General features: G+C 38.0%; 1 protein-coding gene, 1 long non-coding RNA gene and 1 pseudogene across 6 annotated transcripts; 1 reads left to right on the top strand and 2 right to left on the bottom strand.

Moving 5' to 3' along the window:
* Nucleotides 1–41280: 41280 nt before the first annotated feature.
* On the bottom strand, nt 41281–108070 carry LOC115803645 (uncharacterized). Of its 4 annotated transcripts, none has more exons than XR_016392170.1 (3): nt 107946–108070; nt 95398–98210; nt 41281–73723 (listed from the first exon to the last, which is right to left on the bottom strand). It is a non-coding gene; the product is annotated as an uncharacterized LOC115803645 (long non-coding RNA). The 4 variants fall into 4 exon arrangements; XR_016392169.1 differs by lacking the exon at nt 41281–73723 and having other exon boundaries at nt 81896–95565; nt 95800–98210; XR_016392168.1 differs by lacking the exon at nt 41281–73723 and having other exon boundaries at nt 81896–96052; nt 96275–98210.
* A 209-nt stretch (nt 108071–108279) lies between these two features.
* On the top strand, nt 108280–139673 carry FBXO33 (F-box protein 33). 2 transcript variants are annotated; one of them, XM_022570669.3, is made up of 4 exons: nt 108282–109044; nt 135064–135174; nt 135962–136647; nt 139142–139673. In XM_022570669.3, exons 1-4 carry the CDS (start codon nt 108437–108439, stop codon nt 139411–139413), a joined length of 1677 nt encoding a protein of 558 aa, XP_022426377.1. In that variant the 5' UTR covers nt 108282–108436; the 3' UTR covers nt 139414–139673. The 2 variants fall into 2 exon arrangements, with proteins under 2 accessions (XP_089763767.1, XP_022426377.1); XM_089907641.1 differs by lacking the exon at nt 135064–135174 and having other exon boundaries at nt 108280–109044.
* On the bottom strand, nt 135770–138155 carry LOC149750279 (large ribosomal subunit protein bL33m pseudogene; annotated as a pseudogene).
* Nucleotides 139674–144179: the final 4506 nt, after the last annotated feature.

The raw sequence follows: 144179 nt of genomic DNA, 5'->3' as shown, positions 1-144179 counted from the left end.
CGACTGCCTGATTACTCACTCTCAAATGCACCAACTCAGTTTGATTCAACACATTTATCAAACGCGTGTATGTGCCAGACATTCAGCTAAGCATTAAGTATAAAAACACAAATAAGATAAAGTATGACTTTTAAGTGCTCATAAAACTGAAATGCTTGCTTACAAAATGGAAGTAGGCAAGTTATGTTTACAGGCATGTATTTTTTTAAAAGTAAAATAAAATAAGACTTCATATCAAAGTGAAGAATAGCTTCAAAGGGGTTGTCAAGGAAAAAACCCTGAGAAAGATGGCACATGTTCTCCAGCCCACAATGTCCAGACCGAGGAACAAGGTCACCCACATGAGCTCATCACTATCCCTTATTATCTGGGCAGCTCTCTCCTGTGCTTTGCTCTGAACATAATATAACAACGTGGTTCCTGCCCTCGAGGCTAACAATTCGGGCTGAAGAGACAGCTTGTTCTGACACACTCCTAAATAAGCTTCAAATGTACCAGAGAAAAGCCAGATCAAATCTAAAGAAGCAGCTCAGAAACACAGTAAATCTATGATGACTAACTGACCTAACTTATGACCTATAAAAATCATTTTTCTTCCAAAGACAGCCAACGCACTCATAGTCACTACGGTGCCAAAACAAGCAGCCTGATAAGTCAATTTATTCTGAACTGATATATGGTCCAAACATAATATGGTTTTAAATAACTTCGAAAATATTTCTAGTCTCTGAGAGAATTTGCATATTTTTGATTTTGATGAGACTTGCACAGCATCTTAAAAATACTTCATTAATTCAACAAATAACTATTGAGCTCCCGGTACATGCATGACACTGTGCAAGGTATTAGCAGGCATAAATAAGAAAGCTCTGCCCCTGAGGCATTTACTATCAAAAATAAAATTTACAAAGTTAGAACCTAATATGTGTTATGTGCTTCTGATTGCATGTATTTATCCTAATTACATAATTAGATGCAATCATCCTGAAAACAAAAGGGAGACTGAATTTTATTTTAAGAAAATCCTCAAGGCACAAGATTAAAAAAAAAAAAAAACAAACTCAACAACAACAGTATGTAAGCCAAATGCCAGAAGCCAAAAATTAAATCTAAACTATCAATACCAAAAAGACTACAAAAGACAATAATAAAAGTTTATGTCCGGGGTAAAAAGAAGTGGTAACCACAGACTACACAGAAAAAAACCCCATAGTGTGTGGAGTACTCCAAAACTCTAGGTATGGAAGAAACCTAAAGGATTACCTAATACAACTCCATAATTTTATGGATTAAAAAAAAGATATCTTGCTAATTAGTGTCAAAGGAGACTCTGGTCTCTTGTCACATAACTAAGTATTTGTTCTCTCCACCATATATGCCAAAAATACTCACATTTTAAAGCCTCAAAGTATTATAGCTTCTCTTTATACTCTCTGAACCCCCTTAACTCGAATTACTAAAATACTCGAAATACTCTGTTTGCCAACGCACTGGCTGGTGAGATGTCACAAAATTAGCCATTGCCATAGGGTAGCAGGTATATCTCTAAAGTACATCAATGAAATTAGGGGATGGGGAGAGTGATCATGGTGCAAAGACCAGTCCACTGTCTGATTCACTGAAACCCTTATATACTCATGCAATTCCCTTCCTCCTGTTCTAGGAGGTAGAAATGGTGTGATCCTTAGCTTAACGGTCCCTTGGATTAAAGCACTAATACAAGGGCCTCTCAAACTGCTGTCATTTTCTCAAGCACTTGAAATGAGCCCTCTGGTGATGCCAACCACACCCAATTAGTCTGGGAAGCCAGCCTGGATGCTGCAGCTTGATGCCCATGGCTTCTGTGACATCTCCAATGCCCTCCTGCCTCACAGCTACATGGCTGTCTCCATGAGGGCTAGTTCTTCTATAAGGCAGACATCCTGGTTCTTTTCTTTTAAATGCATAGCAAAAGTCCTTCTCCAGTTATCCCTAGCTGCTATACCAGAAGACATCGTGCTGCTGCTTTGAGACACTGGGATGGTTCTTTTATTGCAGATGGCACTGATTCTAAAGAGGAAGATTTCTGTCTTCCTTTGCCTCTCATATTTCAGCCTCCTCTCCCTGCTCTACCCCCAACAATTTGCCCATCAGCCCAGATATCTGTTGTTGTAAAAACCAGTCTTTCCCTCTTAGTATTTGTGCCAGTGTCCTCATCCAGCCTGTTCAACTTCAGTCTTCTCTTTCTCTTCCATTTTTATAAAGCATCTATTCACACTTGGCATTATGGAAGATAGGTACATAGCAAAGTAAGCAAAAATATTCTCTGCATTCTTACATAGTTATTAAATCTTTGTGGAATTATATCACAGCCATAACCCTCACACCCACCCACCAAAAAGTGTCATCATATGTATCATATGCATTTTATATAATAGTAGGAACTTTTTAATCTTATAATTTCATGACATTCAATGAGGAGATCAGAATCTCCCCAAGTGTTACAGAAAAAAAGGAGCCATTGCTTTGGGACTTCAGTTAAAAGTAAACAATAGTGTGGATTACTCCCAATGTTTATGACACACATAAACTGAATTTTTATGTGAGTCAGAAACTTGAACAAGAGAAAGAATTTCAGGTTTGACTTGTAGTTTCCTAGTCTTCAATGCAGAGTTTATAATGCTTGATAGTATCAATTCATTTTCCAACCAGAGGTTAGATTACAACAAAAGCATTAATCCAAAATATGGAACCATACTGGGGCTATTGTATCATCATTACAAGTTGCTCAAAGGTGCTTCTTGATCTGCAAGATTATGTGGATCACAATTATGCACTGAGGAAAAAAAATTTCTGGCTCTGAAAGCCTGGCATATTCCTGTGGAAGTCAGCTTTTCCATTCCACTTTCTTCCAGCAGTTCTAAATAACAAAACCAAATCTTCCCAGAAGACTGGTGGTATAAGCACTAAGGCTGTAGACTCTGCACCCAGAAGACTTGGGTTGTAGCCCCAACCATGCTACTTCCTAGCCATGAGACCTTGGGCCACAGGGAGGACTAGCTACAGGACTCAACTCTATGTGCCTTAGTTTTCTCATCCCCAAAACAATAATAGTACTCATCTACATTGTCATAAAAAATATGTATGTTGTTATATTTAAATCACTTAAATCAGTATTTAGAACACTGTAAATGCTCAGTAAATTTGCTGCAAACATCAATATTATGGTTGGGAGTGATTTGGCAGAATAGTTCCATATTTCAGCCATTCCCTATCTCACAAACACACAATACTTGATAATGACTTTACCTCCATTTCAGGACTGCTAAAAAAAACATTTAAGAGTATGGGTTATCATTGCAGCAAAAACAATAAAATACCTAGGAATAAACGTACCTAAGGAGAAAAAAGACCTGTATGCAAAAAACTATAAGACCCTGATGAAAGAAATTTAAAATGATACAAACAGATGGAGAGATATACCATGTTCTTGGACTGGAAGAATCAACATTGTGAAAATGACTATACTACCCAAAGCAATCTACAGATTCAATGCAATCCCTATCAAATTACCAATGGCATTTTTCACAGAGCTAGAACAAAACACTTCACAATTTGTATGGAAGCACAAAAGACCCCGAAGAGCCAAAGCAATCTTGAGAAAGCAAAACGGAGCTATAGGAATCAGGCTCTGTGATTTCAGACTATATTACAAAGCTACAGTAATCAAGACAATATGATACTGACACAAAAACAGAAATCTAGATCAATGGAACAGGATAGAAAGCCCAGAGATAAAGCCATGCACCTACGGTCACCTTATTTTTGATAAAGGAGACAAGAATATACAATGGAGAAAAGACAGCCTCTTCAATAAGTGGTGCTGGAAAAACTGGACAGCTACATGTAAAAGAATGAAATTAGAACACTCCTTAACACCATACACAAAAATAAACTCAAAATGGATTAAAGACCTAACTGTAAGGCCAGACAGTATAAAACTCTTAGAAGAAAACATAGGCAGACCACTCTACGACATAAATCACAGCAAGATCCTTTTTGACCCACCTCCTAGAGAAATGGAAGTAAAAACAAAAATAAACAAATGGGACCTAATGAAACTTCAAAGCTTTTGCACAGCAAAGGAAAACAGAAACAAGATGAAAAGACAACCTTCAAAATGGCAGAAAATATTTGCAAATAAAGCAATTGACAAAGGATTAATCTCCAAAATTTACAAACAGCTCATGCAGCTCAATATCAAAAGAAACAAACAAACCAATCCAAAAATGGACAGAAGACCTAAATAGACATTTCTCCAAAGAAGATATACAGATTGCCAACAAACACATGAAAGGATGCTCAACATGACTATTCATTAGAGAAATGCAAATCAGAACTACAATGAGGTATCACCTGACACCAGTCAGAATGGCCATCCTCAAAAAAATCTACAAACAATAAATGCTGGAGAGGGTGTGGAAAAAAGGGAACACTCTTGCACTGTTAGTGAGAATGTAAATTGATAAAGCCACTATGGAGAACAGTATGGAGGGTCCTTAAAAAACTAGAAATAGAACTACCACATGACCCAGCAATTCCACTACTGGGCATACACCCTGAGAAAACCATAATTCAAAAAGAGTCATGTACCACAATGTTCACTGCAGCTCTATTTATAATAGCCAGGACATGGAAGCAACCTAAGTGTCCATCGACAGACGAATGGATAAAGAAGATGTGATATATATATACAATGGAATATTACTCAGCCATAAAAAGGAAAGAAATTGGGTCATTTGTTGAGATGTGGATGGATCTAGAGTCTGTCATACAGAGTGAAATAAGTCAGAAAGAGAAAAACAAATACCGTATGCTAACACATATATATGGAATCTAAAAAAAATAGTAGTTCTGAAGAACCTAAGGGCAGGACAGGAATAAAGATGCAGATGTAGAGAATGGACTTGTGGATACGGGGAGGGCGAAGGGTAAACTGGGACAAAGTGAGAGAGTGGCATGGACATATATATACTACCAAATGTAAAATCGATAGCTAGTGGGAAGCAGCGACATAGCACAGAGAGATCAGCTCGGTGCTTTGTGACCACCTAGAGGGGTGGGATAGGGAGGGTGGGAGGGAGACACAAAAGGGAGGAGATATGGAGATATATGTATATGTATAGTTGATTCACTTTGTTATAAAGCAGAAACTAACACACCATTGTAAAGCAATTATACTCCAATAAAGATGTTAAAAAAAAAAGAGTATGGGTTATTATTTAGGATATTATTCATACCAATGAAAATATATTATAGAACATAATGTATACATATATGGCCATACATGATAATTTCATTTCTGAATTCTAAGATGACAGCAGAGAGTGTATTAGCCAAAACTGTGAAGGAGTTGGGAGGCACAGATAGAACCAAAGGTCAATCATCTGTAGTAGCATTGGGGGCCCAAGGAACAGAGAAGGTGTGATGATGCCACAGGACCAATGAGGAGCCTATCCACTCTCATCGAAGAGTCTGACAGCTGGGATTCATATTCTAAACTTATGACTATTGACCTCCTACATTTTTACATGAATAAAGCTGTAAGGAAGTCATTCCAAGATGCACCAAGTGTACAGTCCACTTCCTATTTGGTATTTCATGAGGTGCACCTACCATCCACTCACCTGGGCTGCTTCACACCCCAACCATATATTCAGTACAGAGGAAGTTAACCCTGAAATTCCATCATATCCTCCATCATTTGAGTATCAAGGACAAAAGATGAAAAGGGAGTGGGGTAGTAAAAAAGGTCATTCAATTTTACTAGCCTGGTTGGTAGAAGAGTGGGAATAGTCAGGGAGTTGCAATTAACAGAAACTTAATAAGGATTTGAAATTCAAATCTAATACAAATTAAAAAAAAATGTTAAGATATAGGTAAAGAATTACTCTACCAATTAGTGAGTATATTACTTCAGCATTGCTTCCGAGTGTGGGAACCACAACCCCTACCCTACAAGACAGAATGTCTTGTACTCAATAGGCCATTGAGAAATATTTGCTATTAATGCTTATGATGATATATATGTATGAATAATTTATGGCACACCTTACACATATATTGGTATTTGAGTACTTTAAATGTATCAACTCTGATCTTCACAAAAACCCTGAAAAATATAGATAGCATTATTCTCTTTCTACAAGGAAACTGCATAAACGAGAGGCTAAATTTCTTGACCAAAATGACAGAGATTAAAAGTGGCAAAGTCAAGTTTCAAATCAAGGTCTATATTGAAGATACGATGTGTTCAAAACATAATATCCTGGAATAGGCAACGGTAATAACGCTTCTCTAAGCACCTAAGTTCCTACCAGTGAATAAAATGCTCTGTTTTCTGAATTCCTCTTCAGAACACTTGCTGAGTTAAATAATAAATAAATCAGACACAGAGAACCATATTCCATTTCATTGGTGATGAAAATGATTTATTCCAGCAATTCTGAATATATTCCTTATAGTTAATTTGAACGTGGCACCAGTTTGCAGTGCTAACTCATTAGAACTCAGAACAGTGTTCTGATGGCCTACCTCTTTCCTTTCCCAACCCAGGTCAATATTACCATTGATCACATTCTCAACAAAGAATCAAGATAACAAATTCCAAAATATAAACTGCTTTTTATCATTTGTTATAACAGTCCCATCATATACCCATTCACAGACTTATTCTCAAATTTGTAGATTAATGTCATTAAATTCTTTGAATTGTTAATCAGTTATAGCAGATTCTAAGTAAAGGGTGAACCACATTTCATTACTGTACTGACTATAAAAATCTTAATTTCCCAATAAGTGCCCAGTATATAATTTCATTTTAGTTCTAGAAAATAGTAATCTGTGATGGAACATACATGCAAACCATAAATGCTACCACAATTACCTACTGATAAGATTTTTCCAAGAAAATAAAAAGTAATGCTAAGTATCATTTTTTAGTGCTTCTTATTGTATCACTGAATTTTATTAATGGAAAGAATATTAGAAATATTTTATCCAAGTTTCTCATTTTTAAAAAAATAAACAGGCTCAACATGTGTAAGAATATAATGATAAAGCTTCAGCTTTCTGCATAAAAGATGACAATAAGATTAGATTTTGTAAGAAGGAAATCTTCCTAAGTTTTAATTGTACTACTACTACTTCTTGCTTGATGCCTCTCATATTAAAAGCAGGGTTGCATCAGTTCTTTCTCACGAAATAATGGAACTCAATTAAAACTGAAAAATTATCCAAGGTCTTACAAAAACATATGTGTGTGTCACATATTTCAGATATGTACTATGAAGTTTAAAGTTTGTGATGTAAAGAAGGGGGTTTTTATTTTATTTTAACAACTTTATTGGCATATAATTGCTTTCCAATGTTGTGTTACTTTCTGCTGTATAACAAAGTGAATCAGTTATATGTATACATATATCCCCATATCCCCTCCCTCTTGCATCTCCCTCCCACCCTCCCTATCCCACCCCTCTATGTGGTCACAAAGCACCGACCTAATCTCCCTGTGCAATGGAGCTGCTACCCACTAGCTATCTATTTTACATTTGGTAGTGTATATATATGTCAATGCTACTCTCACTTCATCCCAGCTTACCTTTCCCCCTCCCAGTGTCCTCAAGTGCACTCTCTACATCTGCATCTTAATTCCTGTCGTGACCCTAGGTTTGTCAGAAACTTTTTTGTTTGTTTGTTAGATTCCATATATATGTGTTAGCATACGATATTTGTTTTTCTCTTTCTGACTTACTTCACTCTGTATGACAGACTCTAGGTCCATTCACCTCACTACAAATAACTCGATTTCGTTCATTTTTATGGCTGAATAATATTCCATTGTATATAGGTGCCACATCATTTATAGCCATTCATCTGTCGATGGACACTTAGGTTGCTTCCATGCCCTGGCTTTTGTAAATAGTGCTGCAATGAACATTGTGGTACATGACTCTTTTTGAATAATGGATTTCTCAGGGTATATGCACAGTAGTGGGATTGCTGGGTCATATGGTAGTTCTATTTTTAGTTTTTTAAGGACCCTTCATACTGTTCTCCACAGTGGCTGTATCAATTTACAATCCCACCAGCAGTGCAAGAGGGTTCCCTTTTCTCCACACCCTCTCCAGCATTTATTGTTTGTAGATTTTTTGATGATGGCCATTCTGACCAGTGTGAGGTGATACCTCATTGTAGTTTTCATTTGCATTTCTCTAATGAATAGTGATGTGGAGCATCCTTTCATGTGTCTGTTGGCAGTCTGTATATCTTCTGTGGAGAAATGTCTATTTAGGTCTTCTGACCATTTTTGGATTGGGTGGTTTTTGGTTTTTTTGTTTTTTGATATTGAGCTGCATGAATTGCTTGTATGTTTTGGAGATAAATCCCTTGTCAGTTGCTTCATTGGCAAATATTTTCTCCCATTCTGAGGATTGGCTTTTCGTCTTGTTTATGGTTTCCTTTACTGTGCAAGTGCTTTCAAGTTTCATTAGGTCCCATTTGTTTATTTTTGTTTTTACTTCCATTTATCTAGGAGGTGGGTCAAAAAGGATCTTGTGGGCTCCCCGGGTGGCGCAGTGGTTGAGAGTCCCCCTGCCGATGCAGGGGATGCAGGTTCGTGCCCTGGTCTGGGAAGATCCCACATGCCGTGGAGCGGCTGGGCCCGTGAGCCATGGCCACTGAGCCTGTGCATCCAGAGCCTGTGCTCCACAACAGGAGAGGCCACAACAGTGAGAGGCCTGTGTATCACAAAAAAAAAAAAAAAAAAGGATCTTGCTGTGACTTTTGTCAAAGAGTGTTCTGCCTAGGTTTTCCTCTAAGAGTTTTATAGTGTCTGGCCTTACATTTAGGTCTTTAATCCATTTTGAGTTTATTTTTTGTGTATGGTGTTAGGGAGTGCTCTATTTTCATTATTTTACATGTAGCTGTCCAGTTTTCCCAGCACCACTTATTGAAGAGTCTGTCTTTTCTACATCGTATATACTTGCCTCCTTTATCAAAGATAAGGTGACCATATGTGTGTGGGTTTATCTCTGGGCTTTCTATCCTGTTCCATTGATCTAGATTTCTGTTTTTGTGTCAGTATCATATTGTCTTGATTACTGTAGCTTTGTAATATAGTCTGAAATCACAGAGCCTGATTCCTATAGCTCCATTTTGCTTTCTCAAGATTGCTTTGGCTCTTCGGGGTCTTTTGTGCTTCCATACAAATTGTGAAGTGTTTTGTTCTAGCTCTGTGAAAAATGCCATTGGTAATTTGATAGGGATTGCATTGAATCTGTAGATTGCTTTGGGTAGAATAGTCATTTTCACAATGTTGATTCTTCCAATCCAAGAACATGGTATATCTTTCCATCTGTTTGTATCATCTTTAATTTCTTTCATTAGTGAATTAGCATTTTCTGAATACAGGTCTTTTTTCTCCTTAGGTAGGTTTATTCCTAGGTATTTTATTTTTTTGTTGCAGTGGTAAATGGGAGTGTTTCCTTAATTTCTCTTTCAGATTTTTCATCATTAGTGTATAGGAATGCAAGAGATTTCTGTGCATTAATTTTGTATCCTGCTACTTTACCAAATTCATTGACTAGCTCTAGTAGTTTTCTGGTAACATCTTTAGGATTCTCTATGTATAAATCATGTCATCTGCAAACACTAACAGCTTTACTTCTTTTCTGATTTGGATTCCTTTCATTTCTTTTTCTTCTATGATTGCTGTGGCTAAAACTTCCAAAACTATGTTGAATAACAGTGGTGAGAGTGGACAACCTTGTCCTGTTCCTGATCTTAGTGGAAATGGTTTCAGTTTTTCACCATTGAGAACGATGTTCGCTGTGCGTTTGTCATATATGGCCTTTATTATGTTGAGGTAAATTCCCTCCATGCCTACTTTCTGGAGGGTTTTTAATCATAAATCGGTGTTGAATTTTGTCAAAAGCTTTTTCTGCATCTATTGAGATGATCCTATGGTTTTTCTCCTTCAATTTATTAATATGGTGTATCACATTGATTGATTTGTGTATATTGAAGAATCCTTGTATTCCTGGGATAAACCCCACTTGATCATGGTGTATGGTCCTTTTAACGTGCTGTTGGATTCTGTTCACTAGTATTTTGTAGAGGAATTTTGCATCTATGTTCATCAATGATATTGGCCTGTAGTTTTCTTTTTTGGTGACATCTTTGTCTGGTTTTGGTATCAGGGTGATGGTGGCCTCATAGAATGAGTTTGGGAGTGTTCCTCCCTCTGCTATATTTTGGAAAAGTTTGAGACAGGTAGGTGTTAGCTCTTCTCTAAATGTTTGATAGAATTCACCTGTGAAGCCATCTGGTTCTGGACTTTTGTTTGTTGGAAGATTTTTAATCACAGTTTCAATTTCAGTGCTTGTGATTGGTCTGTTTATATTTTCTGTTTCTTCCTGGTTCAGTCTCAAAAGGTTGTGTTTTTCTAATAATTTGTCCATTTCTTCCAGGTTATCCATTTTATTGGCATATACTTGCTTGTAGTAATCTCTCATGTTTCTTTGTTTTTCTGCAGTGTCAATGGTTACTTCTCCTTTTTCATTTCTAATTCTGTTGATCTGAGTCTTTTCCTTTTTTTTCTTGATGAGTCTGACTAATGGTTTATCAATTTTGTTTATCTTCTCAAAGAACCAGCTTTTAGTTTTATTGATCTTTGTTATCATTTCCTTCATTTCTTTTTCATTTATTTCGTACCTGATCTTTATGATTTCTTTCCTTCTGATAACTTTGGCTTTTGTTTGTTCTTCTTTCTCTAATTGCTTTAGGTGTAAGGTTAGGTTGGTTATTTGATATTTTTCCTTTTTCCTGACGTCTGATTGTATTGCTGTAAACTTCCCTCTTAGAACTGCTTTTGCTGCATCCCATAGGTTTGGGGTCATCGTGTTTTCGATATCATCTGTTTCTAGGTTTTTTTTGACTTCCCCTTTGATTTCTTCAGTGAACTCTTGGTTATTTAGTAGCGTATTGTTTAGCCTTCATGTGTTTGTATTTTTTAGTTTTTTCCTGTAATTGATATCTAGTCTCAAAGCATTGTGGTTGGAGAAGATACTTGGTATGATTTCAAGTTTCTTAAATTTAACAAGACTTCTTTTGTGACCCAAGATATGATCTATCCTGGAGAATGTTCCATGAGCACTTGAGAAGAAAGTGTATTCTGTTGTTTTCAGATGGAATATCCTGTAAATATCAATTAAGTCCGTATTGTTTAATTTTTCATTTAAAGTTCGTGTTTCCTTACTTATTTTCATTTTGGATGATCTTTCCATTGGTAAAAGTGGGGTGTTAAAGTCTCCTACTATTACTGTGTTACTGTCGATTCCCTCTTTTATGCCTGTTAGCATTTGCCTTATGTATTGAGGTGCTCCAATGTTGGGCGCATAAATATTTACAATTGTTATATCTTCTTCTTGGATTGATCCCTTGTTCATTATGTAGTGTCCTTCTTTGTCTCTTGTAATAGTCTTTATTTTCAAGTCTACTTTTTCTGATATGAGAATTGCTACACCAGCTTACTTTTGATTTCCATTTGCATGGAATATCTTTTTCCATCCCCTCACTTTTAGTCTCTATGTGTTCCTAGGTCTGAAGTGGGTCTCTTGTAGACCGCATATATACAGGTCTTGTTTTTGTATCCATTCAGCCAGTCTATGTCTTTTGGTTGGAGCATTTAATCCATTTACATTTAAGGTAATTATTGATATGTATATTCCTATTACCATTTTCTTAATAGTTTTTGGTTTGTTATTTTAGGTCTTTTCCTTCTCTTGTGTTTCCTGCCTAGAGAAGTTCCTTAGCATTTGTTGTAAAGCTGGTTTGGTGGTGCTGAATTCTCTCAACTTTTGCTTGTCTGTTGAGGTTTTAATTTCTCCATTGAATCTGAATGAGATCCTTGCTGGATAGAGTAATGTTGGTTGTAGGTTTTTCCCTTTCATCACTTTAAATATATCCTGCCACTCCCTTCTGGCTTGCAAAGTTTCTGTGAAAGATCAGCTGTTAACCTTATGGGGATTCCCTTGTGTGTTATTTGTTGCTTTTCCCTTTCTGCTTTTAATATTTTTTCTTTGTATTTAATTTTTGTTAGTTTGATTAATATTTGTCTTGGTGTGTTTTTCCTAGGGTTTATCCTGTATGGGACTCTCTGTGCTTCCTGGACTTTGGTGTCTGTTTCCTTTCCCATGTTAGGGAAGTTTTCCGCTATAATCTCTTCAAATATTTTCCCAGACACTTTCTTTTTCACTTCTTCTTCTGGCACCCCTAAAATTCGAATGTTGGTGCATTTAATGTTGTGCCAGAGGTCTCTGAGACTGTCCTCAATTCTTTTCATTCTTTTTTCTTTATTCTGCTCTGTGGTAGTTATTTCCACTATTTTATCTTCCAGGTCACTTATCTGTTCTTCTGCCTCATATATTCTGCTATTGATTCCTTCTAGAGAATTTTTAATTTCATGTATTGTGTTGCTTATCATTGTTTGTTTGCTCTTTAGTTCTTCCAGGTCCTTGTTAAACATTTGTTTCTTGTATTTTCTCCATTCTATTTCCAAGATTTTGGATCATCTTTACTATCATTACTCTGAATTCTTTTTCAGGTAGACTGCCTATTTCCTCTTCATTTATTTGGTCTGGTGGGTTTTTACCTTGCTCCTTCATCTGCTACATATTTCTCTGTCTTCTCATTTTGTTTAACTTACTGTGTTTGTGGTCTCCTTTTCGCAGGTTGCAGGTTCATAGTTCCTGTTGTTTTTGGTGTCTGCCCCCAGTGGGTGAGGTTGGTTCAGTGGCTTGTGTAGGCCTTCTGCTGGAGGAGACTGGTGCCTGTGTTCTGATGGGTGGGGCTGGATCTGGTCTTTCTGGTGGGCAAAGCCACATCCAGTGGTGTGTTTTGGGGTCTCTGTGAACTTAGTATGATTTTAGGCAGCCTCTTTGCTAATGGCTGGGGTTGTGTTCCTGTCTTGCTAGTTGTTTGGCATGGGGCGTCTAGCACTGGAGCTTGCTGGCCGTTGGGTGGAGTTGGGTCTTAACATTGAGGCGGAGATCTTTGGGAGAGCTCTCACCGATTGATATTACATGAGGCCGGGAGGTCTCTGGTGGTCCAGTGTTCTGAACTCGGCTCTCACGACTCAGAGGCTCAGGCCTGACACCAGGCAGGAGCACTAAGACCCTGTCAGCCACACTGATCTGGGAATTTAGGCAAAGTCGCCAGGAATCAGCTCCAAAAAACGGGGGTTGATTTTAGAAATATACAGAAGGTAGAATCAACAAGATCTGGTAACTGACTAGATGGGGGAGATGAGAAATTGAGGTTTGTACATCCTAGACAATAGCTTGAAGAGGAAACACTGTAATAGGAAACTAGAGTTGAATTGATGAAGGAGAAAATATGGGATGGGGAAAATATTCATATTTTAGAAGTTGATGTGGAACATTTTCCCTGAATATTTTCTGAATGCAACTGGCTGGATGTGTTGACATGGTAAAAATTCTCTTAAATCATCATCACAGACAGGATTTAATGACACATGCTTGAGTACTTACATAAAGAGAACAAATGATATGATTGGTCATTTAAAATAAGATCAGGACAAGCTTATCTTGGAGATGGATAACATCTCATTTTAATAGGAATCCATTCTGAATCAGATGATAATTATAAAATGAATTATTTTATCTATTTATAATATTGAGTTAACCTACACATATAAAATGTATTAAGTATCTTTTCTATAAATTATATATACAAGATTTACAGTTATAAGCTTAATAAATATAAAATTTAAAACAGAAATTTAGCATAGGTTTACTTGTTTAACCTATTAGAGTTCTCAAATGAGAGGGAAAATGTCATTAACTAGGAACAAAACCAATAACAAGGTTAAGAGAAATGGAAAAACAACAGTGACATCTGCTGTCTATTTTTATAGTTTCCTTAGAATTATCCTTGCACTTCAAATCTTTTCCTTCAGTTTTCCTCTATATTTATCAGTGTCATGTCTATAACAAGAAATGCTTTGCTGACTAGTCACATTCTGTCTACTTCATTGACTTGTTCTCATAAAATAATCTGAAACAAACTGTTTTTTGTTTTGCAGTACGCGGGCCTCTCACTGTTGTGGCCTCTCCCATTGCAGAGCACAGGCTCCGGCCGCTCAGGCCCAGCGGCCATGACTCATGGGCCCAGCCGCTCCGCGGCATGTGGGATCTTCCCGGACTGGGGCACAAACCCACGTCCCCTGCATTGGTAGGCGGACTCTCAACCACTGCGCCACCAGGGAAGCCCCAAACTGTTTTTAAATATATGATCTGTATCATGGATCTTTAAATAAACACACCTTTAAATACTCTGATCAGAGATTTCACCAAAATTTAAAATGTATAATAATATTATCTCCAAACTATTGAGAAGTTAATAGTCTTACTGCTGCTGTTCTTTACATTCCATCAATAATGTTTTTACGAAAAATAAATAAAATGACTTTACCTCTAATTTCTATGATATTATTGGGTTGGCCAAAAAGTTCATTCGGGTTTGTCTGTAACATCTTACGAAAACCTGAACGAACTTTTTGGCCAATCCGATATATGAAGCACAATGCAATTACTATGACATAACAGCATTTAGATTCCTCCACAGAAGAACAGAAATGCACAGCTTTAGGACTGGAAGACCTCAGGTTGCTTTCACCACCACTAGGACCAATCTTACAAACAGGAGGGGTAGGCAGAAGTGAAAACATCTCTCCCAGATGTGCAATATCCCAGCAACCCACCTCACGATTGCTAAAATACCACAATCATAGAGTCACTTCCTTGCGTAATGAATTTGTCATGAAGTTCTTACCTATTCCACAATATTCATTTTCATCTTAGAAGAATAAGACATCGGGCCATTAGCGATCAGTAGCTCCCCAGGGGGAGTTAATCAAATTGATTTTCTGTTTGAAGCCAACTAATGAAGGTTTTAGTTGGAGGAGAAAGGAGGATGGTTTTGTTGTTGGAACACTGGCCCAAAAAGGTAGGAAAGTTATGGGGAAAACTGAGAATCAGAGTGTAGGGACACTAAGAAGTTGGTCAAGGGTAGGAAGGAAGGAAAATTTCACAGAAGAGAGAGGTAGAATAACACACAGACAGACATGAACTGCATTACAATTTTGTTCAATTCCCAAAATGCCCATAAAACACTCTTTACATGAATATTGAGTAAGTAGTAACAAAGACCTGTGAAACAATAAAAAATAAAGCACCAAGAAGATTCCTTAACTCTTAAACCAGTGAGGCAAGACCAAAAAACAACAGGAAAGAATGTGTCCCAAGTACATTTATCTTATTTGGGTAGAGAGGCACTTGTTTTTCTTATTTGGTATAAGAAGGAAGGGATGTTATTCAGTCTAAGATGTGACAAATGACATCCTTCCACTGACAGCACAAAACACAATCTGTGGAAGCTGATCTCACAGTTCCACATAAGACAAAACAATGCATATATAAAAATTATTGGTTTGATAAAAGAAAATTCATTTTTAAGGTGACAGTATAAAAAAATCCTCTATTGGGAAGAAGCAGTTTTCATTCTAGGGAAAAGAGAAATTCAAAAGCTCATATGGGAGAAAGAGATCATTTGCTTTGTTTATTTTTTAAATTTTTTTTTTGTGGCTGAGCTGGGTCTTCACTGCAGCCCGTGGGCTTCTCTCTAGTTGCAGTGTGCAGACTTCTCTAGTTGTAGTGTGCAGGCTCCAGAGCACATGGGCTCAGTAGTTGCAGCACATGGGTTTCTCTCTACTTGCGGTGCATGGGCTTAATTGCCCTGAGGCATGTGGGATCTTAGTTTCCCGACCAAGGATGGAACCCACATCCACTGCATTGGAAGGCAGACTCTCAACCACTGGACCACCAGGGAAGTCCCTGCTTTGTTTATTCTTGCTTGAACAGACACATTCTAAACTGATCATCAGTGAAGAATAGGATAAACATTCAGGAGCAAATATGTCTATTCTCTTAATCCTGATATTTGAAGAAAATTTATAAAGAAACTTTATATAAAATAAATCTCAGATATTCAATAAAGGCAGTATAGTTCAGGAGTCTAAGGTCATGATGAATACCCCAAGCTAATGAAGTAATGTTTTTCAATGAAATCATTATTTGATCATTTAACCTCTAAAAACAGCATCATCAAGCAGATGAAGAAAATTGTCACTGGAGAGTACACTGGATATACAAAGATGAGTAAGTCATGGACTCTGACCCATAGAGTTTTCAATAGACAAATAGGATATAAACATATGCAAAAGAAAAATAATTATTCTTGCCTGTGATTTTCTGGTCCTGCATCACTGGTTTAAGGAATCTTCTTGGTTCTTTGCTTTTCATTGGTCCATTCTTTGTCACTATTTACTCAATGTCCATGTAGAACTTGTTTCATGGGCATTTTGAGTACAGGGTAGGCACCAAGTCAGTTTTCTATAGGGAAGTAAGGAAAGGCTCTATTCAGAAGGGAAGTGGGACACATCTTTGAAAATCAGAAGGCATTCAAAATGTGGGCACAAAGGAGACTGGCATCTTATACAGAGAAAGAGATGAGAGGAAGAGATATAAAACAACATGGCATATTAAGAAAACCCAGCTCAGTATGGCTAAGCATGGGACATGAGGAAGGGAGGGGTGAGAGATGGGGCTGAGGGGGAGGCAGGACTCAGATCCTGGAACTGTTGGTGTGACATGGTTCAATTAAGCTCAACATCCACTTTATACCTACTTTTTGTTTTGTTTCGTTTTTTAGGTATGAGACTGGAGAAACCTTTTCAATCATGTTTACTCTTAAGTAAAGGGTTGCAGATTTCCCCCACTGATTTGGGAAAAGAGGACAATAAGTAATAATAATTAAAAAAACCCAGAATCTTCAAGGGGGGGGCAGTTCAAAAATGGCATCATAGGAAGATCCTGAACTCATCTCCCCCATGGACACAACCAAACCCACAGCTACATATAGAACAATTCCCTCTAAAAAAGACCTGAAAACTAGCTGAATGTCTGCTCCATAACAAAGGATAAAAGCGAGACATCCAGATGGGTAGGAGAGGCAGAGACATGGTGTTGCCAAAAACCCTACCCCTGGTGTGGTGACCCATGATCAGGAGGGATCTCACAAATAAAAAGATTCTCCCTGAAGAGCAAGGGGTTTGTGCTCCACCTCAGTTCCCCAACATTTGGAACCTGCACCAGAGAGACTAGCCCCAGAAATGTTGGGCTTTGAAAACCACTGGGGCGTACACCCAGGAGATCCAAAGGGCTGTAGGGAACTGAGATTCTGCTCTTAAAGGGCTAGCACACAGACTCATTCATCCTGGGACCCAGCACAAAAGCAGCAGTTTGAAAACCACCTAGACTGGGGTCCCCAACCCCTGGGCCATGGACCACTAATGTTCTGTGGCCTGTTAGGAACCAGTCTGCACAGCAGGAGGTGAGCAGTGGGCAAGCGAGCGAAGCTTCATCTGTATTTACAGTCACTCCCCTTCACTCGCATTACTGCCTGAGCTCTGCCTCCTGTCAGATCAGCGGCGGCATTAGATTCTCATAGGAGCGCGAACCCTACGGTGAACTGTGCATGCGAGGGATCTAGGTTGCGCACTCCTTATGAGAATCTAATGCCTGATGATCTGAGGTAGAGCTGAGGCAGTGATGCTAGCACTGGGGAGCAGCTGCAAATACAAATTATCATTAGCAGATAAGTTTGCACAGAGACCATAATAAATCAATTGCTTGCAGACTCATATCAAAGCCCTATCGGTGAGTGGCAAGTGACAATTAAGCTGCATCTTACGGACTAGACTGGACATAAGCAACACACTTCGGGTGTCACTGTCTCCCATCAGCCCCAGATAGGACCAGCTAGTTGCAGGAAAACAAGCTCAGGGCTCCCACTGATTCTGCATTGTGCTGAGTTGTTTAATTATTTCATTATATATTACAATGTAAAAATAATAAAGTGCACAATAAACGTAATGCGCTTGAATCATCCTGAAACCATCCCCTGCCCCGCCCCCGGTCTGTGGAAAAATTGTCTTCCACGAAACCAGTCCCTGGTGCCAAAATGGTTGGGGACCGCTGACCTAGACCACATGTGAAGGAAATTTATTTGCTAACGTTAAAGCATCTGCTGGATGGACAGGTACCTGTTAGGACTCTTTTGGAAATGGAGGTGCTGTTAGGCACCATTTTTGTGCTCTTCGTCTACCCTGCCAGTGCCAGCAGGTACACGAAGTCACTGTATTCTCCCACTGCCCTGCTAAAGCCCACAAGCATGCCCTGCCCATGTGCTACCACCCCCATCTGAAACCAGTGTGGGCTCCCAGCCCAGCATTCTCCAGCTGCCCTGCTAAAACCAGCAAGGGTTCCCTGCACACACATTCTCCTGCTGCCTAGATAAAGCTGGCAGGTGCGTGTAGCCCACACAGGGGACACCCTTTGAGCACCCGGCTCTAGTGGCCAGGAGGGCTTGCATTTCTGTACCACGTGGGACTGAACATTCAGAGAAACAGTACTTGGCAGGCTACCATCCCCAGGGCACTGCACAGACAGCAAACGAAAACACATCCCGGTCTTCCTGAGAAAAAGGCCTATTTACTTGTCTTGGAGCTTCAGTCTAAGGGGTTTGCCACACACCTAGAGGCTGCAGAGATGCTCTCAGGGAATGCAGACCAAGGGACTCATCTTAATTCTCCCCCTTGGCCTTGCTAGAGCTCACCAGTACCTTCCAGAAAGGAGCTTATACACTCATCTGTAGCCCTGCTTTTGTTGTCAACAAGACACCTCCAGACCTGGACTGAAGGTAACTAGGTTTTATATTTGCGGTCCCACAGGACTGTATACATTTGCATGCTTTAAAAGCAGCTTCCTGAGGGTCTGGTTTCCAATCAGCCTGAAACTAGGTGGTGACTGAGATCCCTCCCTTTGGAACACTGACAGGTCCTGGCACACCCTCAACAACTGGGATATAACTACAATAAATCAGCCTTCTTAGACAATCACATTTGAGAGACAACAAAGCTAGCACAAGGTTGAACAATAAGGTGCATCTTCTATATAAGGCCACTCAAGAAGACTAGAAGTAGCTATTTTGCCTAGTATACAGAAATAAACACAGAGAGTCAAGAAAAATAAGAAAACAGAGGAATATGTTCCAACAAAAGAACAAACTAAAACCCCATAAAAAACCTTAATGAAACAAAGATAAATAATTTGCCTGATAAAGAGTTCAAAGTAATGGTCATAAAGATGCTAACCAAACTTGGGAGAAGAATGGAGGAACACAGTGAGAACTTCAACAAAGAGACAGAAAAAAGATTTTTAAAGAACCAATCAGAACTGAAGAATACAATAACTGAAATGGAAAATACATTAGAATGAATCAACAGCAGGTTAGAGGATGCAGAAGAATGGATCAGTGATTTGAAAGACAGGGCAGTGGAACTCACCCAAACAGAGTAGAAAAAAGAAAAACAAAACTAAGTAAATATAGCTTAAGGGACATTTGGGACAACATCAAGTGGAATAACATTCACATTTTAGGTGTCCCAGAAGGAGGAGAGAGAGAGAAAGGAGCAGAAAACTTATTTGAATAAATAATAGCTGAAAATTTCCCTAACCTGGAGAAGGAAACAGATACCCAGAGCCAGGAGCCCAGAGAGTTCCAGAGAAGATGAACCCAAAGATCCACACCAAGACACATTATAGTTAAAATGCCAAAAGTTAAAGATAAAGAAAGAATCTTAAAAGCAGTAAGAGAATAACAATTTGTTGTATACAAGGGAACCCTCATTAGACTATCAGCAGATTTTTCAGTAGAAACTCTGCAGGCCAGAAGGGAGTGCATGATATAGTCACAGTGCTGAAAGGAAAAAACTTCCAACCAAAAATGCTCTACCAGAAAAGTTGTCATTCAGAATTTAAGGACAGATAAAGAGTTTTCCAGAAAAGCAAAAGCTAAATGAATTCATCACCACTGAAGTGGTCTTATAAGAAAAGTTAAAGGAATTTCTTTAAGCTGAAACAAAGGGCACTAATTAGCAACAACAAAAAAAAAATATGAAAGTAAAAATCTCACTAACAAAGGTAAGTGTATAGTAAAGGTAGTGAATTAATCACTTATAAAGCTAGGATAAAGGTTAAAAGACAAAAGTAGTAAAAAGTTAACTACAACCACAAAAAATAACTATAATTAGTTATGGGATACACAAAATAAAAAGATGTAAAATGTGACATAAAAACATAAAACATGAAAGGGAGGTAAAAATGCAGACTTTTAGAATGCATTTAAACTTAATTTGCTATCAACGTAAAGTAGACTGCTATATATACAGGCTATTATGTGAACTTCATGGTAACTAGAAAGCAAAAACCTATAGTAGTTACACAGAAAATAATGAGAAAGAAATCTAAGCATAACACTAAAGTCATCAAACATCAAGGGTAAGGAGTAAGAGAAGAAAGGAATAGAGAGAAACTACAAAACACTCAGAACACAATTAATAAAATGGCAATTAAGTACCTACACATCAATTTAAATATAAATGGGATAAATTCTCCAATCAAAAAAATACAGATTGGCTGAATAAATGAAAAAAGAAGGCCCATCTATATTCTGCCTTCAAGAGAATTACTTCAGATGCAAGGATACACACAGACTGAAAGTGAAGGGCTGGAAAAAGACGTTTCATGCCAATGAAACCCAAAATAAGCTGGGGTAGCTATACTTATATAAGACAAAATATACTTTAAAATAAAGACTGTAATAAAAGACAAAGATGGGCATTACATAAAGACAAAGGGGTCAATGCAACAAAAATATATAACATGTGTAAATACTTATGCACCTAACATAGGAGTGCCTAAATATATAAAGCAAGTATTAACCTGAAGGAAGAAATTGACAGCAATACAATAATAGTAGGGGAATTTAGTACCCCACTTACATCAATGGGTAGATCATCCAGACAGAAAATCCATAAGGAAACATCTGCCTTAAAAAACAGATTAGCTCATGTGGACTTAATAGATACACACAGAATATTCCATCCACCTTCTCAAGTGTGCATGGAACATTCTCCAGGGTAGATCACATGTAAGGTCACAAAGCAAGTCTCAATAAATTGAAAAAGACTGAAATCATATCAAGCATTTTTTCCAACCACAATGGTATGAAACTGGAAATCAATTACAGGAAGAAAACTGCACATTTTTCAAATATGTGGAGATTAAACAACATGCTACTAAACAACCAAGTGGATCAACAAAAAGAATCAAAGGAGAAATCAAAAACACCTTGAGACAAAAGAAAAATGGAAATATAATATGCCCAAATCTATGGGATGCAGCAAAAGCAGTTCTAGGAGAAAAGCTCAGAGTGATGCAGGCCTACCTAAAGAAACAAGAAAAATCTCACATAAACAATCGAACTTTACACCTAAAGGAACTAGAAAAAGAACAATTGAAGCTCACAGTAAGTAGAAGGAAGGAAAATAGAAGATCAGAGTGGATATAAATAAAATAGAGACTAAAAAGACAATAGAAAAGTTCAATGAAACTAATAGCTGGTTCATTGAAAATATATATAAAATTGACAAAGCTTTAGCTAGACTCACTAAGAAAATAAGAGAGGGGGTTCAAAAAAACAAAATCAGAAATGGATTAAAGACTTGAACATAAGACCTGAAACCATAAATCTCCTAGAAGAAAACCTAGGCACTAAGCTCCTTGACATCAGTCTTGCCAATGTTTTTTTTGCATCTGAATCCAAAAGCAAAGGTAACAAAAGTAAAAATAAATAAGTGGGACTACATCAAACTAAAAAGCTCCTGCACAGCAAAGGAAATCAGCAACAAAATGAAAAGGCAACCTGCTGAATGGGAGAAAACATTCACAAATCATCTCTCTGATAAATGGGTAATATCCAAAATATATAAAGAACTCATACAACTCAATAACAAAAACAAAAAATCTGATTTTAAAAATGGGCAGAGGAACTGAATAACCATTTTTCTAAAGAAGACAGACAGATGGCCAACAGACACATGAAAAGAAGCTCAACGTCACTAATCATCAGGGAAATGCAAATCAAACCACATGAGCTATCACCTCACACCTGGCTATTATCAAAAAGACAACAAATAACATGTGTTGGCGAGGATGTGGAGAAAAGGGAACACTCATGTACTGTTGGTGGGGACGTCAACTGGTGCAGTCACTATGGAAAACAGTATGGAGGTTCCACAAAAAATTTAGAAAATTTAGAAAATAGAACTACTGTATGATGCAGCAGTTCCACTTCTGGGTACATATCTGAAGAAAATGGAAATATAAATAGGAAAAGATATAAGCACCCTTATGTTCATTGCAGCATTATTTGCAATAGCCAAGATATGGAAACAACCTAAGTGTCCATCAGTGGATGAATATATAAAGAAGATGTGGTGTATATATATCCAATGGAATACACTCAGCAATAAAAAAGAATGAAATTTGCCATTTGAGGGGCTTCCCTGGTGGCACAGTGGATAAGAATCTGCCTGCCAATGCAGGGGACACAGGTTCAATCCCTGGTCTGGGAAGATCCCACATGCCACGGGGCAACTAAGCCCGTGTGTCACAACTACTGAGCCTGTGCTCTACAGCCCATGAGCCACAACTAATGAAGCCCGCATGCCTAGAGCCCGTGCTCCACAACAAGAGAAGCCACCACAATAGGAAGCTTACGCACCGCAACAAAGACTAGCCCCTGCTTGACACAACTAGAGAAAAGTCCGTGTGCAGCTACAAAGATCTAACATAGACAAAAAAAAAAAAGAAAGAAAAGAAAAGAAAGAAATTTGCCATTTGAGACAATGTGGTTAGACCTTAAGGGTATCATGTTAAGGAAATGAGTCAGACAGCAAAGGACAAATACTGCATGATTTCATTTATATGTGAAATTTAAAAAACAAAGCAAAACAAAACAAAACTCATAAATGTGGAGAATAGATTGGTGGTTGCCAGAGGGGAGAAGTTGGGGGTGGAGAGAAATGGTGAAGGGGGTCAAGAAGTAAAACTTCTTGTCATAAAACAAATAAGTTATGGGGATGTAATATACAGAATGGTGACTATTGTTAATAATATTGTATTGCATATTTGAAAATTGCTAAGAAAATAAATCTTACAAGTTCTCATCACAAGAAAAAATCTTGTAACTTTGTATGGTGACAGATGATAACTAGACTTACTGTGATGATCATTTCACAATGCATATAAATATCAAATCAGTATGTTATAAACCTGAAACTAATGTATTATATGTTAATTATCCCTTAATTTTATTTTATTATTTTTTAAAATAAATTTATTTATTTTATTTATTTTTATCTTTGGCGGTGTTGTGTCTTCATTGCGGTGCATGGGCTTCTCATTGCAGTGGCTTCTCTTTTTGTGCAGCATGGGTTCTAGGCGCACAGGCTTCAGTAGTTGTGGCATGCCGGCTCAGTAGTTGTGGCTCATGGGCTGTAGAGTGCAGGCTCAGTGGTTGTGGCACACGGGCTTAGTTGCTCAGCGGCATGTGGGATCTTCCCGGACCAGGGCTCGAACCCATGTCCCCTGCATTGGCAGGCAGATTCCTAACCACTGCGCCACCAGGGAAGCTCCTATCCCTTAATTTTAAAGAATAAATAAAATTTTAAAGTTTTTTAAAATTTTAAAAAGTAAGTCTTTATACATTATTCCAAAAAATGTAATAGAAAAATAAATGAGAACATGAAAATGAGGACAATGTCCTAATAAATGGTAAAGGTTTATCATTTTAAATGCCTTCTTTGCATACTTAGTGCCTGAGAAGTTTTTATCACTAAGTTACAGACTTAAGAACAATTGGAACAATAAACCATTCAGAGATACCAGTTGTCTTCATTAAACATTCTTTCTGGGCACACAGCTAGAAATTTTCCATTCATTCAGCATTTTTTCATGGGTAAAATAATCTTAGACCTTTCCCAAGGGCATATGTCCCAGGACTTAATGGGTCTGGACAGATATCTGGTTAGGGCTATGAGAGCCACCTGAACTCCAGAAAGCTTTTTGGTTCCAGCAAGGAAATCTTATGGGTGTTTTTCTTTTTTTCACCACTGCATCTGCAACAGGTAGGTGGCTTCTGAAATGAGAATTTAAGTGATCTTTGCAAGGAAAGCCCACACCTGGAGTCATGACAAATAAGGACAAAGAAGGTAGGACACTGATCCAAGTCAGTGATTGCTATGATTGACTTATCTTTTAGGAACAATATGTCTTACAAACTCTATAATTCTACTTGGAATATCAAAACTTGGATCAATAAAGAGCACACTAAATACGAAGGAGGTAGCGTGAGGAAACTTGGGATCATAGCTAGTTCCTTAGTATTCATTAGTGTCTTTCACTTCTATAAGTATACATATATGATTCTTTATAATGTAATTAAAAGGAGATAACAGAAGGAACATATATTAGAAACACTTAGTTGAATATCTCTTCTACATTTTACTCTTGCACAGACAAACAAATATTTCTTTTAGGACACAAAAACCTCTCCTATACAATAATATGTAAGACTTCATACAGAAAACTCCTCAGTTTCTTACATTTGCTTTTCCTATTTCATTCTTTCATAAACAAATCCATTTCTAACAAGTTCGCAGGTGATGTCAGTGGTGCTGGTTCATGGAACATATTTGGAATATAAGTCTTTCAAGCATAATGAGCATAACTCACCTGTCTAAGAAAGACTTTCCTAATTCCTGCACAGAAGGGATCCACCCAGGAGACTCATTAGTTCCTAGCCCGTGACTCCCCTATGGAGCACTCACATTGGTTCTCTGGCTTTCTTTGGTAAATATCCATCCTCCATCTTAACCTCCTCAACAAATGCTATGCAATTTTGAGCAGAACAATTAAATCTACATTCAGTGATGAGAGGCAGTGATAATAACGGCAAAATGAATCTACAGTCAGACAGCTATAGGTCCAAATCGTACTCCTGCCTACCTAGCCAAGTGACCTTGGGAAAGTAGTTTAACCAGCCTAAACCTTAATTTCCTCATCTGTAAAACAGAGATGCCAATAATAAGTACTTCAAAAGCTTATTCTGAAGTTTACATAAAATAATCCATGTAGCATCACCTGGTGAGCACTCAACAAATGCTAGTTATTAATATTATCACAATGCCACAGTATCTACATCTCTATTGATGATACCATTTGAGACTTGAAACTCACAATTTGATTTAGCCTAGCAGAATACGTTACTCTCACAACCACCAGCAATGCACAGCCTCTAGGTATATTAATCAATTTTTTCTTACAAATACTAAGTGAAGATCAACACCTGAAATCTTTGCATGTATATTCCAGCATATGGAGTATTTATAATTTTGTATTTATCATTGCAGCTTTCAAATATGCAATACAATATTAGTAACCTGCCACCTGAAACTCTATTAATTAGGGCTTTTACTTGCAAACAATAGAATTGAATGAGCTAGTTTTAGCATAAACAGATCTATAGAAGAATATTAGCTAACTCACAGAATCCCTGAAAAGGCCAAAGAACAAGGCCTGGAGGCTCACGGAGTCAGTGAGCCAAGAACAACACAGTGAGAAGAAAAGCATAGCTACACTGTGTCTGTCCTAAGAAACTCTATTGACATCCTCACTCACAAGCTAGTATGCTTGGTTCTGAATGCCTGAAGTCCTCACAGCCACGCTGACAAATTCATCACCTTCACAACCATGCTTATAGAAGGTCCAGTCTCCCTGCATATAAAAAACATCTCACATGACTTGGTTTTATATACCAATCTTGTACATGTGCTTTATAGTGACAGTGGAGCCTGGGAATGTAATCCATTGCTTTCCAGACAAAGACTATCTAGAGGAGGGTTGGAATGGTTGTTGAGCGAGCCAACCTATAGTATTTGCTACAACCTTATGAGTATTGGTAGGTGGCAGAGGCTGCTATGCACTATAGAAAAGAAAATGTCAAATAATCACCTTCTTAGTGGCCCTCACAGCTGGAAAATGGGCCCATGACCTAAGTTCCATCAGTCTTAGATGTATCCATTCTAGTTTTAAGTGTGAACAAGTGACACAAAAGAGAGGAGAATGTGAGCAATTTACTCTTACAATGACAAGAGATAGAGCATGATAATATGGCTATTGCAGCAGTGCTAGTGGCCTCAATCCAAAGTCCACTATTACTGCTGTCTGTGTTGCAAAGTACAGCACTCAGTCTCAGCAGCAGTGGTATCCTTAGAGGACATGATTTGGAGCACTGTTCCTAGCTCTATATCCCTGGAGATTCTGTGTAATTAAATGTCCTAAAAACTAATTCATTTTCTGCTTACATTAAAGCCCGTTGCTTTAAGAACTCTAACAAGTAAATTGGTACCAGTTATAGCTGCAGCCAATAGTCCCTCAAAAAAATGGAATTGGATATCTGGCCTGGTTGAAAATAAAAACAATGAAAATCCAGCCAGTATTAAGAGATGGGAATGTGCAAGCCCATGGGACAAATTATCACCTTAAAGAAGTCCTCATTGAACAAGGAGCACATAACCCATTGCCACAGAAGTATATGACAGATGTGAGGAATTCAAGAACTATGGGGCATGGAGGTTGCTTCTAACAGTGCTACACTGCTTAAAAAAAAGAATGACAAGCTGAAATCACAAATTCTTGTCTAGAGGCATGAAGTGAAATCCCAAATTTCTCTGACTGCTAAAAGAATCTCTTATCGCTTTCAGCCTCAGGGCTGAGATAACTGAAAACCAAACTGAAACTTTGATCCTGCAAGTTTCTAAATTATAATGTCAGCTGAATTCACAACCCACTGAGATCACTTATATGAAAGTAAAAGCACTGATCAGAATAGAACAAAACTGAGATATGGAATGGGGGAAATGGATGAATTTGGATGTCATAAATTCCCCAAACTCACCAAATCCCAGGACAAGCCCTTGCTGGGAAAGTCAGTCTCATTCACCTTGTCAGGTAAGGCACAGGAGGAATAAATTATCTATGGAAATGGAGGGGGCTGTCACAAAAATCAAGTTCTTTAGGTAGCACAGATAGCAGAGCTGATGGCAGCTTCCAGAGTCCACTGCTAGGTATGCCAACGGTGCAAGCTGTAGTTCTTAGCAGCAGTGACAGCAATGTCCCCATTGAGCTAGTTCTGCAGCATGATTTGGACTGTTGTTCCCATCTGCATAGTCCCAAGACTGGTTCTCTAGCTCAGTGTCCTTTGAATAAATAATTTTCTTCTTAAATCAGCCAAAATTGGTTTCAATTGCTTACGACTGAGAACTATTATGCTTAAATTTTAAAATAATGGCTTATTTTACCCTTGACCCTCCCCCCCCACCAAAAAAATGGCGTCAAGATGTAAAACATTTCAACTCTGTTTGAGGCTTTAGAACAATAAGTCCATAACTGGTCTAAATTTTCCTTATAATAAGAACTCATGCTTAGAGTGACAGGCTCCCTGCCTGGAAAATTTAATAACAGATTCATGGCTGTTTGCTACTTACAGAGAAAATTTATTCCCTTACACCTTTATTCATCCTTGTCTCTTTTATATGCAGTATTATTATTTACAGTTTTCCAGTGGATTATCAAAGAAAAGGCAAAAACAAACTACTCCCTATGTAGCAGCAGTCATCTAATTTATCAAATCATAACCTACAAATTCCAACATGAGCAATTGCCTGGTCAATCTAACACCATGACAAACTAAATGCCTGATAAACAGTCACAATCCCTTAGAAAATTTATGGCAAAGACTTTCAAAACCTCCAGCAAAGGGCATTATTGGTGTGATAGTGAAAAACCATAGATCAAGCACAAGCCTATACACTGTTGATAAGGCTATTTAAGTACTTAAAAACTGGAGGTTTTTTTAGCTGTAAAGAAAGTCATTTTGCTGCATGAGACCCATAATAGGTCACTAGTCTCATGGTTACTCAATTGGGCTATTTATGTACCTTTCCAGATTTGCTCCAGCCCACCATCTCCTGGGCCTTGGATGCTTACTCAAGGAGAACCCAGCCATCCCAGCTGCCCCCTGTCTCCTCATCTCCTAACACCACTTCAGGCAAGCTTCAGCATGGCTTTCATCAGAGATATCACAGCAGTGGCCACAGTGGCTCCTCCCACCACTTCTAGATTCAGATGAAGCTAGGCTGGGTCCTTGTCATTCAAGTGTCAAAACATTCATTCATTTCCTCTCTCTTTCTCTCTCTCTCCTCTCTCTTTATTATCATCATAATACTTGCCACTAATTGATTATTCTTGTTCATGTGAGCTCCATGACACCAGGAATTTTATCATCTCTCTCGTTCAACACTGTATCCCAGTACCTCTAGAATAGTGCTCGGGACGCAATAGGAGTTCTACTAAATTTCTGTGAATAAATGAAGATTGAAATTTTCCTACTGGGTTTAGTTACAAAGAGATGATGAGTGACCTTTCCCATTTCAACAGAGTTCTGACAGAGAAGCCTAATTGGAGAGGATGGGAAATGAGAAAATCAATACAGAGGATGTAGTTCTTCAGAGAAGTGTAATTGTGGATGGGGGATTGCTGGTAGGGTGAGGTAGACATAGGAAGGCTTTTTAAAGATAAGCAGATGAGGATATTTAAATGCTCATGGGAGGGGAAGAACTCTGGTTTCACTGCTGTTATTCTTATCTCATCCATTCACTCACTCATTCTCTTGGGTATAGGAAACCCAAGATGATAATAAAATGACTAGCATACACTTTTCAGGAAAAGCACATGCTGTGGGAAATAGTTTCAGTAACCAACATATTTGTGTGACAGCACCATTTACGAATGCAGTGAAGTGAAAAAACAAGCTGAACTTTTTGTCACTAACCTTCAGTAGGATAGCACTTTTCCAGACAAATTCAATCTTTTCTGACTCTGAAAGAACAATTTTATGTTGAAAGGACTCTATGTTCAAGGAAGAGACTTTTAGTATTAAACCTTAGGACTGAGAAGATTACAATGGCTAATGTGATGAATAAAAATAAATAATAATTGTTTCCTCATAAAATACCTACTTTAGGTAGGTTTAAAAACAGTTAAAGGTGAAAGCCTTTCAATGTTGATTATTTTCAAATCTTTCATCAACTCCATAAAATATCATTTTTAAGTGGTCAGCTTTTGCCCTTTTATTCTTTCAAAGGAAACTCGACTTATCCCAATAAAGTTTCTTGAGATAAAATTTTCATAGTATAACACAGTCATCTTAGGTGAGCTCAATACATGATTACCCCAGAGGAAATAGTAGAAATAAGTGATATAATAGTAAAAGCACTTTAGTCCTATCTTTAAATTTATGATTCTGTTTATAAAAGTAATACATATTAGAAGGCAAACTAAGAATATGCCCCAATTCTTATTCCTGCCTAAAATATACTTAGAGTTAATTTTAATATTTTATTTTTAAAAAAGAAAAAATCCATATGAACTCTAGAGAATAAGAACAAAGGCCCTCAGCATATTCTAAGTAACAAAGAAACCCTAAAAATCAGAAGGCAGATGGAGTTGGAAATATGAAGGAAAGCATAGTCCAAGCACAGAAAAGACAGAAACTATGAGATGGAGAGATGCCAGGAGTACTCCAGGCGCTGAAGTGGCAAAAACTGGTGGGAGGAGAGGGTCTGGAAAACTGCTCAGATCATTGTTAGGAGAACCACATTTAGTGCATCCAGGTGGGTCAGCAACTCTGGGGCAAATTGTTAGGATTATCACAAATCTTTCCCTTCCCACATTCACACCCTTGCAGCGTGATATTGCAGCTCCTCCCATCAAAAAGTGGAATCTATTTCCCCACACTCTGAATCTGAGTTGACCATTTGACTTGCTTCAGTCAGTGGACACTAGCAAATATGATACAAGCAAACGTGATTGAAAATCTTGTTTTCTTATACTTAGAACCCTGAGACAACCATGTGAACAAGCCCCAGCTGAACTTCTAAAGGATGAGCCCTCATGGAGTAGACTCAAGGTGTTCAGCCAACTGCCAGACATGTGAGTGAGACCATTTGAGACCAGTTCTGCAACCAACCTACCAATTGACAGCAGAATAGTAAAGCCACAGAACCACTTGCTGGTCACAGAAGTGTGAACAAGATCAGCAGAGAAAAGCAGAGCAGCCTAGACCAGATGCACCACCCATCAGACCCACAAAACTGTCAGCTAAATAACTGTGCTGTTGTATTAAGCCACTAAGTTCTGGAGAGGTTTTTCTGTTGATGTTACAACCACAGATAATTGACACAACCTCCCCTTCTACTACTGGACCAATCAATCCATAACAAAGTCAGCTGTCTCTGGGAAGAGTAGTTAGTATGAATGCATACCTTGCCAAGGAAAGTCAAGGTTTCTGGTGGCTGGCACCATCTAGGAGAAATAAGAAATATCCAGAAACAGAATACTGGCTCACCCTTCCCCACAGTAACTGAACCAAGCTGTGGTAAACAGAAACAACATTCACTGGCTGATCACAGGGACTCTCAAATACAAAGATGAACACACAACCAAAAATCACCAAAATATTTAAGGAAAACAATACAATAAAAGAGAAGAATTAAACAGAAGAAATGAGAACACATGAACTAAGCAAGAATAAATATTAGAGGAAACAAAGTAAATTTAAAATAACTTTAATTAATAACCTTAATGAAATAAGAAAGGACAAACTATGATGAAACAAGAGTCAGGCTATAAAAAGCATCAGTTAGAGATCTTGCAAATGAAAAATGCAATTGTCAAAATAAAAACTCAATATATGGGCTAGAAAAAAAAAAAGAATGAACACAGCTAAAAATTAAAGATACCCACACTATATTACAAATAGAACAAAAAGATGAAATATATTAAAACATTTTTAATTAGCTAGTACTAGTATATCAATATTAAATTTTCCTGATTTTAATTCATTATAATATGGTTATAAAAGAGAACACCCTTGTGCTCTTAGGAATTACACACTAAAGTGTTTGGGGGTAATAGGATACTAACTCTGTAACTTTCAAATGGTTCTAGAAAAAAAAATTATATACATACAAAGAGAAAGAATGATAAAGCAAATGGGGCAAGTGGTCAACAGCTTCTAAATCTGGTGGGAGGCTATGCAGAAGTACTTTGTACTTTTCCTGCATTGTTCCTGTAAGTTTGAAATTATTTCCAAATAAATGGTATAAAAATTGTAAACTACATGGAGGATAAATCCAGAATATCCAGCCTTCATCTATCAAAGTTCCAAAAGAAATGACCAGAGAAAAATGGAGCAGGGAAAATAAAGAAAAATAATGGAAGACACACTCCTGTAATTGAAGAAAGACTCTGGTCTTGAAATTGAAGGAATGAGGAGGCTGAACATAAAAGGACTCACATCTGGACACATTTTTTATATAAAGTCAAAATAGTAAAAGCTTTGAGAAAAAGATGGGGGTTATTTACCAAAAAAAAAAAAAAAAAAAAAAGAATCTGACTGGTATCACATCACGTCAACTCTAGATACAAGAAGACATGAGAAATATCTTCAAAGCTCTGAATGAAAATTATTTTGAATCTAAAATTTTCTATATTCAATCAAAATGTTATTTGAATATGAAAGCAAAGTAAATATATTTTCAGATCCCCAAGGATAAAGAAATGTTATTTCCTATAAACCCTCTGGAAACAATATGTGGCATATCAAAACACCAAACTGTACATCTTAAATATATACAACTTTTGTCAATTATGCCTCAATAAAGCTGGGGGTGGGGTAGGAGAATCAAGCAAATAAAACAAGCAAATAAACCAGAAAAACAAGCAAATAAAGAGACTCTAAGAAATAAAGAAGAAACAATAACTAGCAATGAAACCAATAAAAATTTAGCTAAGCAAATTTTAATATTAAATAATAATGATCTGTAACTATTATCTCTGATGATCTCAATATGGGAGCAAGAGGCTGAAAGAAGGCAGAATAAAGTAAAAACTACTGAGGTTCCTGCTTTGTTCAGCAAGGATAAATTTACTGATTTGTTTTGGATACTGACAGAAAAATATGTTTAAATGTATGTCTTAAAAAATAAAGGTTAACCTCTGGAGTCTAGAGGAATAGGATGTATAACTTCCTAACAATAAGAAGGAAAAACCAGAACACAAATATTTTGATCAAAACCAGAGCAGAGGGCTTCCCTGGTGGCGCAGAGGTTGAGAGTCCGCCTGCCGATGCAGGGGACACGGGTTCGTGCCCCGGTCCGGGAAGATCCCACATGCCGTGGAGCAGCTGGGCCCGTGAGCCATGGCCACTGAGCCTGCGCGTCCGGAGCCTGTGCTCTGCAACAGGAGAGGCCACAACAGTTAGAGACCCGCGTACCAAAAAAAAAAAAAAAAAAAAAAACCAGAGCAGAAAATTAGGAAGATGAAAGGAATAAATAATTTTAAAGTATATAAAATAGATACTACAAATTAACATGTCAAAAATAATTTCCAGACATATCAGCAATGGCAACAAATGGCAAGTTACATAAAGTCCTCTATTAAAAGTAGAAAATCATGTTGCATTATTGAACTCAGCTATAAGCTATCTATCCAGGACACATCCAAAACAAAATAACACAGAATAAAAATATAGAGACGTTAAGAGAATTTTTAAAGTAAAGTAAGTATAGTAAATCGAAGTATAATTAAAGGTCAAAATAAACAGTAGATATGTATATATATAGTTAGGTGTTTCACATGATAAACATATGGTCAAGAAATATGAAATTCTAAGCATAGTCTTAAAATATGTAAAATCTGGGCTTCCCAGGTGGCGCAGTGGTTAAGAGTCTGCCTGCCGATGCAGGGGATGCAGGTTCGTGCCCCGGTCCGGGAAGATACCACATACCTCAGAGCGGCTAGGCCCGTGAGCCATGGCCGCTGAGTCTGCGCATCCGGAAGGAGCCTGTGCTCCGCAACGGGAGAGGCCACAACAATGAGAGGCCCTCATACCGCAAAAAATAAAAATAAAATAAAATCTGATAGAAATGCAAAAATAAATCTAAAATCACAGTAGGGGACTATAATATTCTCTCAGTTCATGACAAATAAAGTACTCAAATATAAACAGGGATATAGAAATTTTAAACAAAACAACTACGGTTTGATCTAGTTTACATGCAGAAAAGGAATATAGCATAATCTGCTTACTTAATCATGCTGACCAGAATTTCAACAATGATCTTAGAGTTCACATAATTCTTCTCCAAATTTATTTCTGACATTGAAGTTTGTTCCAAACCAATCCTCATATCACTACTGGCCAAATACTATAAAACAACTCCACAATGTGAGGTCTTAGTGATAGCACCTCCTGAAAGTTAACAAACACATCAGAAAAGAAGAAAAGCCTGGGTTTGAAGGAATGCTATAAAACAGTGGCAGATGGTAAAGCCATTCTTTGACATGGAAAATTGGGAAACCAATGCATTTAGAGTAGAAAGTATAGCACATATCCTGTATTTATTACTGAGTTTAAAAGGTGTAACTATAAAATGGTATATGACCTTTTAAAGTCATGGGTTCATTGAAAACTTTGACATTTGTAAGCACAGCATCTGTTATATGCCATTCATTCTTCTTTCCCTTACTGTTGTGCACACAAATAACTGTATTATCTTGCTCAGCAAATTTGATTTAACCCAAAGTTGAGTGAGTTAAAGTGATAGTGATTCACGCTGCAAAATAATATCTTAAGGAAAAAGCCTGATTTGACCAGTAAAATCCTTTTAAGACAGAAAAAAATTTTCAATAGAATTAGACATGTTGAAATTGCTAGTCTTTCTTATTTGACCGTAATCATTTACCTTCCAAAATTGTCCTTTACACAATTATGAGATTGAGTCCTACCCAAACATCTCTTAAGGGAAAAGCAAAGATGATGGTAACTCTAAAAGATTTCACAAAATTTATCAATTCATTCTACCAAATATTGTACCGCAAATCACAAAAGAACCTTGCATATCTGCATGCCAACACAATACATATTAAAACATTTGAATGAGGTAAGAGTAGAGAAATTTTAGGTTGAAAGGATGACTCTCCAGCATTATGTTGAAAGGTGGAGATATCTAATTAATATCCTCCAAACTGTGATAGAACTTTGAGACTAAAAAACGAAGCAGGAAACTCCATAAAATGGAACTGTGAAATTTGTTGTGGGTAACTTACATACAGGCAGGATTGGGCAGATGACGATCAAGAGGCATTGCAGCTGTGCTCTGCCAACATAAGGGGTACAAGGAGATTTAAAGAGGCCAAGGCTAAAAACAGAATCTGACTACAAAGTGAGAAGCACTTCTGCACCCATGAGAATCGAGAACAGGGAGGTGGCGGGCGGTTACTCCCCCCAGGGATCTCATGACCATTAACCATCTGTGTCAGCAAAAGGCATTCTTCCAGTTTTCATATCAGTTGAAGACAAGAGTAAAAGCGGATAGGGAGGGCTTCCCTGGTGGCGCAGTGGTTTAGAGTCCGCCTGCCAATGCAAGGGACACGGGTTCTATCCCTGGCCTGGGAAGATCCCACATGCCATGGAGCAACTAAGCCCGTGCGCCACAGCTATTGAGCCTGCGCTCTAGAACCCATGTGCCACAACTACTGAAGCCCGCGTGCCAAGAGCCTTTGCTCTGCAGCAGGAGAGGCCACGACAATGAGAGGCCCGTGCACTGCAGCGAAGAGTGGCCCCTGCCGCAGCTAGAGAAAGCCCGAGCACAGCAACAAAGACCCAACACAGCCAAAAATAAAAACAAACAACAAACAAACAAAACAAAACAAAAAGCTGATAGGGAACTTATCTGGCTTGGGCACATTTCTTGTGAGTAGGTGAAAGCTCAGTCACACAGAAAGGGGAGGGGATAGGACTGAAGGCCTTAGATGGAGCTGACAAAATGGAGTGTGTGGTTCAGCCACACATACTGACACGTGATAACATATAAACATATATACCCCAGGATGTGTTTACAGTAATGGATATTGAACATCTTTGATAATCATTTATAAAGATTTTAGGAAAAAAAATCTGCAACATAATATAAGAGGTTACCGTATTAGTTTCCTGGGCCTGCTTTAACAAAATATCACAAAAAAGGTATCAAACAACAGCAATTTATTGTCTCACAATTCTGGAAGCAAGAAGTCTAAGATCAGGTGCTGGCAGAGCCAGTGCCTTTTGAAAACTTTGAAGGAAAAATCTGTTTCATGCCTCTCTCCCAGTTTCTGGTGGTTTGCTGACAATCTTTGGTGTTTCTTGGCTTGTAGAGACATCACCCCAATCTCTGCCTTCATTTTCATATGGCATTCTCCCTGTGTACATGTCTATCTCTGTGTCCAAATTTCCCTTTTATATAAGGATACCAGTCACACTGGATTAGGTCCAACCCTAATGACCTCATTTTAATTTGATTACCTCTGTAAAGACCCTATCTCCAAATAAGGTCACAGTCAGAGGTACTAGAGGTTAGGACTCCAACATATCTTTTTGAGGGTGACACAATTCAACCCATAATCGTTACCTTAAGGTAAGTAGTAGATACAAATTTACTAGCATAATCACACAATGACCTTTGACAGTGGGAAACAGTAGCAATCAATAACCATTTGTAGTTTACTAAAGCCAATGGATCATTCCCTATAAAATGACCCCTTTCCTGATTTCAGTACATCCGTAAATGAATTCCAACTAACACAGATATCCTATTTCCCACTATTCTCAAAGGAAGGCATCCTACTTCTGATAAGTATGGAGAAAAGACACCAGCTCTTCCCATGGTTTCCTTGATACACACACACACACACACACACACACACAGAGCAAACCTAGTCAGTAGCCTGTTATCCTTAACAAAAAATAATCTCCTTTTTAAAAAAAAATTTAAGCATACAAAAATATGAGGTTGGAAGTATATAAGCCAATAGTTAACTTGACTTTAAGAAACTCAAAAATGAGACTGTCTTCCCCTAGGATAAATTGATATAGCAATAGTGCAGGTCAGGATAAACTGAACAGGAAAATAAATGAATTTCAAAATATTTCATTTCATAATAGAATAGGAGATCATTATTTACAGACAGTACTATACCCTAAAAATGCTTTTCCTTTAAAATGTTATTTCTAGAAAGACAGTGGACTATGAAGGTACAGACTTTCTTTCTTTCACAGAGATTCTGAATTAACAACAATATATGAACCAGAATACATCTGTGAGAACTCTAGAGACCAGTTGAGAAACTACAGCCATTGTATAGCCAATAAGAGATTCCAGTGAAAGGGGTAGAAAAATATGTAGCACTTGGCACACCTGTTCATGTCCCTCACCCTATGCAGCATAGTACGGAGTATCCAGGAGCAAAATCCATACCAGGGATCTTCCCTCAGCATGGAAACAAAAAGTGGACTTTGGCATCCAATTTACTGGCTTGTATAGAGGCCACCCAAGGGACAGATTTCTGTCTTGCCAGACTTGGTCTTGCTTGACTCTCATACTAAGTGCTGACAGTACCAGTGCCAGAGTTTGGAACCAGTGAAAAGAGGCAAGCAGCACATTAGAGCTGTAGTTCCACAGAGAGACACCAAGGAGAGCAAGAGATCAGAAAATTTTGAAAGGTCCTAGAATTGCTAACCAGGCTGATTGGTAAAGGGCTACCCCTGCACAAACCCAGTACACAAAGACTGGGAGTGGTGGTTGGTTCTTCACAAGTCTAAATCCAACAAGAAATTACAAGGCATACAAAGAAACAGAGGAACATGGCACAATCTAAGGTAGGAAATTATACACCAGAAACCAACCCTATAGAATTGCAGATCTATGAGCTGCCTGACAAGGAATTTAAAGTAACTATAGAAAAGATATTCAATCAGCTAAAAGAGAACACAGACAGACAACTAAATGAAATCAGGAAAATGATGCATTAACAAAATGAGAATATAAATAAAGAGATAGAAACTTTCTTTTAAAAAAAAAAGAACCAAACACAAATTCTAGAGCTCAAAAATAAAATAACTAAATTGAAATATTTATTATAGGGCTTCAACAGCAGATTTGGTCAAGTAAAAGAAAGAATCAGAGAACTTAGACCTGTTATTTGAATTCATGGATTCAGAGGAACAAAAAGAAAAAGAGTGAAAAAAGTTAAAAGAGCCTAAAAGATGTAAGCATACAAACAAGTAGACAAATAGATACATTATGGAACTCTCTGAAGAAGAAAGAGAGAAAAGGGAAGAGAGCTTATATGAAAAAATAAGGGCCCAAAATTTCCCAAATCTGAGGAAAGAAATGGATATACAAATTTTAAAAGCTCAAACAATTCTAACTACGATAAATCCATAGAGAACCAAACAGAGACACATTATAACCAAACTGCCTAAAGTAAAAGACAAAGAGAGAATCTTGGAAGCAGCAAGAGAAAAGCAATTCATCACATACAAGGGAGCTTCTGTAAGATTATCAGTGGATTTCTCAGTATAAATTTAGCAGGACAGAAGGCAATGAAATAATATATTCCAAATGCTAGGGTAAAAAAAAAAAAAAACAAAAAGCTGTCAATCAAAATACTATATCCAGTAAAACTGTCTTTCAAAATGAAGGAGCAATTAAGACTTTCCTAGATAAACAAAAGCCAAGGGAATTCATTAACAGTTAACCTGCTCCACAAGAAATGCTAAAGGGATTCCTTCAAGTTGAAATGAAAGGACAATATACAACCATACAAAGCCAAATAAAAATATAAGGTTCTCCAGTGAAGGTAAATACATGAACTAACATAGCCTTACTACTGTAAACTGGAGCATAGAACTTAAAGTATGAAAACATTTTTAAAAGCAAAAATCTATGTTAATGGGTATATAATATTTAAAGATGTAATTTGTGACAATACCATAAAAGTGGGGGGAGGGGGTGGAGCAGTAGCGTTTTTGAATGCAACCAAAGTTAAGTTATTATAAGATTAAAACAGAAACTACAACTTTAAGTTAACTTATATAATTGGAATGGTGACCACACACACAAAAAAATATATAGAATATACAGAAAATAAAATGAAAAGAGAATCAAAGCACATCACTGCAAAAAATCAATGGAATGGGAGACCTTCAAGATGGCGGAAGAGTAAGATGTGGAGATAAGCTTCCTCCCAACAAATACATCAGAAATACATCTACATGTGGGACAACTCCTACAGAACACCTACTGAATGCTGGCAGAAGACCTCAGACCTCCCAAAAGGCAAGAAACTCCCCATATACCAGGGTAGGGCAAAAGAAAAAACAGAGACAAAAGAATAGGGATGGGACCAGCACCTCTGGGAGGGAGCTGTGAAGGAGGAAAAGTTTCCACACACTAGGAAGCCCCTTCACTGGCAGAGACGGGGGGCTGGCGGGGAGAAATTTTCGGAGCCATGGAGGACAGCGCAGCAACAGGGGTGCAGAGGGCAAAGCAGAGAGATGCCCGCACAGAGGATCAGTGCCGACCAGCACTCAAAAGCCTGCTCACCCGCCAGGACGGGTTGGGGCTGGGAGCTGAGGCCCCAGCTTCGGAGGTCAGATCCCAAGGAGAGGACTAGGGTTGGCTGTGTGAGCACAGCCTGAAGGGGTCGCCACAGCTAGCCAGGAGGGACTCCGGGAAAAAGTCTGGAACTGCTGAAGAGGCAAGAGACTTTTTCTCGCCTCTTTGTTTCGCAGTGCACGAGGAGAGGGGATTAAGAGCACCGCCTAAACGAGCCCCAGAGATGGGCGTGAGCCGCGGCTAACAGCACGGACCCCAGAGACAGGCATGAGACGCTAAGGCTACTGCTGCAGCCACCAAGAAGCCTGTGTGCAAGCACAGGTCACTATCCACACCTCCCCTCCCAGGAGTCTGTGCAGCCCACCACTGCCAGCGTCCCGCGATCCAGGGACAACTTCCCCAGGAGAACACATGGCGTGCCTCAGGCTCTTGCAATGTCAGGCCAGCCTCTGCTGCCGCAGGCTCACCGCACATTCCGTACCCCTCCCTCCCTGCGGCCTGAGTGAGCCAGAGCCCCTGAATCAGCTGCTCTTTTAACCCCATCCTGTCTGAGCGAAGAACAGACGCCCTCAGGCGACCTACATGCAGAGGTGGGGCCAAATCCAAAGCTGAACCCCAGGGGCTGTGCGAACAAAGAAGAAAAAGGGAAATCTCTCCCAGCAGGCTCAGGAGCCACAGTCAACTTGATGTACCCTGCATCTGTGGAACACCTGAATAGACAACAAATCATCCCAAATTGAGGGGGTGGACTTTGGGAGCAATGATATATATATATTTTTTCCTTTTCCTCTTTTTGTGAGTGTGTATGTGTATGCTTCTGTGTGTGATTTTGTCTGTATAGCCTTGCTTCTATCATTTGTCCTAGGATTCTTTCTGTTTCTTTCTTTCTTTTAAGTATAGTTTTTACTGCTTGTTATCATTGGTGGATTTGTTTTTTGGTTTGGTTGCTCTCTTCTTTCTTTTTTATTACTTCTAACTTTTTTAATAATTATTTTTATTTTAATAACTATTTTACTTTATTATTATTTTCTTTTTTTCTCCCTTTTATTCTGAGCCGCATGAATAACTGGGTCTTGGTGCTCTGGCCGGGTGTCAGGCCTGTGCCTCTGAGGTGGGAGAGCCGAGTTCACCACCAGAGACCTCCGAGGTCCACATATCAAACAGCGAAAATCTCCCAGATATCTCCGTCTCAACGCCAAGACCCAGCTCCACTCAACGACCAGCAACCTACAGTGCTGGACACCCTATGCCAAACAACTAGCAAGACAGGAACACAACCATACCCACTAGCAGAAAGGCTGCCTAAAATATTAATAAGGTCACAGACACCCCAAAAGACACCACTGGATGCAGACCTGCCCACCAGAAAGACAGGATCCAGCCTCATCCACTAGAACACAGGCACTAGTCCCCTACACCAGGAAGCCTACACAACCCCTGAACCAACTTTAGCCCCTGGGGGCAGACACCAAAAACAACGGGAACTACGAACATGCAGCCTGAGAAAAGGAGACCCCAAACACAGTAAGTTAAGCAAAATGAGAAGACAGAGAAACACACAGCAGATGAAGGAGCAAGGTAAAAACCCACCAGACCAAACAAATGAAGAGGAAATAGGTAGTCTACCTGAAAAAGAATTCAGGGTAATGATAGTAAAGATGATCCAAAATCTTGGAAATAGAATGTAGAAAATACAAGAAATGAGAAAATACAAGAAACGTTTAACAAGGACCTAGAAGAACTAAAGAGCAAACAAACAATGATGAGCAACACAATAAATGAAATTAAAAATCTCTAGAAGGAATCAATAACAGAATAACTAAGGCAGAAGAACAGATAAGGGACTGGGAAGATAAAATAGTGGAAATAACTACTGCAGAGCAGAATAAAGAAAAAATAATGAAAAGAATTGAGGACAGTCTCAGAGACTTCTGGGACAACATTAAACACACCAACATTCGAATTACAGGGGTCCCAGAAGAGAAGAGAAAAAGAAAGGGACTGAGAAAATATTTGAAGAGATTATAGTTGAGAACTTCCCTAACATGGGAAAGGAAATAGTTAATCAAGTCCAGGAAGAACAGAGAGTCCCATACAGGATAAATCCAAGGAAAAACATGCCAAGACACATATTAATCAAACTATCAAAAATTAAATACAAAGAAAAACTATTAAAAGCAGCAAGGGAAAAACAACAAATAACATACAAGGGAATCCCCATAAGGGTAACAGCTGATCTTTCAGCAGAAACTCTGCAAGACAGAAAGGAGTGGCAGGACATATTTAAAGTGACGAAAGGGAAAAGCCTACAACCAAAATTACTCTATCCAGCAAGGATCTCATTCAGATTCGACAGAGAAATTAAAACCTTTAGAGACAAGCAAAAGCTAAGAGAACTCAGCACCACCAAACCAGCTTTACAACAAATGCTAAAGCAACTTCTCTAGGCAGGAAACACAAGAGAAGGAAAAGACCTACAATAACAAACCCAAAACGATTAAGAAAATGGTAATAGGAACATACATATTGATAATTACCTTAAATGTAAATGGATTAAATGCTCCAACCAAAAGACATAGACTGGCTGAATGGATACAAAAGCAAGATGCATATATATGCTGTCTACATGAGACCCACTTCAGACCTAGCAACACATAGAGACTAAAAGTGAGGGGATGGAAAAAGATATTCCATGCAAATGGAAATCAAAAGAAAGCTGGAGGGCTTCCCTGGTGGCGCAGTGGTTGAGGGTCCGCCTGCCGATGCAGGGGACGCGGGTTCATGCCCCAGTCCGGGAGGATCCCGCGTGCCACGGAGCAGCTGGGCCCGTGAGCCGTGGCCCCTGGGCCTGTGCATCCACAGCCTGTGCTCCACAATGGGAGGGGCCACAGCAGTGAGAGGCCCGCGTACCACACACACACAAAAAAAACAAAGCTGGAGTAGCAGTTCTCATATCAGACAAAATAGGCTTTAAAACAGACTACTACAAGAGACAAAGAAGGACACTACATAATGATCAAGGGATCAATCCAAGAAGAAGATATAACAATTGTAAATATTTATGCACCCAACATAGGAGCACCCCATTCCATAAGGCAAATGCTAACAACCATAAAAGGGGAAATCGACAGTAACACAATCATAGTAGCAGACTTTAACACCCCACTTTCACCAATGGACAGATCATCCAAAATGAAAATAAATAAGGAAACACAAACTTTAAATGATACGTTAAACAAGATGGCCTTAATTGATATTTATAGTACATTACATCCCCAAACAACAGAATACACTTTCTTCTCAAGTGCTCATGGAACATACTCCAGGGTAGATCATATCTTTAGTCAGAAATCAAGCCTTTGTAAATTTAAGAAAATTGAAATCGTATAAAGTATCTTTTCCGATCACAACATTATGAGACTACATATCAACTACAGGAAAAAATCTGTAAAAAATACAAACACATGGAGGCTAAACAATACATTACTTAATAACAAAGAGATCACTGAAGACATCAAAGAGGGAATCAAAAAATACCTAGAAACAAATGACAATGAAAACATGAGGACCCAAAACCTATGGGATGCAGGAAAAGCAGTTCTAACAGGGAAGTTTATAGCAATACAATCGTACCTTAAGAAACAAGAAAAATCTCAAATACACAATCTAACCTTACACCTAAAGGATTTAGAGAAAGAAGAACAAAAAACCCCAAAGTTAGCAGAAGGAAAGAAATCATAAAGGTCAGATCAGAAATTAATGAAAAAGAAATGAATGAAACAATAGCAAAGATCAATAAAGCTAAAAGTTGGTTCTTTGAGAAGATAAACAAAATTGATAAACCTTTAGCCAGACTCATCAAGAAAAAAAGGGAGAAGACTCAAATCAATAGAATTAGAAATGAAAAAGGAGAAGTAACAACTGACACTGCAGAAATACAAAGGATCATGAGAGATTACTACAAGCAACTATGTTCCAATAAAATGGACAACCTGGAAGAAATGGAAAATTGTTAGAAAAGTACAACCTTCTGAGACTGAACCAGGAAGAAATAGAAAATATAAACAGACCAATCACAAGCACTGAAATTGAAACTGTGATTAAAACTCTTCCAACAAACAAAAGCCCAGGACCAGATGGCTTCACAGGTGAATTCTATCAAACATTTAGAGAAGAGCTAACACCTATCCTTCTCAAACTCTTCCAAAATATAGCAGACGGAGGAACACTCCCAAACTCATTCTATGAGTTCACCATCACCCTGATACCAAAACCAGACAACGATGTCACAAAGAAAGAAAACTACAGGCCAATATCACTGATGAACATAGCTGCAAAAATCCTCAACAAAATACTAGCAAACAGAATCCAACAAAACATTAAAAGGATCATACACCATGATCAAGTAGGGTTTACCCCAGGAGTGCAAGGATTCTTCAATATACGCAAATCAATCAATGTGATACACCATATTAACAAACTGAAGAATAAAAACCATATGATCATCTCAATAGATGCAGAAAAAGCTTTTGACAAAATTCAACACCGATTTATGATAAAAACCCTCCAGAAAGCAGGCATAGAGGGCACTTACCTCAACATAATACAGGTAATATATGACAAACGCACAACCAACATCGTCCTCAATGGTGGAAAACTGAAACCATTTTCACTAAGATCGGGAACAAGAAAAGGTTGCCCACTCTCTCCACTATTATTCAACATTGTTTTGGAAGTTTTAGTCACAGCAATCAGAGAAGAAAAAGAAATAAAAGGACCCAAATCAGAAAAGAAGTAATTTGTCACTGTTTGCAGATGACATGATACTATACATAGAGAATCCTAAAGATGCTACCAGAAAACTACTAGAGCTAATCAATGAATTTGGTAAAGTAGCAGGATACAAAATAAATGCACAGAAATCTCTTGCATTCCTATACACTAGTGACAAAAAAATCTGAAAGAGAACTTAAGGAATCACTCCCATTTACCATTGCAACAAAAAGAATGAAATACCTAGGAATAAACCTACCTAAGGAGAAAAAAGACCTGTATGCAGAAAACTATAAGACATTGATGAAAGAAATTAAAGATGATACAAACAGATGCAGAGATATACCACGTTCTTGCATTGGAAGAATCAACATTGTGAAAATGACTATACTACCCAAAGCAATCTACAGATTCATTGTAATCCCTATCAACATATCACTGGCATTTTTCAGAGAACTAGAACAAAAAATTTCACAATTTGTATGGAAGCACAAAAGACCCCGAATAGCCAAAGCAATCTTGAGAAAGAAAAACGAAGCTATAGGAATCAGGCTTCCAGACTTCAGACTATATTACAAAGCTACAGTAATCAAGACAATATGATACTGACACAAAAACAGAAATCTAGATCAATGGAACAGGATAGAAAGCCCAGAGATAAACCCATGCACATATGGTCACCTTATTTTTGATAAAGGAGGCAGGAATATACAATGGAGAAAAGACAGCCTCTTCAATAAGTGGTGCTGGGAAAACTGGACAGCTACATGTAAAAGAATGAAATTAGAACACTCCCTAACACCATACACAGAAATAAACTCAAAATGCATTAAAGACCTAACTGTAAGGCCAGACAGTATAAAACTCTTTGAGGATAACATAGGCAGAACACTCTATGACATCAATCACAGCAAGTTCTTTTTTGACCCACCTCCTAGAGAAATGGAAATAAAAACAAAAATAAACAAATGGTACCTAATGAAACTGAAAAGCTTTTGCACAGCAAAGGAAACCATAAACAAGACGAAACAACAACCCTCAGAATGGGAGAAAATATTTGCAAATGAAGCAACTGACAAAGGATTAATCTCCAAAATTTACCAGCACCTCATGCAGTTCAATATCAAAAAAGCAAACAACCCAATCCAAAAATGGGCAGAATACCTAAATAGACATTTCTCCAAAGAAGATATACAGATTGCCAACAAACACATGAAAGAATGCTCAACATCTTTAATCATTAGAGAAATGCAAATCAAAACTACAACGAGGTATCACCTCACACCAGTCAAAATGGCCATGGTCAAAATCTGCAAACAATAAATGCTGGAGAGGGTGTGGAAAAAAGGGAATCCTCTTGCACTGTTGGTGGGAATGTAAATTGATACAGCTACTATGGAGAACAGTATGGAGGTTCCTTAAAAAACTAAAAATAGAACTATCATACGACCCAGCAATCCCACTACTGGGCATATACCCTGAGAAAACCATAATTCAAAAAGAGTCATGTACCACAATGTTCATTGCAGCTCTATTTACAATAGCCAGGACATGGAGACAACCTAAGTGTCCATCGACAGATGAATGGATAAAGAAGATGTGGCACATATATACAATGGAATATTACCCAGCCATAAAAAAGAAACAAAATTGAGTTATTTGTAGTGAGGTGGATGGACCTAGAGTCTGTCATACAGAGTGAAGTAAGTCAGAAAGAGAAAAACAAATAACGTATGCTAACACATATATATGGAATCTAAAAGAAAAAGAAAATGGTCATGAAGAACCTAGCGGTAGGACAGGAATAAAGTTGCAGACCTACTAGAGAATGAACTTGAGGATACGGGGAGGGGGAAAGGTAAGCTGGGACAAAGTGAGAGAGTGGCATGGACATATATACACTACCAAATCTAAAATCGATAGCTAGTGGGAAGCAGTCGCATAGCACAGCAAGATCAGCTTGGTGCTTTGTGACCACCTAGAGGGTTGGGATAGGGAGGGTGGGAGGGAGGGAGACGCAAGAAGGAAGAGATATGGGGATATATGTATAGGTATAGATGATTCACTTCGTTATAAAGCAGAAACTAACACACCACTGTAAAGCAATTATACACCAATAAAGATGTTAAAAAAAAAAGTCAATGGAACACAAAGGAAGACAGTAAGAAAGGAAACGAGGGACAAAAAAGCTACAAGATACACAGAACACAAGTAACAAAACTGGCAATAGTAAGTCCTTCCCCATCAGTAACTAATGTAAATACAAATGGTTTAAACTCCCATCAAATGACATAGATTGTCTGAATGGATTTTTAAAAGAGTCCAATTATATACTGACTACAAGAGACTCAGATGTAAGGACACACATAAGCTGAAAGTGGAAGGAGTAAAATATATATTCCATGCAAACAACAACTAAAAGAAAGTAGAACGGACTACAATAATTTCAGTCATGCTTGTCTCCAAAAGAGATAATGCAAGTCTGAACTTGGGCAGTGGAAAAGTAGAGAATGGGATGGATTCCAGAAATATTTATGACACAGGAGTTGATCACTGAGGAAGATGAGGCAGAAAGGAAAATCAAGGATGACTTTCAGCTTTCTCTAAAGGGAAAAGAAAATATTGACTTAGAAGGAGAAAGGCAAAAAAATGAGAGAAACCTACCAAAGAAGGAATAGATTCTCTTGTCTTATCCCTAAGAGAACTTTTTCTTTTCCTTAACTCATTGAAACAGTTTCTACATAGGCACCTTAAATTGAACTATAAAGCAGAAAAACCAAGAATGCTAACATGTAATCAGATATAACTTTACTAAGCTTTTACTTATTTTTAAATGAGCACAGCGAGATGAAACTATATTTAGTCTTACATCTCTAGGCTTATGTGTGCCTAAAGGAATCATACAGGCTTTATTTTTTGTGAGCAATTGGAAGATGTTTCAATTTTTTTTTTTTTTTAATTTTTGGCCACACTACAAGGCATGTGAGATCTTAGTTCCCCCACCAGGGATCAAATCTGCGCCCCCTGCATTGGAAGGCAGAGTCTTAACCACTGGACCACCAGGGAAGTTCTCAACTTTTTAATGGGAAGAAAAATCTAATTTGACAATACTTTCTTTTCTCAAATTGTAGTTGACTACATAATTAATTTTTAATTAACTTTTATTGGAGTATAGTTGCTTCAATAATATTGTGTTAGTTTCTACTGTACAGCAAAATGAATCAGCCATACATATACATATATCCCCTCCATTTTGGACTTCCTTCCCATTCAGGTCACCACAGTGCATTAAGCAGAGTGCCCTGTGCTACAAATTATGTTCTCATTAGTTATCTATTCTGTACATAGTATCAATAGTGTATATGGATACCAAGGGGGAAAGGGGGGGTGAGAGGAATTGGGAGACTGGGATTGACAGATAATTAACTTTTAAAGTGATGGTAGAAAAGTCAATTGCATTATCCTTATAGTAATCATTTTTCAGGTCTTACAACACAACTACATCCTGACTAGATGTTCACAATCTCTGAAAAGAAGCTGCCCTCTTCAGTATCTACCTTCCTTCAAAAGAACCATACGTAAAAGGCCTGACAGGCTGAGTGAAGAGAAGAACAAATACAGCTATTCAAATTACAGCGAAGTAATCTACTTTCATGTAACTGAGGCAAGAGGACTTTCCTATTGAAGTATCAAGATAATTACCAATTCTCAGCTTTAATTGTCCCAGGGAAAAACTAGTCTGAAAAAAACAAAAAACAAAAAGACAGCTCTAAGAAATTCAGAAAGTAGTTTCCTGAACATTTTGTAACTTGAAGAAAAGGACTTTGCAATCCGAGTAGCACTTTCTGCAAACCCTAAAACAGAGAAGTACAAGAAAGTTAGGAGGAACAGTACAATGGCAAATAATTAGGGCAATCTGCCCTTTGCATGGTTTCTGGTCAGAGAGCAATCAGGAATAAAACAGAATGCGTCCCACACTTTATTTAATTGGAGATAGAAAATATCATAGACAAGATTTATTATGTAGGCACAAGTTAAGCAGAAAATATCATAGACAAGATTTATTATGTAGGCACAAGTTAAGAGAAATCATATTTTAATAATATTGTGGACACTGAATCTGAAATTAATCAGACAAGTTGGAGAAAACTTTGCAGGCAAGCAAAAACACTTGAAATCTTCCATCTCCCTTCACTACTTGGGATATTTTAAAACAGAAAGGTCTAAATTCCCAGATTTAGAGATACTTTTTTGTTCTAGCTTAGTGAATGGGAACATTGCTTTTTTTCAGTCTAGCTTGATGTTTAATGGCATCCCTGCTTTTCCCCCATATCCCTTTTCAGTTTAGCCCGGTGTAGCCCTGAAAAGGATACAGGTTTCCCTCAGATTATAAATGCTAGTCAGCCTGTAATCCTCAGCACTTTTTTTTCTCACTGCCTGGCATCCAGGTATCCTTCCCAACAATTACTCCATTTGACTCTTTCTCTTTCATAGGGTACAGTCTTGGTGCAACTGCAATCCAGGTGTCCTGCCCTCAACCCTTGATGAAAGTCAAAGAGGTCCCTGAACAGTCCCTCTGAGAGTTCAGATTCTACCTCCCAGGGCCTGAAGGTAGGACCTATCAGATTCCCTATCCTAGGATTTAAATCTACCATATATTTAAATGCTTTAGTGATAGCACAATGTTTCTGAACGTGATTTTCTATACTTTCCATCAATTCCAGAGACTCCCTGAGATCCTCCCACCAAAAAAAATCTTTTGCTTAAGTTAACTAAAGTTGGTTTCTTCTACCTGTAACTCAAGAACAGTGACACTATCATATCATTGTAAATACTGTTTACTATTTTTCAACTTTGAGAATCAACCTAAACCAAACCCAGAGAACACAATTTTGGTTATAGAGGAGACTTTTCATGGTCGTGACTTGGAATATATAGCGGGTGGTGTTGCAGGACATTATTACCACACTTCCAAAGATCTCTGTAAAATGTGGCTTCTTTAAGCAGCAAAGAATTCAAGCAGATTGAAGAGGAACAGAAAATCCAATTATGCTGGGGGTTCCCAATTAGATGGAGCTGTTGCTTATCTTCAGTGTTAAATTACACTCCACTAAGTCTCTCATCATCAGATAAACTTAAATTATCCTTTAGCCTCCAAGGCAGAGCTCCTAGACTTAAATTCCCTTAGCCTTTTCCTGGCAGCTTTTACTTGTCTTCCCTGTGCATCTCAGGGGATGGTTTCATAGGCAGGGCAGAGCATGCCTGAAAGGTCCAGCTGAGTTTTATCAATTTGCAAGTGCATACACCCTATTTCAATTAACTCACATTGCTTATGGACTTTTATCTAATAATAATTCACCTTGAGCAGGTCCTGTGTTTTTATTACACAATATTCTTATCATTGTGCAGCTTCCCCAGACTGAAGCCAGGTTTCTCCTCCCACCAGCAGGCCTCACTATGTCTCACTCCAGGTGAAAAGTATAAATTAACAGAAAAAAAGGGCAGAATTGTTAATATCCTTCTTTCACATTAATAGGAATCAAGATACTAACTAAAGTTTAAAAGAACAAGAAATAGGAGCAAAAAAAAGGAATTAAACAAACAAAATTAAGTACTTAAAAAACTAAAATTAATGTAATATTTAAATAATGAGAAGTAGAGATAAAGTAAATAAATTATATCTATCTTATTTGCAGTTAAAAGTTGGATTAGTTTTCTAATTCTGCATAACAAATTATTATGAGTTTATCAGCATAAAACAAAACAAATTTATCATCTCACAGTTTTCTGTGGGTCAATGTCCAGGTTAGCTGGATCTTCTGCTCAGGATCTCACCAAGCTGAAATCAAGTTGTCAGCCAAGGCTGCAGTCACACCTGAGGCTTGTAGTTCTCTTCCAAGCTCTTTAATTGTTGGCAGAATTCATCACCTTGTAGTTATATGACTGAAGTCCCTGATTTCGTGCTGCTGTCAGGAAGGGATCACCCTCCAGAACTGGAAGCCACCCTCAGGTCCTAGCCATATGGCTCTCTTTTCTCAAAATATGGCAGCTTTCTCTTCAAGGCTGTAGGAGTACCTTTTTTGGAAAGGCCCAACCCCTCTACTAAGGGCTCATCTGAATAGGTCAGGTCCACCCAAGATAATCTCCATTGCATTAACTAAAAGTCAATTGATTAATAACCTAATTATTAGAGTTATGGCCCATAATAGTCACAGGTCTCACCAACCCTCAAAGAGAGAAGATTACATAGGGCATGCACACCACAAGGAGGGAATGAATCTTAGTGGCCATCTTATTAGACTTCCAAATAGCACACAGTCATGATCTAAAGTAGGTAAATAAAAAATCAGAGGAACAGGGCTTCCCTGGTGGTGCAGTGGTTGAGAGTCCGCCTGCCGATGCAGGGGACACGGGTTCATGCCGCGGAGCGTCTGGGCCCATGAGCCATGGCCACTGAGCCTGCGCGTCCAGAGCCTGTGCTCTGCAACAGGAGAGGCCACAACAGTGAGAGGCCCGCGTACCGCAAAAAAAAAAAAAAAAAAAATCAGAGGAACAAGCATACTATTCGAACTTAAATGTAGACTTTTAACAACCAAAACATAGAATTAAACACATATTGGTTTTGAGGAATGGACCTGGGCAGGGAGAGAGACTGTTACTTTTCATCATATGTTTTTATGTACTCTTTCAGTGTTACTTTATATTACACAAGAAATTATGTTACAGTAGAAAAATTAGAAACCACAGACAGGGGTGGTGGAAAACTCTCACCTTCACAGGCTCACTTTATCTTCTCTTAAGTGTTCAAGTTACTTTGAATTGATTCTTTGGACTTATTCTCTTCTTTCTCTACCTACTCTCCCTGGATGATTTCACCCATTCCTGTGGCTTCAACTATCTTCTATATGCTGTTGGTTCTTGAATATATATTTAAAGCCCTGACCTCTCTTTTGAGTTCCACGCACGTCTTTAATTCTTCCTACATATCTCCAACTACTTAACTAACCAACATCTCAAACCTAGTAAGTCCAAATTTTAATTTATTATTTGCTACCACCATACCTTCTCCTTCTTTTATTTCCTATATCAGTTGATAACATAACTATTCACTCAGTCTCTCAAACTATAAATTTTGGAATCATCTGTCACACCTGCCTATCATTCATGGTCACCAAGTCCTCTTGGGTATAAGCAGACTAGTTCCACATCCAACACTATCTCACCATCACCACTGCCACACCATGCCCAAGTCTCATTTCTTTTAACTGATTTCCATCTACCAACCTTCCACCTACTAATCTATCCTCCAAACTCCTAAGGATCATCTTCCTAAAAAACAAATGTCATTACACCACTCCCTGCTTGAAAACTCTCCTTCTCGCCAGTTTCCTTAGGGATAAGCCCAACCCAAATCTCATCCTCATCTCCATTTGCTTCTCATCCCTCCTGTTACTCCTTCTCATCTCTCTGCCAAGCAAACACAGTCTATCTTCCAGCCATACTGAATTTCTCACTGTTTGATAAATATGCTGTGTTCCTTTATAATTACTGAATTTTACACACGCAGTCCTCTCTTCCTAAAATGTTCTAGCCTCATACCCATCCACTCTTTTTTTTTTTTTTTTTTTTGCGGTATGTGGGCCTCTCACTGCTGTGGCCTCTCCCGTTGCAGAGCACAGGTTCCGGACGCCCAGGCTCAGAGGCCATGGCTTACGGGCACAGCCGCTCCGCGGCATGTGGGATCTTCCCGGACCGGGGCACGAACCCGCGTCCCCTGCATCGGCAGGCAGACTCTAAACCACTGCGCCACCAGGGAAGCCCTCCTACCTCCTATTCACTTTTAAAGATCCAATTCAAATGTTGCTTTCTCTAGCAGAGGCTTCCTCATCTCCTCACAAAGAGTTCATTCCTTTTCCTCACAACATATAGTTCTTCTGCATTTTTCATTACCATCTCACTTATTATCTTCCCCATTCAAGGGCATTTTCAGGAGGGAATCTCTCTATTATTTGTATCTATATCATTAGTACCAAACACAATTCCTGGTGCATACTACATGCTCAATAAATGTTTTATAAAACAAGATTAACTTGCACATATATGGCCACTTGACTTATGAAAAACGCAAAATTATAACGCATATCTATACGGAAAAGTGAATTTTGTCCTTACCTCACACCATATGCAAACATTTATTCCAGATAAATTATAAAGATAAATGTGATTTTAAAATAAAGCTTCTAGGGACCTCCCTGGCGGTCCAGTGGATGGGACTTTGCCTTCCAACGCAGGGGTTGTGTGTTTGATTCTTGGTCGGGGAGATAAGGTTCCACATGCCTCATGGTCAAAAAACCAAAACATAAAAAAGCCAGAAGCAATATTGTAACAAACTCAATAAAGACTTTAAAAATGGTCCACATCAAAAAGTAATAACTTAAAAAAAATAAAGCTTCTAGAAGATAAATTTGGAAAATATCTTTATGACTTATGACCTCAGAGCAGGCAAAGATATCTTAAGCAGGACACAAATGTGCTAATCATAAAAGAAAAGATTGATAAGTTAAACTACATTGAAATAAAGAACTTCTGGCCATTAAAAGACACAACTAAAAAAACAAAAAGGCAAGTCACAGAATGGAAAAGATATTGGCAATGCATCCATTCAACAAAGAACTTGCACCAACTACAAATAAATTTTTCTAAAAATAAAAAACAGACAACCCAATAGAAAAAATATGGACAAATGACTCACAAAAGAATATATCTAAATAACCTATATGGATATAAAGATGTAGTCAGTTTCATTAGTCATCAGAAAAATGCAAATCAAACTGACAAATGAGATATCAAAACCTACTCATCAGATTGGCTAAAATTAAAAAGACTGACAGTATCAAATGCTGATGAGATTGTGGAACAACAGGAATGCTCATGCACTACTGGTGACAGTTTAAAATGGTACAAACTCTATATAACTATTTGACAGTCTCTACTAAAATCATATACACTACACCCCTTGACCCAGCAGTTCCACTTCTAGGTATATACCCACAGATATCCTTACATATGAATACCAAAGAGAATTAACAAGAATGTTCACAGAAGCACTATTTGTAATAGCCCCAAATGGAAACAACATAAATGTCATTCATCAATAAAATAAATTGTGGTATATTTATCAAATAGAAATTACACACTAACAAAAATGAAAGAACTACCACTATATGCAAAAACATTGGTAAAGTCACAAAATGTTGAACAAAAGAAGCTAGACACAAAAGAGGACATACTACATGATTCTACTTACATAAGCTTCAAGAAACAGGTAAAACTTCCCTGTGGCAACAGAAGTCAGAGTTGGGTGTAATGGTTGGGAGGGGGCACAAGGCAGACCTCTTAGACCTCTAGTCATATTATATTCCTATCTGGGTACTGTTTACATGGGTTTGCTGATTTTGTGAAAATTCATCAAGTTGCACATTTATGATTTTTGCAGTCTCCTCTATGCATGTTATACTTCAATAAAAAGTTTACTTAAAAAATTAACTTGCACTGCTCTTACATTCTGCAGCATTAATGACTGCTGGTTGGACTGTAATTTCTATAATCAATAAGGAAGTGAATAGCATGTTACCATGTTATTATTTCCTAGAGTCAGTTTCTGAACTGAGATCATTATCCCAGCATGTTAAATCATTTAAAAGCATTATAAAAGCCTATTACAATTGAATATCCACTTAACCTGTAAATTCTTCTTTTTATTATTATTATTTATTTATTTTTGGCTGTGTTGGGTCTTCATTGCTGCGCACGGGCTTTCTCTAGGTGCGGTGAGCAGGGGCTACTCTTCGTTGCAGTGTGTGGGCTCCTCATTGCAGTGGCTTCTCTTGTTGTGGAGCACAGGCTCTAGGTGCTCTGGTTTCAGTAGTTGTGGCACGCGGGCTCAATAGTTGTAGCTCACGGGCTCTAGAGCGCAGGCTCAGTAGCTGTGGTGCACAGGCTCAGTAGTTGTGGTGCACGGGTTTAGTTGCTCCACAGCATGTGGGATTTTCCCAGGGAACACAGGGCTGGAACCTGTGTTCCCTGCACTGGCAGGTGGATTCTTAACCACTGCGCCACCAGGGAAGTCCCAACCTGTTAATTTTTCAAAGAACAGAAGTTTGAAGAGCATAATTTCACAATGTGTTTACAGTTAATTGGCTAATAACATTTAAGCAGAGCATCAAAGGGTTAAACTAAGTCATTCTGCCCATTTCTAAGAGGTTCCACTAGGAAGATTTCAAATGAAAACTCTGTTATTGTCAAAAAATCAGGCTATTCCTTATCTTCCTTTAGAAGTCTGTGTTAGGTTATTATGGTAGGCTGACAATGGTTCCCCAAATATATCAGGTTGTAAATCCAGGAACTTGTAAATGTTACCTTATAAGCAAAAAGGTCTTCACAGATGTGATAAAGTTAAGGGTCTTGAGATGGAGAGATCATCCTCAATTAATTAGGTGGACCTTAAATGTAATTATATGTATATTTAGAAGAAGGAGATTTAACTACATGTAGAAGAAAAAGTGATATAAAGACAGAGCAGAGAGAGATTTAAAGATGCTGGTTTTTAAAGATTGGAGTGATGTGGCCAGAAGCCAAGGAATGCTGGCAACCACCAAAAGCTAGAGAGGCAAGGAATGCATTCTCCCCTAGAGCCTCCAGAGGGAATGTCACCCTGCCAACACCTTGATTTCAGCGTAGTGATAAAGGTTCTGTACTTCTGGCCTCCAGAAGTGTAAGAGAGTAAATTTCTGATGTTTCAAGACACCAAGCTTGTGGTAATTTGTTATAGCAGTTACAGGAAAACAATACAGGTGCTAAATATCAACACTGAAAATTGTATAATATCTCTAAAAATAATACCCTTTTTTCAAACTTGTATGTTTATTTTCCCAATTGATATTATGGATTGTGGCATTTTATAGGACACAGAAGTATTCACAGAAAGTAGAAAGATAAAACAAATACTAGAACATAATTTATATGGTTCATCATGGGGACCTTAAAAAATACAAGTTTGTGGGCTTCCCTGGTGGCGCAGTGCTTGGGAGTCCGCCTGCCAATGCAGGGGACGCGGTTCGTTCCCCGGTCCGGGAGGACCCCACGTGCCGCGGAGCGGCTGGGCCCGTGGGCCATGGCCGCTGGGCCTGTGCGTCCGGAGACTGTGCTCCACAGCGGGAGAGGCCACGGCAGTGAGAGGCCCGCGTACTGCAAAAAAAAAAAAAAAAAAATACAAGTTTGTGATTTTCTACTCTCAAGTTATCTTTCGTCTGCTAAGGGCTGGACTTTAATATTCACTAGTTCTTAAAACTTCAAGTGGTGTTAAAAATGGAATGTAGGCCTTCTAACTCAAAAACTCAAATAAAGAGTATAAAAAGCATTTATTTTATTCATTAAGGATTATTTAAAATGAAAATATATAGGGACATATTGAGATTTCAGAGGGTTCTCAAATAAAACCTAAGTGCCTTATGGTAGGTAATTCATTAATCCACTTATCCTCAGTGAATGCTTGAGCTAATTTTAGCATATTGTATTCTCAATGAATATGTCCCAATTCACCCAAAAGGTTAATAGTTTATGCAATGCATTCTTATCAGGTACAGATACACAAAGCAATGTGCTAGTTGCTGATGTTGGGAGGTGGAGGAGTGAGCCACAGAAAGCAAAAACTTTTCAGTGCTGATTTCTGCTGTATGGGACCTGCAGCAATAAGATACAGACCTACAGAAAGATAAAATGAACACAGATAGCTATATTACAAGATTGTTTCTCTAAGTGTTATATGAGAGTTATAGGTAAAAAGTTAGAGTTCAGAAAAAGGAGAAATTTCCATAGAACTAGGGTGGGAAGAGGGCGAAGGCAATGAAAATAGTCCACGGAGAAGGTGGACCTTGAATTATCTAATGTGCCGATTACCTAATTATCTAATGAACAGTCCAGGTGATGAAGTATCATGTGTCCAAGTTACTGTACAGAGATGACTTTGGCTGGTGTTTACAACTGATTGGAAACAACTCAGTAAAAGTCAGGCTAGGGAGGTTGGACTTGTCTATAAGCCATGAAAACCCACAAGAAATTCTAAAGCAAAGGAGTGATAAGATTGAGAAATTAATCAAGCAAGGTATAATAGGAAATGGGGCTAGGGAGAGAAGATGGGCAAAAGTGAATCAGGTTTTAGCTCTGCTACTTGCACTAATCTCGGGCAAATTACTTGTCTTCCTGTATCTCAGACTCTATTTCTGTAAATGAAGTTAACTGAAATGACCTCATAAGATTGCTGTGAGGGTCAAAAATAAATAAGGAACATAATAATATTACAGAACTTTTAAAACAGGATAAGTAAAAGGTATAAAATACAAAGTATGCACTTACATTCATAATCCAGGCAAGATTTAAGGAGGGCCTGAAGAATCAACTGGGAATCTGAATCAAAAAACAGATACCAGAGATATTTCAGTGGTAGACCTGACAGACTCAGCAATTGATATAATGGGGATGGAGATGCAGGGAACAAGGACCAAGAGATTTTAACTTTAGATGACAACAACAATGAGAACATAAAAAGAAGAGTAGGTTTATGGCTCACTAGATCTCTCCTTGACTCAACAAGTAATCATTATGTGCAGGTACCATTCTAAGTTCTGGGACTGCTGCAGAAATAAAGTAGACAAAGAGCTGCCACACAGAGCTTGTATTCTATGGAGGGACACAGGTAATTAAAGATAAATAAACACATGGTATGTCAGTATATTAATCATGTTTTTTATTATCTGTATTTCATGATATTTTGACAACTCCTTTTATGAGACTCCTGCAATCTGGTATACTATCTCCCAGGCCTAAATCACCCCAGGACCAGGTACCAGACAACTAGGAACCACCCTTATATCTCAGAGCCTGCAGAAATTACTCAAACTAAACTTGTTCAGCTACTTACTCTGCCTTTCCCAATCCTTCCCCCAAGAACCACAATAAAGGCCCTGGCCCATGCTTTCCCCTCACTCCTTCTGCATCCTGACCTACCCCTGTGCTTCCCCATCTGGTCCTGCATGGCATGGCATGCCTCCTCCTCTTGCAAACTATAACAAACTATCTTTTCAATGGCAATCATCTTTTATCATCTATTAACCAAAAGAATACCCTATCATGGCAGTTAACTGAGGTTTTACTTCACATAGATTAATTTTTAGAGTACTAAATGGCTTTTGTCATGTCCTCCAACATACCAGAATGGTATTATACTTGGAAGTAATTCTCTAATATGTTTCACTATATTTTTTCCACTATAGTTATTTTCATAATAATTGAAATGTATATGAATAATTGAACATTTTACAATTTACAATAATCTTCTTCCCCAAAGTATCTCTTTTCTCTCATCTATACTGCCTATCTAAAAAGAGGATTCATATAATATAATATTTCATATTTTTCAAGCATATAATATAGTTCAATAAATATTAACATGTTATTAATATTTTATAATCAAAATAAACCTCTACATGAATTTCCACACTTACAGTTATTTCAAAATGCCATTTAAGACAAACAGTACCATTATTCAAAAACTTCATGTTGGTATAAATATTGGAAACATTGGAAATTTAAAAAAATTTTAAACCTTGAGATTATACACATTAAAGAGGTTTTACATGTTGCTATTTTTGGCTATCTAAAACTAACTAAAATTACTTTCACCAGCGTGTTTTGAAGAATCTTACTCATTGCTGCAGATTCCCTAAGTAAGGTAAATATAACTATTAATGTCAAAAGATAGGCAATATATAGATACAAAGTATCATAATCCAAATAAACCAACATAAATGTCTCCAGAAAAGATCTGTGATAATTTTGACTTGAAAGCTTATTTATTATCAATTGTTTAGAACGACTCATAGTTATTTGTTATAAGATGCACTTGAATCCGTAATGAAGCCACAATTATTTAAAGCCTCAAGTTGGCAAATCAGTTATCCCATAATGAATGGCAAGTGATATCAGTTGTAAATGTGCATCACAAGGATCATGTACCATTTTAGTAGAAATAGTGAAAAAAAACCCTGAACAGCATTTTATTACCATGCTAATGCAACACAAGTTTGTGGCAACTATATAGGATCCAGAAAATAATGTCTAAATACCCAAGAAGTACATTTAGAATCTCTATGAACACTAATGTCTTCAAACAACTGTTTACATTACACTAAACCAGCAGTACTCAAACTTTTTGGTCTCAGGATCCCTTTAAACATTATGGAGGGCTCCAAAGAGCTTTTGTTTATGTGGGTTCAGTCAATCGTTTATTACCATATAATAAGTTAAAACTGAGAAAATATTTAAATATGTATTTACTTATTTAGTAAAAAATTTTTTAAAAATCATAATAAACTCACCACATATTAATATCAGAGCAACTATACTATCATGTGCTGTAGCCTCTGGAAGAAAAAGGGGGAAATAAAAGTCTGAGTATTATTATGGAAACAGTTTTGACGTTGCAGACTCCCTGAAGAAGAGAACTGCTTTGAGAACTGCTGCTCTAAATCTTTCATTTTTCAGTAGGAAAAGTTGAATTTGTCTACTAGGTCACAAGAAAATGCAGTTTTCAGAAGGGAGAACTAACAGTAACCAAGCCAGTTCTTAGAGTTTTAAGAAACAGCCTAAGCCCAATGACTAAGATAAGGGCTATAACTTCCAGCTTTACACAGAGTTCAAGTTCAGAGCCTGAGCCAACAACAGCATAGCCTGGATACACTCATAGACAGGAGTAATGTTTGTGAAATGCAAATGGTCATCAGCAGTTAGTTTACTGTGACAATGCTCTTAGTTAAAAAAAATCAACTTAATGATTTCTTTATGACTGCTGAATCCATTAGAGTTAATTACATATCAATATTGCAGTTAACTGATAAAAGTCATAAACTGTGCTTCTGTTCATCTTGTGTTGTCTAAAACACCTTCTGTGTGCTAAAATTCCTAAGGATAGATAAATAAGTCCTTGAGCTGGATCTGGCAAAATAGCTAATGAAGAACATTTGTACAATATAGTGCATGTGTGAGTAGCAAATGTTTATATTTATTTGGCATATATAAACATGCATGTATATTCACAAATTTCCTAGTCTCCTTAATTTACCATATTAATTTCCTTTTTTAAGCAAAAACAAAATATGAACATTGTTCTACAACTCAATGAATTCCAAGACAAAATTACAAAGATTTTAATTTTTTGATGTTTATATAGTAGACATTTTGTTTGTCCACTATTAGTACCTTAAATGATCCTGATTGTTACAATCTGGCTTCAAACTGATTAAAAGCCAACAGAATATACAGTGGAAAAAAGACAATCTCTTCAGCAAGTGGTGTTGGGAAAGTCAGACAGCCACATGTAAATCAATGAAGTTAGAACAAACCCTCATACCATACCAAAAATAAACTCAAAATGGCTTAAAGACTTAAATTAAGACATGACACCATAAAACTCCTAGAAAAGAACATAGGCAAAACATTCCCTGACACAAATCGTACCAATGTTTTCTTAGGTCAGTCTCCCAAGGCAATAGAAATAAAAGCAAAAACAAACAAATGGGACCTAATTAAACTTATAAGCTTTTGTACAGCAAAGGAAACCATAAACAAAATGAAAAGACAACCTATGGACTGGGAGAAAATATTTGCAAATGATGCAACCAACAAGGGCCTAATATCCAAAATATACAAACAGCTCATACAACTCAACCACAAAAAAACCCAAACAATCCGATTATAAGCTACCTACATCTCTTCTCTTCATTGTCAAATTACTCAAAAGGATATCCTTGAGGGGTAGGAAGCAATATCTTAAGAATGAAGTATATGACAAATAACTGGTGAGCACAAAGAAATAATCACTGTGATGCCACCAAATGAAATGCCCGTGAGCCACTGAGCTGCACATTGGTCCCTCCTCTTCCTGGGGCTACCTGCTTCTCCGGATGTGAAGGAAGACCAAGGTTCAGAGAAAGCACCCCCAGAAATGATGTGTGCTCAGGGGATGTGATTCAACACACTCAAACTGTATACACCAGTTGACAGCAACCTCAGTTCACTTTCCCTTTACTACCAGGTAGCTAAAGGCCTTAACAAAGATTACAAGCTATATGCTTCCAGGCCTCCAACTCAAAACCAGCTCTATTTCTAGGAGTACAACTGAGAAAGTACCAGGTTAGAGTAGGAAGTCAAGTCAAGGAGAGTACACCCATAATTCTCTAGGTAAGCAGTCCTCTATAGATGAATAATAAACAGAAAGACTTGAATACAGGGCCTGTGCAAAACTATTACAAAATGAACTAAATAATTCTGTGTATGGTATAATACAGGGACCCAGTTCATTCTTCTGCATGTGGATATCTGGTACTCCCAACATTTACTGAAGAGACTATCCTTTCCCCATTGCATATTCTTGCCTCCTTTGTCAAAAATTAACTGACCTTATATACATGGGTTTATTTCTGTACTTGTTGTTCTGTTCCATTGATCTACATGTCTGTTTTTATACCAATACCATACTGTTTTGATTACTAGAGATTTGTAATATAGTTTGAAGTTAGGAAGTGTGATGCCTCCAGCTTTGTTCTTCTTACTCAAGATTGATTTCACTTTTGGGGGACTTTTATGGTTCAATACAAATTTTAGGATTGTTTGTTCTATTTCTATGAAAAATGCCGTTGGAATTTTGATAGAGATGACATTGAATGGACATTTCAACAATATTAATTCTTTTAATCCATGACCATGGAATATCTTTCCATTTATTTGTGTCTTCATTTCTATTATCAATGTCTTATAGTTTTCAGTGTACAGATCTCTCACCTCCTTGGTTATATTTGTTCCTAAGTATTTTATTGTTTTTGATGCAATTACAAATGAGATTGTCAACTTCTCTTTCTGATAGTTCACTGTTAATGTATAAAAAAGCAACTAATTTTTGTATATTGATTTTGTAACCTGAAAATTTACTGAATTTTTATTAGTCCTAACAGTTTTATAGTGGAGTCCTTATGGTTTTCTATATATAATATCATGTCATCTGCAAAAAGAGACTTTTATTTATTCCATTTTATTTGGATTATTTTATTTATTTTTCTTGTCTAATTGTTCTGGCTACAACTTATGGTACTATGCTGAGTAAAAGTGACAAAAGTGGCATCTTTGCCTTGTTCCTAATGTTAGAGGTAGTTTTTAGCCTTTCACCATTAAGTATGATGTTAGCTGTAGGCTAGGTGTCTTGGAAACCCATCCCTCATGGGGGAGTCAAAAGTTGGGGTGCTAGATGTGCAGTCCAAACTCTGTTCCTCAGAGAGAAGCTGGGAGTTGGAGTTCCCTCTCAATAGTATGACACTGCTGGGGGCGGAGTTTACGGTGAGTGTGTGTCTCAGCCTTTCCTACCCATTTTGTATTTTCTCATATGCCTGATACGTAGGAGTTGCTTAGCTAGTTTCTCGATTTTTTTCAGAGGGAATTTCTTAGAATGCAGCTACACACTTGTTGCATCCATGGGAGGAAGAATGTTTGGAGCCTCCTATGTTGCCATCTTGATAAACTCTCCAAATGTTAGCTATTTCTAGAAGACACTGAAATGGCTCACTCAGTACATGTTTTAACTCCTTCTTCTAATATTCTGAAGCTAAACAGCTGAAAACTATTTCTCAATCCCTTTGTACCTCGGGTTCTAGGTTTTATTCAAGTTCCTATGATCAGATGTTAATCTCGACTTTGGTATTCACTTTTGTTGGTGTGGCTTGGAACAGCAGTGGCACACTCTGGGACAGCAGCTGTAACAGCAGCTTCCTAAATTGGCAGACTATTTTCTGCTCGTAGCAGAGGCTCAGGAGCTGATAGTTTTGGTGGTGTCTTTCTGATACTATAGTATCCTGCTTGGGGTAAAAGCAACAAACCCTTGCCAGCCAGTGTGAGTTGGGAACCATTCCTGGAAGCTCAACCTAGAATCTGTGAGCCATTTAATATTCCATGATAAATCTCTTTGTGCTTAAACCCGTTAGAGTGAGTTTTATTCTCCAAAACTGAAGACAGGACAAAATACTACTATTATTTCTTCTGGAGAAAATTTCCATCTGTGAACAAAAAGATCTGTGACCAAGATAGCAATTGAGAGACAGATTTCACTCTGCATATTTGACTTTAAGTCAGTGAAGCGGGAACCAACTCAAAAACAAAGTATGGCAATTACAAGATATTGAATATAGTTCCCTGTGCTATAGTAGGTCCTCGTTGTCTATCTACTTTATATATAATAGTGTGTATCTGTTAATCCCAAGCTCCTGATTTATCCCTCCCCGCCCCTTTTCCCTTTGGTAACCATAAATTTGTTTTCTATGTCTGTGGGTCTGTTTCTGTTTTGTAAATAAGTTCATTTGTATCATTTTTTTAGATTCCACATATAAGTGATATTCAGTATCTTGTAATAACCTATAATGGAAAATAATCTGAAAAATAGTACCTATATTTACATAAATATATATTAAACTGAATTACTTTGCTGTATACCAGAAACTAACACAACATTGCTAATCAACTATATAACTATATTTCGATTAAAAAAAAAAAAAGAATGACAAGCAATGGTTTGTAATGGGCCTCAGTGGACATTTGGGTTGTTGGAATTTGGATGCAGCATTTAAAAAGATATCCGAGGGCTTCCCTGGTGGCGCGGTGGTTGAGAGTCCGCCTGCCGATGCAGGCGACACGGATTCGTGCCCCGGTCCGGGAGGATCCCACATGCCGCGGAGCGGCTGGGCCCGTGAGCCATGGCCGCTGAGCCTACGCGTCCGGAGCCTGTGCTCTGCAATGGGAGAGGCCACGGCAGTGAGAGGCCCGCGTACCGCAAAAAAAAAAAAAAAAGATATCCGAATTTCTTGACTATAACTTAGTTTAATAAAATAACATGCCACTGTTTTGCTATATATTTCTTTCTGTAAGCATGTATCAGGACTCTTCCATACAAACACCTTCAAGAAGCAGTAACTACTCATCTGCATGAACCTACAGGCCCTGGGAAGGCCAAGCACTGGATGTGAACTCCAACAGGAAGCATAAAAGAACTCAGAATCTAGGTCTCCTGGAACCTCAGTGCTGTTCTGTCTGAATTTAGCTATCATTCTTTCTTTACCTCTGGGCCCTTGAGAAGCTCTATAACTTTACCCTATACCTTTAACCCTACTTCAAGTACTGCCTGATGAACAGCTGAGAAGGATGTGTGACACTCTCCATGGCTTTGACTTCTATAGTCCCATGACTATTTTTAGGTACACAAACAATAGCCGTAAAATAGACCTAGTAAATTTTTGTAGCAGATAGTATGGCAACAAGAAATATTTATTGAGTGCCAAAGGTATAAAGCATTCCAGGTAGTTGAGATACAGATCAAAAAGTAGACCTAGTTCCTGCTCTTAATTCACAGGCACTGACCATTTTGCTTGAGTGTTTCTGCTTACTTGTAAAGTCACTGAGCTCAAACTGAAACAATAGCAAAAAGCACAAATGCAGACCTTAATCTGTGTTTCTGTACTTATAAATAAAACTCACTTAAAATCCCTTATACTATAATAAGTAATTTCTCACCAATAGTGTACTCAGACCTGGAAATGTCTAGAATTTAACCATTTTACACTCCGTGTGGAAAAACTAACAAACAAATAAATCCTCTATGTAAATTTTCTGTATCTTGATAGGGGTTTAGATAACCCAGGCTTTTGCATTGCTCAAAACTTATCTAATGGTATGCTTAAGATCTGAATATCACTGTTACATAAATTTTACCTCAAAAAAAAAAAAACCTGAAAATAAATATTAAACTCTAGTTAGTTACATGCATGCTAAAATGTCTAGGAGTGAAATGTACTTATGCCTGCAACTTAGTTTGAAATGCATCAAAAAATTAGATGGACAGAAGGCAAATATAACAAAATGTTAACAATCATAGACTCTAGGTGATAGATTCAATAATTTTTCCAAATATTCTTTATATTGAATATTTCCATAATAAAATATTTAGGGGAAAAAATGGCCCCCTATAGCAGAGCAATCACCAATTTCCTAATTGGCCCTAATTCTGGGACCACATTGACTTGCACAGATAAAGAACCCTACGGAAAGAAAAAATCAAGAGCAAATAATGCAAATATGATAGATCATGGAAGAAACTAGGCACATTTTCTAGGCACATGGAAGATGGAGAGAGGTGCAGAGGACCCTAACAAGCTCACTTAATATCACCCTGCTAAAGAAAAACCTGCAAACACTAGCTGAAAACCATGATCACAGGTGGTGGTTTTTTTTTAATATCTGCAGGGCATGTTTTTTAAAGTATTTTTATTACACTGAAAACAGAAAAATTGTTCTGTTTTCTGTTTCAAGGTAATAAACTGCTACTACTGCCTTCAAGGAAGGCGGGAATCACACAGAGTGAAGGGCCCTCTACCGTAGAGCACCTTAGTGGGTTTGGAGGTGGGAGACCAGGAGAGAGAAAAAGGGAGAAGGAGAATAGGAGGCAGGGAGAGGGGACAGGGAAATTGGGAGGAGATGGAGAGAGGGGGAGAGGGAGAGAAGGAGAATTTGAAGTTCCAGGGCCAAGAAGGGGAAAAGAGGAGTCAACAGATAAAGAAGGGCTGAAACAAAAGACTTCTGTGAAATTCCATGATGGTGGGTGGCCAAAGGACATTCTGAGACCTGGGAAGATGATTCATTTGTGCTTGTTTGCATTGCTGCTGTGTAAACTCTGCTGTTATCCTTTCCCCAAATCTTCACTAAAGTCTCTTAAATTCATGAATATTTTATGCAGATTGGCTTTTAGTGGACATCAGGCAGGGAGCTCAGTTTTGTTTCTGGGTCAATGTAGTGCAGAAGTCTTGAAAAGGGCTTCAGACTCCCACAGGCCTTTGAATGAGAGACGTCCAAGTCCATTTTATGGAGATCTCTGGGGCTCAGAATGAATGGGAAGGGGGGATTGGGGAGTTCGGACATTGGCTTATTCAAGGAAAAGCTGGCCTGCCAAGAAAAAAATTGTCAAACTCACTTTTTCTCATCCATTTTTAACCCAGAACACCCTCATTACCAGATTTGGAAATTCTGGAAAGTCATTTTCAGCTTTTGGCGATCATTCTTTTTTTATGGGATAATATTGCCACCTGCTGGTATTTGAAAAAAATACCTTTATAATATTAAGTTTTAAACTTGAAATTGTTTGGAAACCTTAGAGACTCATTGGCAAATGTTTCCTTTGTGCCAGAATACAAACTTGTATAGATGAAGTTCTTTGGCCTCAAAGACTTCACGTTATCTAATGTCAAACTTAACAAAAACACTTTCTTACCTTTCAAGATTCAGTCACCATTTCATCAGTAAAACCATTCTTGACAGCAGGTTCCCATACTTCTGAGGCAGAAATTGACTACTCCCTCCCTTGGGCCCTAGTCCATCCTGTATATATTTCTTTCTTAGCACATACAATATACTACAGTACTTGGTTTATTACAATACCTGTCTCCTATAACCAGACCATAAACTCCCTAAAATTCAGGGACTGTATCTTTCGTGCATTTATATTCCCAGCACCTGGAACAGAACCTACATATTGTAGCAAGTATATGGCAAATGAATAAATGAATGACAGTCAAAAAGCATAGGCAAAGCAAATATCACTACATATAAACTTTTATTAATTCAAAATAATTTTAAATAAATATTTTGGCTCCAGATATGCACATTATATACTTCCTTATATATGTGCTATCTTTTACCTCATGCAAAAACCCCACATTTTACAAAATTCATATATATGAAATCAGTAGAAGAATAAATATGAAGTTACCTCAGCAGGTAATTTTCCCATCAGCATATAATCCATAAATTCTTCACTTTCATAGGGTAATCTAAAACAAGATACTGATGGACTCTCTTGTCAATTAAGAGGACCAACTAAGAGGCAACATTCAGAGTAAATAAATTTTATTTATTTGATAATGAGTCAGCATTGTTGAGGTACAAAGGAATCTGAAAGTTGCATTATTTGAATTATCCATATTAGTTACATAACCCAGGATCACAAACATGGGTTTGAGATCTATTGAGATCCTCATATGAATTCTGTGGAACTCCAGGGCACCCAAGTCTCCTATCTGAGTTTGAACGAGAACTAAAGAGCTCTCTCCTTCAGAACTCTTTGGAAAGGCACTTCCAGGGAGCATGGCTGCTTACTCTCAGTCAAGAAAGGGTCAAAGAATGTGCAAAAGAAGTGTGGTGGGTAGAGGACCAATTTTCACAGGGTTCTGTACACATGCACTCTTAGCAGATAATCTGGACACCTATTTCACTAAGCAAAATCTGATGGAAATTCCTTCATGTTCTCCCCATTTGCCTCAGATCTTCTATTTTCCATTCATTCCTCTTTCCTTCTTGCCTTCCATTCTAAGGTTGATCTCATCCTTTCCCAGTTAAGTTCTGAAACCTTAATTTATAAACCGTCTCTTTCTTCCGTCTTCCTCCTCTTTCCCTCCACTAGTTCCTCCCTACATATCAAAACACCATTTTGATGTGTTTTGGGCCTCTTTAACTTCACTGAAAAGATTACAAAGTCTCTTAACTGATTTTCCTGGGAACAGTGCATAAGGATAGGCCTGTGGGAGTGGACATAAAATACGAGAATCTTTGTATCACATATTGATACCCATCAGAAGACACTCCACCACGGAAGAGGCACTAAATAAGTATACAGAATACTAACCAGCTGACATCATCCAGCTTGTCATTGACCCCCTTAGTGCTGGCATAATGGACATAGTAGCCATGGTGGCATGGACAGAGACTATGCATGGGCCCAATAGTATGGCTCCCTCTCACCAAGGTTGATCTAGCTAACTGCTACAACAGATCATCCAATCTGCTAGTAACAGAGGCCAAAGCTGAACCCCCAATATGGCACATTACCTCCAAGAGATCATCAGACAGTGTAAACTGATTACATTGGACCCTTTCCACTCTGGAAGGGGCATCAATTCACCTTGACCAGAATCAGCACATATTACAGGTATGGATTTGCCTTTCCTGACCATGAGGTAGTAACCAGCACCTGAGACCTACCAATGTTTCTGGTTCACTTTATATCCTGCTTAACTTTGCTACAGACCAAGGGATCTTCTTTATAGAGAACGAGATATGAGCACAGACCATTGGGTCCACTGGTCGTACCACATACCGCAACATTCAGAAGCTGCCAGTCTGAGAGAGCAATGGAAGAGCATTCTGAAGGCATGGTTGAGGAGATGATACCATGTGAAGATACGACACCCTCCTCCAGGATGCAGTTATACCCTAAATCAGTAACAATTATGGTATGACATCTGTAATAAGTAACATACATGCAAGAAACAAAGGGGAGGAAGCAGGAATGGCCTCATCATTCCCAGTGACCCACTTTGAAATTTATATTTCCCTTCCCTGCAATGCTAGGTTCTATGAACCTAAAGGTCTTGTTCTTACCAAGGGACATAGCCCATTAAACTTTAAGTTACAACTGCTACCTGGTCACTTCAAGTACCTTGGGCCAAGAAACCAGAGGGCAAGGAAAGGAGTCACCAATCTGGAAGAAGTAATTGACCTTGGTCATCAGAAAGAGGTAAGACTTCTGTCACACAAATGCAGGAAAGAGTATTTTTTATCACCCAGATGACAAACATGTTAGTCATATGAAGGGTATATATGGAAGGTATCTATCTCTTCATACTCCTTTGCCCAATTTTGACAACAAACGGACAAATACAACAGCCATAGCTGGACCATCTCAGGTCCAGAGCTCACAATGCAGAAGATGAACTGCATCACAGGTGAACTTTCCCCTCTTCCAATCCTGCTTTGTTCACTCCCTTACAGGTGTTTTTCCAAAATGTACTCCCCAGTAAATCATCTGTGCGCACTCTGCCCTTTTGACAGGTCCCCATTCATCATGGCACATTTCCTTACTTTCTGTCATGTTAAAACAATGCAGGCTCACCTATTTTTCCTGCCCTACAATCAGCCATTTCTAAAGAATTAGAAGTGATATACTACAAGAGAAATTGGTAAATCTAGGTAAAAGTCTTTCAAATTTTTATTTTGAAAATTTTCAAGCTGAAAGGTAGAGAAAAAAGAATACTTCTTTAGAACTTACAGTAAGCATTTTCCAACAATTGGAAACAGCTTCATTAACCACTGAAATTGGACCATGTGTATACTGACAGCTTCATTGCTTACCACTGTTTCCTCTTTTATCTTCCCCTATCCTACAGTCACTGTTCAAACACTTTTGTTGGTTAGTATACCTTCTCAAGACTTCTCTAATCTCTGACTCCTCAAACATCTGCAAATCTCTCTCTCCTTGACAGATGACTGATAGCTTAGCCTAGTACAGGATTCATGGGGTGTAGTTCTCTCACTAGTCCATTGACATTATCCTACCATCTTCTAGTCTCCAAACTTGGATGCAGGAAATTCAATCTCAGTCTGATTTTTTTTCCTTCACAAATAACTTGTTTTTTCTATCTGGAACCCAGAAAGATTTTATTGTTTTCCCTGGATTTTGAAAATTTTATAGGGATATGCCTATTATCAGTTGTTCTCATCAATGCTAACTGAAACTTGGGTCAGGGTGAGGGAATGGGGTATCCTTCAAGATGCAGGCTTAGGTCTTTCTTCTAATATGAGTTCTTGTTATTTTCTCTCTCCGTTTTTTTTTAACCTTGTAGAACTCCTCCTTATACATCTCCTGGATCTATTAAGTCTCTGTTGTCTTTCGTTATTCCACTTTATTTTTAATTTAGGTTTGGGGGGGTTATTTTTGGCAAAATCTCACATGTACATCATTTAAAACTTTATAAGACTTGTTATGAAAAACATCAGGCCCCACATATTTCAAATTTCTCACCCTGGGAGGCAACTGCTTCAACTCTTCCTGTTGGTTTTTGATATTTACTCCCAATCTCTAAATAACATTCTTACAGTCTTACGTTCTTCCTTTCAGTTATAGGCATTACTATCTACTGATAATATCTATTACAAAAGATGAGAATTTAGCTCTCTTTCACATATAACCACCATTCTCACCACACACAAACACACACACATGCATGCACACACACACACACAAACACTTGGGTTCCCTTGTTCTTCCAAAATCTTATAAAGTTATGATAGATCAATATCCATTTTTTTCCTAGTCTCTCTCCTCCATACTACCCCGCTAGCCAGCCCTTCTAAAAGCCTCTGGTATCAATACCACAGGATCATACTACAGGATCCATATCTATTGCTTAGATTAATATCCAATGTTTATGTTGACCATGTAAATACTATGATAGCTGAATCATGTTTTCTATGATTATTTTCCCTAATTAAGAATTATTTTTTCCATTTTTTACTTTTCTATGCTTTTAACATTAATTTTTCCCCCCATATTCCCCAGAGCTTGTATAAATCTCTTCTCAATAGACTCAGACCCATTAGGTATTTTATTAATTTCATCTTTTTTTTTTTTACATCTTTATTGGAGTATAATTGCTTTACAATGGTGTGTTAGTTTCTGCTTTATAACAAAGTGAATCAGTTATACATATACATATGTTCCCATATCTCTTCCCTCTTGCGTCTCCCTCCCTCCCACCCTCCCTATCCCACCCTTCCAGGCGGTCACAGAGCTGATCTCCCTGTGCTATGCGGCTGCTTCCCACTAGCTATCTACCTTTCATTTGGTAGTGTATATATGTCCATGCCTCTCTCTCGCTTTGAATTTCATCTTCTTGAAGAAGTCTCTCCTTGAGCCTTCTGACCTGTTCGAAGCTAGATTGATTCATTTTAGGCCTGCTGTACAGCTGTCATTTGGTGTGTCTCTTCACCAACACTCAGTAAATTCCTTTGCCTCTCTTTTGTGTTGGATCCTGTTCCCTCAATTTTGTTTACACCTTCCTTGATTTATACACCATTATTTTGATGATGAACAGGCTCCAATAATGTCGGTAGAAATGGTGTGTGGAAAATGAATCTTTAACCAAATGTCTTTGTTATAATTTATCTCTCTGTATGTATTTGTTCTTAGTTTTCAGATATTTCTTCCTCTTGAGTTTTCCAATGCACTAATTCAGGCAGATCTCCAGAGTGACTCTCCTTAAATTCATCTTCTGAAGTTTTATTTCAGTGATTTTTTTCTGTTTATACGTATGATGGTTAATTTTATGTGTAAACTTGATTGGCCATGGGGTACTCACATTAAACATTATTTCTGGGATGTCTATGACGGTATTTCTGGATGAGATTAGCATTTGAATTGGTGGACTCACTGGATTGCCTTCCCCAGTGTGGAAGGGCATCATCCAATCTGTTGAGGGCCTAAACAGAACAAAAGGTGGAGGAAGGAGGAATTTGCTCGTTTTTTCTAGCTTCACTGTTTGAGCTGAGACATCTCATCTCATCTTCTGCCCTTGAAGTGGAATTTACATCACTGGCTCCTCTGGTTCTCAGGCATTCAAACTCTGACTGGATTACACCACTGGCCTTCTTAGGTCTCCAGCTTGCAGATGGCAGATTGTGGGATTCTCAGCCTCCAGATGTTATGTTTCTCTGAAGAACCTTGACTGCTACAGATTTGGGTACTGAGAGTGGGATGCTGCCATAACAAATAACTTAAAAAGTTGAAGTGACTTTGCAACTGGTTATTGATAGCAGCTGGAAGGGTTTAGAGGTACATGATAGAAATATGAGCATTAATGGTAATTATGGTGAGAGTTCAGAAAGAAAAGAGGAGAACTGGAGAGAAAACCTCAATCTTCTTAGAATATTTAAGTAATCCTGAGCAGAATGTTGGTAGAAATATGGACCATAAAGGCCGTTATGATGAGGTCTCAGGTGGAAATGAGGAACATGTTATTGGAAACTGGAGAAAAGGTGATCCTTATTATAAAGTGGCAAAGAACTTGACTGAATTGAGTTCATGTTCTGGTGTTCTGTGGAATGTAGAACTTGCAAGCAACAAAATTGGATATTTAGCTGAGGAGACCCCTATGCAAAGTATTGAAGGAGTGGCCTGGTTCCTCTGGACTGCTTATGGTAAAATGTGAGAAGAGAGAAATGATTTGAAGATGGAACTGTTAAGCAAAAAAGAACTAGAACTTAAAGATTTGGAAAATTCTCAGCCTATCTATATTGCAAAATAAGAAAGCATTCCTGGAAAAGAATACTAAAGGTACAGTAAAGTGACTGTTTGATAAGAAGATTAATATGGGTATAAACCACAGCCCTCAATAACCATCTCAACAGAAGCCAGATGTTATTCTTCAAGACAAGAAAAGAATAACACCACTCCCCTTCTCCCCCTACTTCCAAGGCACTTCAGATATTATCAGGGCTGCCACTGCCATCACAGGTCCAGGGTAGGGGTAAGCAGAATGGTTTCAAAGGGTGAGGCCCCCTCTCTGGTTCAGATAGGCCAGCATGCCCCTGCCCAGTGCATTAGTAGCAGGACCCTGACAGAGAGCTGCAGCATGGGCAGGGCCACTACACAGAGCCATGGTGTGGGCAGCATACCACCAAGCCATGATGGTGACATCGCCACCCCAGTGAGTCTGGAAGGCAAAGCATCAGGCCAAAGAAAATTATTCTCAAGCCTTAAGGTTTAATAGAATTTGCTGCATTAGGTTTTGTACTTACTTGGAAACTGTCACTCCTTTCTTTTTTTCGACTTCCCCCTTTTGGAATGGGAATGTCTATCCTTTACCTGTCCCACCACTGTATTTTGGAAGCACATAACTTGTTTGCTTTCACAGGTTCATAGCTGGAGAAGAATTCTGCCCCTGAATAAATCATACCTCAGTCTCACTCATAATCTGGTTTAGATGATATTTACAGAGACTTCGAACTTCAAACTTTAGAGATGATGATGAAAATGAGTTAAAACTTTTGGAGCTGTTGGAATGGATGGATGTATTTTGCATGTGAGAAGAATATGAGTTTTGGAAGGTCAGGGGCAGGATGTTATAGACTGTATGTTTGTGCTCCTCCAAAATTCATATGTTGAAATCCTAAATCCCAATGTGATGGTATTGGGAGGTGAGGCCTTTGAGAGTGAGGATGGAGCCCTAATGAATGGGATTAGTGCCCTTATAAAAGATATCCCAGAGAGCTCTCTTGCCCCTTCTGCCATGTGAGGACACAGCAAGAAGACAGCCTTCTGTGAACCGGGAAGCAAGTTCTCATCAGACAGGTGCCTTGCTCTTGGACTTTCCAGCCTCCAAACTACAAGAAATAAGTTTTTGTTGTTTAAGCTACCCACCCAGCCTATGATATTTTTATTAAAGCAGCCTGAACTAAGACAGTATGGAATCTTACTTCACTCAGTGAGACAATTTACACTTTAATTTGCTCACAGATTTATAAAAATTTCCACAAAGCAAACCATAAGAAATATTTAAAAGTAAATATATTATAACTCACAGTCACTGATAATTCAATAATATAAGAAGTAATTTTTAAATGGTTTGAAATATCTTAATGATTTGAAAATTAACTCCTGATCAATGAGAAAAATCATACTCTAGAAATTAATGAAAAGGTAAATACATAAAAATTTATGGAACACAGAAAAAGCCATAATTAGATAAAAATTTATGTCCCTAAATCCTTTCATTATGAAGACAAATGAATAAAAGTCAAGAAACATTATGTTTATCCTAAGTTTTGGGTTGTTTTTTTTTTAAAAAAGCACAAAATTAACTGAAAGAAAATTTGAGGAGTGAATGGATAAAAATAACAGATATAATCTACCTATAATCTATACCAGATACAGGAAAATAGTAGAAGAATTGATAAATAATTCCAAAAGCTGTTGTTTTAAAGACTAACAAGATACAAACAGACACACACACACACACACACACACACAACGCTTTACGATCCTGCTTAAAAATGTAAGACAAAACAAATATTAGCAAGACTAGGAATAGAAGAAATGTATGATTTCCTAGAAAATACAAATAAACCAAAGTAAACCAAGTAAAAAACCCAAACTGACTACTTACCAAAGAAGGGATTGGAAAGTTGACTATTACTTTAGATAATAAGACAAACAAAAAACCTTTCAATTTGAGTCCACCTAACTGTTAAGGAACAAATAATTACACTATTATTTAAACTATTCCATACAAAACAAAAAGATAAAATGTGTCTCATTTCATGAAGGCAGCATAACTTTATTACCAAAACTTAATTAAAAAATAAACCCGGGCTTCCCTGGTGGCGCAGCGGTTGAGAGTCTGCCTACCGATGCAGGGGACACGGGTTCGTGCCCCAGTCCGGGAAGATCCCACATGCCACAGAGCGGCTGGGCCCGTGAGCCATGGCCGCTGAGCCTGCACGTCCGGAGCCTGTGCTCTGCAACGGGAGAGGCCACAACAGTGAGAGGCCCGCGTACCACACACACACACAAAAAATACAAAATAAAAAAATAAATAAACCCCAAACTATAAACCATTCTAATTACTTCAGTTACTAAGACTATATTTAAAAAATACCCTAAATCTTATTGACCTAAAGCAACAATATTTTTTTGTTCATGAACCTGCAATTTGGACAGGGCTTGGACAGGACTGCTCATCTCTGCTCCACTCAGCAACAGCTGGAAGGGCTCAAAGGCTGGGGACTGCAATTATATAAAGCCTCATTCACTAGTCTGGTGGTTGATGCTGTCAGATGAGAATCTGGTGCCAGAAAACCTACACATGGCTTCAATATGTGGCCTAGGCTTCCTCACGCCACAGTGGGTGGCTAGATTCTAAAGGTAAGCATCCTGAGAGAGGCAGGCAGAAGCAGTACCATCTTTTAGAACCTAGCCTTGGAAGTCATACAGTATCACTTCCCCCAATTCTACTAATCCGTGCAAAGTCCAGCCCAAGTTCAAGGACAGGGGAAGTAAACTCAGTCTCTTGACGGGAAGTGGCAAGTTTCTAAAACAGCATGTGGGACCAAAAATATTGCTGAGACCAGTCATCAAAAATATAACATACCACAGTCCACCTTCTGGCCACAGCAGTTCACATCCCTCCTACATGCAAAATATACTCATTCCCTCCCACCGATACCCATAACATCAGGCTGAGGTTTGAGGTCCAGGTATTGATGAACTTCTTGAGTATAGTGCCTTAAATATAGCCCCTTGAGAAGAGTTCCTCTTGATCTGAAGAGCTGTAAACAAAAAAAGATAAGTTATCTGCCTCCACAAACACGAATACACAAAGGTAGAGCAGTCATAGGATAACACCTACAGACACTCCCATTCAAAAAGGGGGAAAGGAGACAGCAGTCACTGGTCAATTAAACCCAGCTGGGCACATGCTGCTAGCTCCTCTATTACAGCTTAGTTGTACTGCTCAGGAATGATTCACTGTGGCTCATGGCTTCCCAGCTCTGGGTTGTTGGTTCATGTTAAGTAGCCATGTTCTTAGCATGCTTCCTGTCTATAGAAGGTTGGGATCCAAAGCCCTCTTTTCATTTTGTACTGTCTCTGTGCCTTTCAATCCAAGCTGATATAATCATTTTAAAAACTATGTGGATCAAGAGACTGAGAAGACAAGCCACAGACCAGGGAAAATATTTGTAAAAAACATATCTGATAAAAGATTGTTACCTAAAATATACAAAGAATTCTTTTTTTCTTTTTAAAATGTTATTGGAAAAGCTATCCTTCTGAAAAAGACTTCTTGAAAATAACTATTATTTTTCTTCTCAATGGTATTGTAACTAAGTTATTTCCTCTTCCTTTTCCTCACCTTTGGAAAGAAACCACAGAGCAGAGCCTTTGAGAAGAGAGCAACAGGTGGGCTGCCCATCATGTTGGGAGGGGTTCAATCAAAATATACAAAAAATTCTGAAAACTTAACAGTAAGAAAATGAACAACCCAATTTAAAAATGGGCAGAAGATCTGAACAGACACCTACCAAAGTAGATATACAGACAGCAAATAAGCATATGAAAAGATGCTCAACAGCATACTTTATTAGGGAAATGCAAATTAAAACAACGAGACACCACTACACACCTACGAGAATGGCCAAAATCTAGAAAACTGACACCACCAAATACTGGTGAGGCTATGGAGTAACACAAGCTCTCATTCATAGATGGTGGGAATGCAAAACAATGTAGCCACTTTGGAAGACAATTGGCAGTTTCTCACAAAATTATACATATTCTTACAATATGATCCAGCCATCACCCTCCCTAGTATTAACCCAAAGAAGCTGAAGACTTATGTCCTCACAAAAACCTGCATACAGATGTTTATAGCAGCTTTATTCATAACTGCCAAACTTTGGAAATAACCAAGATATCCTTCAGTAGGTGAATGGATAAACCATTCACACAATGGAATATTATTCGGCGCTAAAAAGAAATGAGCTATCAAGCCATAAAAAGACATGGAGGAAACTTAAATGCATAAGTGAAAGAAGCCAATCTGAAAAGGTTACACATTGTATGACTCCAACTATATGACCTTCTGGAAAAGGCAAAATTATGGAGGCAGTAAAAAGATGAATGGTTGTTAGGAGTTGGGGGAGGGATGGAGGAATAGGCAGAGCACAAAGGATTTTTAAGGCCTATAATAGTGGATATATGTCATTATACATTTGTCCAAACCTATAGAATATATACCAAAAGTGAACCCTAATGTAAACTATGAACCAGGCATGATAATGATGCGTCAATGTAGGTTCATCAATTTTACCAAAGGTACTACTCTGGTATCCGAGAGGGACAAGGGGCTATGTGGGAACTCTCTGTGCTTTCTGTTGCATTTTGTTGTGAACCCAAAACTGCTCTAAAAAATAAAGTCTTTTTTTTAACTGTGTAGATTTCTTGTGAATCAATTTATAATCCACTCCATTAGACAAAAATCACACCCATAAATTTCGGTATAGGTCCTTGAGCTCCTATAAGGGTCCTGAGGGACAATTCTCTTAAAATTCTTAGAGGACCTTTTCGTTTAATAGAGAAGATCTGTGAGTCATCTGTGAGAACAGGCATGGCATGTTCTCAAGATCCGTAGAGGGACTATTTGCCTTTGTGAGGCACGACATTAAATCTCCTGCAGCCTTAACTAGGAGTTTTATAATCACTCCCTTGGCTTTGTAGTTAAACCATGTTTTCTCACAATACTCTAGATTTGATCTCTTTCCATAAGACTTTTCTTAACTTGAAAATTGTCTGCCATCTGGAGAAACTGGAAAAATGAGTTTTATTTTCAAACTCAGTAAGTTCTGCTTCCTCTATATTTAACAATTCTTTCCTTAGCTTCTCTTTCTTAGTCCAGTTGGACTGCTATTAACGAAATGCCAAAGTTGGTGGCTTATAAACCACAAAAATGTATTTCTCACAGTTCTGAAGGCTGGAAGTCCAAGATCAGTGTGCCAGCATGGTTAGGTTCTGGTGAAAGCCCTCTTCCAGGTTACAGACTGCCAACTTCTCACTGTGTTCTCTCATGGTGGAAAGGGTTAGGGAGCTCTGCGGGGTCTCTTTTATAAAAGCAGTAATCCCATTCATGAGGGCTCCACCATTATGACCTAAGCGCCTCCCAAAGACCCCATCTCCTAGTACCATCACATTCGGCATTAACACTTGAATCTTGGGGGATACAAGCCTTCATACCACAGCACTGTGTCCTATCAATTTTACTATAGGCAGCAAGTAATAGCCAGAAAACACCTTCAAATTCATGCAATTCATTATAACCGTTTTCTACTTTCCACGTTACCATAAGTACAATGTTGCTAAACTTTCTGCTATTACATAACAAGGATCTTTTCTCCAGCTCCCAATGATACTTTTTCACTTTCCTTTAAACATTCACATCCTCCTTGAGAGCCATTAGGTTTCCACTAACAATCTCTTCAAGGTCCTCCACCGTCTGCCCACTGTCTAGTCCTGTCTAGTTTAGCTTCAGTCACTGCTGCATTTTGAGGTTTCTGTTACATGGCACCCCACCTCCAAACACCAAAATCTAACTCAGTTTCTATGACTGCATAACACACTACTCCAAAATTTAGTGGCTTAAAAGATCAACAATATTTATTTTGCTCAAGAATTTGCAATTTGGGCAGGCCTTGGTGGGGATAACTCATTTCTGCTCCATTCAAGGGAGACATAAGCAACAAAGAATTATAGATATTATGATAGATGTTTAGAGTACAGATGAGGGGCAAAAAGGAGACAGTGGTTAATTCCACCTGGGAAATCAGAAAAAGTAACCTTTGAACCGAAGTTGGGGGCTGACATGAAAAGGAGCAGGTATCGAACAGTGGGTTGTATTTGGAAAACCACAACTATATTGGTATGAATAAGTCCACTGAGGTGGGAAAGCAGGCAGGAAGTGACTGGTGACAGCTGAGGTGAAAAGCAAGGCTGAGATCAGATGATGTTGCTACAGGAGAAAGCAGGGGGCCTGGGGTCAAATCTGTTTAACGCTGCTACGGGGAATGGCTGCAGCTGAGAACTGCTAGGGACCGTGAAGAACTACAGCCGCTGAAGAGAGGCCCCTACGATAAGAGTCAATCAGAAGAAGCGAGACCAAGAGGTGCTGTCACAGAGAGAGGTTGTCGGAAGGTGCCACTTCAGTGGTACCTGAGAGAAAAGCTACCAGAAAGAAAAGCAAGAAAAGCCCTCAAAGGGAGCAGCCAGTAGGTCAGGCTGGGGTTCCCTGCACATTCTGTATTTCTAATTTACCTTTACCTTGGAGAGAGAGGTTTTCCCCAGTATCTACTTAACAGGCAGAGATGGTAATGATCATGAGAATTTCAATACAATTTATCTCCAGAACATCTACAGAAACCAGAAACTCAGTGAGGCCTGCTGTTATTTACACAGGCCAGACTATTTTCTCAGGTTCATGGCGGAGAAAGTATAAACCTGGAAAAGAGATCTGTATTCTCTCACAGTCATATTCTCTCTCTCTCTCTCTCTCTCTCTGCCCCGCTCTCCAGTTTAACCTACTAGATTTCTATATAACTACACATTAATCTCTTATTTCAAGCCCACTAGAAGCCAACAGGATGAACTCTCTATGGAATCCTGACTGTGTATTACATGTTTTCTCCTTGAAATGAAGTTTTATTTAGCAGTGACACTTTCTGGAATAGAATTGAGAACAACATTCAGAGAAAAGATTATTACTCTGTAAAATAAACACTATCTTACCAAGCCTTCCTTTCCTGACAGCCTAACTGCACTCCCGGTGCCTAAGGAGTCATGACGACAACTGAAGACACTGTCAGTTCTTATAGCTCAAGTGGACAGGAATTATAGTGGAAATTTCAAAGAGAATCACTAGTGCAACAACTGTAGCCACTCAGATAAGTAGATATGTATGAAGAATGGAAGTAGAAAAAAATGCCTCTTGTAAACTGACAAACCATGAGCACAATTCCCTGTAGCCTAAATGTCACTTATGCTTGAAAACAAGCTTACATGAAACTTAAATAGAGCCTGATCAGATAAAAAAAAATTTTTTTTAATATTTAGATTCAGGCAGCTCTAGCAGGAGTTGGTGGATCTCTATTTTATTGTTTCAACACTGACATGACTCAGTTATTTACTTGTGTTTTCTGATTCTTGCTCCTATAACCAACTGCTTATATCACTGTAACTTCTGTTTAAAAAAAATCAAAGAAAGAAAGAATCTCATTGACCAGCAAATGACCATTTCCATTACGCAGGCAGTGCATTCATGGCAGCATCTTGTAGGCCCTGGCTGGCTACAGACAGAGGGATAGACTACTGAGTCCAACAATCACCAATCAGCTGTAGATGAACTGGCAGAGTCACGTGGCACTGCAAAGAGCCACCATTTGCAAGGAACTGCCTAGAACTGCTTTCCTAGCAGGGACTGTGGCCATAACAAGTTCTACACAGATCGGATAGTATTCTCCTTGAGAATCTCCAGGCACTGATGTGCTCTGTTCTCAGCTCTGAGACCTCAGCCCAAAATCAGAGGGAAGAGGAAAAGTCCCATTTATCAACTTACTACATTAGTCTACTTTGAAATTTACATTATCTTTTAATTACTTATTTTAGTAGCTCTATTTAATAGCCTTTTTAAAATGGAAATCTTTAGGTAAAATCTTATAGACAGTTGGGTAGCAGAAATCCTTACATTCTTTTGATGTATGCAGTAGTTTCTTTATCCCAAAATTGTCCCCAGAGAAATCCCAATACCCCCAAAAGACTCCACAAAAAAATAAACAAAAATTTCCCCATTCTATCCAAAAGAAAATAAGTCAAGATAATTCTCCTTTGTTCAGAAAATATTTGAAGGCCTTCTAGTTACAACAGGTACCATTTGGACAAGTAGATTAGAATCTTGTGTAATCTATTCTCGGGAGTGAGCAAATATATTTTGGCTATTGCCAAAAGAACAGACATGCAGAAAAATAAATGCAATTGTGTTTGGGTAGTGATCTGGGTAGGAGAGGTTGGGGGAAAGGAAGAGAACATTGCAAACTATGACGCCAGCAACCTGCTATAAAGCCTACTCTCCATCATACCGTTTAAAGATTCTTCAAAACGAATCTATTTTCTGCAAAACCTCCCTACGACAGCTTACAGAATTGCAACATTCATTTCGGAGGCAAGTGGTCTAGTGACAAAAAAGGATGTTAAACTTAAGACCTGAAACTATACAACTCCTAGAAGAAAACATAGGGGGAAAGCTCCTTGACATTGGATATGACAATGATTTTATGATTTTATGGATATGACACCAAAAGCATAAGCAACAAAAGCAAAAATAAATAAATGGAACTATACCAAACTAAACAGCTTCTGCACAGTGAAAGAAAAAATCAACAGAATGAAAAGGCAATCTTCTTTTGCAATTCTATGGAATGCAAGAAAATATTTGCAAACCACATATCCAATAAAGGGTTACTATCCAAAATATACAAGTAACTCATACAACTCAGCAGCAAAAAAACCCCCCAAACAATCCAATTTTAAAATCGGCAGAGAGGGGCTTCCCTGGTGGCACAGTGGTTGGGAGTCCTTCTGCCGATACAGGGGGCGGGGGTTCGTGCCTCGGTCCGGGAGGATCCCACGTGCCGCGGAGCGGCTGGGCCCGGGAGCCATGGCGGCTGAGCCTGCGCGTCCAGAGCCTGTGCTCCGCAGCGGGAGAGGCCACGGCAGTGAGAGGCCCGTGTACCGCAAAAAAAAAAAAAAAAAAAAAAAAAAATCGGCAGAGAAAGTGAACAGACATTTTTCAAAAGAAAATATATAAATGGCTAACAGGTACATGAAAAGATGCTCAACATCACTAATCATCAGGGAAATTAAGACGAGATATCACCTCACATCTGTTAGAATGACTTATCAAAGAGGCAACAAATAACAAGTGTTGGCAAGGATGTGGAGAAAGGGAATCCTCGTGCACTGTTGGAGGGAACATAAACTGGTACATTCACTTTGGAAAACAGTAGGTAGGTTCCTCAAAAAATTGAAACTAGAACCACCATACAATCCAGCAATCACACTTCTGGGTATATATCCAAAGGAAATGAAATCAGGAACCCAAAGAGATACCTGTAAACCCACGTTCATTGCAGCCTTATTCACAAAAGCCAAGATACAGAAACAACCTAAGTGTTCATCAATGGATGAATAAAGAAAATGTTAAACACACACACATATATTATTCAGCCATGAGAAAGAAGGAAATCCTGCCATTTGCTACAAAATGGATGGATCTTGATGGCATTATGTTAAGTGACATAAGTCAGACACAGAGAGACAAATACTGTATGACCTCACTTATATGTGGAATCTGAAAAAAGCCGAACTAACAGAAACACAGTAGAACAGTGGTTGCCAAGAGCTTAGAGGTGGGGGAAATGGGGAGATGTTGGTAAAAAGTATAAACTTCCAGTTTCAAGATGAATAAGTTCAGGGGATCTAATATACAGTATGGTGACTCTAGCTAACAATACTGTATTATATACTTGAAAGTTATTAAAAGAGTAGATCTTAAACATTCTCACCACACACACAAAAAAATAATAAGGTGATAAAGGTGTTTAGTAACCCTATTGTGGTAGTCACTTCACAATATATATGTGTATCAAATCATCACACTGTATACCTTAACCTTACACAGTGTTATACATCAACTGTATCTCAATAACGCTGGAAGAAAAAAAAGGATGAACATAGAAAAACAGGTGTTTATAATACACAAATAATGAGCAATTTAAAATGTCTACTAATTTTACAAATTTATCTAAGTTAAACCTGTTTACCTCATTAACTAAACATCAATCCATGAGAGTACCATCTTGACTGTAGGTCCTTAAATGTATAAATTCAAAAATATGCCATATTAGAAAGTGCCTGGCTATTCCACACATTGATACATTTCTCAAGTCTCAACATTAAGTATTTATTGTAAGTTATGGTAAGAATTGTGATCTTCATCTTAAGAGCCACAAAAAGTTACTGATACTTTTTAAGTAGAAGAGGATGTGACCAGATTTACATTACAAAAGGAAGCCTCCAGTTGTAGTATGGAGAATGAATTTCTGATGTGTTGGAGGTGGGGAGGTTGAAAAAGGTGGATGTGTGATGCTACTGTAAAATATTATTGCAGTGGTACATATGAATAGAATCTTTGACAGTAATCTATGCCCAGATTATGGACTAGTGTGGTAGCAGCAGAAAGAAAACAGGATGAATTGGCGAGATAAATTGACAGAGCTTGACTTTGCATAGCATACGGGGAGCGAGGGTAAGGGAGCTCCTAAAGACAGGTAGTTTCTGGTTAGAAGAAAAAAATATATGGTGATTCCACTTATTAAGAAAAGGGATGCCAGAACAGAACCAGGTTTTAGAACAGATGACTCTGATCTGAGGCATACTGAGTTTGAGAGGGAGCTCAAAGGAGTGTTTGGCACATACTAAAGGAGCAGATATTATTATTATCATAATCATCCTTAATCTCCCACTTTTTGTCACATGTAGGGTCGTATACAAATACTCTTTGTCTTGAGATAGATATGGCTGATGGGGATGTTGTGGCATTGTCTCCTCATAAATTATGGGTCAGATATGAGGATCCCTGAATTTCTTGCCTTGGGGTAAGATGAAGGAATACGGCTGTATCTCCGAGCACCACCTACCCATGTTGGAGGTAACAGAATCCAATACTCCTAGATGAGGGCTTAGACTTCTTACAACAGTGCTCCCCATCCCACAGCTCTGAGACTTTAGAGTAAAGCCTGCATCTCACCAGACTGTCTTTCCCAAGATTTGGCATCAAAAGTAAAGGATTATCACTTTCTTGCCAGCTCCCTCCCAAAACCCAGCAAGACAAGTAGAGAATCTAGTTACTATTCAAATGTTTTATCTTACTAAGGGAGGAAAAAAGGTTGGCAAAAAAAAAAAAAAGTATAGAAATCAAAATGTCCTTCTAACTAGGCCTCACTGACCATTTATCATATATCTGAAACAAAAATACACTATCTAAATTCTAAATATAGTATTTTTTCCTTCATTTTTTTCCAAAGGAAGGAAATCATAATAGTCTGTAGGAAATTTTCCAACACACAAGCTGTACACATGTCATTTCTTCATCAAGCTGAAATCTTCACAATAGAATCTTAAGAAATCTTTTAAATATTGAGAAATTCACAGAGTTTTTGGCATACATATACACAAATATATACATTGACAAAGACTCTCACATTGACCAAATTTTAATCAAGCTCCTCTGAACCCTCTTCTCAACTAGGCCTCAACCTTTGGCCTTCCACATTAATCTCTGTATCACCCAGTTTTAGCAAGAATCCTGCTAAGTCAGTTTAGCATGAATCTCCCACCTTGGGTATCTAATCACTCTGGCCTGCCTCCAGCAAGAATCCTGTCAGTTGGTTTAACCAGGATCCACCCTATCCCTGATGTTTCCTCTTAGTAATTTTCCATCCACTGATCTCCATCCTGCTCCTTGGCTATAAATGCCCACTTGTCCATGCTGTATTCAGAACTGAGCACAGTTCTATACTTAGGTCTTTTTTCCCCTACAGCAATGGCTCCTGAATAAAATCCATTTTTACCAAGTTCACACATGTGCAGCTCTGGTTTCTTTGACAATATGAAGCTCTATATACAGTGTATATAGACACAGACACACATATAAAGGAAATCATAAAACTTTATTTATAAAAGTAAAAGAATATTTAAGTAAATAGCGTATCATATCAAACCCCAGAGAGGATGGCTAAACAGAATTTCCTACCCCTTTTTAAATTAATGCCCTTTGCAATATGACTTTGTGGCCCTTCCCATCAAAAGGGTGTATCATATCAAACCCCAGAGAGGATACCTAAACATAATTTCCTACTCCTTTTTGAATTAATACCCATTGCAGCAATATGACTTTGTAGCCCTTCCCATCAAAAGGTGTAGTCTATTCTCCTATTCCTTGAATCTGGGCTGGCTTTATGACTTGTTTTGCCCAAAAGCATCCAACAGAAGGGATGTTGTTAAGTTCTAAGCCAATCCTAAGTCTGTACTTCAAAAGTCCTTGCAATTCTGCTTACCTTGCTTAAGTCCCAGCAACTGTCATGTGAAGAAGTCTAGGTTAGCCTGCTGCGGGATGAGAGAGACACAAGGCTCATTGCCCCCACTGCCTCAGCCAAGAGCTCATCACCCTCATAAAGAATGCTGAAAACATTTTTCGAAAGAAGGACTAGAAAATTAAGGCAGGGGTATTTCCTAGAACATACAGCAAGAAGAAAGAGGAAAATATGGAACAAACAATATAAGAAATGGAATATAAACCTAAAAGATTCAACATCTGAATAACAGATATTCCAGACAGAAAAAATCAAGAAAATACAGGAGAGGAAATAACCAAATAAATAACAGAAGAAAATTTCAGAGAACTGAAGTAAAATGCAAGTCTTCATATTGAAAAACTATATACCAAGCACTAATCAGATGAATAAAAATAAGATCCTTATCTAGGTACATTCTTGAGACTTTTGAGCATGAGGTGTATATGAAAAATATTTTAGGGACTTCACTGGTGGTCCAGTGGTTAAGAATCCGTCTTGCAATGCAGGGGATGCTAGTTCAACCCCTGGTCAGGGAACTAAGATCCCACATGCTGCGGGGCAACTAAGCCCGCACGCTGCAACTACTGAGCCTGTGTGCCACAACTAGAGAGCCCACACACCACATGCTCTGGAGCCCACATGCCACAACTAGAGAGCCTGCATGCTGCAACCAGAGGGCCCATGCACTGCAACTAATGAGCCCACATGCCACAACTAGAGAGAACCCCATGCACTGCAATGAAGAGCTTGTTCACCAGAATGAAAGATCCCACGTGCCGCAATGAAAGATCCCATATGCTGCAACTAAGACCCAACACAGCCAAAAAATAAATAAATAAGTATTTTTAAAAAGAGAAAGAAAAATATTTCAAAAGTTTCCAGAAAGGCAAGAAATAATCAGGTATCAGGCTTCTCAGTAACAACACAAAATGCTAGAAGGCAATGTGCCTTGCCTTCAAATTCTGAGGAAAAAATGTTTATAATTTTGAACTTAAAACTCTATACCCACAGCTCCATCAACAATAAAGGTCAAGCAAAAACATTCTCAGACACACAACAGCCCTAAAATTTGTTGTTAAGCAATGTTACGAAGACATAAAGGATGTCGTTCAGTGAAATGAAGTGAGAGACAAAGAAAACATAGGATCTAAGAAACAGAACATCTAATCCAGTAACACAGCAAAGGAAAGATCCAGAATGACAACCATGCAGCAGACCTAGACAGTAACAAATCCCACACTGACAAAAGGCTCTAAAAAACTGTCTCCAAGGGCTTCCCTGGTGGTGCAGTGGTTGAGAGTCCGCCTGCCGATGCAGGGGACATGGGTTCGTGCCCCGGTCCAGGAGGATCCCACATGTCGCAGAGCGGCTGGGCCCGTGAGCCATGGCCACTAAGCCTGCGCGCCCGGAGCCTGTGCTCCGCAACGGGAGAGGCCACAACAGTGATAGGCCCGCGTACTGCAAAATAAAAAAAAAATTAAAAAGAAAAAAACTGTCTCCAAGAAGAAAGTGGATTCTTAAAACCGAGTGTGACAGACAGGCCAGATAATTTTTAGAATATAATGGTGTCTTATTCTTTTGTCAGTCAGAAGAAAAAAACAGTAATTCTAAACTCTAGAGAAAAAAAAAACCTATATATGAAAGTCAAGATTCAATTATAAAGGAAATTATAGTATATAATTTTGAGAAATTTATGTAGAAGAAAAGACAACCCTCAGAATGGGGGAAAATATTTGCAAATGAAGCAACTGACAAAGGATTAATCTCCAAAATTTACAAGCAGCTCATGAAGCTCAATATCAAACAAACAACCCAATCCAAAAACGGGCAGAAGACCTAAATAGACATTTCTCCAAAGAAGATATACAGATTGCCAACAAACACATGAAAGGATGCTCAACATCACTAATCGTTAGAGAAATGCAAATCAAAACTACAATGAGGTATCACCTCACACTAGTCAGAATGGCCATCATCAAAAAATATACAAACAATAAATGCTGGAGAGGGTGTGGAGAAAAGGGAACACGGGTTTGTGCCCCAGTCCGGGATGATCCCACATGCCGCGGAGCGGCTAGGCCCGTGAGCCATGGCTGCTAAGCCTGCGCGTCCAGAGCCTGTGCTCCACAACAGGAGAGGCCACAGCAGTGAGAGGCCCACGTACCGCTAAAAAAAAAAAAAAAAAAAAAAGAGCCATGTACCACAATGTTCACTGCAGCTCTATTTACAATAGCCAGGACATGGAAGCAACCTAAGTGTCCATCAACAGATGAATGGATAAAGAAGACGTGGCACATATATACAATGGAATATTACTCAGCCATAAAAAAAACAAAATTGAGATATTTGCAGTGAGATGGATGGAACCAGAGTCTGTCATACAGAGTGAAGTAAGTCAGAAAGAGAAAAACAAATACTGTATGCTAACACAGGTGGATGGACCTAGAGCCTGTCAAACAGTGAAGCAAGAAAGAGAAAAACAAATACCGTATGCTAACACATATATATGGAATCTAAAAAAAAAAAAAAACTGGTTCTGAAGAACCTAGGGGCAGGACAGGAATAAAGACGCAGAGGCAGAGAATGGACTTGAGGACACGGGGAGGGGGAAGGGTAAGCTGGGACGAAGTGAGAGAGTGGCATGGACATATATACACTACCAAACATAAAATAGATAGCTAGTGGGAAGCAGCTGCATAGCACAGGGAGATCATCTTGGTGACCACCTAGAGGGGTGGGATAGGGAGGGTGGGAGGGAGATGCAAGAGGGAGGGGATATGGGGATACATGTATACGTATAGCTGATTCACTTTGTTATGCAGCAGAAACTAACACACCCTTGTAAAGCAACTAATAAAGATGTTAAAAAAAAAATCTATTTGAGCTTGATCCTAGAAACGTTCTCCTTAGGGTCATGACTTTGGATACAGAGACAAAGAAACGTAATCACAGCATAAACTATTTGGTTCCCTATTATATAATCATAAATTAGTTAAATGTCGTTTATTGAGGTTTTTTAATTTAAACAAACTTTTTTAGAACAGCTTGATATATAGAAAAGTTACCAAGATAGTGCTGAGAGTTCCCATATACCAGTTTCCCCTATTATTAACATCTTACGCTATATGACATGGTTGTCACAACTAGGGAATGAACACTGATACTTTAGTATTAACTAAACTACACATTTAACTTGGATTTCACTAATTTCTCCCTGATGTCCTTTCTGTTCCAGATCCCATTCAGGATACTATATCATACTTAGTGATCACGTTGTCTTATCTTTTTCTGGTGACAGTTTCTAAGGACCTTATTTTTGATGACCTTAACAGTTTCAAGGAGTACTGGTCAGTTACTATGTTCGTTCTAGCCTTCCCCTCCCATGTTTACCTCCAATCTCCCTTTCCAATAGTGAGAAACCTGGCCCCTATCAGCCACCACATTTTTACATATTTGTTCATTCTCAGTACACATGTAGTTTCAGAATTGTTAACCTGTACCTGTGAGACACAACTTTATCAGAGTATAGTGTTTATGTATACCTTTATCTTTAGTCTTACAGTTTCCGAGTCAAAGCATTCTCTTCCAAAGTTATTCAAGTCAAGCATCTTTTTACCCATTCATTCAGTGAGGCTATGCCATATACATTTCTAATACATTGGTTAGATTCTTTTATCAGTCTGCATTCCATCTTGGAATCCCTCAAACTCCTGGTTGATTTTTTTAATATGCATACATTAACCTTTTTATGCTATAAAGTTCTATGGATTTTAAAGAATGCATAGCATCATATGTCCACAACAGTTTAGTTCATCACCCTAAACACTTCCATGTGCTTGCCCAAGTCAAACACTCCCCCTTCCTCAAACCCCAGCAACCACTGATCTGCTTTCCATCCCTATAGTTTTGCACTTTCTAGAACACCATATGAATGGAATCATTTAGTATGTAGTCTTCAATCTGGCTTCCTTAACTTAGCATCCATGTTGTAGCATTAATTAATAATTCATTCCTGCTTTGCGCTGATTAATAACCCATTGTATGGCTGTACCATCATCTATTGAAGAACTTCTTGGTTGCATCCAGTTTTTTGATGATTATGAATAAAGCTAGCAGTTGTGAATAAAGCACACATAGGTTTTTGTGTAAGCATACATTTTCAAATCAATTTGCTAAGTACCTAGGAGTGCAATTGCTGGGTCATATGGTAAGTCTGTGTTTTGTTTTTGTTTTTTAAAACATCCTTACTGGAGTGTAATTGCTTTACAACAGTGTGTTAGTTGCTGCTGTATAACAAAGTGAATCAGTTATATGTATACATATATCCCCATATCCCCTGCCTCTTGCGCCTCCCTTGCACCCTCCCTATCCCACCCCTCTAGGCGGTCACAAAGCACCAAGCTGATCTCCCCGTGCAACGCAGCTTCTTCCCACTAGCTATTGATTTTACTTTTGTTAGTGTACATATGTCAATGCTACTCTCTCACTTCCTCCCAGCTTACCCTTCCCCCTCCCCATGTCCTCAAGTCCATTCTCTACCTCTGCATCTTTATTCTTGTCCTGCCCTTAGCTTCATCAGAACCATTTTTTTTTTTAGATTCCATACATATGTGTTAGCATACGGTCTTTGTTTTTTCTCTTTCTGATGGTAAGTCTGTGTGTAACTTTATAAGAAATTGCTAAACTGTCTCCCAAAGTGGCTACACCATTTTGCATTCCCACCAGCAAGTATGACATCACCAGCATTTGGTATTGCCAATATTTTGGATCTTAACCATTCTAATAAATGTGTAGTAGCTCCTCACTGAGTAGCTCCTCATTATTTGTCATTAGGGAAGTAATTTTCACTTTCCTAATGACAAATAATGTTGAGTATCTTTTCACATGGTTATTTGGCATCCATAAATCTTCTTTGAAGTGTCTATTCAGATCTTTGTCCATTTTTTTAATCAGTTGGTTGTTTTCTTATTGTTGAGCTTTAAAAATTTGTTATATAGTCAGGATATATGTTCTTTATCAGATATGTGATTTGCAAACATTTTCTCCCAGGTATAACCTGGCTTTTCACTGTCTTAACAGTATCTCTTGTAGAGCAAAAGTTTTTAATTTTGGTAAAGTCCAATTTATCAGTTTTATCTTTCATAGATTGTGAAAGGACCATCTCTAAGAAGGAAGTGAGTTCTTATAACCAAGTATAACACAGAAGCCAGGTAATTCTGAGAATATGATCAAAGTATCTTATTTTTTGTCAATAAGAAGGAAAAAAGTAATTCCAAACTCTTGCGGGGTGGGGTAGGGCTCTATAAGAAAGTCATTATCCACTTATAAATAAAATTAAAATATTACATATTTTTTAAAATATATGGAGTAAAAAATATATGGAGAAGAAAATATAACCCATTTGACTTTGGTCCTAAAAACCTATTGCTAAGTTTATGATTCTGGACCCCAAAATAAAGAAGTATAATCACAATGTACTATTTATTTCTGCACTGTGATCATAATAAGTTAAACAGTTAAATGTTGTTTATTAACTTTTAGAATAAATTGAAAGCATGGAAGAGTTAATTATGATTACAGAATAATTATGATAACACTAATAGCAATCATTCATATAGTACTTAGTATGTACCAGGCCTTGTTTTAAATGCTTTACATACAATAAGTCACTTAATTATGACAATAATCCTGTGAAATAAGTACCATTATTATCCCCATTTTACAGTTGAGGAAAGTGAGGCACAGAGAGATTAAATAACTTGCCAACTTCACAAAGTTAGCATGTGGTAGAGCTTGGATTTGAATCCAGTCAACCTGGCTCCAATGTCTACATTCTTAACCACAATGTTATATTGCCTTCTTTAAATAGAATATAAATATTATCAACTCTGATAATTTTAAAATAAATAAATATTTGACAGAAGTTAAAAGACAGGACTTCCCTGGTGGCGCAGTGGTTAAGAATACACCTGCCAATGCGGGGGACACGGGTTCGAGCCCTGGTCCAGGAAGATCCCACATGCCGTGGAGCAACTAAGCCGTTGCACCACAACTACTGAGCCTGTGCTCTAGAGCCCGGGAGCCACAACTACTGAGCCCACGTGCCACAACTACTGAAGCCCGTGCACCTAGAGCCCGTGCTCCGCAACAGAAGAAGCCACTGCAATGAAGCCCACACACGACAACAAAGAATATCCCCCACTTGCCGCAACTAGAGAAAGCCCGTGCACAGCAACAAAGACCCAAATGCAGCCAAAAATAAATAAATAAATAAAATTTTAAAAATAAATAAAATAAAAGACAGGAAAAAAGGTAAAAGAGTTGAAGTAAAGGATATGAGTGATAATATCCTCACTTTATAAAAAGGGAAATAAGAGATACTGCTCAAAATTAATGGAACATGAAATAGGGGCTTAGTTATACTGGAGTTGCAAAAATAGAGGAAATAACATCAACAATATATAACCATATAAAATCTGAAGGAGAGTAGAGTAGCACAAGAATAGTATAAATGAACTAAAGCCTCATCTTTCTTTTTTTTTTTCGTTTATGCTGCACAGCTTCTGGAATCTAGTTCCCAGACCAGGGATCAAACCCAGGCCCCCTGCAGTGGAAGCAGGGGAATCCTAACCACTGGACCACCAGGGAATTCCTCATCTTTAATGGCAGGTCATCAATGGTATTGCCTTAGATGATAAATCAAGAAATAGTGGTATATTATTTTAAATTATAGAGGCACCTATTAGAAGACAAAAAGAAATAATTAAAATTGGCTTGCAGTATTTCAGACAGGCTAGTATAGTACAGCAGTTAAAAATAAAAGCTCTGGATCAAAACTTCCTGGGATCAAACCCCATTCCTCCACTTAGTATTAATAGTGCTATTAAAGAAAGTTACTTGGTCTTCTTTTCCTCAAGTTCCTTATCTAAAAATGGCTATATGCTGAAAATAGCTAATTTACATGATGTTATGAAGATCAAGAGAGTTAATACAGGTACAGCATTAGAACTAACTGGCCCATAGTAGGTAAACTCTAAATAAATGTTAGCTATCAGCTATGAATTAGAGAGAACACACACGCACACACACACACACACACACAAAATAAGTTTACATTTAGTTCCTGACTTAGCCAAGGATCCAAATCTTATCAGCAGTCAGATTGCCACTAAGAGCAGGGACAGATGTAGTATATCTCAGCATAGCTTCCACTGGCCTCTAAAGTCATGCACGACCAGTGAAAGGACAAGGTAGGGTCTTGCAATATTTGGCAAGATCAATTCTTATGGTTCCACTTACTCTTTTATGCTTAGGGCTTACATTACCATTTTGGTAAAAACAAGCTCTAAGAATTTATGCCCTTTAACGGGAAAAAATTATAAACATCTGGGCTCCTGCTGGTTCTTGAGCCAAACTCATTGCTAATAAGGCCACAACTTTTTATCTAATGGGAGAAAGCAGAATCAATGTCCAGATGTTCCTGAACAGCCTTGCTTCCTCCAGGTTTCCAGTGTTTGTAAAGACTGTTTCTCCACAAATATACCCTGAGGAGTAGAACTGGGGTTCTGATCACTGCAGAAGACATTAAAAATCATGGTCCCTGCCACAGATTTCATTACATCATTAGGGGAAAAAAGGACACATATAAAAATATGCTGAACTTCACAATACAGACAAGATAAGGGGGGAGTGGAATAAAGACGCAGACTTTTCACAAAATGAAAAAAGTGGTGTTTGAAAAAGAAATAGATCATTCAGTGGTCATAAGATAAAGATGCTTGGGGCTTCCCTGGTGGCGCAGTGGTTGAGAGTCTGCCTGCCGATGCAGGGGATGCGGGTTCGTGCCCCGGTCCGGGAAGATCCCACATGCCGCGGAGCGGCTGGGCCCGTGAGCCATGGCCGCTGAGCCTGTGCGTCTGGAGCCTGTGCTCCGTAACGGGAGAGGCCACAACAGTGAGAGGCCCGCGTACCAAAAAAAAAAAAAAAGATAAAGATGCTTGGAAAAAACTAGATTTCAGTTGGGTAGAAAGAAGAAAGCATTCTAAGTAAAAGGAAAAGGATGAGCAAAAATAGGAAGGCAGCAATGCAAAAGGAGAACTTAGGAAACATAAGTATCCAATGTGACTGACATAAGAGATTTGTACAAGACTACACTGTGAAAGGCCATGGAGAACCTGGAGCCTTTCAAGGTATGTACTAAGCAGAGATATGGGGTAAGGTGTTTCAAAAAGTTTAATCTTTTCTTTCTACATTCATTCTCCCGATGACTCAGTCTCATAGTTTTAGACACTATCTCAATACTGATGACTCCCAGATCTCGTTCCTGAACTTCAGTCTAATATACCCACATGAACCTAGACAATCTTGCTCTCCTTGGATGTCAAGCAGGAATCACAAACTTAGCATGTCCAAAGCTTAACTCCTAACAAACCCACTACCAAACCTGCTCCTCTCAGAGGCACCTCTATCTCAGTTGGCAAACCCATTCTTCAGCTGTTCAGGCCAAAGACCTTCAGATAATCCATGACTCTTCATTTCCCCTCATGCTTCACATCCAACCCATCAGAAAATTCTGTTGGCTCTACTTCAACTACATCTCAAACCAGAATACCTCTCACTATTCCCACTGCTATCACTGAGGTCTGAGCCACTATTATCTCTGACCAAGATTTGTGTCAAAGCTCGTAACTGATCTTCCTGCTTCCTCTCTCTTCTCAATTATAGTTACCATAATGATTCCATTAACAAGAAGGATCATGTCACTTGTAAGTTCAAAATCCTCCCAAGGCTAAACATTTCATTCAGAGAAAAAAACCACACTCATTGTGTCCTACAAGGCACTACTCAATCTGTATTTTCCCACTCTATACCTCTCCTCCTAATACACACCCTTGCTTCCTACTACCCATCTTTCAGCTCACTCTATTGCTCTCCAATACTCAAACATGCCAGGTACGCTTGCACTCGAGGTCCTTTGCACTTGCCGCTCCCTTTGCCTGGAACCTTATTTCTTTTCCCCAGATATTTGCTGCCTTCCCCACTCACTTCCTTTAGTCAAGTGCCACCTTTGCAAAAGGGTCTTCCTGGCCACCTTATCCAAAATATCAATCTTTCACCCTCGATACTCCCTATCTCCCCCCTTCATTTATCTTTTTCTCCTTTTCAGTTATCACCATCTAAGACATTATGTATTTTCCTATTTTGTCATTGTTCTACCTCACTAGAATATAAGCTACCAGTCATAAGTTTTTGTTTGATTGTTGATTACTATATGATTACTATACCCTTAGCAGCTAAAAGTCCTTGGCACAAAATAAGCACTCAATAAATATTTGTTAAATGAATGAAAGAACATGGCAATACATTAGAAGAAGAAATTATAACTAGAATACCATATTCTCAAAAACATTTATTGAGTACCAACTATGATGTAAGGCTTCTGGGGAGTACAAAGATGAAAAAGACAATGGTGAGACATAGTTAACTATAATCCAAAATAGATATTCACAACTTTCACATGAGAGTTACAAAAAAAAAGTGGTATAAGGGACTCAAGAGAAAAACTCTATTGGCACAGGACTACTGCAGTAAGCTAGGCATCAGCTGATCAGGCCCTATACTGGATAGAATGCAATAAGAATGCAAAGGGTCATATGTGACAATGATCATAATAACAGAGAAAAATAGTTGGTAGGATCTAGTGACTAGCTGAATTCGGAGAGAAAGAGCAAACCACTGCTAAACGTCAAGCTTAGGTAATGACAAAAATAGTAGTGCTATTAAAAAAAAGAGAGAAAAAAGGAGGAGGTTTAAAGTGGATGAAAAAATGTTAAGTCCAACATTAGACATGTTTGTTTGAGGTAACACCAGATCACATAAGAGAAAATTTCAGGACAGTTCTAGACTGAGAACTATGACTCAAGGTTAAGAATATAGTTGACCCTTGGACAACACGGGGTTAGAGGTGCCAATCCTCCACCCAGTCAAAAACTCATGTATAACTTTATAGTCAGCCCTCTGTATCCACGGTTTTGCACCTGTGGATTCAACCAGCCACAAACTGTGTAGTACTATTTAAAAACCCACATATAAGTGGACCCACACAGTTTGAACACATATTGTTCAAGTGTCAACTATATAGACTTAGGAGTTATTTTCTCACAGAGAGATAACCGAACTGACAAAGGTGAGATTTCGAAGCAAAAAACTGAAGGCAAAAACCATGAGAAATAGATAACCTACAGGGCAGGGGAAGGAAGATGTGCAACTGAACATAACAAAGAAAAAGAAGTTAGAGAGGAAGAAATAAAACAATGACACCTCAAAAGATATATATATATAGCTATTAAAAATTTCTCCAGGCTTTAAAAAAATAACCAAGCTACCATCCACTTTTATATTTAGTAATTTTGCAAATATGTTCATTTAGGTACTCAAAATATCTGATAAAATCAAAGCAATAATTCAGCTCAATCTGGACTTTGAATTGTCAGACTGGTGAAATTAGGCATTTTCCTGGTAATCTCTGAAACAAAAAGCAGCTTGTGTACTTTTGCACATTTAATGGATTGGAGTGTGCATGTAAGATAAAGAAAATGAAACAACAAGACTCTGTCACCCAGGATACCACCTAATGGCAAATTGCTCAGCCTTCTTTTTAAATGTAACTCAACCCTGGTCAACATCTGGCCCAGTTCCACATATATAAGGAGTATTCAATATGTATTCATTTATAATGATAGCAAACAGAACAAGTAAGAAGACACAAAAATAGGTAAATTTAAAATAATTAGTTCAGGGCAGAGATGGGAAATGAGGAGTTATTTTTTAATGGGTATAAAATTTTAGTTTGAAAAAATGAAAAAGTTCTGGAGATGGATGGTGGTTAACAGTCGCACAATAATGAGAATATATTTAACGCCACTGAACTGTATGCTTAAAATGGTAAATTTTATGTTATGTATATTTTACTATAATAAAAAAAACTAGTTCAGCTCATATTTTGTTTTATAAGCTAAATGTTAATTCTTCAGGAGCAATGTTTACCTCAATATTCTTTTTAATCCCAGATCTCTAAATTAATGACTGTAATTCAGAAGGAAGAAAAGCTTTAATCTAAGATAAAACTGACAAAGGAAAATAGAGAACAAGATAAAAACAAGTTTTTTTAATTTAAAATAATTTTTATCAGATTGGATCTAGATCAAGATGGCAGACAGAATAGGAAGATCCCAAGCTCACCTCCTCCCATGGACACACATAGAACTACACATAGAACAACTATCTCTGAAAATGTCTAAAGACTAGCAGAACAGATTTTCTACAACTAAGGATATAAAGAAAAGGCCACATCAAGATGGGTAGCAGGGCCAGAGAACCCACACCCCAGTGCAGCGACCCACAACTAGGAGGGATATCACAACTGCAGGCATTCCCCCTGAGGAGTAAGGGGTCTGAGTCCCATGCCAGGCTCCCCAGCCTGGGGGACCAGAACTGGGAAGACAAGCCCCCATAACATGGATGGACCTACAGAGTATTATGCTAAGTGAAATAAGTCAGAGAAACACAAATACCACATGATTTCACTTATATATGGAATCTAAAAACAAACCAAATGAACAAAACAAAACAGAAACAGAGGCATAGATACAGAAAACAAACTGGAGGACACCAGAGGGGAAGTAGGTGCGGGTTAGGTAAAATAGGTGAAGGGGATTAAGAGGTACAGACCTCCAGTTATAAAATAAATGAGCAACCAAGACGTAATGTTCAGCACAGGGAATATAGTCAATAATATTGTAATACATTTGTATGGTGACATTTGGTTAATAAACTTATAGTGGTGATCAATTCATAATGTATATAAATGTCAAATCACTATGTTTACACTAAAAACTAAGATAATATTGTATTCAACTATACTTCAACAAAATAATAATAAGTAAATATTTTAAAAGAACCAACCCAAATTACAAAAGTAGGAAAATATAAAGTGAAAAACAGTCAGTGTTAAAATTAGAGAATAAAGTCAAACACCTAACTGCAAACTTGGAGGAAATCATGAAATTCCTGACAAAGGAATTGTGTGGTAAAAGACAGAAGGATCCTTTCATATCTCAATCTTGAGGAGCAAGCGCTGAAGGCAAAGTCAAAGTAGAACAGTAGAAAAAATAAATGATTTTAATAGTTTGGCAAAACCGAAGCTACAGACAACTATGTGTAGGTAGCTATGAGCGAGTTCAGAATACATAGGGAAACACACATACATAGTATGGAGAGTAGATTTTTTTAATTGATATTTTCACCATTGTGTTTACTGTGTTCACTCAAAATTAGAGCTGGCAAGCAACTTCCATGACAGGAAGATCACCAACTGAATGGGATACTTCACTCCTCCAGTGTAGCAGAATTTTCAATGCATCTTCATGGTAGTCCTGAAATATAATGAGACCAGAGTCAAGTAAGATACTAAAGCTTCTCTTCAGATGCCCCAATTTCTACCAAAAGAATAAGTACAAATTCCCCTACCGAAGCTGTGAGTTCCAAACCCACCATCTTAGGATTCTGAGTGATTAAAACTATAAGAAAAACTAGCCTCAAATTCCCCCTTTTCATGGGCAGAACTGTTTCCCCCAAATTTCATATACTGAAATTCTAACCCCCAGTACCTCAGAATGTGACTATATATATTTGAAGACAGGAGACATTATACAGGTGATTATGGTTAAATGAGGTCATTAAGGTAGTCCCAATCCAGTATGACTGATGTCCCTATAAAAAGAGGCAATCAGGACACAGCCACAGAGAGGAAAGACCATGTGAAGAAGGAGTGAGAAGAAGGACATCTACAATCCAAGGAGAGATGCTTCAGAAGGAAACAAGTCTGCAGACACCTTTATCTCAGACTTCTAGCTTCCAGAACTGTGAGAAAATAAATTTATATTGTTTAGGCTTTAAAAATAATTTAAAATTTAAATAATTTTTATCAATTATCAATTATTCTTTTAGTTTATATTTTACTTATTTACTTATTCATATTAAATCTACAATAAATTCAACAACAACTAAAGTATCAATAAGCCAACCATAAAGGCTACATTAAAAAGAAATGTTTCAAACAGGCAAAATGTAAAATGTACTCACTACTACTAGTCCCATGGAAAATCAGCAACAGACATATGGGAATGAAAGGTCTTCATCATGCAGTAGCTCAAGCAGTTACCAAATAAATGCTCCGGTAACTGGTCAGCTCTCTGTGGACTTAATTTTTTTTTTTAATTTTATTTATTTATTTATTTTTGGCTGCATTGGGTCTTCATTGCTGCGCGAGGGCTTTTTTCTAGTTGCGGCGAGTGGGGGCTACCCTTCGTTGCAGTGCACGGGCTTCTCACTGCGGTGGCTTCTCTCGTTGCGGAGCACAGGCCCTAAGCGCATGGGCTTCAGTAGTTGTGGCTCACGGGCTCTAGAGCACAGGCTCAGTAGTTGTGGCGCACGGGCTTAGTTGCTCCGCGGCATGTGGGATCTTCCCGGACCAGGGCTCGAAGCCGTGTCCCCTGCATTGGCAGGCGGATTCTTAACCACTGCGCCACCAGGAAAGCCCTGTGGACTTAATTTTTAACTCTGCTAGGATTCTTTTCTCTCCAGATCATATTAGCACAACTCTCCTCCATTTGTAATCCAAAACCCTGTTATCCCTACTGGAAATGCCACAGTGCTTTCCAACCATCCAAATCCTATGCACCCTTCAAGAAGAGCTCTCATCTCCTTTGTGAAATCCTCTTCTACTGGTCCAAAACATACTGATCTCTTCACTGCTAAATACTCATATGCTTTGTAGTCTAAATTAGTGCTTCTTGGAAATTCCCTGGTTGTCCAATGGTTAGGACTCAGCACTCTCACTGCTGTGGCCTGGGTTCAATCCCTGGTTGGGGAACTAAGATCCCGCAAGCCACAAGGTACGGCTTAAATAAATAAATAAACAAACAAACAAGTGCTTCTTGAACTGTGGTGAGATGTCTTTTTTTTTTAATTTTCTAATCCTTTGTGGACAGAGCCCTTTATAAAATGAAATTTAAATGAATTACCAGAATTTTTTTAAACATGTAAAATAGAAACCAAATTTTTTTATAAATTTGACAGACATATAATTTCTCTGTCAAATTTCTATAAAAGTTTCTAAAGCTTATTCTCAATTTCCGTACTTATATTCCAGCATAGTGGTAACAGTTCATGCTCCAGTATCAGTCTGCAGACTGCACTTTGGTTTTTTTTTTTGTTTTTAAATTTTTATTTTATATTGGAGCATAGTTGATTAACAGTGTTGTGTTAGTTTCAGGTGTATGGCAAAGTGATTCCATTATTCTGCTCAATTTAGGTAATAACCTAAATGGGAAAAGAACAGACTGCACTTTGAATAGCACTGGTCTAAACGACTTAAAGCTTCAATCAATGAATATTTATTTAGAAAAAAAAGTGAAATTTGAATTCAGCATTTGTATCTAAGCAGGACTCAGATACGAAAGGGACAGTAACTCCAGAAAGTAGAGACTACATGTACAAAGGTACAGAGGTGAGAAATGACATGGCATGTTGATGACACAATGAACTGAATAGTTCTCACTTGAGGGGCATGTACTGTTAGAGAGGGAATTGAAAACCAGGGAGGGTTTACAGAGGAAAAGATGAGCAAGGAAAAAGCACCAAACATTTCTAAAGAAGTACCATGATAGAATCAGTTGTCTGAAAAAGTAAGCCGGTAGTAGAATCAAAGTTGGGACAGAGTGAGTGTGCACTCTACACTTACAGGGATTATATATTATACCTTTTTACATGTCCTCCAGAGCCTGGAGAAAGTGCTCGGCACATGGTAGACAGTAAAGCATCTTCATTAAGCAGCAGGTATTAAAAAATAATTGAAATTCTGTTAGAGGTACTAATTGAAGATATTCTATATTTATTTCAACTGACTCCTAAAACTTAAACAAAAAACAATGTACAGATACTTAGGCCTGTATAACAGTGAAGAAAACTCAGCTTGGAAAGAGCTGATCATTGGCCAGCAAGAGATTTCAACAAATTTCTGAAAGACAAAAATAGAAGTGTATTGACAACTTAAACAGAACAGACTACACTAGGAGGAAGGTGCAATTGAGATGAAAGCTGATCTGCCCACTGGAACCCTAGAGGGATTCTAGGCTCAGGGATACCTGAGGAACTGTCTTAAAGGGGCATTAAGAAAGGAAGTAGCTAAGGACAGAGATGAACTGAAGATCTGAATATAGAAAAACTGTACCAAGTCAAATATTCCATGTCTACCTTCCTCTTCCACCTCTGCTCACAAAGCACACAAGGAGCCTAATATTTACCCCCAGCCAAAAACAACAAGAGGGTAACTCTCCTTTGTGGCAAAAATGGCCAAATGTCGACCAAAATTCATACACTTCCTCCTATAACATAGAGCTGTCCCTAAGAAATAACTACTTAGCCAAAAACATCATTTCTTAGACCCCTCTTGTATCTAGGCACGACCATATGACTAGTTTTAGCCAATGGAATGTAAATAAAAGTAATGTGTCATTTCCCTGCCAAGGCAATTAAGAAGTGCCTTCTCTGCTCTCTTCCCCTTCCGCTAGGAGGAGACAGAGAATCACAAGGAATTTTAAGGATGGCAGAATCACAAGACAGAAGAAATTCAGTGCACTAAATCCCACAAAGGAAAGTTGCCTGCTGAGAGGAAGACCTTCATTGGACTAATAAAGAAGTAAAAAAAAAAAAATGCTATTTTGTTTAGCCATTGAAATTTTCAGGTTTAACTGGTTTCAGCAAATAGCATCCTTATTAATTATAGCCCCTTTTTAAAAAGGAAATAAGAAAGAGAGGGAGGGGAAAACATCACCAGAAAAATTAACTTTAAGCTATGGTTTTAGTGACCCAGAGCCAGGCCTTCCTCTTTGTGGCATTTGGAAGACCAGCAGCCTGATAGTCGGCTATCAACCCACGCTAAAGGAAAGCCTGACAGCTGGCATGTTCCATCACACATACATATGAAGATGAAGAACCATGTCACTGGAACAAAAGGGACATGAATGATTATCACCAAGAGATCAGATGTGGTAGATTGAATTATGCTTGTAGTACCTTATCCTATGCAGCTAACAGCAACTAGCTCATGCTTTCATCTTGAAAGTTCCTTGCCAAATACTGCAACTTAATTAAACTGTCTTCCATGTTACCACAGACAAGTTTTATCAAACATTTTTCTACTACATAACACAGCCATTTCTCCAGCCTCCTATAATAGTTTCCTTGCTAACCACCACCCAGTTCCAAAGCCAATGGGCATGCATTTTTAGTTTTCATTATAGCAGCACCCCACTCCTAGGTACCCATTTTTAAATTGATCAACCTTTTCCTGCAAAACAAGCAAACACAAAAATCTCAGTAACATACGAAAAATAAGCATATATTTCTCACTTAGAAATAAGTTCTTTAGGTCAATTGGGGCATCTCTGTTTCAGGCTGTAGATCAAGTTGACATCTTTACTATGTTTCTCCATCTGGGGCTCTACAGTGGCCAGCAGATGCCTGGGACCTGTTTTATTATGCAAAGATTGGAAACTCCCAGAGTGCCAAGTAGAAACATTTAATACCTCTTAAGGCCTAGGCTCAGAACTGGTATACTGTCACTTCTGCCCAAGTTCTTCTGGCCAAAGCAAGTCGCAAGACCAAGGAGTAAACATCTGCTGAAAGTTACCTAATCTGTCACAATCCACTCTCTTGTACACAGAAGATTGTGACTGCTATGCAGTAAAAGCTGATTAATATAAGAACCAAGACATAAAAAAAGATTAAATTTTGCCATCTGGTACAACATGGATGGAACGTGAGGGTATTATGCCAAGTGAACAGGTCAGTCAGAGAAAGACAAATACTGTATGATTCCACTCACATGTGGAATATTTTAAAAATAACAAACAAAACAAAACAAAAAGCACACACACATAGATACAGAGAACAGACTGGTGGTTACCAGAGGTAAGCGGTGGTGGGGAGACAAAATGGATAAAGAGGATCAAGTGTATGGTGATGGATAGAAACCAGACTTTCGGTGTTAAGCACTTTGTTGTGCATAAAGTCGACAAATTATAATGCTGCACACATGAGATTTATGTAATGTTATAAACCAATGTTACATCAATAAATACACACACACACACACCAAGAGAAAAACGTAAAATTACAATTAACTATCAAATATTGGTAGGAATTTGGGGGAGGGAAGGGGAAGTAACTGAATTAAATCTTCATCTTTTATAAAAGGAAGGAAATAGTGTTTAATCAATCAAGGAGTGTAGGTAAAAGCATATAAAGTTACCTAAAGAGCAAACAACAAAATAGTTCAAATGTTTGTTTCTGGGGGCCGGCCTGACAATGGGAGGCAAGGAATGAAAAACTGTCGCTTTTCATCAAAAGTACTTTTGTACTACATTTTTTTGTTGCCATGTTCATGTAATGCTCTAAGAAAAAAAAGTAATGAATTTCTACTAGATGCTTCTTGCTTAAAGGCTAGATTTTAGAGAGAATATTCCTGTATATAAACTGAATACCATGGGGAAAAAAACCCTGTATCCTTCAAGTGAAGGGATATTTTGTTATATTTTCCTTGTGGGGCAAAAGCATATGAGTTCCCCCTTAATATTCAATATAAGTGAAGAAGTAGTTCACATTCTTAGAGAATGCAGTCAGGAGCTGATAAATTTTAATATTTAGAAATTTACTTAACATCACTTTGGCTTTAAAAAATTCTTAATATGGAAAAACTTACTTATAAAACTTGAGTTATCTGCTGTTACTCACAATATAAGGAATTGATATGAATACTACCCATTGAAAAGTATATAGGTACAACAAAATGAAGGTAGAAAGCAAACACTAATATATTATTTAAACAATAATTACAGACTACAGATAGAAAATACAGGTCATTCAGGTCAACAATTCTTTCCAACCACAGCAGACATCACAAATCAAACATGGCACTCTTCCCAGCAGAACAAGAGAACAATCTCAAATTCCAAAATCCTTCCCAACACAGTACTACTTAGCCTCCAAAACTGTTTAGAGTTGGCATATCAAGTGAAATTTTCTTGCCCTAGAGCAAAGCAACACTCCAATTAATGTTTGCTGTATGAAAATATTCACTTCATTTCACCTTTTTGGCACTTAAAAGGCTTAAGAGATTTTTCCAAAGGATTAAATATTAAATTCTGCAATTAGAACATTGTGGTAATTGACCATGAAGAATATATCTCTTCATGACAGTCTCATGGCTATTCAACTAGGATAACCTGGAAGTCTGATGAGTACTCCAGGAGTAAGGGAAGCCAAACAGACTGTCTGAACACTATTCAACAACTATTTAAAAGATCAGTTGACAGCTTAGGCCATTTCTGTTCTATACAGAGCTCTAGGCATCTCTGGATAAAAAGTTACTGAGCCATGGTATCTAGTAGATAGATTTCAGAGTGGTCGCTGGCTCACACCCTGTTCGGAACAAAGCTCCTTCCTCTCTTCATCCAAATCCCTACATCCATCTGTCCAAAGCATTCAGCACATTACTCCATTCTCCCAAATTCAGCTAACTGGACTAGGGCAGGACTCTTTACCTTAAAGCAGCCAATCAACAGGAATACCATCAACTTTTTTTGTTGCCTATCTCCCAAAAATAACCCAGTCAGATCCTCACAAGAATTTCAACAGGAGACAAAGAACAAATTTACAAATGATACTGGATACTTGAACTAGAAGACCATGTAGACTAGTAAGGGCCAGCAGTTGGGCCCTATGCAAAATGAAAAAGCAAAGGAAGCCTACTGAAAAGGAGAGACAGACTATGGAACAATTAGTTCCTGTTTTTAGTTCCCCATGTAGTCCCTGTGAGGATCAGGTGTGCTCTAATGCATGTGTATGGATGTCCTCAAAACTCCCTCAAGTAACCAGGAAAAAAGAAAAAAAAAATCCCCTCATTACTTAAGCTAGTTAAGAAACTAAAGGAATCCAGTTAAAGTGACTGCTTAGAGACAGTACCCTTGGAGTAACAGTCCTATTAGCCCCACTGTGGGATACTGCCTATATGTAATATAAGCTGTACAACTCAAACCAAGATCATTAAAATCAGCCAATTACTGATTTTGACCAGAAGTCAAGGAACACTATTGGCTGTATCAGCTGCATTAAAGATAGTGATATTCAGTTTTTAATAACAAAAGGTACCCCTAAAAACAACCATCCTCTTGAATAAAAGGCAAGAAAACAGTAATGCTATAAAATAGACATTCAAGTTAAACCTCTTTTTCTTTCTTTTTCTTTAAACTCTGAAAGGAATAAATGAAAAAAATAGCTCTGGGAGTGGACTTACAACACAGGAATTAGCTAGCAGGCCTAGCTCTTGGAACACAAAGTGGCCCCAGCCCACATGTATGAGAGCTCTTTGGTTAAAAAGTTGTAACCAGGCATCCTGCAGACTAATCTGGTTTTGTTTGAATCTGGTTTTGTTTGCCCACGGAATATTTTTAATGTGAAAGCTAGCAATCAGGACATTTCATCTTTTTAAAAATTAGTATTTTAGTTTCTCTTGAAAACTAGGAAATCTGGAAACACAGAGCCCAGTTTCCCACTGGGAAAAGCATCCTCTGGTAAGCCGCAGTCCTCCCCACTACCTATCATATTGCTTAGGACCCAATTCTTCTCTTATTGCTCCTGTCTCCTTTAGGATATGAGCTATCAATCCCTGCTTTATTGATATAGATCCTCCAGTTCACAAATTTGCACGACCAACTTGTGAGTGGCTTGCTTAAGATCAGTTCTGACATCAACAACATGGTGCAACTAGGAAAAAAAAACAACAGACTTGGTCCTTTGTCCTGCATCCAGCTCACCAGTGCAGACTTTCCCTACCCTAAAGACAAATGCCTTTCAATCCTTCATTTCTTTTTCCTGTAATATGACCTCACTAGGAACCATTCCAATCTGTCAGACAAGGGTGGAGAGAAAGAATCAAGTTCCCAGTTCTATTCTCCTAGGAGGCTCCTGTGCCTCTAAGTAACTTTATGGGTGCAGATAATAGATAATTGGAAGGACATCATCTCTACCTGCCGAAAGTGTCTGAAACTCACACCCTGCTCAGAAAAAAAAAACCATTCTTTCAAAAAATGTTTGAATTTAGTCAGTTTGCATGTCTATTGGTAGCCTTGAACATCTTTTCATGATGTAGCTAAAATAAAATCTGTATCACAGGTTTTTTTCTGTTATGAAATGTCAAGTGATTCAGCATAATAAAAGTTATATTTTTATAACTATTGTTTGGCAATGGAGAGAAAGTTACAGTAAAAATATATTTAATATCCTAATAACCAAACTGGAAAAAGCACTAAGCTTAGTATGTTAGAAAAGGAAGAAAATAAGAATATTGAATGTTTAATTTCTCTCCAGAAAAATACATTAACAGGAATTAAGGTATCTCTATAAAAGAATCAATCATAATAAACATAACAAGAAAAACGGAACGAACACTTGACCATCAACAGGCACGCATATCAACCCACCAGGGTACATATCCGTCTTGATGTTATACTCCTATCCACCATTCGTTGCCTGGGTTTCAAATCCAAATAAGCATGGGTAGTTGCTATAGTGACAATATGCCACTTTTGGAACCAGAAGCTTAGTACTACTGAGTACTTATGGGCTTCATAACGTCAGTACTTCCTCCCACACTTTGAATCATAGCTCAGACATTATAACTTCACAAAATGTGATTTCATTCTGTCCTTTAAAGAAGTCAATTTTGTTACTTTATCAAAAAGTTTACCAAAAATAATTTATAATTTACATAGTATAATAAACGTCAAGAGAAATAACCTAACTCACTTAACATGCTAAGAATATACATACTCAATAAGTACTTAATGGAATAATATTAAAGATGTTGGCTTAATAAAATAAATTGTATGCCATCATTGAAATGTACTGTGTTTTAACTGTAACTGAGCAAGATCATAACTTATTAATTCATGTCTTAGCTCATTGTTATTAATAGCAGTATTCCTACCATCCTTCATTTAATATGAAAATTAAATGAAGTTTTAAAAATTCAAAAACAACACTAAGAAGCTTAATTTTATTTTATAGCAGATTGATATAGAGGTCCTTCCTGACTTATAATGAGGTTATGTTCCAGTAAATCCATCATAAATTGAAAATGTCAAAAATGCATTTAATACACCTAACCTACCAAACATCATAGCTTAGCCTAACCTACCTTAAACACGCTCAGAACACATTAGTCTACAGTTGGCTAATCATCTAACACAAAGCCTCTTTTATAATAAAGTGTTGAATAGCTCATTTAATTTATTGTATACTGTTCTGAAGTGAAAAACAGAACAGTTTTTTAGTCTATTGGTTGTTTACCCTCAATATCATGGGAACAACTGGGAGCTGTAGCTCACTGCCACTCCCCAGCATCATGAGAGAGTATCTTACCACGTATCACTAGCTCGGGAAAAGATCAAAATTCTAAGTATGGTTTCTACTGAATGCATATTGGTTTTGCACCACTGTAAAGTTGAAAAATCATAAGTAGAACCATCTACTTTGGAGACTATCTGTATTTTTATTTCCTTTAGGAACTACTCCTAATACTTAAAGATTAATTATTAATGGTATCCAAGGAGAAGGTAGTTTGTTGCTAGTAAAACACTAACAATAAGGAAAAATATCGGTCTCAAATCAATCAGAGAAAATCTCCAAATCATCAAAGAGTCAGAGACTAGGAACCCTCATACATTGCTGTTAGGACTGGAAAATGATACAATCACTTTAGAAAACAGTTTGGAAGTTTCTCCAAAAGTTACACATAGAACTGTCAAGCAACCTATCATTTTCACTTCTAGGTATCTACCCAAGAGAAATGAAAACATATGTTCACAAAAGACTTAGACATGAATATTTACAGAAATGGTATTCATAATAGCCAAAAACTAGAAACCTAAATGTTAATCAGGGAATTCCCTGGTGGTCCAGTGGTTAGGACTTGCACTTTCATTGCCAGGGCCTCGGTTCAATCCCTGATCAGGGAACTAAGCACAGCCAAAAAAAAATAATAATAAATGTTAATCAACTGGTAAATAGACCAAAAATAAATAAATAAATAAAATGAAATTCTATTCAGCAATAAAAAGGAATGAATTAATGACACATGCTACATCATGGATGAACCTCAAAAATATTATGCTAAGTGAAAGAAGCCAGACACAAGAGATCATATATTGTATGATTCCATTTATATCAAATGTTCAGAAAAGGCAAATTTATAGAGATGGAAAGTGCATTAGTGGCTGCCTGGAGGAAGAAGTGAGGATTAGCTGTAAATGGATATGTGGAATCTTATTAAAGGGATGAAAATGTTCCAAAACCGATTTACAGTGTTGGTTGTATCATTTGATAAAATTACTAAATTGTTAAGGTGTATACTTGAAATGAATGAATTATATATCTCAGTAAAATAGGTTTTTTTTTAAAAAGTCAGAGAACACCAGAGTTGCAGGGAACCCTGCCAAAACTCTCTACTTATACAGATGAAGAAAGTGAGGCCTCAAAGGGTTAAGCAACTTGTTTTAATGTCACCCAGCTAGATCACGACAAAAGTAAAAAAGAAAAAAGACCAAAATCCAGCCTCACATTCCCACCCAGTCCAGTGTTACCTCTACTAAAAATGCTCAAGGAATTTTTTAAAAATTATAATAATAATTACATAGATTTCTTTGTGAAGAGTTCTAGAAGTATCAAAATCTGAGAACTGAAAAGAATGATTGATTAAAACATAACAAAAATGTTATGAGAATGTGATGTTCAGAAAAAATAAAAGCTAGAAAAACTCGTTTGTCACTCTTTGAAGCCATATAACTTACTTTAAAAACTGGTAATAAAATAAAAAGAATTAAGCATTTTTTTCTGCCTTTTCAATAGGAGCTGTATTTCAGGGTAACTAAATGTTGCCAGTTTGTGAAAGAAAGCTTCTCCTATACAGAAGAATGCAAATTAATAAATGTAGATGGAATGAAAGAATTAGAAATTATCATTTTGGAACCCATAATACAATTAAGATTCAGGCAAGAATTATCAATTATTGTTAAGGCCATTAAGTGAATGGTTGATGGAGAAGTTGGACATTTGTAAAAAATAACATCTCATAGATTTTGTTTTAAGGTTTAACAAAACACAGAACTTTATATGGAGGAAGATCAAAATTAACCTAATCAAGCCTTTAGCATTAATGTCCCGGTTTATTAGAAATTCAGGTACTAGAATAGTAAGCTAAACACCAAGAGAAAGTAGTCAAACAATTACAGAAAGGGAGATATTCTACAGGACAATAAGCCTCCTCTCTTTAGCTAATCAGAGAGACAAAAAAAAGAAAAAACTGTGTGTTGGGCGGTGACTATTCTAGATTAAAAGAAACTTGAAATACAAACAAAAACAAGTGTGGTCCTTAATCGGATCCTGGTTTGGACAAAACAGCTATAAAGAACATTTGGGAGATAACTAGATAAATTTGAAGATGGGTTATTAGATAACAGAAGTTATTTAAGTGTAATAATATTATTTTTGTTATATAGTAATATGCTTTTAGAGATGCATACTGAAGTACTTATAAGTGGGAGATCCAGATGTCCATGGTTCACTTCAAAATATTTCATGAGTTTAAAATATAAAAAATTTAAATCCAAGTCTCAACTTCCTAATTCACTGCTGTTTCTATTAGTGCTCATTCATAAAAATATAATAATAATTACATAGAAGAATCTCTTGCAGACAAGAGATTCAGAGAAGTGAGCTACCATGAAGGCTAGCTTTCTTCTTCTTTTTTCTACTGGTACCAAAATGAAGATAACACATCACTGGCAACGTGGTATGTGCAAGACACCAAAAGTCATCAAAGCAACATGAATGGAGAGTTTTGCCTTCAAAGAGCTAAAAATATCTAGTAGAACAGCTTATTGGAGTTAATCACTAGAAAACTAGGCTGTTCCAAGATCATAGTTAAGGCTTTGAAGCGGCAGCCTCACTGAAGCAATCCTCAATTATTACATAAAATCACTTACTCCTTTTCTGACTTCCCTGACCCTTACAATCAGTTAACTACTTCCCAAGTTGCGGTTTAGTTAAGATACACTCTTTCGAAAGTCCCTCTCTCAAATTAGGGGCGCCAAGCTAAAGAAAACCTTTACCCTAACAATCAGCTTCTTTACACCTAGGGCCTCAAAATCGGGAACTCGGAGCCTCCCTCAAACCGCGGAGAAGAGGCCGATTATCAACCAACAAACCTAACTCATTCGCCTTTTTTTCTCCTCTCCCTCTAAATCCAAAGGGTGGCGCTGTCCTCACTCCTTCCCCACACACCAGGTGTACGTGCAAGTCCACTTCGAGGTCCGAACAAGGAATGGGGGGTGTCCACTCGCGACCTCCGTCCGGCCTCCAGCCGCCCCTCACCCGCGCTTCTCCTCTACGCGACCCAGCCCCTCCGGGGAAGCCCGCGACTGCGCCCGCCCCCCATCCTTAGCGGCTCTCTCTCAGAAACTCCCAACAATACTCCGGGCAGGTGGAACGGCTGAGAAAGACCCAAGCCACCACTCTGGCTCTTGAGTCCTCAGCCCAGCAACAGAGAAACGTATAACGAGAAGCGTCACGAGCCCTTGCACCAACGCGAGTTCCGCCACCTCCACCGCCTGAGCGACCAAGTTAACCGACTTACAGACTTGACGGAACTCGGCGGCCTCTGTGAGACGGGAGGGGGCGCCCATCGCCGACACCACCAGCGCTTCCCGCCCCGCCCCGCCGGTCTGCCTGCCTGCGTCAGGGATCACATGCTGCGTCTCCCTCCCCTACCGTCAATCTGGCGCTCCCTTCTTCCGGAAGTCGCGCCCAGTCACGCAGGGCTCCTCCCACCACCGGTGACGTCAAACTCAGCTCCTACCACTGCTCTGCCTCCACCTCCAGGCGCGGGGAGGGCTGCCGTTTTCTTACAATAAATCCTGCCGTTTCCGGGCCCCTAACCAGTCCAAGCGAGGGTTTTGAAGTTCTTGAGTGTGCAGGCCTCGGATGCGCATGAGTAGAGGTTGAGAGGCCAGAGCCTGGCTATCTGGAGGCCACCCCCGCAGAGGCCATTACCCCTCTCCGCAACTTGTGCTGCACTTGGTTCCGCCGAGACCCACGACGGTTCCGCCCCCTTCTTCCTTGTCATTGATGTTGTTGTTCTTGTCAGTGCCGCAGCCCCGACCACCGGGAGCCCGAACCCGAGCCGGGGCCGCCCGGGTGGCGCGGTGGCGGCGGCAGCGGCTGCGGCTGCAGCAGCTGCGACGGCTGCGGGGGCTGCTCCGGGGACTGCGGGGGCGGCCGAGGACCGGCAGCCTGCGGCGGGGCCGAATGGCTCTGTGCGGACAAGCGGCAGGCGCCGCGTCGCTGCCCAGCGAGCTAATCGTGCACATCTTCTCCTTCCTGTCCGCTTCCGACCGGCTACGGGCCTCGGCCTCCTGTTCGCACTGGCGCGAGTGCCTCTTCTACCCGGCTCTCTGGCCCCAGCTCCGCATCTGCCTCCGCGTCTCGCCCTCGGAGCAGCCACGGCTCGAATTCCTCATGCGCAAGTGCGGCTGGTTTGTGCGAGAGCTGCGCGTTGAATTCGCCGCGGAGAATTACCTGAGCGGCGGAGGCGGCCCGGGCGATGGAGGCCGCGTCGACACCAGGACTGGCGGGGAAGAAGTCGAAGCCCTGCAGCTCTCAACCCGTTGGCTGGAAGTGCTACGCACCTACTTAGAGCTGGTGCTGTGCGTGCTGGTCAGCATCCGGAACAACAGGTAGGCTCTTCGCGGCCCCTGCGTTCAACCTTCTCTCCCCATTCCTCCTCTCCGGGACGCAGGGTCGCCTCCTTCCTCACACCTCGAAACAAATTCAGTGCGGATACGCCCCGCCCGCTTCAGCGTTGCTCGTTGCTCTTTTCAGTGACTGGGGGTGTCAGTTCTAATCCGGCGATTCCTTTGAGGTGGGAGGGCGTAATGGGACTCATAATACTTTATAAACAGTGAAGGACTTAGTGTTTATCAGACAGCACTCCTGGCGCCTTCCAGGCACTGTCTCATCCATCCTTTCGGTAGCAGTAGGATGGAGTTGACAGGCGCCGTCATTCTTCATTTTACAGATGGCAGAGCTGAAACTTGGAGGGTGAGGCCCAGAGTGAGTCTTGGGAGAAACAAACCATAATCCGTTTTTTTTTGTTTCTGAATCTATCCATTCAGAATAGTTCGTGGTGGAGGAAGGAGTAGGTATGCTACTGGTTTCTCATAGTTAAAAGACTCTCCTTGCAAAAAATCTTTGACAGCCATTTTCTTACCGGGAATAGTTTTGATTAACTAGGCCAGGCGCAAAGAGTAGGAGGAGTGTTTGTTAAAGGGATTGGGGAACAGCCTGATCATCAGGACTGGAAGTCCCTCCCCGTTTTACCTCCAGACTCAGCTTATCCCCAGTGATTCACCTAAAAGTAGCACAGTACAGCTTGGTGTTTGTGTGTGTTGGGGGAACTGGCCGGTGTCTGCAAAGAGCAAGCCCTAACGGTAGTGGTTTTGCATCAAGACTTTACTGTAATTCTGGGGCTAACTTCCTATGTTCTGGCCCATTGTCCTAATCAGTATTTTCCATTATTTATCTACCGCCCTCTCCAAAATCCTATTAATGTAGATTTTCTGTATCTGGATATTCTAACCAACCTTGCAATTAAACTATGAGGTAGAGGAAAGCTCAGAAGTTCAAAAATGGAGCAACTTAGCAATAATAGTTTAGCAGTTTGCAAGTACTTTCACATTCACTATCTTATTTGATCCTTTCAATGACCCTGTGAGTCAGTCGGGACAACTATTATTATCCCTATTTTATAGAAAGGAAACTGAAACAAGTGATGTGCACATTGTCATAGAGCATTGTTTTTCTCTAAGAGCAGTGTTCTTCCTTTTGGAATAAATACATTATGTTGAACAGGGTGGAGTGAAGGTCCTGGTTTAATGCTAGGTGAGATAGATATTCTTAATTCTGTGTTTGAATCACAAGGGTGGGAGATAAGCATATAGCTCCAAGTTGTATCTGGAGCATGGCTCCATCATTCCAGTGGGCTGTGTATTTCCCCAGCTTTTCACACCAAGCCATTTCATTTTATTACTTTGATTTTATGTGGCAAAAGAGGCTGTTCAAGGCTGTAAGTTGGTCTTGATCAGGTTGGAGACTCTTTGTCAGAGTTGAATGTATGGCTCGAGGCCCAACTGACCTAGAAGTTAGAAAGATTCAGTCAGGGAGGACTTACTACTGATGAGACCAATGTGGGGGTGTGGGGTGTGGTTTGAATCAGCAAGTATCAATTAGATTTTTCTTGAGATCAGATAGCAGTTCTGAGCAGCCATCTAAAAATGCGTGTCTTTTGTCCAAGTAAGAACAAGTCTTGCAAAGTGCCTGGTTCCTTTTAAGTGTTTTAATAACTGGATGGATAGGTTATATAGGCAAAATAGTGGTACACCACATCAACATTTGACATTGTTCTTTACATTTCCAAGTTAAATTTACAGTGGTTTTTCTTTATGATTTCTACCATTTTGTAGGTAGAAATGGGGGATATGAAACCTACCAAGTCACAAGCTTTATGTTTCCAGGCTTTGTGTTGAATTTCTTTAAACAATTCATACAATTCAGACTGTTATTTTGTTGTATTCAGTTATTTTCATGTCTTTAAAGAAAAGAACTAAAACCATAACCTTGAATTGTGGGAACTTTTCAAGGGTACTATTCTGAGAGGATAATTGGCATTTTGTTTTGCTTGATTCCTGGGTTTCATATACACACGTACTCTCAAGAGTGACTATAGCCACCTTACCAATATCTTAGGTGTTGGGAACAACTGATGAGTATCAAAGAGGTACAAAAATGCCTCGCAGAGGGTAAAATACAGTCCTCTACCTTCAGAGCTCACTTCTCCACAGGGGGCTAGGATACCTACCTTCTTGATCAACAGTAAGAGCAGAAATAAAATAAGTACTCATTCAACTGTATTAGAGGTTAAATCGGCTGAGTTTCTTCTATAATTGTTCTACAGGAAATTGTACTTAGAAGTTCAAAACAACAAATTTAAATATGCATTTTTAGGATTTAACCTGTCAAGTTGAGTACTGCCTATTAAAATGCTGTATTTCAGACTCCTTAGGAAAAATGAGACTTCATGGACAATAAGATTTATGATAATAATAGCTAATAGACTCAGTCACTAAAAATACTTATTCTTAAACAGTAGGCATAGGTACATTGTCATCATCTGGTTTATGCTTTCCTGGACTATATAAATATTTTGCATAAACCTTTTTTGGATGAAATACTATTTGGGGGGCAGTACTTTTTTAAAAGATGCAGGCTAGAGAGATTTTGTATAAGGGTGATTTTCTTGTTACAACTCTAACTACATGTATCTAGATTGACCAATTTTATGACTGCCTGCTATATCCCCTCTTAGTAGTAGAAGGTCTATTAATAATTCTTAGATTTGTTTTGCTGATTTGGCACCTGCAGTGACGGAGAGTCTTACCTTTGTATTGTTTTTTCAACATCAGTCTACTAAGACCCAACAGCTGATAAGGCAATTTAAAAATACATCTTAAAATAGATTAAAAGTTATTTGGACATTTCATATTACTACCTAAGAAGGTAGGAAATGTCTTGAAGGTATTATCTCCAGCAACCCTGAGCCTTATTTTTCTTGAAATACTTTTCCCCATCATGGGGTAATAAACACATGTGATAATAACATTTCACTTTTGAGAGCTTACTTTTATTATTTGCTTTAAAAAGCCCATTTACAGAATATGTATACTAAAACATATTGGGATTCTGACCCGTCCTCGCGCCCCAAGAAATGGTTGCCTTTAGAGAAGAGATACCATACCCAACAGACTCCTTACCTTAAAACTGACAAATTTAAAGTGGCTCCATGGGGACAGCTTCAAGGTCATTGAGAAGGAAGGAGACTAACCTGCTGAAGAAACTAATCTCCTCTGAGGGCTGCTGAGAGGAATTAGGGCTCTCTTTAGTCTATAGGTCCATTCTTACCATGACTGAGAACTGATAGAGGATAGGAAGATAAAACTCAACAAAAGATTGTCAAAGTAAAATATTTTTTGTGTTAAAAGAAGCTGTTGAGCAGCTTTTGAATGAAGGGATTAAATTATTTCCATTTTAATGTGTTAGTTCTGAGGCAGCCTTGAAAGAGTTCACCCAGTTTGATCAATTTATGTATGACCTAAGATGATAGTTATAAAAAAGTCTGGTTTTTTTCCCTCCAAATATTGAGAGCTTACTATGCGCCAAAGCAGTAAAGACAAGCTCCCTGTTTCCATGGATTCAACATTCCAGAGGGAAAAGATAGGCAGAAACAAGTAAACAAAGATTATTTCGGTTGTGAAAGTAAAAGAAAATCTGAAAATAAAAGAGGACTATGTAATAGTGACTAGGTGGCAAAATGAGATAGAGTGGTGAGGGAAAAACCTCTTCTGAAAAGGACATTTGAGCTGCAGCCTGAATGACAAGAGTCACCTATCTGAAGATCTGAGAAAATAGCATTCCAAGCAGAAAAAAACAGTACCAACGCCTTAGGCCAGACAAATTTTGGGCCTGTTGGAGCACTAGGAAAGAAAGTATGGCAGGACCATGTGAAGGGTGAAAAGTGGTGTCACAGTGAGCTCTAAGTTGCAGCAGGAGGAAGGAATGGTGCTGGTTAGGTGGGCTTGTGGAATAAAGTTTGGACTATATCCTAAGAATAGAAGAAGTCATTGAAAAAATTTTAAGGACGAGCATAAGGTGATCTAATTTGCATTTTAAGACAACCACTCTGGTTGCTGTGTAATGAATGAATTTTAAGAATGAACAGAGAGGAAGCAGGGAGACTAAAGGGAAGCTGTTGCAATAATCTAGGCAAGAGATGATGGTAGCCTGGAGTATGGTGGAGGAAAAGAAGATTTTAAAAAGTGAATGGATTTGGAATATATTTTGGAAGTAGAGCCAAGAAGACTTGCTGCTGGGATGTAGATAGAGGAAGGGAAGAATCAAATATTTTTCATCATTTCTCTGTAAAACGCACTCAGTTTTGTTGTCCTTAGTACTGTTAAAATTATCTTTTAATAATATGTTAAATAACAATTTTAAATGTCAGTCTTATTTAAATAAACCTTTTTTTAATAACATCTGGGATTTGAGGATGATGATAATTCTTAGATGGTAATTGAGTAAGTGAATTTGTAAAGCAAATTATGGGAAATTACTTTTAATTAATGGATCCTAAGAAAGCTAATAAGGAATACTATTATAGGCCCGTGACTGATTTCTGGAATCTCTAAAGCTGTGCCACTAGCCACATATAGCTATTTAAATTTTAATTACTTGAATAAAATTAAAGATTCAGTTAGTTGTACTTGCCACATTTCAAGTGCTCCATAGCCATATGTGGCTAGTGGCTGCCATTTTGGACAGCATAGAATAGAGCATTTCCAGCATGGCAGAAAGTTCTGTTGGACAGCACTTCTCTAAAGTGTTTGTTTTCTTTGTTTGATTTGGCTGTGGTCATTCATTAACGTTTCTGAGAGGAGGAAATATGTTATCAAAAAGTGTTATGTGACTGTAAACACATTTGATATTGAACATAGACTAAGAAAATTAGAAGTGATCTGAAAGAATTTCATGCAATGCTGTAGATTATTTTAGGTTTTTTCAGTTTAGAAAAGGAAAAAATTGCATTCTGTGAGCTCCTTTACATCACTGAGAAAGACTTCAACCGTTTTAAGTGCATCTTTTTAAAGTACCAATTTCTTATATTATTCTCCTTTTCCGTAGTTAATTAAACTTAGCTGTATTAACTCTAATTTAAGGTGGCTGTGTTTCACATTTTTACACTGATACTACTTATTACATCAAATAAATAACTTTGGATCCCCTGAAATGAAAGGAAACATACTAGAGTTTCTGCCACGGATAAAGTTTGCCAATTCTGAACCACAGAAGAGACAAAAGGTCTTCATGACCAAGACATCAGAAGCCTTTGGGTCTCAGTTGTACTAAACAGTCCAATAGAAATCCCAGAGAAAGATGAAGAGTGTTCAGCACTCTGCAGTTAGACCTTGGGGAATCTTTCTTAAGCTCATAGGATGTTAATATTGTTTTCAAAGAATAGTCCAATCTAACACATTGAATCTATATGTTGTAGGTTTTTGTAAAAGGCTGTCAGAAATTGTGTTGGTTGTTTGATTCACAGGGAAATTCTTACACTAGAAAGAGAATAAGATATCTCTTTTCAGTGATTTTTTAAAAAATTTTTATTGGAGTTTAGTTGATTTACAATGTTGTGTTAGTTTTAGGTATACAGCAAAGTGAATCAGTTGTACATATATCCACTCTTTTTTAGATTCTTTTTCCCATATAGGCCATTACAGAATATTGAGTAGAGTTCCCTGTGCTATACAGTAGGTCCTTATTAGTTATCTATTTTACTGAATATATATAGTAGTGTGTATATGTCAATCCCAGTCTTCCAATTTATCCCTGCCCCCCCAATCCCCTGGTAACCATAAGTTTGTTTTCTACATCTGTAACTCTATATCTGTTTTGTAGATAAGTTCATTTGTACCCTTTTTTTAGATTCCATTATATAAGCAATATCATATGAAATTTATATATATATATAGAAGTGGTGTGTGTTTTTTTATTTTTTAAATTTTTTTATTGAAGTATAGTTGGTTTATAAAAGGTGTGCAGCAAAGTGATTTACTTGTATATTTTTTCAGATTATTTTCCGTTATAGGTTTTTACAAGATATTGAATATAGTTCCTTGTGCTGTACAGTAAATCCTTGTTGCCTATCTATTTTATGTATAGTAGTTTGTATCTGTTAATCCCATACGCCTAATTTATCCCTCCCCGGTATGCGGGCCTCTCACTGTTGTGGCCTCTCCTGTTGCGGAGCACAGGCTCTGGACGCGCAGGCTCAGCGGCCATGGCTCACGGGCCCAGCCACTCCGCGGCATGTGGGATCTTCCCGGACTGGAGCACGAACCCGTGTCCCCTGCACTGGCAGGCGGACTCTCAACCACTGTGCCACCAGGGAAGCCCTGTTTCTGTTTTATATATAGATACATTTGTATTATTTTTTAGATTCCACATGTAAGTGATAACATATAATATTTGTCTTTCTCTGTCTGAATTACTTAGTATAATATTCTCTAGGTCCATCCATGTTGCTGCAAATGGCAATATTTCATTCTTTTCTATGGATGAGTAATAGTCCATTGTGTATGTATGCCACATCTTCTTAAACCAATCATCTGTTGATGGGCACTTGGGTTGTTTCCATGTCTTGGCTTTTATAAATAGTGCTGCTATGAACATTGGGGTGCTTGTATCTTTTCAAATTGGAGTTTTCACTTTTCCAGACATATGCCTAAGAGTGAGATTGCTGGATCATATGGTAGATCTATTTTTAGTTTTTTTTTTTTTTTTTTTTTGTGGTACGTGGGCCTCTCACTGTTGTGGCCTCTCCCGTTGCGGAGCACAGGCTCTGGACGCGCAGGCTCAGCGGCCATAGCTCACGGGCCTAGCTGCTCCACGGCATGTGGGATCTTCCCGGACCGGGGCGCGAACCCATGTCCCCTGCATCGGCAGGCGGACTCTCAACCACTGCGCCACCAGGGAAGCCCCTATTTTTAGTTTTTTAAGGAACCTCCCATACTGTTCTCCATAGTGGCTGTACCAATTTACATTCCCACCAACAGGGCAGGAGGGTTCCCTTTTCTCCATACCCTCTCCAGCATTTATTGTTTGTAGACTTTTTGATGATGGCCATTCTGACTGGTGTGAGGTGGTATCTTATTGTAGTTTTGATTTGCATTTCCCTAATAATTAGTGATGTTGAACATCTTTTCATGTGCCTCTTGGCCATCTGGATGTCTTCTTAGGTCTAAGAAGACCTCTACCGAACTGTCTGTTTAGGTCTTCTGCCCATTTTTTGATTGGGTTGTTTGGTTTTTTTGATATTGAGTTGTATGAGCTGTTTGTATACTTTGGAGATTAACCCCTTGTCAGTCACATCGTTTACAAATATTTTCTCCCATTCCACAGGTTGTCTTTTGGTTTTGTTTATGGTTTCCTTTGCTGTGCAAACGCTTTTAAGTTTGATTAGGTCCCATTTGTTTATTTTCACTTTTATTTCTTTGCCTTGGGAGACTGATCTGAGAAAATATTGCTACAGTTTATGTCTGAGAATATTTTGCCACAGTTTATGTCTGAGAATATTTTGCCTATGTTCTCTTCTAAGAGTTATATGGTGTTATGTCTTATACTTATGTCTTTAAACCATTTTGAGTTTATTTTTGTGTATGGTGTGAGGGAGTTTTCTAACTTCACTGATTTACATGTAGCTGTCCAGCTTTCCCAACACCACTTGTTGAAGAGTCTATCTTTTCTCCACTGTATATTCTTGCCTTCTTTGTCGTAGATTAATTGACCATAGGTGCGTGGGTTTATTTCTGGGCTCTCTATTCTGTTCCATTGATCTATATGTCTGTTTTCGTGTCACTACCATTGTGTTTTGATTACTGTAGCTTTGTGGTATTGTCTGAAGTCTGGAAGGGTTATCCCTCCAGCTTTGTTCTGTTTCCTCAGGATTGCTTTGGCAATTCTGGGTCTTCTGTAGTTCCATAAAAATTTTAGGATTATTTGTTCTAGTTCTGTGAAAAATGTCATGGGTATTTTGATAAGAATCACATTAAATCTGTAGATTGCTTTGGATAGTGTCGCCATTTTAACAATATTAAGTCTTCCAACCCAAGAGCATGAGATACCTTTCCATTTCTTTTAAGCAACTTCAGTTTCCTTTATCAATGTTTTGTAGTTTTCAGTGTATAAGTCTTTCACCTCCTTGATTAGGCTTATTCCTAGATTTTTTTTTTGTCACAATTTTAAATGGGATTTTTTTTACTTTCTCTTTCTGATATTTAATTGTGTAAAGGAATGTAACAGATTTCTGTAAATTAATCTTGTATCCTGCTACCTTGATGAATTCACTTATTCTAATAGTTCTTGTATGGAGACTTTAGGGTTCTCTATGTAGAGTATCTTATCACCTGCAAATAGTGACAGTTTTACCTCTTCTCTTCCAGTTTGGATACCTTTTGTTTCTTTTTCCTGTCTGACTTCTGTCACTAAGACTTCTAGTACAATATTAAATAGAAATGGTGAGAGTGGGCATCCTTGTCTTATTCTTGAATTTAGTGGAAAGGCTTTCAGCTTTTCACTGTCGAGTATTATGTTGGCTGTGGGTTTGTTGTAAATGGCATTTATTATGTTGAGATAAGTTCCCTGTATACCCATTTTGGTGAGAGTTTTTATCATGAATGTGTGTTGAATTTTGTCAAATGCTTTTTCTGCATCTATTGAGATGATCATGTAGTTTTTGTCTTTCCTTTTGCTAATGTGGTGTATCACGTTGATAGATGTGCATACATTGAACCATCCTTGTGACCCTGGAATGAATCCAACTTGATCATGGTGTATGATCCTTTTTATGTGTTGTTGGATTTCGTTTGCTAATCTTTTTTTGAGAATTTTTGCATCTATATTCATCAAAGATACAGGCCTGTAATCTTTTTTAGTAGTGTCTTTGTTTGGTTTTGGTATCAGGGTGATGGTGGCTTCATAGAATGAACTTGGGAGTGTTCCCTCCTCTTCAATCTTGTGAAATAGTTTGAGAAGGACAGGTATAAGTTCTTATTTGTATGTTTGGTAGAGTTCTCCAGTGAAGCTGTCTGGTCCTGGACTTTTGTTTGCAGGGAGTTTTTTTTTTATTACAGGTTCTGTGTTCACTTTTAGTGACCAGTCTGTTCAAATTATGTTTCTTCTTGGCTCAATTTTGGCGGGCTCTGTGTTTCTAGAAACTTACCCATTTCTTCTAGGTTGTCCAATTTTTTAAGTTGTATGTTTTTCATACAACTTAAGTATGTATATTAATATACTATGTGTATAAAAACTATGGTTGAAAAGATAAGTGCAAATCATAGGTCTTGAGAAGAGAATTTTCACTTTTCTGAGCAAATATGTTATTTTAGAGGTATTCCTAGTATATAATGTACCTGAAAACTGATCTACACTATAAATCCATGATGTGTGAGGTATAGATAAAAAGCCCCTAGTTTTTGTCATGAATTAAGGTAAATAAACTATTCAACATATTTGTTGAATGCCAGGCCTTGTTCTAGTGACTGGGGATACAGCATTAATTAAAAAGCTGTGCCATCATAGAGCTTATTCTAGTGGGAAAACAAGACAAATAAAATATATAGTATTACAGTTGGTAATACATGCTATGACACAAAATGAACCAGTGAAGGGAGATGGGAATGGTGGAGGTGGGAGGGAGGGTTGCTGTATAAAATGGGGAATTTAAGGAAGGTCTTAACTGCTGAAGTAGTATTTGAAGGAAGGGAGGGACTAAGCCATGTGTGTGTCTCTCTCTGGAAAGTGATTCCTGGGAGAAGTAGCAGTAAGTGGAGGAGTGGCTCTGCAGTGGGACTATGACTGGCATGGTTAAGTAAAACAGCATAGAACCAATGAGATGTAGAAAAGGTCAGCCAAGTAAGAGGGAGAGGTGATATGGAAATCAGTAGGCCTTTATTGGGCTTTTATAAAGACTTTGACTCTAACTGACATGAGGAGCCATGAAAGGGTTTTGTGACAAGGAGTGACATGACCTAATAGTTCAAAAGGAATATTCTAGCTGCTGTTTTGGGAATAGTTTGTAGCAGGACAAGGGTAGAAGCAATGAGCTGGTTATGAGGCTATTGCAGTAACCCAGACAAGACATGATGGTGGCATGGACCAGGGTGGGAGCAGTGGAAGTGATAAGTAGTCTGATTATTTATTTTTATCTGGAGGCCTTCTAGAAGTAGAATGTAAGTATGAAAAATTAGATACAATTGTTCAGCTAACATTACAGTGCTCTTTTAATTGCTACTCCCTAAATATATCTATAAAGATATTTCCTTTGGCTGTTTTTATTCATTTTGTTTTCCTTTTGTGTTTAAAAAAAAAAGAAGAAGAAAAGGAAAAAAAGGAAATACCTAGGCTTTGGACACAGTTTATTTTCTGAAAGCATGGCTTATCTTTGATATTTAGCTCCTTTACCACCGAATACTTTCAAGCAGGGCCTGGTTCATATAGGCCTACCTAAATTAGAACCAGTTTGTTGAATTTCCTCAGAAACTTCTTGGCCTTCCTTACTGCAGTCATTTGGATTTTTTTTTTTTTCTCCTCTTCTCCTCCCTCACTTTCCTGCTTCATGTGAACCCATTACTCCTTGGAATTTGCCTAAGTCTGGCCCACATATGGGCTGTGGGTTCAAGATGGTAGGACTAAGTGGAAAAGAATAAGTAAGTGGTACTCTGCACAAGGCTTCTTCCCTTCCTTTGTCCCAAATCACTGGTCTTATCACTGTTAATGCTACGTCAGGTAAATCTGTTTTTCTGTCGAGAAACTCATCATGTGTACTCTTCTATTACGTCTCTTAAGTGGACAAGGAAAAAGCAGGAAACAGGGGCCACACTTGAGCTACCTTTTAACCTGGTTTGTTACTCAGATGTTGCTGGTAACTTCCAAAAAGAATCTCATTCTTAGAAACCTCAAAAAAGCAACATTGGTTCAAGGCAAAGAAGAAAGGCTTCACCTGAGGCAAGAGACTTTGAGCTTATGTATCTTAGATTCACCTTCTCAAGCCACACACCTTCTCCGTAACAAAGTCCTAGTAGAGTCACCACCATGTTCGTGGGGCAGGGTAAGGTCCAATCATATTGCCAGTACTGCAGAGAGCTGAGTGGATGTGTTCTTGATGGTCCTTAAAATCCTAAACTAGTTCTCCCAGAGAAACAGCAGTACTGAACAACCAACCATATGAGGTAGGCAGCAGTATTATCTCTATTTTAAGGATGGTGAAACTGAGACACAGAGTAGTTAAGTGAGCTTGCCATTTACACAATTAGAGAAATGACTGCCTTTTTTTTCTAATTTTTTAGTGAAATTCTTGAACACATGCAAAAACTAGACAAAGAACCTATCATCCAGATTCAGTATTTAAAGATTTTTGCCACGTTTGCTTTCTTTTATCTGTACTGAAGTATTTGAAAGGAAATCCAAGATATAGATGTCATTTTATACTGCACACTTCAATACAAAATTCTGAAAATTATGGACATTTTTATATATAACCACAGTGGCATTAATAGACTTAACAAAGTTGTCGATAATTCTTTAGTCTCACCTGATTTTTTTTTAGTCTTTTTAAAACCTTTATTTCCACTCCAAGAGTCTAAACTCATAGACATTTGTAATTTAATCACAGTAACTTTTCATGTAATTGGCACACAATACATATTTTGACAACTGAATGAGCAAAGAGTAGGAGAGCAGTCTGTAGACTAAGTTTCTAAATTATAAGTACTTAACAATCTGACTTCACTCTGAATCTGAAACTGATGACTTTTAAAAATAGGATTAAAGAAGAATGCAATTAGGTTGAAGAAATTCATTCTCTTTTTGCAATAGTATTAGAAAGATTGATTATCAAACACTTTATGATTTTGTGCTCTTTCACAGCACATCTTAGGATTTGCAAAGGGACTATTAAGTAGGTTGTATCCTATTAATATTACCATAGGAACAGAGCTAAGTTGATTTGAAGAATTAAGATGAAAGAAAATATTTCTAACCAACTGAACTGTTTTCCCAGTATGTTTTTGTTACCTGCCTTTTGAGCAAAGGCATGTTGTGGACATTGTGCAGGAAAGAACTCAGTATTGTATACCTGGAACTAAAACAGAGATCTTCCAGACAGTCTCCTTATATTAACTTGTTAAATTTTACTAACATGCAGGGCGTTAATTTTTTTTTTAAGATTTTGATGTGAATTAAGCTTTTATGAAGGTGAAAGCTATGTAAAGCTAATCTAAAGTAAAAATTCACCAGAGGTAATTCTAGTAAAATGTGAAACATCCTTTTACAAAATTGGAATAATAATATATATGTGGTTTTGAATAAACCTTTAGCCAGACTCATCAAGAAAAATCTCAAACAACCTAAACTTACACCCAAAGAAACTAGAAAAAGAAGAAAAAACAAAACCTAAAGTTAGTAAAAGGAAATAAATAATAAAGGTCAGAGCAGAAATAAATGAAATAGAGACTGAAAAAACAATATAAAAGATCAATGAAACTAAGAGCTGGTTCTTTGAAAAGATAAATAAAATTGATAAACCTTTAGCCAGACTCAGCAAGAAAAAAGAGAGAGGGCCCAAATGAATAAAATCAGAAATGGAAAAGAAGTTACAACCAAACACTACAGAAATACAAGGATCCTAAGAGATTACTACAAACAACTATACACCAACAAAGTGGACAAGCTAGAAGAAAAGGACAAATTCCTATATATGTGAACTCTCCCAAGACTGAACCAGGAAGAAATAGAAAATATGAACAGACCAATGACTAGTAGTGAAACTGAATTTCATTTTTTTAAAAAACAGCCAAATAAACAAAAGTCCAGGACCAGATGGCTTCACAGGTGAATTCTACCAAATGTTTAGAAAAGAGTTAACACCTATGCTCTCAAACTGTTCCAAAAAGTTGCAGAGGAAGGAACACTTCCAAACCCATTCTATGAGGGCAGCAGCATCCTGATACCAAAGTCAGAAAAAGACACCACCCTGATACCAAAACCAGAAAATGACACCACAAGAAAAGAAAATTACAGGCAACAGTAATTTTCAAATTTCTGTGTTGATCACTGATCAACATAGATGCAAAAGTCCACAACAAAATATTAGAAAACTGAATTCAGCAATACATTAAAAGGATCATACACCATGATCAAGTGGGATTTATCCTAGGGATGCAAGAATGGTTCATTATCCATATATCAATCAATGTGATACAACGCATTAACAAATTGAAGAATAAAAATCGTGTGATCATCTCAATAGATGCAGAAAATGCTTTTGACAAAATTTAACATCCACTTATGGTAAAAAACTCTCCACAAAGTGGGTATAGAAGGAACAAAGTAAAGGCCATATATGACAAGCCCACAGCTTATCATCAGACAGTGAAAAGCTGAAAGCATTTCCTCTAAGATCAGGAATAAGACAAGGATGCCCACTTTCACCACTTTTATTCAGCATAATATTCAAAGTCCTAGCCACAGCAGTCAGACAAGAAAAATAAATGAAAGGAATCTAACCTGGGAAAGAAGAAGTAAAACTGGCACTGTTTGCAGATGACATGATACTATATATAGAAAATCCTAAAGACACCACCAAAACCTATTAGAACTCATCAATGAATTCAGTAAAGTTACAGGATACAAAATTAATGTGTAGAAATATGTTACTTTTTTATATACCAACAATGAACTACCAGCAAGTGAAATTAAGAGAACAATCCCATTTACCATCACATCAGAAAAAATGAAATAACTGGGAATAAATCTAACTAAGGAGGTGAAAGACCTGTATTCCAAAAACTATAAGACATTGATGAAAAACATTGAAAAATGACACAAAGAGAAAAATATACCATGCTCATAGATTGGAAGAATCAGTATTGTTACCATGCTACCCAAAGCAATTTACAGATTCAGTGCAATCATTATCAAAATACCAATTACATTTTTCACAGAACTAGAATAAATAGTTCTAAAATTTGTATGGAAACACAAAAGACACCGAATAGCCAAGGCATTCTTGAGAAAGAAGAACAAAGCTGGAAGTATCACACTCTTTGATTTCAAACTATACTACAAAGCTACAGTACTCAAAACAGTATGGTACTGGCACAAAAACAGACACATAGATCAATGGAACAAAACAGAAAGCTCAGAAATGAGCCCACACTTATATGATCAACTAACCCACAACAAAGAAGCTAAGAATATACAATGGGAAGATGTATAAAGGCAGCCTTTTCAGTGTTGGGAAAACTGGACAGCAACATGCAAAAGAATCAAACTGAACTATTTTTTCACACCATATACGAAAGTAAACTGAAAATGGATTAAAGACTTAACTGTAAGACCTGAAACCATAAAAAGTCTAGAAGAAAACATAGGCAGTATGCTCTTTGATATCAATCTTAGCAATATTTTTTTGCATATGTTTCCTCAGGCAAGGGAAACAAAAGCAGAAATAAACAAATGGGACTACATCAAACTAAAAAGCTTTTGCACAGTGAAGGAAACTATCAACAAAACAAAAAGGCTGCCAACTAAATAGGAGAAGATATTCACAAATGAGATATCCCATATGGGGTTAATATCCAAAATATACAAAGAATTCATAAAACTCAACATCAGAAAAACAAAAAACCCAATTATAAAATGGGCAGAGGAGCAGAACAGACATTTTTCCAAAGAAGACGTACAGATGACCAACAGGTACATGAAAAATGTTCAGCGTCACTAATCATCTGGTAAATGCAAATCAAAACCACAATGAGATATTACCTCACACTTGTCAAAATGGCTCTTATCAAAAAGGCAACAATAACAAGTATTGGCAAGGATATGGAGAAAAGGGAACCCTCCATGCACTGTCGGTGGGATTGTAAATTGATGGGGCCACTATGGAAAACAGTATGGAGGTTCCTCAAAAAATTAAAAATAGAAGTATGATATGATCCAGCAATTTCATTCCTGGGTAACATGGTAAAGAAAAAAATTTTAAGGGTATCGTATATATGTTGTATACATACATATGTGTGTATATATGACAACTTATTTTAAAGTTTATAAGAAGAAGCAAAAGATCTAGAATAGCCAAGACACTATTGAAGAAGAAGAACAAAGTCAGAGGACTGAGACTACCTGACTTGAAGACTTACTGTAAACTATACTAATCAAGACTGTGGAATTGATGAAAGTCTAGATAAATAGGTGGAACAGAATAGAAAGCCCAGAAATAGACACACATAAAGTCAACTCATCTTTGACAAAGGAGCAAAGGCAATATAATAGACAAATATAGTCTTTTCAACAAATAGTGTTGGAACAACTGGACATCCACATTGGGGGGATAAAAGAGAATCAAGACACAGACTTTATATGTTTCACGATAATTAGCTCAACTTAGGATCACAGACCTAAGTGTAAAACACAAAACAACTCCTAGAAGATAACAGGAGAAAACTTAGATGATCTAGGGTTTGGTGATAACTTTTTTGATACAATATCAAAGGGATGATCCATGAAAAGAAGAATTGATAAGCTGGACTTCATTAAAATTAAAAATTTCAGTCTGTGAAAGACACTGTCAATGGAATGAAAACCCACAGACTGGGAGAAAATATTCATAAAAGACATCTGTTAAAGGCCTATTGTCCAAAATATACAAACAGCTCCTAAAGTTCAATAATAATAAAGCAAGCAACCCTATTAAAAAGTGGGCCAAAGACCTTAATAGACATCTCATCAAAGAAGATATATAATTGGCAAATAAGCATGTGAAAAGGTGCTCCACACATATGTCAAATTAAAACAATGAGACGCCACTACACACTTATTAGAATGACCAAAATCCAGAACACTGACAACACCAAATGCTGATGAGGATGTGGAGCAACAGGAACTCTCATTCACTGTTTGTGGGAATGCAAAATGGTACAGCCACTTTGAAAGACAGTTTGGCAGTTTCTTACACCACTAATTCTCCTCCTACCATATGATCCAAATATCATGCTCCTACCCAAAGGAGTTAAAAACTTTTTTGTCCACACAAAACCCAGCACACAGGTGTTTATAGCAGCTTTGTTTCTAATTGCCAAAACTTGGAAACATCCAAGATGCCCTTAAGTAGGTGAATGGATAATCTGGTATGTCCAGACAGTGAAATAATATTCAGCACTAGAAAAAAAAATGACCTATCAAGCCGTGAAAAGACATGGAGGAAACTTAAATGCATATTGGCAAGTGAAAGAAGCCAGTCTATAAAGGATATATACTGAATGGTTCCAACTATATAACATTCTGGAAAAGACAAAACTATGGAGACAGTAAAAATATCAGTAGTTGCCAAGGGCTAGAGGGAATAGAGGGAGGACTAGGTGGAGCACAGAGGAATTTTTAGGGTGGTGAAGCTTTTCTGAATGATACTGTAGTGATGTATACATGTCATTTTGCATTTGTCCAAACTCATAGAAGGTACAGCATGGAGAGTGAACTGTAATGTGAACTATGGGCTTTGGATAATATTGATGTTTAAATGTAAATTCATCAGTTGTAACAAATATACCACTTTGGTGGGGGATGTTGATGATGGGAGGTTATGTGTGTATGGAAGTAGGGGGTATAAACGTGAGAAATCTGTACTTTCTGATCAATTTTGCCGTGAATCTAAAATTACTTTAAAAATAAAAAAAGATGTGTATGTATGTTTAAAATTCTTCTCTAAAAGATGATTAGACCAATAAAGCATCTTCTGATAGTTTGTTTTCAGAGAATTAAACTTAGTATACCAAAGCATGATTAGCCTTGATATTGTTTATATCGCAGTCAACTTTGTGTATTAGTCCATGACATGAGAATTATCTTGGTTTTATCTGAAGAAACTACGGGATTTTAAAATACCAGGATTTAACTAGCCTGCGTTCTTAATTGACAAAAGAAATTTATAAATTCCATATGCTTTCCACCCACTTCCCCACTTGAATCTGAAACAAATTACCCTCTATTTCAGCAGTACTCCTTTGCATTTATAATTATTTTCATATGCGAAGGGCTTCTGACTCAGAAGCAAGAAGATTCTGCATTAAAAAGAAAATAGGGGGACTTCCCTGGCGGTCCAGTGGTTAGGACTTCACCTTCCAATTCAGGGGGTGAGGGTTCAATCCCTGGTCGGGGAGCTAAGATCCCACATGCCTCACGGCCAAAAAACCAAAACATAAAACAGAAGCAATATTGTAACAAATTCAATAAAGACTTTTAAAATGGTCCACTTCAAAAAAAATCTTAAAAAATAAAGAAAAGAAAATAGGAAACAATTAAGGCTTCCATTATTATATTTATCTTATACCAGGTTATCTGTGAAAGAATCCAACAAAGTAAATGAAATTTGCTTAGAGTTTTACTTGGTATTTATGTAGGTTTTACAGGAAAATACAGCCTAGAAATATAAATTATCCTTAGAGAATCCTAAATTGAAATCACCCTGGGAGCTAGTATGAACAGTACCAAAAAAAAAGTGCCAAATTTAAGAGGCCTTTTTATTTATTTATTTATTTATTTGGTCTTTGTTGCTGCTCATCAGCTTTCTCTAGTTGTGGTGAGCAGGGGCTACTCTTTGTTGCGGTACGTGGGCTTCTCATTGCAGTGGCTTCTTGTTGCAGAGCACAGGCTCTAGGCGCGTGGGCTTCAGTAGTTATGGCATGCGGGCTCACTAGTTGTGGCTCGCAGCCTCTAGAGTGCAGGCTCAGTGGTTGTGGCGCACAGGCTTAGTTGCTCCACAGCGTGTGGGATCTTTCTGGACCAGGGCTTGAACCCGTTTTCCCCTGCATTGGCAGGCAGACTCTTAACCACTGCGCCAGCAGGGAAGTAACTAAGAGACCTTATTTTCTTTGAGAGGTTAACTGAGCAGACAGTCTAGCACTTTTGTGAAGAAAAGGTTGGGCTAGAATTTTTTGAGGATGATTAAACACTATATATATGACAAAGTTCTTTAAGAATTTCCAAAGTAAAGCATTTTAACTTTCACCAGAAACAGGGAAACTCCATGTAATTTATGGGTTTTTGTTTTTGTTTTGGTTTCGGTTTTGGTTTTTGACAGCTTTGACTTAGGTTGATTAAAAAGTAGCATTTCTGATAAAAAAAAGTCTTCTTAGAATTTGAAGGCTTGACAACAAAATTGACAAACACTCAACACTCTAGGTCCAAAGTAAATTAGGTATTGGTCCTAACATAAATGTACTTAAATTTTGCTTCTCCTTTTACTACTTTTGTGTTAATCTTTATAGTAATCTCTGTCATTAGCCGATGGCTGCTTGTTCTTTCTTAACTTACAGAGAGAAGTAACTCTTAGAACTTGGCAGTTGTGAGAAGGGGTATACATTCGTAAATGTGGTTAGTATTACATTTTAAGTGTGGACGGGTCATGTATGTAAGTCTAGAGTTTTTGTTGTTTTTGTTGTTTTACTGTTGTGTTTTTTAACATCCCCATAGGACTCTAGGCCTAGGTCAATGGTTCCTGATCTTTTTTGGTTAATCTTTGAGGAGCTGATGAAAGCTAGTGATCCTTCTCCAGAAAGTGCACATAAACACAATGTTTTGTCAACAGTTTCTAGGATGGACTTCAGCTTAAGAGCCTATAAATCCTTGTTTTTGTATCATTTGGATGTATTTATTTATGTAATATTGGGGGGGTATTTTTTTATATTTCTTAAAAATTTTTATCACAGTGTAGTTGATTTACAATGTTCTGTTAATTTCAGGTGTACAGCAAAGTGATTCAGCTATATATATACATATATTCATTTCAGATTCTTTACTTATATAGGTTATTACAGGATGTTGAGTAGACTCTCCTATACTATACAATAGGTCTTTATTGGTTATCTATTTTGTATATAATTGTGTATGTTAATCCCAAGCCCCTAATTTATCCTTCCACCCGATGTTTCCCCTTTGGTAACCATAAGTTTGGTTTCAAATCTGAGTCTGTTTCTGTTCTGTAAATAAGTTCTTTTGTATCATTTTTTAATTGGATTCCACATATGAGTGATATCATCATACTTCATTTCGTATAATAATCTTTAGGTCCATCCATGTTGCTGCAAATGGCATTATTTCATTCTTTTTATGCCTGAGTAATACTCCATTTTATATATGTACTACATCTTCTTTATCTATTTATCTGTCAATGGACATTTAGATTTCTCCCACGTCTTGACTATTGTAAATAGTGCTGCAGTGAACACTTGGGGTGCATGTATCTTTTCGAAGTAAGGTTTTTCTCCGGATATATGCCCAGGAGTGGGATTGCTGGATCATATGGTAGCTCTATTTTTAGTTTTTTAAAGTAATCTCCATACTGTTCTCCATAGTGGTTGTACCTATTTACATTCCCACCAACAGTGTAGGAGGGTTCCTTTTTCTTTTTTTTTTTTTTTTTTTTTTTTTTTTTTTTGCAGTACGCGGGCCTCTCACTGCCATGGCCTCTCCTGTTGCGGAGCACAGGCTCCGGATGCGCAGGCTCAGCAGCCATGGCTCACGGGCCCAGCCGCTCCGCGGCATGTGGGATCTTCCAGGACCGGGGCACGAACCCGCGTCCCCTGCATCGGCAGGCGGACTCTCAACCACTGCGCTACCAGGGAAGCCCAAGGGGGTTCCTTTTTCTTGACACCCTCTCCAGCATTTATTATTTGTAGATTTTTTAATGATGGCCATTCTGGCCGGTGTGAGGTGGTACCTCATTGTAGTTTTGATTTGCATTTCTCTAATAATTAGCGATGTTGAGCATCTTTTCATGTGCCCCTTAGCCATCTGTATGTCTTCTTTGGAGAAATGTCTATTTAGGTCTTCTGCCCATTTTTTGATTGGATTGTTGCCTTTTTGATATTGAGCTGTATGAGCTGTTTGCATATTTTGGAAATTAAACCCTCATGGGTCGCATTATTTGCAAAAATTTTCTCCCATTCCGTGGGTTGTCTTTTCATTTTATTTATAGTTTCTTTTGCTGTGCAAAAGCTTTTGAGTTTAATTAGGTCCCATTTGTTTATTTTTGTTTTTATTTCCATTATTCTAGGAGATGGATCCAAAAAATATTGCTGCAGTTTATGTCAAAGAGTGTTCTGCCTATGTTCTCCTCTAAGAGTTTTATAGTATCCAGTCTTACATGTAGGTCTTTAATCCATTTTGAGTTTATTTTTGTATAAGGTATTAGAGAATGATCTAATTTCATTCTTTTACATGTAGCTGTCCATTTTTCCCAGCACCACTTACTGAAAAGACTTTTCTCCATTGTATATTCTTGCCTCCTTTGTCATCAATTAGGTGACCATAGGGATGTGGGTTTATCTCTGGACTGTCTGTCATGTTCCATTGATCTATATTTCTGTTTTTGTGCCAGTACCATACTGTTTTGTTTACTGTAACTTTGTAGTATAGTCTGAAGTCAGGGACCCTGATTCCTCCAGCCCTGTTCTTCTTCCTCAAGATTGCTTTGGCTATTCAGGGTCTTTTGTGTTTCCATAGAAATTAAAAATTTTTTGTTCTAGTTCTGTGAAAAATGCCATGAGTAGTTTGACATGGATTGCATTGAATCTATAGATTGCCTTGGGTAGTATGATCATTTTAACCATGTTAATTCTTCCAGTCCAGGGACACAGTATATCTTTCCATCTGTTTGTATCATCTTCAGTTTCTTTCAACAGCTCCTTATAGTTTTCAGAGTACAGGCCTTTTGACTCCTTAGGTAGGTTTATTCCTAAGTTGTTTTTTTTTTTCATGTGATGGTAAATGGGATTGTTTCCTTAATTTCTCTTTCTGCTATTTCATTGTTAGTGTATAGAAATGCATCAGATTTCTGTATATTAATTTTGTATTGTACAACTTTACTGAATTCATTAATTATTAGAAAGGTACAATCTCCTGACTGAACCAGGAAGAAATAGAAAATATGAACAGACCAATTACCAGTATTGAAACTGATTCAGTAATTTAAAGACCCTCAACAAACAAAAGTCCAGGACCAGATGGCCTCAAAAGTGCATTCTACCAAACATTTAGAGAAGAGTTAACACCTATCCTCTGAAATTATTACAAAAAATTGCAGAGGAAGGAACTCTTCCAAACTCATTCTATGAGGCCACCATCACCATAATACCAAAATCAGACAGAGGTATCAGACAAGAAAAGAGAACTACAGGCCAATATCACTGATGAGCATAGATGCAAAAATCCTCAACAAAACACTAGCAAAATAACTCCAACAATACATTAAAAGTATCATACACCATGATCAAGTGGGATTTGTCCCAGGGATGCAAGGATTTTTCAATATCCACAAATCAATCGGTGTCATACACCACATTAACAAATTGAAGAATAAAAACCATATGATCATCTCAATAGATGCAGGAAAAAGTTTTGATAAAATTCAACATTCATTTATGGAAAAAAAAAACTCTCCAGAAAGTGGGCATAGAGGGAACATACCTCAACACAATAAAGGCCATATATGACAGAGCCACAGCAGCTTGGAAACCCTTTCCAGGCCATTATCTGAAGCAGTCATAGTGCTCATCTCATTTTATTCCATCCTTCAGTGATCACAGTCCTATATTGTTTATCGTCCAGTGTGTGAAAACTGTTGTCTCACATATTTTGTCCACTTGTTGTTTACAGTGGGAAGGCAGTTCTTGTAGCTGTTTAATCCTTTGTGGAAGAAAAGCTTCTCACACGTGTTTTAATACCACAAAGGACAGTGTTATGGTTATACAGTGATAATTAATGGAAACTGGGTTGGAAGGAGAAAAATACTAAGATTGTATGACTTGTTTAGGACTCTGAATATTAATAGAAATCGAATGTGATATCTTTATTTTCTACTTTATATAAAAACTTGTTCTCTGAAAATAAATACTCTCTTAGATACAAGGTCTTAAATTTTCCTTTCTAGAAGAGGTTATCAACATCTGCTCTGAGAAGCAAATCAACCTCTTTATAATTCATGGATGTGGTGGCAACTTCAGAATAAAGAAAGGGTAAAAGGGAAAATACTTTAAAAGCAGTCATAATTATATATATAGCAGTGTACTTTGGAGTCTGATATGGTAGCCATGCTCTCAGGAACAGTTTTATAACCTTTTTTTAAATGGGAAAAAAGATTTAAGTAGGTGTCTTCCTTTGAAATGTTTTTTTTTGTTTTTCTTGCGGTATGCGGGCTCTCGCTGTTGTGACCTCTCCCGTTGCGGAGCACAGGCTCCGGACGCGCAGGCTCAGCGGCCATGGCTCACGGGCCCAGCCGCTCCGCGGCATGTGGGATCCTCCCGGACCAGGGCACAAACCCGCATCCCCTGCATCGGCAGGCGGACTCTCAACCACTGTGCCACCAGGGAAGCCCTGAAATGTTTTTAAGAATACAGTTTCTTTGGTAATCACATGGAAAGTTCATTAGGTTTTTTAGAGTGATTAAATTTTTTTTAAGTCAAGAAAATATTAGATTTTTTCCATTAGCAATCCTAATATATTCCTTGACATGTTCTACATTGGTTATTTTATAACCTTTTCCCATTTACCACTATGATTCTTAATGCTTTTGTTCTTGATTTATGTGGAGTCCTCATATCTTAAATAATGACTGTAGCATTTGTTACAAATTTTTTTCTCATTGTGTTGGTTTGCCATTTTTAGTATACTATTAAATATCAAGGTTTTTATTTATATATAGTCAAAATTTTACCTCTTCCTTTCTGATTTATTCTGTTATTTCTAGGCTTAGAAAGCCTTTTCTCAGAAATTAGATTAAAATTCATTACATTTTCATGTACTTTTCATGTACGGTTTTACCTTGACTTTTTAGTATGTAATAATATCTCTGCAAATTATTTTGGTCTGTTGAGTCAGAATTGGCTCTAATTTTATTTTTCTCCAAAACTGCTAATCACTTATCCCAATGCCATTTATTAAATATGCCTTTCCCTATTGATTTGTAATATCTTCTTTATCATTTATTAAAGTCTTTCATGTAACAGGGTCTACTTTTAGCTATCTGTTCTATTCCATTGACTTGTCTTCTTGTTTTTCTGCTAATACCAGTACTGATTTTGATATTGTTGGCCACATAGTACGCTTCACTATCTGGTATGAAAGTCCTTCATCCTTCCTTATCTTGCTAATCAAGATACCTTTACCTCTCATCTGGAGGCTTTTATGTATTCTCTAGTCCCTTCTGTTACTCCTTTTCATAGCATATTTTTTAAAATATTTGTATACACTATCTCTATTTCTAAACATCCAATCTGACCTCTTCTCATCACACTGTACAAAACAACTTCCATTCTGATCACCATGTTTCTAAGCCAAAGGGACATACATGTCTAGTCCTCATCTTATGAGACCTCATGACTCTGCTGTTGATCACTTTATTCTCTGTAAAATACTTATCCCTTGGTTTCTGTGACTTCCGTATTTCTGGCTTTTCTCCAACTTCTGACCCCTTCTTTTGAGCCTCATCCTTCTCTAATTATTGGAATTCCTCATAACTTAAATTTTTGCCTGCTTTTCTTCTCATTTATGCTCTTTTCCTAAGCCCCATTCCCCCCATCCATGACTTCAGTTATCATCCAGATAACTGCTCAGCTCTAGAACTGGAATAACCTACTTGACATCTTAATTTGACTATTTTAAAGGCACTCAAGCTCAACATGTGCAAAATAGAGCTCATAATCTAACTATTCTACCACCTCACCTCCACCCCGTAAGCCCCCCCAAAACCCTAATTAATTTCTGATTCATTTCTATGAATCCTTGTCTGAATGAAAAGCTCTACCAGCTATGCAGTTACACAACCTCAAAAATTTAGGAGTTATTCTTGACTTCTCTCTCCCTCACCCCTTTATAGCTAATCCAGGACCTTTTCCTGTCCATTTTAGTAACTAAATATAGTTTTGAGACTGTCTTTTTTCCTTCACCTCTACCACTAAAAATCCAGTTCAGGATACCATTTTTTATCTCTATTACTAAAATACGCTCTTAACCAGTCTCCCCACTTAGACTCTGCCTCCTGCCAGGCTATACCAATGCTACAGCAATATTTTCCAGACACAAATTTAATCATTATTATTTCCTGCTTAAAATCATTTGGGGGCATCTCATTATTTTGAAGGCAAAACCCAGAAATTTTTATTTAGCATATAACTCAGTCTGCCTCTACAACCTCATTTCACTTTATGTTCACACTCTCTGTATTCTAGATTCCTTTCCTTGAGTGTCTCAAGCTCACTTTGTTTCTTCAACTTCAGGGGCTCTGCATATGCTTTTCCTTTTCCCTACAACAGCCTCTCCTCATGCTCCTTCTCCTGGTTAGCTCCCACATTTCCTTCAGGTCCCGTTTTTCATCAGTTTATTTAGGGAAGCCTTTTCTGACTTACACAGTGTCAGATATCCCCATTAAGATGTGACACCATGTGCTTGTCCTTCACAGCGCTTAATCCCTGTCATGTCTCTGATGGAGCACACAGTGCCTGGTATTTAGTAGACCCTCAGAGAATTTGGTTGAATGAATAAATGAATTAATGATTATTCTTCAAGCTAAGTTTTAGGATCATCAGGTTTTTTAGTGAAACTAAGGCTTAATTTGGGAAAATGTGACATACTATCAAGAAGTGTTATCTTTCGTTTAATCTTCATCACTCTTGTGATTATACATTTCTTATTAAAGTTATCCCAAACTTCTGTGTTACAGATGTAATCTCTAGTGCTTATGTTAAAAAGGAAACAGCAGACCCAAAATGGAGTCACTTGTGCTAAACCCTGTGTCACCAAACTAAGACTTAATACCTAGCGCAATTGCAGTTTCAGTCTACCCCAGGAATGTAATCAGTCAACCTGGTCAGCATTAGTAAGGTAATCTGCCCTATAGGCCCTTCAGTTCCCTTTAGGAGGGTGACCATTGCCTGCAACAGTGCCCTGTTACATTTTCTGCCCCCTTTCCACCTTTAAAAGCCTTTCCTTTTCTACAGCTCTGCAGAGCTCCTTTCTGTTTGCTACATAGGATGCTGCCCGATTCATGAATCTTTTTTTTTTTTTTTGCGGTACACGGGCCTCTTACTGTTGTGGCCTCTCCCGTTGCGGAGCACAGGCTCCGGACGCGCAGGCTCAGCGGCCATGGCTCACAGGCCCAGCCGCTCTGTGGCATGTGGGATCTTCCCAGACTGGGGCACGAACCCATGTCGCCTGCCTCGGCAGGCGAACTCTCAACCACTGCGCCACCAGGGAAGCCCCATGAATCTTTTAATAACCAAGTTGATCTTTAAATTTACTCAGTTGAATTTTTGTTGTTTAACCATTATTATTAGCATTTAGGAATTTTTAATCTTTATCCTGTAATCAACTTTCTCCTACTTTATTTAGAATTTTACTGTTAGAAAAATATGTTTTGTAGCTAAAGTTACTAAAATTGAAAGATTTTTACATATTTTTTTTGATAAGCTGTACATTTGGTCATAAAACTGGGGAAGGTTCTCTAGATTTTAGTTAAAGAATATTTCTTACTGAGACGATATCTCCGGGGCAGTGCCCCACCCTTGAGCATTTAACACACTAAGTTAACTGGTTTGGGGAAATTTTATATTACAGTTAACATATATATAAAACTTAGATCTTAAATAGTTCTTTCATGTGTCATTTTGTTATTTATTCATCCCTAAACCTTTAATGTAGCTAGTATTATTACTGATAAAGAATTGAGTCCCAGAGACTTTAAGAAGACTTTTCCCTGGTCACTAAAACATTGAGTTTCTGAACTAATTGTTATGCCTCATTCTTTAACGCTTATGCTATTTCTCTTGTATCACATTGCTTTTCATTGTATGTTAAAAGCAATCTGAAAGTACTTAATTGGATTCTAAATTATAAGATAGAAACATCTCTAGAATATTGGATTCTAAGTTATAAGATAGAAACATCTTTAGAATATCCCTTCTGCATATTTTTATTTTTAACATTTATATTTTTATGTTAATTATTTAGACAATTACTTTAAATTACTTCTCTTGTAGGAACCTCCAGAAGTTTAGCCTTTTTGGAGACATAAGCGTTCTACAGCAGCAAGGAAGTTTGTCAAATACATACCTCAGCAAGGTGGACCCTGATGGCAAAAAAATTAAACAGTAAGTTATATAGTTAGTGGAAAGGGACTCATATTAATAACAATTTCAGTTTTTTTCTGAAAAATTAGAAGATACAATTAGAAGAGTAATGATACTTGTTTCTGAAAAGAACATCTACCCTGGAAATGTCTTAACTATGAAATACAGTGATCAATACATGCCATTCCATGTCATAAATCTTTCAGACATATCAAAGAATTTACTGGGTAATTATTGCTATTTAAGACTGTTATTACTCTACTTGTCTTTGCTATAACATAAATTGTAAATCATCAGTCTTTTCTGACGTACTGGTGTAAAATGCTCCTTTACCTGAAGAATATATTTCTATATGTTTAATATATCTATTTGTTTAATACTTCTTATTCATTATATTTTATAACTTTTTTTTTTTTTTGCGGTACGCGGGCCTCCCACCGCTGCGGCCTCTCCCACCGCGGAGCACAGGCTCCAGACGCGCAGGCTCAGCCGCCACGGCTCACGGGCCCAGCCGCTCCGCGGCACGTGGGACCCTCCTGGATCGGGGCACGAACCCGTGTCCCCTGCATCGGCAGGCGGACTCGCAACCACTGCGCCACCAGGGAAGCCCCCCATTATATTTATATGTGAAATTTAATGATAATATTACTTGTAGGTTGAACAGAAATTAACTAATGAGAGCAAATGGATCTCAACATTGTATGCCATTTAATTCCCTATTTTCAAAAATCAGTGTTAAAAAAAAAGTCAGTGTTAAAGATTAGAGCTAAGTCTTAACAGGATCGTGTGGCATGTGTTTTCCTTACAGAATTCAGCAGCTGTTTGAAGAAATACTTAGTAATAGTAGGCAACTGAAGTGGCTGTCTTGTGGGTTTATGCTGGAAATAGTAACCCCAACATCACTGTCATCTCTCTCAAACTCTATTGCCAACACCATGGAGCACCTGAGTTTACTGGACAACAATATTCCTGGTAACAGCACCCTTATCACCGCAGTAGAACTGGAGCAATTCGTGAATCTACGCTCACTTGCCCTGGATTTCTGTGACTTTACAGCTGAGATGGCAAGAGTCTTAACCGATAACAACCATGTGCCTTTGCAGCGACTTTCTCTCCTGGTCCACAATGTTTCCGTGATGCACAAGTCTCTGGACAACATGCCAAATGATGAGCATTGGAAAGCCTTGTCAAGAAAGAGCACCAGCCTCCGAGTCTATATAATGGCTTTTGATATCAAGAGTGAAGATATGTTAAAGATTCTGAAACCCAGTATACCACTAGAGAGGATTCATTTTGACAGCTACATCACTTGTGTTTCAGGAGCTATTGTTGATCTTATATCTAGGCAGTATGACAAGTTCCTCACTCATTTTATATTAATGAATGATGTGATTGACACATCTGGTTTTCCAGATCTTAGTGACAACCGAAACGAAGATCCGTTGGTTTTATTAGCATGGAGGTGCACAAAGCTCTCTCTTCTGGCAGTTCATGGTAGGTGATTTTTGTTCACTATAATTTGATATTGATATTACACCTAAAACATTTTATACCAGTAAAAAGATAGCACTGGCATTTATACTGTCAAGAACTCTTATTAACAAGTTGATATACAGATTTTTATACTTTTTAACGTGTATAAGATATACCACTTTTACAAGTGGAAAGTCATATTTTACCCTAAGTGTAGTGTTTCGTTCCAGCTCTCATGTTACTTTTTTCTTTTACCATGTGACTGATGGTATTCACAAAAATGGCATTTGAAATTATCTAAGAAAATATACATACATATCCACCTGCAGTAGATCTATTTCTTTCTCTAATCATAAGAGCTCTTAAAAATATAACACAGAAGGAAGAAGAAAGTATGATTTCTTTCATGCTCACTGCCTAATCTTCTAGATTCTAGGTATCAACATGTTAATTTGTACAGTATTTTTTAAATGATGGTTCTCTTGGCTGGGATATGTTCTTTTCTTACTGGCGGGCCTGTCATCTTGCTGTGAACTGTTTTCATTTGGAGAGCATTCCTCTTCTTACAAGTTAGAAGAACATATTACTTCCTTTCTGTAACTTATAAGACATTTAAAGAATACAAAATAGGAAGTCTCTATGAACATCTTAAACATACTTTATTATCTCTGTTTCATTATTTTTGAATTAATCTTTTAGCTGCATTTGAGCGGGAATATATTTTGCTTTTCAAGTTTTGCTTTATAATTTGGCCAGTCATCAGAGGTAATAGCAAAGAATAGATCAGTATTGAAGGTAATAAATAAATAAGGATTTTTTTAATAGGATGAAGAAATGGCAGGTTATTGAAAATTAATTTAAGCCAGTCTTTTTAAACCTTTTTTTTGGGGGGGGGGCGCTGTGCCACGAGGCTTGCGGGATCTTAGTTCCCCAACCAGGGATTGAACCCGGACTCTGGCAGTGAAAGTGCCAAGTCCTAACCACTGCACCACCAGAGAATTCCCTAAAGCTTTTTTCTTTTCTTTTTTTTTTTTTTTAAACAGGCTATTTTAATATTTTTATTAAGGGCTATAAAAATATCCAGAAAGATAAATAAATGTGATGCAATGATATATGTCCTAATATGAAGAACTTTCTTTCACTGCATTGTTTTCCTTCACAATGGCCTTCAAATCACAGGAGGCAGTGATTCCATGCCATTTCCTCTTCTTTCATTACACGCTGCAGAATTTCTGAATCAGTATCCCGCCCTCAGTCTTCTCATTTATAAATCAAATTCATTTTCAATCCATTGTTTAGAGGGAGCGTATTTTTTTCTGTTCCACAAAGAGGACTTTTTTTTTCACTAGTGGATCATAATGCAAGACAGTCAGTTTCTCCCGCAGTCGGCTTCTCTTAGTGTTGAAGGAAAAACCTCTTCCAGCTTGGCTCAACATTTTCACCAGAATTGTTTTTGACTTGGTCTTGACAAAGGTGACCGCGGACAGGAACATGGCGACAGCAGCCTCGGTAACAGGTCCAAATTCCTAAAGCTTTTTTCTTTTATTAAGAAGTAAAATGTAGCTACAGCTAAAGCTCCTCCATCTATTCAACTTTATTCCTTTCCAGAGGTAACCACTATTCTAAAGTTAGTACCTATCATTCCCATATCTGTTTTATACTTTACATATTTGCTACTGACAATTAACAGTTTATCTTTAAAGTATCACTTTATAACTTTGGACTGTGAAGCACCATAAGAGATGACTTTTACTAATGAAAAATACCAGTTTACTATGCATTGTTTTGTTTTTTAATTTTTATATATTTTATTTATTTATTTTTGGCTGCATTGGGTCTTCGTTGCTGTGCATGGGCTTTCTCTAGTTGCAGCAAGCAGGGGCTACTCTTCGTTGTGGTGCACGGTCTTCTCATTGCATTGGCTTCTCTTGTTGCTGAGCACAGACTCTAGGCACGCGAGCTCAGTAGCTGTGGCTCGTGGGCTCAGTAGTTGTGGCTCGCGGGCTCTAGAGTGCAGGCTCAGTAGTTGTGGCGCACGGGCTTAGTTGCTCTGCGGCATTTGGGATCCTCCTGGACCAGGGCTTCAACCCATGTCCCCTGCATTGGCAGGCGGATTCTCAACCACTACGCCACCAGGGAAGTCCCCTATGTATTGTTAATAGATACATACATACGAAATAAAACTTTTTTTTTGATACGACACTGTCAGAAGCTATAAAATGATACTTTAAACTTTAAATGTCTTCAGTTTGACTAACTGAAATGATATCAGAATACGATTACAGCACCTGTCTGTTCACCAGTCACAGTAATATTCTTGGAGACAGTATCAAGTATCTAGTCTTTTTTTCCCTGAGCTAAGCAATCATACTTCCTTTCAAATTTCAGCATATTTTTAAAGGCAAAGGACCCCCAAAGTGCTAAGTGAGATACAAATTTGTGGAAAAGACTAACTTATAAAACAGACAAAATAAAATGCAAGGAAATGACTGCTTCTCTTTTGCTTATTTTTAAGGTTACACAGTGTGGGCACACAACCTCATTGCCATTGCTCGTCTTCGTGGCTCTGATCTAAAAGTACTTGAAGTCACTGAAGAAAGCATTGATTTTGACCAAGGTGAACTGGCCGACCAGGATGTGGATCCAGTACATAACCTTATTGAGCAGGTATCCCTGGGCCTAGGTCAACCTTGGCATGCGATCATGGACATCGAATCACTCAGTGTCTTCACTGAACCAAATCGTCATTTTTACAGAGAGATGCAAAGCTTCAGCGAAGACATTTAGCTTTTTTTAAATGTACAATTCCTGTGGTTACATATGCAAGTAGGGTCCTATTACGTTTTTTTTTTTTCAGTAGTGTGAATTAATCCCTTTGTGCTGTGTTTAATCAGTATTAGCTTTATAGAATTATATATGTATATTCTATTTCTTGATCAAAGAACGTAGTCAGGTATTGGTTTAGAAGCTCAAAGTGACAATGTATAGGGCTTTCACGGTTAATGGACTTGTTACCAAACCTTAAGAATATACAACCGAAGGTTGTCTGAGGTTGCTGGCTAACTTTATTTTTTCACTGAGTTACTCTGCCTTTTGATGTTTTTATTCTTTGTGTGTCAGAGCTCAGGAGCCAAAATATTTTTATACATATATAGATATATATCCATAGCCTGGTGGATTTGTATGCAATGCACTGCATTCATTCATTGTGTGACAGCATTTCATTAATTTTTCTTTGAAATGGGAGGGAGGATAATACAATCCCAAATGAGTTACCTTTAACAGAAAAGCCAAGCCTTTAACTTTCATTACATATATAATAGTTGATATCACCAATTACCATTCTCAATTTTGTATAGTACTAGGTTAGAACACTGCTGAATCCTTTTCTAAATGCATTTACATCGATACAAATACTCAAATTATTGGATTTTTTTAAACTATGTCTGACATAATTTAATTCATCAATTACATCATACATTCAAGTTAGCTTTTTAGCCAAGATTTCAAATAGTGGAGGAAGAAAGAAACAATATTCCAGGGTAAAACCTCCTAAATGAATATCAAAACACAGAGTTTGTAAACACACATGCTTGCAAACAAACATTAGTCGTGAAATCCCTAGCAACAAGTCACTGGATTTTTCTCTGTCAGCGCGCGTGTCAGCTGCCAAAGAATAGATTTAACTGAAGAAGTGCCCACATGCTGGCAGGGGCTGGCCCACTCTGGCCAGCCAGATACTGCTAGATTGTAATATTTAAGGTCGAATTTCGACCTGTGGTACACAGCTGTGCTGTGGCTCAGTCAGCAACCTCAGAACTCTGAAAAAAAAAAAAAAAAAAAAACAAAACAAAAAAAAAGAAAAAAAAACCATGCACCTGTTTCACTGTGAATAGTGAATGTAAAGGAAAGAAAGGAAAAACTGAAAGCTTGTTCTATCACAGGTATGAGCTGCTATGATACATGAAGAACATTCCATGAAGTATGTTTTAAAACCTTGTTATATCTGAGAGGCTTTAAAAGCCGACTTAACTGTTTCAGGGCAACCGCGGTACAGACGTGGTCTCTGTGAGACTTCCACCTGACCCCAGTTTTAAGTGGTACGAATGTTGTGCATTTAATGTTAAAGGACAGTCTGCAATAATAAAGTAAGTAGCCAACGTGGGTGCCCAGCAGTGCTGAGACCTGGCTGCTCTAGTGTAAGCTTTGGAAACACAATTTATGCAACAAATGTCCAGATATGATTCTATTTATGGAAAAAGTTTATATGTATTTTACAAATGGTTTTACCATCTTATATTAAAATGACCTTTTGACAGGTGTGCACTGTTTTGTCTCCAGTGAGCACATACCATGCGGATTTTATATGTACATCAGTAGTGTGAATCCACTGGCACAGTGTGTGTAAATGCCAGATGTGGTGAGATTTTATCTTATAAATGTGATCAGATAAAATAACTCCTGACAGAAACTGTAAGGAAACCAGCTGAATGTTTGACCTGATGACTGATGTTGTTGTATGGTTTATGTTAAATGTATATTCTTTTAATCAATGAATAAAGCATTAAAAAGTGATCACTGTAACATTTTATTGTTCATGAAGCATGAAAACCTTTAGTGTTAAATAAACTGCAGTAATCCTTATAATGTGTATAATCATGTTAGCTCCTACTGTATTCTGATGCAGCAAAGCTTAAATTTGAGAATATATCATAAAACCTACAGGCAGAATAATTTGGAGGGTTTTAATTTTTTTTAACTCACTATGGCAAAACATAAGCTTAAAAGTAAACAACAGACTGTTTAGCACAAAATCCAAGTGTATTATGCATTTAGAGTACATTATTTATATTGTAAAACTTAATTTATAGACTATAGGAACTTCTTATTTTTAAAAATTCCTCTACTGGGTGAAGAAAGTACTTCAGTATGCCAGTACTAAATAGTTCTTAAACCCTTATACTGCTTTAGTTTGGCTTTGTCATCTCCATTCTTGGTTGCTGAGGCAAACTGCTATGGTTGATGAGAAAGAAAATGGCTGCTTTTCTTTCTTCCTTCTCTTCTTCCCTAATCGTTCCAGACACTGCCTCTTCACTGCCTCATCATGGAATAATCTGGTGTTCACAAAGAACTGTCATTAGACCTATTGCTCCCTTATTTCATGGACATATCTAACCCCTTTGGATGAATCAACATGTCTGTGTATTTAAGGACTTCCCAGGTGGCTCAGTGGTTAAGAATCCGCCTGCCAGTGCAGGGACACGGGTTCGAGCCCTGGTCCGGGAAGATCCCATATGCTGCGGAGCAACTAAGCCCTTGCACGACAACTACTGAGCCTGCGCTCTACAGTCCGCGAGCCACAACTATTGAGTCCACGTGCCATAACTACTGAAGCCCACGCGCCTAGAGACTGTGCTCCGCAACAAGAAGCCACCGCAGTGAGAAGCCCACGCACAGCCATAAAGAGTAGCCCCCCGCTCGCTGCAACTAGAGAAAACCCGCACGCAGCAACAAAGACCCAACGCAGCCAAAAATAATTTAAAAAAAAACATGTCTGTGTATTTAAAATACCAAAACAGTACCCAAAACATATGAAAAAAGAAAGTCTATTAATATATATATATGTAGTATAAATGAAGTTGCATAGAGTAAAGCACTATACTGGGAGTGTCGACCTCTGTTTTCTCCACTAAGCTCTGACTCTAATGCTACATGAGCACAGACTCTTCCTTGAGCCTCACTCTCCTCATCTGTGAAATGAAGGATTCACCTTGGTTACCTAAAACTGATTCTTTATTGAAAGTTTCAGCTGTTAGTCTGACAGCTTATAGAAATGTACAAGGTCATCTTTGAACAAACGTATTAAATATTTTCAAAACACAGCTTACTATATGAAATTTATATATCTAAAATTACTTTCCCATTTCCTCCACCACCCTGGGAATAAAGAAGTTAGGGAGCTGGTAGGGTGGGGCTTGGGAAGGACAGTGTGCTTATGACTGAACACACAGATTCAGCAACTAACTTGCTTGAGGCTTATACAATAGCATGAACCAAACTGGATTGTTATGAAGCCAGTAGTATTAAATGGTGCTGATGGAGTAATATACAGCAGGTGTGAATAATACCCAAGAGTCACACCACATTGTCTATATCAATGCTTCCTAAGCTTTTTCATGTCCTGACACATAGAAAATATTATGCAGCATACTCGTTTAAACTAGAAGGAATTGAAGCAAAAAAAAAAACAAAAAACATTGTTTTCTTTATTATATAATTGATGAGAAAAATAAAATGCAGAGGCTTGGAGGAAATAATTGCTGAATTTGTATAAAACTTTCAAATAAAATCTTGTCAAATGTTTTAACTTATAACCTATTAAAAATTTTAACATTCCTACCAAGAGAAACACCCCACAAATAGGTGATAATTTTTAAACCTTTCTGTCCACAACATTCAAAAATTTATGCAGCTGAAATTATACTTATGAAATCTCACAGCTTTAAATGTAATGGTAAGTGTAATGTTGAGATTTCTTATGTAATGTAAATTAATTTCAAATTCACGTGATTTTTTTCACTACAAGTATTTCAAAATAATGATGAAGCTAATTTTTACATACATAACCCTGCTGCTAGTTTAGCCACCGTTGAGAACACACATCAGCCACCAACATGCAGAAGTATCTGATTTATATGCAAGCAATTCAAGGCCTGCAGGGAGCCCTGCTCCCCTCTCCAGCTCGCGACCCCCTCACACCCACCAGCTCCATCTGGAGCTTCACACCTGCTCTTCAAACATTTGCAGCATACTTCTCTCACAGCTTCATAGACCCCCGTTGTCCACGATGGACAGTGGAACACTCTGCATCTGGCAAGGGAGAAGTGAGTGCCTGGGTACAATTACAAGTACACATCACTCTGGTACACTTGTGATTACATTGCCATAGTCATTCCATACTTACTACTATTCATCTATTTTAAAGATGCCCTAAGCTCCTGATCATCTATTTTAAAGATGCAATAAGTTCCTGATCATTTGGAAATTTTATATCATTTTCCTCCTTAAACCCATATATTGTATCAATTATTAATTTACTGCCTCAGCTCTGAAGTCACCCTTCAATATATTCCCTCCAATAATGGAACTCCTTTAAGTAACAGACCTTTAAAGTCAGCACAATGTTAAGTTTTTTCAATAAGGGCCATGGGGGATATGGTAGAAGGCAGAGGTTCTCCTGTAGTTCCCAGGGCAGGCCAAGGTAGGCCAGGGTAGGCAGCCTGGATATAAGACTTGCGGTGGAGCCTCCCCCAGCCATGGTCCCTCTGCCACCTTGCAGCCTCAGCCTGACCTTCCTTCACACAGAAACTAGAGCTACTATATAGCTCATATGCTTTGAAGGCCTCCTGCCTGCACTGGACTCCCATTCCCTGCCCTGAGCAGCCTGCATGTCATGTGTGGCCCACCCACTGGCTCTGAAGACCTCCCCATCCCTGGCATCCACACTCCCACTGCACACCCAGTGCCAACGGTTGCTGTTCACCTGCTCCCCA

The sequence above is a fragment of the Delphinapterus leucas genome, chromosome 2, assembly GCF_059928025.1.
Source record: "Delphinapterus leucas isolate spDelLeu-1000000601 "Yukka" chromosome 2, BTC_Dleu_Yukka2, whole genome shotgun sequence".
Taxonomy (NCBI): domain Eukaryota; kingdom Metazoa; phylum Chordata; class Mammalia; order Artiodactyla; family Monodontidae; genus Delphinapterus; species Delphinapterus leucas.
Note: the sequence above shows the minus strand (reverse complement) of the source record. Positions and strands in the feature narration are given on the sequence as shown.

Bases quoted from the DNA above. Each gene is read 5' to 3' on its own strand.
- FBXO33 (XM_022570669.3), top strand. From the start codon at position 108,437: ATGTTGTTGTTCTTGTCAGTGCCGCAGCCCCGACCACCGGGAGCCCGA. The intron at 135,175-135,961 runs GTAAGTTATATA...TTTTCCTTACAG, and splicing joins GATGGCAAAAAAATTAAACA to AATTCAGCAGCTGTTTGAAG. The intron at 136,648-139,141 runs GTAGGTGATTTT...CTTATTTTTAAG, and splicing joins CTCTCTTCTGGCAGTTCATG to GTTACACAGTGTGGGCACAC.